This window comes from Strix aluco, chromosome W (genome assembly GCF_031877795.1).
Source record: "Strix aluco isolate bStrAlu1 chromosome W, bStrAlu1.hap1, whole genome shotgun sequence".
NCBI classification, from domain to species: Eukaryota; Metazoa; Chordata; class Aves; order Strigiformes; family Strigidae; genus Strix; species Strix aluco.
Genome location: NC_133970.1, coordinates 40,982 through 180,204, shown reverse-complemented (window position 1 = coordinate 180,204; position 139,223 = coordinate 40,982). Strand labels below are relative to the sequence as shown.

The window sequence follows — 139,223 nt, the reverse complement described above, 5'->3', positions numbered from 1 at the left end:
ACACGTGAACCACACAAGGAGGAAAGAGGTACGTAAGACTCCCTGCCGGCTGCTCGGGAGAGCTGTTAGCGTTCCTGTGCTTGTCAGAAACACGATTTCATGCAGAAGGAGGCAACTGAGTCAGGGTTACACTCCGGGTAACCTGGGCATCCCAGCCCATACTGTCAGCTCAGCTCTGCGCCTCAGAGAATGGTATAAAGTTCAGAGACTGATTTTTCTGAGAAACTGAAGAGAAGTAGTCACTGGGTCTAGTGTGGAGTCCCCTGCAGCTTTGCTCTGGTGTGTAACGGTGGGTGAAAACGTGGAGTAATGCGATCTGAAGACAGAGACGCCTGGTCCTGCATAGTTCCTCTGGCAACAAAGGACAAGTAATGGGAGGAAGTACTGGGGTCATGATCCTGCTTATGGACATGGCAAAAGAAAATCAAACAGGGGGTGGCAGGAAGGTGAAGAACAGTGTCATCTACTGCGTGCGCATGGGCCAGTGTTGCTTCCAAAGCAACAGGTTCCAAGAGATGTGTTGAGTGAATACCCAATGTAATAAAACATATATGGTATTTGTTGTTCAAATCTCAAAGGGAAAAAGAAGTTGTAGTCAGGACATCCACCTCCACCCCCCCAACTCCCTGGAGCACCGTTGCCTTCGGGGTGGGGGCAGCTGAACTCCTGCTGCTGGCTCCAGCTGGTAGAGGGCTTGTTCCCGGGGCGCCATCAGCCTGACCTGAGCAGCGTGCCCAAGCCGAGCCCTGGAGCAGTGTCGCGGAGCCTGGCCCAGCATGAGGAGGGGGGGGCAGAGCTGCCCCCTCCCCAGCCATGAGGGCCCGTCCCGAGCACCCAGCTGCCCCAGGGGGGTTGGGGCTGGGGCAGGGGGCACGGAGCGGCCCCAAATTAGCGTTTAGGTTTCTGCTCAGAGACAGGTGGCAGTAAACTGTCTCGAGGGGGCTCTGTGCCGAGCCCCCCCCCCTTCTAACCCGCTCATACTTGTAACCACGTTCTGTTAATACCAAATTGCGTTGTACCTAAACTATGTTGTGGCCGAAAAGTTTTGTAATTCTCTTATGTAAATAAGAAATAAGATATATGTGTATAGTTTCTATTGTTAAAATCAGTTATTAGAAGGGAGCTAAAATGGCCCCCATCTTCAAGCCACTACAAAAACACTTGTGCTGAGTCATCCCCCCTTCTGTGAAGGAAACCTGAAAAAAGCCCGCCGAAACCTGAGAAAAGCCCGCGAAAACCTGAGAAAAGCCCGGGAAAACTTGTTTACAACTTTGCAGACCCCTCAGGGTACGCCCATCATGAATATGGATGAAGCCGACACTATAAAGGGACTCGGTTCTGCCGGGTCAGGTGTGTGTCCTGGTAGAGCAGAGACTCCCGGCACACCCAGCGCTGTTTTGCTCACTCGCCGCTTGCTAATAAATTTATTATTGATCACTAAAAATTGAGAAGTGGTTATTTCCCACTAAATTACTTTTAATCTATAACACCCAAGTCCCTTTCCTCTGAAATACTTCCCTTCTCTGGCACATCTTTTCCCTTTCAGCACTACTGCTTGGCAGATACAGCAGAAACTTCTTTTGGAGCAAAGGAGGCTGCTTCCCGCTTGCTTGCACTCAGGTGCAACTCCTCGTATGGGCAGCGTAGTGCTCCAAGGACAAGAGAATGCAGAAGAGAGTGTGGTGTTGGTGTAAGTGGCATCCTGTTGCTTCTGGACAGCACAGTGTGCATTACTGGCTGCTCTAACAGCCTGTTGAGCAACAGGAATGGGAAGCAGAATAGTTCCAAATGTATTTGGAAAAAAAGCCTGCTCACTGGGGAGGTCAGTTACTGCATTTCTGCCGTGCTTTACTCTGAGAGGCTGCAAATGGACTTCTATGGCTTTCCCTATTAACCTACATTTTTCAGCTCAGGTGCAAGGTGCTAGTTATTTGCCCATGACCAATCTCTTTGAAAACAAAGAGATGCAATCCAAATATTATATATACAGGTAGCACTAATGCCTGGATGTTTGCAAAGATCTGGCAAATCAGCCAGAATGTCAAGAGCTACATTCTTCTGTGTACTAAAAAATTAGCATATTTTTCTAGCTGCAGAGCTCCAAAAGATCTACTGTACAAATATTTAAGTCAAACATCCAGACTACGGGAAGATTTCAAAATACATGTAACCTTTAATAATCTAAATCATTCAGATGGTAAAATAACAAAGCCACCTAGCATCTGTGAATTCCTAGCATCTGTGGAAAAGGAAGGAAAGCATGTGCCTAATATGTTTCCCTTGACTCACCATGAACAGTGGGTGAGTAAAAGTGTTTTCTGAGCTTTGGAACTCTGATCAATAGCAAACTGACAGGCAAAGATACTACGGTCTCAGAATTAAGTGTGGGTCTGTGCCCTGGACAAAAGAATGTAGCATCTCTGTGAACAAAAAACTAAGCAGCTACAATCCTATTGGGTCTCAACACAAAGCTGCCTTCTTGCTTTTCTAAATTCTCCATACACTAGCTCCGCTTTCTCTCTCTACTTGTTACAAAATCAGATTTTATCATCTGAACTTCCACTTTTAATTCTTTCCATCAGGAATGACTGCAAGGACCTGTTCTAACACTGCCCAGTCTTTGTCATTTACTTTCTCTCAGATACTGCCATTTCCCTGCTAAATGGCTTGTCTTCCAGCTCCAGAACGAATGTATTCCTACTTCACAATAGGCAAGAATGATTTTCTGCATGTTTTGAGAATTAAAGCACTACCTACAAGTAATACTCAGGGATCATTCTCCTATCACAGCCACTTGCCTTCATTCTGTGTGTTGCAGCGTTGACACTCTAGTCTAGGATGCAAACTCACCCATTTATTTTCAGCCATTCATTTCATGACTTCTTAACCAGAGCCAGACTGTACGCAGGGATGTTTGCAGGAAGATGGAGAAGCACAATAGCATCCTAAGCCTTCCTGTTTCCTTTGCATCAGTGAAATCCTGCAACAGCCTCAGAAGTCCCGTGAGCTCTTCTGGGTTGCAGCAGCCACAAGAGCACACAGCAAGCCCTCAGCCAGCCCAGGGCTCACCCACCATTCCCCCTTGTACCTGTCCAGCACATTTTTCATACTGTTGTAGCAATATCTGAGCATTGCTGAGTGCGTTTACGGAGAGCTAGGTCACAATCACGCATCACAGTACTGCACTGTTCAGTTGTTGAACCAGGAAAAACATTCTGAAACAGTTTATTGGAGGAGATACTGCTAACCAACCCGAACTACTTCAAACAACACAACCAGCATAAAATAACTTTGCACACAAGGTTATAAACTTGCTTAGAAGAACTGGATATAGAAAAGTGTCAAATATTTACCGTTAAATGTAAACACAAAAATAAATGCAAAGTAAATCTGTTCTACTTTACTAGGAATTTGGGTGTGGTACACAGTATTTTAGAACAAAAGCTGGTTTGTTGTGATTTCTTTTTATGGTAAGGCAAATATGATACTCTGCATTAATATGAAATCTTTTAATAGCTAAAGTGAAAAGCATCCATAACCACAAGAAATAACATAAAGATTTAATTCCAATGGCAAAGTAAATTTAACAAAGATTTAATTGCCAGATTGTTTATAATTGTCTATGAGTTACTGGTCTAAACTCGGTTCTGCTACCCTAGTGTAAGTTAGTGGTATATTAAGTGAGGTTTTTAGATTTACTCCAGGTACGATTATTTCTGATGTAAATGAGAATTTGGCCTTTTTTTACTTGAAAGACACAATCTTCTGGGAGAGAAATGTAATTAGACAATGGGCAGCTTATGTGTTACATATTTTAATCAGTAGTTTTGTGATCATCATTTCCCAGTTGTATAAATATCAAACATGTGGGAAATGCATTTATGGGAGCAGTCAGCCACCGAAAAGCAGGATTTAGCTAGCACTGAAAAGGTTTGCAGATACGGTTCTAAATCATCATCATCACAGTAGCATCTAACAACAATGCAGAAGCAAGTGACAGTTTTTTTATCAGGACGAGACTCATTTGAAACAGAACATGTGAGACACTCAGTTCTTTTAAGAGAATCAGCAATTAGCTACTCTCAGGAGCAAATGAAGAATCAAAGATCTCTTGTTATTGTAATTACAACGCTTACACTTGTATCTGGGCAGAGGGTAACCGACAGGTACTTGGATTTTTCCTAAAGCTTCACTGAACTATTACCTTTATCGTTCCTTTTCCCTATCATCTATGGACACCTCTGTAAACTCTGCAATACGTCATAGAAGATGCACGAAAACCAGGATGTGGCTCCAGATTTTGTGGACTACAGTCACCCACAAGAGACTGTGATTTGTTAGTCTCCCTTACATTGATTCTACTTCCTGAATATTTTGTCCCAATCACCATTTTAATCTTTGTCATTTAAAAAAAAACACAAACCACCCTGGCAAGCAGATTTGTACACAAAGGAGAAAAACCTCTATTTTAAAAAAATAATCGAAGTAGCATGGTATGAAAACCTACTGCAGGGGCATTGCAGAAAACCTTCTGCTGGGCAAAAATCTATCAAATATTTCAGTGGGCAGATCTCACTCTTAAAGAATAGATACCTTTGTTCCACATCTTTTTAATTAGACTCTTAATTACACACAGAAAATTCAGAAATCTTTTAGCCACCTTTGAGTTTGCTCTTGTGTATTTTCCTTCTCCATGTCTGTCTTAGTAATTACTTCTGAATACTACACCTGCTCGAGGAGGAATAATGACAAATTGTGTAAGGTCTTTTGTTGTGGCTCCAGGGATGTACATCAGCCACGCTGTGGGGTGAAGCCTCCAGTGTGAAGGGACAGCTGCATGACTCGGGCTGAGCCCACAAGGCAGCCAGGTGTACAACCAGCTACAGAACCGTCCCAAGCAGCATGCTCCGGCTGCAGCATACTGCCGAAGCTGAGGCAGACAAAGGCCATCTGGGCCTTCTGACGCAGGAGTGCAGGGTACAGCTGCCCTGACGCACCCTTTCCAGTGCTGCTGCTGAGGGCTCTCCCCACACCCCACAACCAGGGCCTTGTCCACGCACGTTTTGAGTCTCACCAGGGTGACGCCACAAACTCTCTGAGCAACCTGTTCCAGTGTTGGACCACCCTCACAGTAAATAAGGTTTTTTTGTATGTTTAAATGGAATTTCCCGTGTTTCAATTTGTGCCCATTGCCTCTCATCCTGTCACTGGGTACCAGCAAGATGAGTCTTTGTTCACTCTGTCCCACCAGGTATTTATATACATTGGTAAGATCCTGCTGGAGCCTTCTCTTCCCCAGGATGAACAACCTCACCTCTCTCAGCCTCTCCTTGTATGTCAGAATTCCTCACACAACCCTTAGGGGTATGGTTAACACAGAAAATCAACTTCAATAAGACTTTTGAGTATTTAAAGGGTATTGGAGAAAACTAACCTGAAACACTGTAAACTCAGAGGAACTCCTGTGTAGTAAGTAAAGGAATACTGGTGTCACTGAAAGAATAACTAGGTGAGAAGATGAAGGATCTTACCGAGGCCTGAGCTGCTGTCACATAAAAGTATAACTTTTTCTAGGACTTTGTGGTTTTCTCTTTTCAAGGCCTGTGTAGCGGCCCCTGAACAAATCCTGAGGTGAACGTTAGGGGCTGCAATTACGATGATCTTGATGCCTCCCACCGTTAGCGCGGCAGGAGGCCGTTCCCGGTGCTTTCTGGGTGCCTTCTGAGGGAGATCCCACCCCAGGTACGTGAGCCGGCCCTGACGGGGAAGCCACGAGCTCACCCCCGCCGCGGCGGCCAAGCCGCTCCCTCAGCCACAGCCCTCAGCGCGGCGGCCCCGCCCCGGCCCCTTCCCGCCCGATCTCGACCAGCCAATGAGCTGCGCACACGCAGCGCGCGCGCGGGGAGAGCTGCCCGGCTGCCGCCTGACCCAAAGGACGCGGCTCAGGAGGCCGGTGCCGCCGCGCCGCGGACCAGTTCGGCTCGTTCTGCCGTATCGCGGGGTCTCAGCGCCCACCGAGCGCCCCCTCGGGCGGCAAATTGATCAGGCACCCCCAGGGGCAGGAGGCGAGGGGCCTCGCCCTCAGGGCCCTTTGCCGCGGTGCATGCCGGGAGTTGTAGTCCGGGTGACCGCCGAGGTGCGCGGCTGTGGGCGGCGCGGCGGGAGGCGGGAGACTACAACTCCCGGGGAGGAGAGCCTCTGCCGCGCCCCCGCTCCCCGGGCCGGCGGTAGTTGCGGCCAGCGCTGAGGTTCGGGCCGTGAGCCTCTTCCGCCGCTCCCAGGAGCCGCCCGGGAGGGCGCCGGTAGCTTCCCGCCGCCGGCTGGGGCGGCCCTTCCCGGCGGCGCCATCATGGACCTCTTCGGGGACCTGCGGCGCATGAACAAGCGGCAGGTAGTGGCCGGGGGTTGCCAGAGCCGCCCGGTGGCGGCCGGGGCCGGGGTGCGGGGGCCGCCCGGGGGAGAGCCGGGCGTCCGCCAGCGGCCGGGCCCTGCCCCGTCGGGAGCGGGTGGTGCCGCCGCGCTCCCCTCCTGCCCCGCGCGGCCCGGGGCCTAGAGGCAGCCGGGGGGCGGGAGGCGGAGGCCGCCTGGGCCGGCCTCACGTTTTGGGTTGAAAGCGAAGAAACCGTGTGCTGTCGGTAACCGGGTGCCTCTGGAGGGGCAGCGCGAGGAGCGAGTGGGCGTTTTTCAACTCTTGTCGTTCAAAATCGGTGTCTGCATCTTCACTGTGTGATTATGCCAATAACTGGTTGGGAGAATGTAAGGCTGGTGACAAACCTTACGATTTCCAGACTGTGAAATTCCTTAGTTGGGGGGGGGGGGGTTTAGTATCTATCAATCACTTTTAAAAAAAAGACTGCAGGGCACACTTTGGAGCTTGACCAGTGCTCAGTTAAGTGGGCCATATACGTGAAAATCCTGGCATATGTGTTTTCAAACTAGAATGATGGTCTGGGAATTTCTGGTTCCATATTTTACGTCAGTGAGTCCCATGATAAATAGAGATGGGCAGGGTCGTTTTCCACCAGAGTATGTCCGTATGTTTTCAAGAAAAAAAAAAAAAAGGAAGTAGTGTGAAGAAAGCATATGTACTGCTGTAAGGGCTGGCAGAGCAGTAGAATTTGGGGCAGAAAGTTAGTTAAATCAATAGAAGGTTTTCTACATAAGTTTCTGTCTGACAATAGCAGGAAATGTCGTCTCTCTTCTACTTGCACAGCTCCTCTTTTTAAACAAAAATAACTGTTTGAAGTGTGGTGTTACTGATCTTACAGTGTTTCTTACGTGTGTTTTAAATACTCAGGCGCTCAGGCAGGTGTCAGGGACGTCTGATCAAGATAGGCTTGATCATTTGCCATATAGCTTCCTATACCTGAGAAGCCTTTGCTAGCGAGTTCACTAGCTTCTAGCACCAACAAGTAGGAGTATTGCCCAGGCGTAATAAGCCAAGATTGAGGCACACGATGCGTTAAAACTTGAGGCTGCTTTAGGGTTTGTGAGACAGCAATCTGCTCCATGAGGCTTCTGTTGGAATATGATTTTAGCATGGAAGTCCACATGCCCGGATCAGGATTCAGTGGTGTGTAGGGGTTGAAATTCTATGTTGTGCTTCTAAATACAACACAGTAACTTTTAAAAACAATTTTCTTGTTTCGTATAGCTGTATTACCAAGTCTTAAATTTTGCGATGATAGTGTCTTCTGCCCTTATGATATGGAAAGGGCTGATCGTCATTACTGGAAGTGAAAGCCCAATTGTTGTGGTGCTCAGGTAAGTCAGTGTTAAAGTTTGTTAATTTCTTTTTTTTACCATATCTATGTTTATTTTAAATTTGTATTATAGCAGAGCTCCTTTTGTGAGTGAATTAAACACGTGTGTCGCTTCTCTCAGTGGTATCTTACTTCTGGTATATAAAGAGCCAGTCCTGCAGGCCCCTGAGTGCTGACCAAATACATGAAGTTCATGGAACATTCAGCCTTACAGAAATTGAATGTGGGTCTGCAAGGAATGTATGCAGTAAATAACAGTATTTTAATGGGAATTCTCTGTTTGTGTTACTAGTTATGGGGTCTGGAATCCTACCTTAAAGGTTGTTACCAAAAGATACTATGGTGGGCTTTGAAAAAAGGCATGGATTTTCTGATCACTAGTAGTAATTGCTGATGTAAACATAACTCTTGCTCATGTTAATTAAAGTCTTTTTATGCAGATGAGTATTTCCTGTTGTGCTGGGAAGCGTTTTTTGGCTTGTCACTAATGGATTGGTTTGCTTAACCAGAATGGGTCGTTTTGTTCTATCATAGCTACAATACTGTTCCTTTTCTATACAGCTTCCTTTTTTCTTTCACTGGGGCAGTAAGGGAATGTTCTACAGGCTGGCTCAGCTCGGGACTTGGGAGGTTTGGGTTGTGTTAAATGTCTGTGTAGTGTAACTGAATGGGCAAAGATACTTATTTCGGTTAAAATTGTGAGTTTATCGGTAAGAATTAAATGTTGTTGTCATGGTTTTCTTTCATTTACCATAATGCTAATAAACTCTCTCTTTCTTTTTGTTTCTAGTGGCAGCATGGAACCAGCTTTTCACAGGGGAGACCTGTTGTTCTTAACAAATTTCCACGATGACCCAATCAGAGCTGGTGAAATAGTTGTTTTTAAAGTTGAAGGCAGAGACATTCCAATAGTTCACAGAGTAATCAAAATACATGAAAAGTAATGCAGCTTGGCATTTTCCTTGTTTCTAAATATAGTTTCCTTCACCATGACTTTCGATTACATTTTAATTTGCTAGTATTCTATGAAAAAGGCAAGTGAGGATATGCTGTAAGATAAAACTCATCTCTAGGATGTGACCCCGCTTTTGTCCCCAGTTCTGTGGCACACTTCTTGAGACCCTGACTCCCATCCCTCAGCAGAGTTGCTCGGGTTTGAAGTAGGTAAACCTGTGCCAAAGAGGAGTCCCGTAACACAGGCTACACACGTTATTTTTGCCAGCAGTAGCAATATGTTATGGGAGCAGAGTCCACTCCTGTACTGACTGTTGTAGATTGGGATTTTGGTTATGAGAAATAGCTACTTCTAAAAGCAAATCTCTGAAGGAAGGTGAAGATTCAGAATCAGAACTATAGACGAAGTCTGACAAGTATGTGATCTTTGCTAACTGAAGTTTTCCAGAAAAGAGATTTGACTCAGAATGAAAGAAGAGATTCTTAATCTTTCTGTGTCTATTAGTCACAATGCCAACAACAATTCATGCTGAAAAGCGACAGGTAGATTACTTGTTCTTACCTTTATTGCGTATGCCTGGTATGATAAACAGTTCCTTCTCAAACAAAAGAGAGGCAATTCTGTTTCTAATTCTGTGCAATGAAAAGCTAACCTGAAGGTGGCAAGCACTGACATATTTGCACCTCAGGAAGTCCTGGCCATGAATGTTATGTGTGCATCTTCTGAGTAATATCTGGTTTGCAGTGCTTTTTTGAAACGAATATGTATATCCAAGAATTACCTCTTTTTTTAAAAAAAAACCACCTAATTTGTCTTTATAAAAACTTTTCTTGATATCATTCTTTGTAATTAGCAGCTTCTTGAGAAAAATAATTTCGGAGACTGTAAATTTAATAACTTTATTTAAATGGTAGTGTTGAACCGAAGTCTTGCATGTATCACCTGCACATACGCCTAACGCTGGAAAGGGAGCAAAACGTGGCAGGTTTTCTAACAGCAGTGGCTAAATTATACCATGTTCACAAGGTAGAGTGAGATACTTTGTTCATTGGAAACAGCAGGGAAAGGTTATGATTTGGGTGTGTTCAGGGTTTTAAACCTCTGTCCCTCCAAAAAGGACTGAGCCTGCTCAGTGGCCGGGCGAGGTGAGGACCTGGGCGCCGGCGCCGGGGAGCAGCCGGGCTGCCGGGCAGTGCTGCCTGCCAAAGTGCTGCTGCTGCCTGGATTTCTCCATACAGTCCCCTAAAAACTCCACATAATGTTTTGTCTGCATTATGTTATTTCAAGACTGGTTACATGTGTTTGGTTTTTTATTTGCCACATTAATAAATACCAAACATAAGTAAGGTTTTGCCTGGAACTCCCTATATTTAACAACTAATGAGTGACCTCAAACTGTTTTGCAGTGTTAGTGACAAAATACTGAGTTTGATGCAGATTTGCAGCTACTTTAGAGGGTTTTTATTTATTTCCATCAAAAGAAGGACAAAGCTTTGTTTTGACATAAATGTGATTGCTAAGGGTTAAGCAAGTGTATAGAACTTAGAAGAAAATTGCCTGAAGCATTGTATTATTATACCAATTTCTTTCCTAAGGGAAGGTTTTTAGGGTCTACCTCATCTGAAATTTGTGATTTAAATTCATTCTCTAATTGTGTGATGACTTCACAGGATCTTATTTCACAAGTTGTAAAAAAAGGGGAAAAACAAGAAAAAAAGACCTCTTAGTGGAGTATTATACAGTATTTCAGAGTTAAATTTCTGTTCTGTTGAAAATGCAGAGGGTTGGGATGGTTTTTTCCCAGATAGGCACATACTGCTTTTGTTGAGGAAGTTTAGTGCCTGTTCTGGGTGGACGATATCCCTTTCATGCCCACTGTGTAATTGCTTACATCAAATGACAATCTAGGAGTGTTTTAAAAAACATTTTTTGTTAAAATCTATTGACTCTGTCAGTAAAGTCTGTAATGTTAATGATTTAATGGTGCTTGTTAGATAAGCAGGACTGGAAGTAAACATTGTTATCTAATCTTGTAGCACTTTTCATCTTCATTGTGCTTCGTAGATGTTAATTGAGGTTTTTAAATTAAGTGGTGTTTAGTTTATCACCTTGTTGCCTTCTAGAGAAAATGGGAACATTAAATTTCTGACGAAAGGTGATAATAATGAAGTTGATGACAGAGGCTTGTACAAAGAAGGTCAGAACTGGTTAGAGAAGAAAGATGTTGTTGGAAGAGCAAGAGGGTAAGTAATGCAGCATTTCCATGTTCTTTGTAATTAAATAAAGAAAATTTAGAACTTAAATCAGTTCAGAACTTAATACCAGAACTGTAGTTTGTTGGTATGAACTAGATCTGGTATGGTATTTTTAAAATTTCTTAAATAGTAAATAAAAAACCTGCTTTACCTGAAAAAGTTGCTTTCGTAGTCCTCTCACAGATGTGGAGAGTAGAATTTTTTTTTTTTTTTTTTAAATGGCATATTTAATAAATAATACACCAGTAAATACAAAAATAACCAACTTAACCTTTGAATTGCTAGAAATTACTAGGAAATTATTTCCACATTCCCCAGGAATTTTATGCAAGGTTTGAGCTTTTGACTTTGTCCCCTTCCCCAGCTGAGATGAAATCTCATAAGATTTTTCTCAAATAACTTGATTAAATTTTTATCTAAGGAAAAAAAAAATATTTCCCATTCAGATATGCGTTAGTGACAGGCATAAATTATTGTTTTACACGAAAATATTCAAGACTGAGTAACACTGAAACATTTCCATGTAATATTTGAGGGTTAATTTTACGTTCATCTGTTTTGTCAATTCCAGATTTTTGCCTTACGTTGGTATGGTAACGATAATAATGAATGACTATCCAAAATTTAAGGTACGTATACAGACATTTTGAATACTTGAATTTAAAACTGTAAAATAGCAAGTAAAGATAGTAAGAATGTTGTATATAAGAATACATGTTAATTTTGTTTCTGTGGTTTGGTTCCTAACGTAAGAAGAGCTGCTTTCGTGTTTATTTTAGCTTGTCTGTTCTCCGGTAGAACTTAGTATTTGTAATAATTTGAAACATTTAATTTATAGGAATTTTGTAAGTTAAGTGTATACAGTTGTGATGCCTGTTTATGATGAATATGATCACATTAAAATATTCCTGTAATTTTGTAGGAACGCAACTCTGTAATTGTGTACTCCTCTAGAAGATGTAATGTTGGAGAGGGCACACTTTGAACAATTTGTAATTTCAGAGCTTCTGTGAAGAGAAATTGTAATCAGTCTTTATTCTCTATTTTCTTTTGCAGTATGCTCTTCTGGCAGTAATGGGGGCATATGTACTGCTGAAACGTGAATCCTAAAAAAAAAAAGTCACTTTTCCAAGAGCAAAGTTAAATATACAGGGGGAAAAAAACTAATATATTTCAGATGTTTTCATTTCTGGGTACAGTTACAAAACTGTAAGCTTTTGTCTCGTCTAAATAAACTGTACAATTAATGAGTAAAGCTTTTGGCTGTTGGTTAATTACGTAATGGCGTATTCACTGTCTCAAATGGATGCTGCTTTCAGTTAGCCTTTTGCCTGTTTGGAAGACACTGACTGTCATGTGCTAAAGCAGCTTACGGCACTCCTTGAGATGCTGCGTTGTTTTTTCTTCACTGATACTGCATCTGAGCCCACTTCTTCCTGTGTGTTGTTACTTTGTTTTTTGCTTGATTATTTCTGATGTCTGCCAGTGCCCTCTCATGACCATACAAACTGGTTTTATCCATATTTGTAAGAATGCAACACATGAGTTGGAACAGGTAGTTAGTTGTAGGATTTTAGTCAGACTTAGACCTAAAGAAAGTTGTCTAGATATGGCTGACAAAAATAGACAAGAAATGGTCTTTCATTCTGATTAAGAACAGAGAAATGGAAACTTGGAGCTTTTTCCCTGAATTTGAAACTTGCTCCTTTGTGGTGTAGGGACAAAAAACCTGAAGGCCTGATTTTTAGGGACTGTGTATGTTTCTAGAATTCAGACTGTTAACCGTTCTGCCTTTATGTTCCTAGCTATAAAACAAACCCAGCAAAAAGATTTTATGGGACTTTATTTACACTTGTAAATTACTGAATGAATAGCACAGTAGTAAAAATAATACTACAAAGAAGGGTAAGACGTAACTCATATTCTGGTTTTGAGAATGTGTTGTTCTCTTCTATCATATGATACCTGAATAGTGTGAAACATAAAATTGATTTTTCATTTTAAAACTTACCTGATAACTGTCTTTTATGAAATTCTGGATTTTTCTCTTCTTGGCTTCAAATGTCAACAAAGCAGAACTTGTTTTCCTCGCTTGCTTTGGTTTTGTAGCTTTGATAAGGAACAGCATGATGCTTTTTTCCAATGGAGTTTTGTTTCTTCAGTAATCCCTTACCACTACAAAAATACACTATTATCCAATAATGGCACCTCTTCTGTTGTAACAGCTAGCGCTGAAAGGCAGACAACTGCTGAATTTTTCCAAGTCATATTACTTCTTTTGTGTCCCACTAAGCAGTTTTCCTGACAAACTGGATTATAAAATTATAAAATTGACTTATTTTGTGTCAAATTGTGTAGAAATAAAATTGAGTGTAACAAATGGCATGTCAGAATAATTTAGGTATCCTTAATGCAGTCTTCCTGTCAGTGTGCCATCAGAGTTAAAATAAAATTTTGGAGACAGTGTGTGTAGTAAGATTTTGGTTTTTAATATTTTTTTTTTTCCCCTCCAGTATTGCTCAAATCAGAATTTATTCCTGCCCACCTACCACAATGCAATCAGTCAGCTCTAACTTTGAGAGGGGGGTTTGGGGCATAACCCAAAAGACAAGTTTGACCATTATTATTAGAATTTATTCTTATGTTGAGGAAACATGTGTTAATAAAGGATGCAAGGATAACATCTAAATATGTGGGTTCATGCTCAGAAAAAAAGGTTGTATTTCTTGGGTATTATATCCTGTGTCTTGTTCTAACTCTTCTTGATAAATCTTAACCTGCAGAATTGACTCGCGCAGGGGAGCGACATACGGTTGTCAGTGTTGCCTATTTAGTGAAATGTGGGATGTCAGCGCAGGCCTGGTTTATCTTCCTGGTTTTAGCTGGACATGTGGAAGTCTGCTGACTGCGTCCACCAGAGCGACTTTGGCCAGCCACATCGGTAATCTGACTTCTCCTTTGTGACAGACAATAGGGTTTTTTCAGCTAGTAGGACCAGAAACGGGCTGAAAACATGGTACTAAAATATGGTACAGCTATTCTTATGTAGGGTAAGACTTCTTTTTTTTTTTTTCCAGATTTAGGAATCTAATAATAATTTCTAAAAGAAGTCTCATAGTACTTCTGTTGATCACTGGCAAGCCTACCTTTTCTGTGGAGAAATACATGAGTTTGCTGACTGGTGGCTGCTCTGTTCAGGGTTTGGTCGGCTGCCTGTGAATGCTTAGAGACCACTCACCCACAACTGGATTGGGTTGCTCTTGGTTCTGTTCTTGAATTTCATTCCCATAATTGTCTGAGATATTTAAGCCAACAATTTCCATTTCTGATGAACTAGTTAGTGCTGCTTATTAATTTCCTTAGAGTAGAAGTCAGGGAGGGAAGGAGTGCCAAAAGTTTTGCCCAGAATCTAAATACCTGGTATAAACCCTTCTGCTAGATAACAGCACAGAATGTTTTAGTTCTTAGGCTGATAAATGACCTTTGGTGGTGAAATGCGTATCTGGAGAATGTTTTCTTTCTGCTGTAAATTGCACTGTACAATACTTGAATGATTTAATGTCTGCTAAATATTACTGGAGTTTGCAGTGGAGAGAATGCAGTTTGCTGATAGATTTTGTAACCGAATGTTACGCGATTTTCCTCCTAGTCTTGCTGAAGCAACTTGAAGGTGGTGACCCTACATGTTGTGGCTGAGCTTAGCTATCAGCTTGGGTTGCTGAGACCAGATGATCCTCCTGCTGCAGACAAGGTGGTCATGTATCTCTTTTTGTGTAAGCTCTCATGTTCGGTGGAGCCAGTGTGACTTGTGAACCCAGGGAGAAGTTAGTTCTCTGCTGGGTTTGTGGGTTGGGCAGGCTCAGCAAAGCACGTGAGGAAAAAAAAAAAAACAGAAATTATGGAGGCAAAGGAGGAGGAACGGGTTTAGCCTTTGGGAACAGTGACTTAGGTTGTCACAACTATAACATGTACCTTTGTGTTTCAAATTTAAGGATGTGAATGTCCAAATGTGAAGGGAACAAATCTGGTGTGGGGAGCAGCTGAGGGCTCCGGGCTTGTCTCGCCTGAGAGAAGGGGCTGAGGCTGAGCTCAGGGCTCTCTGCAGCTCCCTGGGGAGGGGATGGGGAGAGGGGGGTGCTGAGCTCTGCTCCCCGGGATCCAGGGACAGGACGCCTGGGAAGGGCTCAGAGCTGCGCTGGGGAGGTTCAGACTGGACGAGAGGAAGCATTTCTTCACCCAGAGGTGGTCAAACCCTGGAACAGGCTTCCTGGAGAGGGGGTCGCTGCCCCAGGCCTGTCGGTGTTTAGGAGGCAATTGGACAATGCCCTTAACAACAGGCTTTAACTTTAGGTCAGCCCCGGAGGGCTCAGGAGTTGGACCAGATGGTTGTTGTAGGTCCCTTCCAGCTGAACTACGCTGTTCTAGTCCATTCATCTGTTTATCACCTCTCAAATAATTTGCAGCAAGGGCACAAGCCAGTCCCAAATTAAATTTATGTCTATTGCTGCTCTTTGTGCTTCAAGCAGAATTTTACACAGACTCTTCAGAGATAAGGGGCAAACTGCTTGCGCGTGTGTTTCGGCAGGTTACAGATGGGGCTGACTAATAAAAAGAAGAGAGTTAAGATCCTACGTATTTGATGCATCAAGGTGCTTTCCCTTTTCTACAACTATAACTTCTTAATTGTCTGCTCTGCTTCTAGGCTGCAGCTTCCCTTTGAAGTCAGGACAGATCAAGGATATAATTGGTGCATCTACTGACTTATTAACTGGAGACAGAGTGCTCCCTAGATCCTTGAGGCTGTGGTAACTGGTTCACCTCAGCTCACGTGCTGCGTAGACATTGGTAACCCCTGGGAAGGACAGCTAGCTTGGCTACGGGTGCGCAGTACTGTGCCTTGTGTCACTGGAAAAAACAAGAGCATTTTAAAGCAAGTGCCTCCATCCTAGCAAGGCCTCTGGGTGATTTTTATTTTTTTTTTTTCTTTGAGGAAAATCAGGCACAAGCAGTACATTTTTACCTGAGCAGTTGGGAGTAGGAGCTGCTCAGACTGGTTGAAGCTGTCCGTTTTTCCCTTGGGGCCAGCTGCCTTTTCACACCGTGCACCCGGAGCGGTGCAAGCCGCAGCGTGTGCCGGGGGGGCCGCAGGCGTCATGGGGTGCAGGAGCCGTGACCGAGGGCTGGCCACCGGCACGGACCCTCGGCGTGACGGCGCCAACGCTTGTGCCCGCAGGAAGGGGCTGAGTGGGGGACTGCCCGTGTTCAGTCTCCTCCACTGCTCTCTCCTCGGCACGCTGGTGTTTGGGGGGGTCACAGGGGCTGGGGGGTGCGGGGAGCCCCAGCACCGCTCGCTGGGGGTGTCAGCCCTGGCCGCCGGGTGTTCGGCGGAGCTGCCTGCGCTGGTAGAGATAAGATGAGTACATGCAGTAACTGGAGAGGTAACTCCAATTAAGCCTTGTTTGGCAAGTAATTTCTCTCTCTATTTAATCAAGATAGCAGGCAACAGTGATGAAAAGGACATTTTGCTCTGCGTGCCTGGATTTTATCAGTGTTTCTTTGAACATCTTGGGGGCCAAAGGGAAACAAAACGTAAGCCACCCACATGGCAAAAATTTAGTATGTTTCTTTGCTACACAGTTTGGCTTAAATAAGTATATTCTCTCTCTTCTGTCATCATTTATGCTCCAGTACGCTGCTTTTGTATAGAGAACCAACTCTGCTTCTCTATCATTTGTGTGTAAATATGTTATCAGCAGAAACTATATATACATGTGCTATATATAGTCTGTATGTGTATGTAGGTGTATGGAAATCTGACGTGGGCATGATCACCACCTGAATGTTGAAGCTGATTGAAATATGAATCTCTGGATTTGAGCTTTACAAATAAAGCAGCTGTGGACAAAGCTTTGTTTCTTTGGTGATCACATGAGGACATTGGTTTCTAGTGCTGATGCCCACCTTTGCTAGAACTGGAATCGGAGGTGTGTGTGAAAAACCCGACTGCAGAGGGCCTGGGCACTGGGATGCTGGTGTGCCAGCCCCGGGGGCAGGGGGGCTGCATTTCCCCTGTGTCCAGGGGTGCTAACGAGGAGGAGGAGGTGGTTTTTGTTGTTCTCTGGGAATGAGGCACGGTGTGGCCCTGCCCCAGGGGTGCCTGAAGCCTTGGCTTGCCTTCCTGTGGTTGCGGCTCGGCTGGGGCTGTGCTGGGCACTGACGGTGGCCCAGGGGCTCGGGGCTGGCCCCGGTGCCTCCCTGCCTCAAGGACAGTGACCTCTCTGCCCACTGCCGTGTGCAGGCCTGTTTTCCTGCTTCACTTCTTGTGGGGGGAGTCTGGGGCTTTGTGGTTTGCTAATGCCTGTCCTTTCTGTCACCTGCGCTTGTCCTGCTGTTTGTTTGCTCTCTGGACTTGTGTCATGCAAGTTCCTCAGCTCTCTTTTCTCCAACACATGGTGTTTATAAATCCAGCATCAGCAGCAAAGTTGACATTTGGGAAACAAAACTTGTAGTTTCAAATTTCCTTGGTGATTATTTTCTGTAGATTTAGTTGCAAACTAACACATTGGCAGATCTTCTCACCCCAGGTGAGGAGCAGCCCCTGCCATGCTGCACTCCCACAAAAGCCGGACAGAGCTCACCTCCAGTGAGTGCTCAGAATTGGAGAAGAAGAAAGGGAGAAGGTGTAAGTATCACACATAGCTGTGCCAACCCTCCTGGCAGCCTCAAGAGCTCACACCCCTGGCCCAAGCCTGGGGCACGTTGTCTGATGGGTTGAGCGAGCCCAAGGCACGTTCTGCACCGGGGCGCTGGAGATACGCTGTGGGCCAGCGGTCTGCAGCGTGGGCTGGGCTGCATCAGCAGCAGCGGGGCCAGCAGCTCCAGGGAGGGGATTCTCCCCCTCTGCTCCACTCTCGTGTGTCCGGCTCTGGGGTCCCCAGTGCAAGCAGACGTGGACCTGTTGGAGCGGGTCCAGAGGAGAGTCACAAAAATGATCTGAGAGGTGGAACAGCTCTGCTGTGGAGAAAGGGTGAGGGAGATGGGGGTGTTCAGATGGAGAAGAGAAGGCTCTGGGGGGAACTTCTTGTGGCCTTTCAGTATTTCAAGGGGGCTTATAAGAAAGATTTAGAGATATTTTTTTTACCAGGGTCTGTGGAGACAGGACAAGGGTCAATGGTTTTAAACTGAAGGAGAGCAGGTTTAGAGGAAGAAATATTTTACGAAGAAGGTGGCGAGACACTGGAACAGGTTGCCTGGAGAAGTCATAGATGCTCCACTCCTGTAAAGGTTCAAGGTCAGGTTGGATGGGGCTTTGAGCAACCAGATCTAGCTGGAGATGTCCCTGCTCATTGCAGGGGGGCTGGACCTTTGAAGGTCCCTTCCCACCCAAACCTTTCCGTGAGTCCATGGCTCTCTGAGGTGACCTCTCCCCGCCCTGCAGTGCCGGCAGCAGGGCACAGGCTCGGTGCCTGCACTTCGCATCCCCGTCGCTCCGTGCTCCCCGGGACCACAAGCGCAGCAGTGTTGCTTGAATCCTTTTGTCTTCTCTGGGAAGGCTCAGCTGGGACTGTCTGTCTGGCCAGCAATAGTTCCTGAGAATTCAGAAACATAAACGCTTCCCACTTGAATTCTCAAAATATTGAACGCCTCCACTACAAAAATCACAAAAAAATTGTGATGGCTAATGCAGCACACTGACATACACTAAATGTGCAATAAGCAATTCCTTCAATGGGCTAGGTCTAGGACTTCCTAAAATGCAGCACAAACAGTATCAGATACCTTAAACTGTGCCTTATTAAATAAATTTACATTACAGAGGCTGAACAATATGAAATAAAGTTACGGAGCTCTTTCCTGAAAAATGTCTTCAGTTCTTCGGGGAACTGTTACTGCAGAGAGTCAATTTTCAGGCTATTTGCAGAATGCCTGCCCTGACTACAGGTTTGAAGTGCTGGAGATTAGTCTGTTCAGCATCTTCAACATTTACAAAGTATTCCTCAGTGACCGTGCCCTGTTATTACATTGGTGATATGCTTAAACCACTGTTTGCTCTGTACATACATTATAGCTGTCTCTAACGTCAGGATCAGTACAAAGAAAATGATGAAAGGCACACCATTTTTCTTTTATCCCTTTTTATGTCCATAAAATCTGCCTTGCTGATAGAACAATCATAGTTGTCTAAAATGTAAAGAAAGCAAATTAAGGAGTGTTATTGTGGTAATAGCATTTAAAACCCCTTAATGTTTTCCTGCCATGGAGCACAACAATAGTTCACTTTGCCATGGGATATATGAAAAATAGGTATTTTAAAATGAAGAGAGCTGTTTCTTGATGTTCAAACACAAATTTACATTATCAGGTTTCTTCTTTAAGAAAAAAAGGTCTCCACGGTCACTCACAGTTGATAACGTGTTTATTGTACCTGGATCCTTTTCTGTTGTGGGGGGTCCAGTATATTATTTCTGTATAATATCAAATTATCATTTTTCTGAGAAAGTTAATAAAAATAAGAATTAGAATCAATCCATATCACCTTTTTTATCCTTATGAACAAGTGAATAAGAAATGCTGATTTCTTTGCTGCCTGCCAACCCTCAGGGTCTCCACTGCAGTTTGGGTACAACCGGTCCAGCATCACATTCTTCTCTTCAGGCCACTGCACACGTGCTCTGTCACTGCAGGATGGGGAAGAGCGGGTCAGTTCACCCCAGTGATGAATTTTGGTTGCAAAACTGATTGCCAGTCATATTAACTGAGGGTGAGGAAGGTCCTAAGAATGTGCTGATAGGCATTGTGTTCCCAAAAGCCACGCAAGCATTTCACCAGGCAGAAGAAAGCCCCAGCTGTATCTTACAAATAAGTGAAGCAGAGCTTGTGATGTGTCCAGCACGTATTACAAATAATGCAATATATTTTGGGGAAAGCGTAAGTCGTGCAGCCTAGGCTGCTTTGAAAAAATAAAGCCTGCCTCTAACGCTTCCTCCAGACACGTTTGGGAGCCCACTGAGGGCTCAGTATTTCAGATCCATTACCGTGGATGTCAGTTCTGTATATGCATGAATCAAGGCACATGTGCAAATTACGGGATTAAAGATCTTACTAGGGTCTGTTTCTTTTGAAAACAGAATAAACTCCCACTGAACATACTCAATGAAGAGAGAAGAGGGCTGTCATAAAGGCTGTCAATATAAAAGCAAAGGTAAAGCTAAAAGAGATAAATAGGCCTGTGGTGTTGCTTTAGTTTGGGAAAATTATTGGTTTTCTTTTCCAGAATAATGGAAAATCCTCAAACTGAGTTTTTGTTGGCAGTTCGCTTCAAATAACCCAGTTTGATTGTTTGGAGGAGTTAAATGGATCTTTGTATGTGTTTTATGACAAAACCCTGAAAATGTGTTTTTCTTGGCAAAAATATCCCTCCACTCAAAAAGTTAATCCTAAATAAAAAAAAAATTCAAACCCAGATTTGATCAACTCTCTAAATCAGTACTTTCCACTGTAACTTTAATCCCCTAAAGGGCAAACTAATTCAAACTTTCACTAAGTCCCTAACACAAGGTATGAAAGTGGGAGTGTGTAAGGAACGATCTTAATGTAGCTCGTGACGGTGCAAAATGAGATTTAACGTGAAGGCACAGCCTTTAGCACACGAAATGCATGAGGATGGAGTATATATACAAAATATGAGAAAGGTTTATTTGTTTGCATAGTGTTTGTGATGAAAGAGACTGAGGACGACTTGGGCAACAAGGAACTGAGTAAGAATTCATGTTTGGCATTGCCAGGGGAAGCTTGCGAACAGCACAGGTGTTAGGTGCAGCTGTATACAACTTACTGACCAGAAGGTTCCAGCACTGCCTTGTTGTCAACCCCCAACAAGCCCCACATAAAGCAGCAGGAGCAAACCCAACAGAAACAGCTGAAAGTAACAAAAGCACTGTGTGGAACGTCGCACTGGGGAACAGCTGCATCCTGAGTTAGTCCGACGAGCGCGGCGATGCCAGGGACCTGCTGACGGCTTCCCCCGCTCAGCCGCCGTGGAGCCGGGTCTGACAGAACCCATGTCGGCGGCTTCTGGAGCTACCGGGACTGAAACAAGGGGCCGGGGAGCGGCGCTGTGCGGAGCTCGGGCACCACCGTCCCGGAGGCCACCGGGAGGGCAGGTGGCCGCAGCCCAGGCCTGAGGCCCAGCACAAGGGTAGGTCCAGCCTGGGGAGGCGAGGGCAGCCAGGGGCCTCTCAGTACAGCTGCTGCGGCTTCGGAAAGCCAAAGATTTTGCTTTGTTGGGTTTTTTTTCTCTGAAAATGGAGAGTTTCCTGAATTTTCAATTTCCTGTCCTGAATTGTGATGAACAGTTAGAATTTCCCACGGATGGCAATATTGTATGTGATCTGCTGTCAGTCAGCACAGAGCACATGTGGTCTGTAGCTGTACTGCAGGCGGCACAGTGAAACCCATGATTGAGGCATGAGAATACTATTGTAAATTAAACAAGAATGCATAATTAATAACCAAAATAAAAGAATGAATCACATTAACCAGTAAAAGAGGATGCACTAAACCAAGACTAAACAAGGGAACAATTTAGCTCATACAGTAGGATACACAATTGACTTCAAAAGTGATTCTACTCGATCGTTTGCCCAGTAATTATGTTAATTCACATCCACGGTAGTTTCCAGGGAGTATAGTTCAGTTCCAGTCATGCAGGGTTTGCTGAAGGATCTGGCAAGTTCCTTACAGTCAGCTTTGTTAAGTGCATATCCCACTTCCTGACATAGTCCTCTAGACAGCAAAATCATCACATAAACTGTGCCAGTTCCACATGACTTCATCCCTGTCTCTGTTGTTCTCCTCTGGGACAAACAGCACGTCAGGACTCGATATCCCCCTGCTACTCATCCACCTTCACTTCAGTGAAACTACTTACATGCCTGAGGTTGAGCATGAATTTAAGCCTTTCACTTCTTCATGGCCTTTACCGTCGTCTGTTGTCTCCTTCAGTGATTCATCCATCCTTTCCTCTGCACTGCCTCTTCAGGATGGAAATCTTTTCATCCATTAACTACTATCAGAGAGTTGGTCAGTTCCAGGTGCTGGAAAGTTCACAGGGTCTCTGTGCAAGCAAAGGAGAAAGTCCTGTAAATCTGTGAGTCACACTGCTGTCACCTGTGACAGTAAATGTATGTGATACTGGGAATTAAAAGAAACTCTTTGCACAAGATCTTCTATTTCAATGAGCTTCACGTGATGTGGTCCTTTGAGTTCGGTCGTTTTACAGCCATTCCTCCTGCTTAAAAACTGCTGGAGCTTCTTTCCCCCCCCCCCCCATAAGCTCTTGTAAAAATTTTTAACCTGTTTCATCATTTTAGTCTAGAGCAGCAAACCACTTCCGTGAAAAATTTCAGGTAAAGAAGATAGATTCTTTTTCACAGAAAGTTCTTCAGAAGAATAGTTCCTGTAGCAGAGATGCAGCTGGGGTGGGCTGTGACGGCCGCCTGAAACCCGCTCCCCCAGAGGAGCTGAACCCAGGGACACACCGTCCCGCACGGCCTCTCCTCTGCCTCTGCCGGAGCCCCCCGTGTCCCCCCGTGTCCCCCCGCTCCCGCATGGGGCCGTCCCGTTCCATCACCCCCCGGGCGGTGCCTGCCCGGGGCTGGCGGGTCACGCCGGGTACCCCCAGCAGCATCCCACCCCCCCGTCCCGAGGTCCCTCACAGCCGCGCGGGCCGCCCCATCGAAGGGAGGGGAAAACAAACTTCTCAGAAGTTTCTGTTTTTCGGATGTAACCGAGAAAATAACCCCAAGGGAGCGCCGGCCGGCCTCGCCGAAAGGGAGCGCCCAGGGACCGACCGGCTGCGGCAGCACAGAAACGGGTGAAGGCGGGATCGGCCCGCGCAGGCTCCGCGCGGGGGGCCAGGACGGGACGAGCGGGGCGGGCAGCGGCGGGGCAGCGGCCCCCGGGGAAGCCCGTCGAGGGGGTGCCGGCCCCGGGGCTCCCGCGGCGGCGGCTGGGGCGGGGGCTGAGCCCCACGGCCGGCACCCGCTCGCCTCCCCCCGCCGGGAGCCTTGCCGGGGCACGGAGGCGGGCGGGGGGGGGGGGGGGGGGCGGGGGAGGGGGCCAGGGCTGCCGGCAGCGGCCCCCGCCCCCGCCGGAGGCAGGCCGGAGGCACGGGGGGCCGGGGGCGGCCGCAGCCCCGGCCCCGTGAGGAGGCGTCAGGCGCGGGAGCTCCACTCGCGCCCGGACCCGGCGTCGTATAAATGGGGGGCGGCGGCGGCGGCGGCGGCAGCGCTTCGCCCAGACGGAGCCGGAGCCGGCCCGCAGCGGAGGGCGGCTCGGCGACACCGGCGGCGGCGGCACCGTCGGTGGCACCGGCACCGGCAGCGGCGGCGGCACCGGCCCCGGCACGATGGGCGGCGGCGGCCCGCGGCGGCCCGGCGCTCTGCCGCTGCTGGCGCTGGCGCTGCTGGCGGCTCAGGGCGGCGCGGCCCCGCTGCAGCCCGGCGGCTCCCCCGCGCTCACCAAGATCTACCCCCGCGGCAGCCACTGGGCTGTGGGTAAGTCTCCGTTCCGCCCGGCAGCCCGCCCGGACCGACCCTCCCTCCCTCCCTCCGCCCGCGCCTCGCCCCGCCCGGCGCCGCGCCGCCCCGACGGCTCCCCGTGCCCCCGGGGACAGCGGCTCGGCTGCCGCGGCCGGGAGCGGGGGAGACACACACGACAGTCCGGCGTCCGGGAGGGCTTCCCGGGCCGCCTGCGCTGTCCGCAACGTCGCCCCCGCCCCGACGGGCGCTCGCCGGTACCGGGCGGCGCTGCCCCGAGGAGCCGCGGGCGCGGAGCAGCGCTGCCGCGGAGGCCATCGGCGTCCCGGCCAGCCCCGGCCTCCGCCGCTGCGCCCCGCGGTTGTGCGGGGCAGAGGGCGCGGGGTAACCCCGCTTTCTCCGCCACCTTGGACGTGTTTGTTCGCTGATGGTGCTCCTGCCTTCCCTCGGGGGTGCGGGAACCCAGCAGCCCCCGGCACCCCAGGGCACAGCCGCACCTCGGGGAGCCCTGGCCCCCGCCGGGCCCGGGGCACTCAGCCCGCAGGAGGCTTCTCCCCTTCCCTCCTTTGCAGCCAAAAGCCGACTGTGATTTCATTTCGGTGACAGTGAAGTGTCAAAAGTGCGTCCAGTTTAGCTCCCAGAAGGGCACTGGAACTCGGGTTCCCACATCCCGTGTCAAGGCAGGGGAAGTCTAAAACCTGCAGCTTCTCCACCTGCTTCTTATTCCAGCAAATCTGACCAGGTCCCTCGCCCAAGCTCCAGGCAAAATGCTTGGTCATCTCTGCCCCCCTCTCAGCAACGTTTTCTCTGACAACGTAGCATGAGAGACAGAGGCAGTAATTGTGTGGGACACTGTGACAAAATCTCCAGTCCCAGTTGTGTTTCAACTTTGACATCATCTGACCCCTTCCCTTCCCTCCACACAGTCAGTAACAACTTCAGCTGATGTTTGAACAATCAAACCTATACCTGTTTTGGTTAAGTTCATGCTACTGTCATTGTTGTTACAGGACATTTAATGGGGAAAAAGAGCACTGGAGATTTTCCCTATGTTTATGAAGAAGAAAACAAGACACCATTTTCGGCATTACCTGAAAATATCAAGCAGCTGGAAGACTATCTGCAGTGGGAAGAAATCTCAAAATATTTGCTACGGCTGCTGGAAGGGAATGAAAATAAAAGTGCTCACTTTTTAAAAGGCGGGCTTCCCTGGTACACCAGGAACACCTGGGAGACAGATGACAATAGCAGTTGGAAAGATGTAAGTAAGATAAAACCTGTAAAAGCACTCCGTATGTTCAAATTGCGTTTTACAGCTTCCTCTAGCTTGTGGATTGTCCAGAAAAGTAGCAGAAATGCATCTTGTGCACTGGTCATTCAGTAAAGTAAGACTCTTGATTATGGATTGCCACCCACAGATTGTATTTTTTATGAATTAATTTGCTACTGGGCATAAGCCTAGCAAGCACTAAGTCTGTATTCCCGTTAGGTTTGCTCGGTTGTTTCATTCTTCTCGTTTCTAGCTCTTCATGCTCAGATGACCACGTCAGCACCAAGTTCTGTATTAACGCAGCAAAACCAAGCCAGTGTGAAAAACGGGTGTGGATGTAGAGGGCAGGAGGCAGGTGAAGTGTGGTGTGTATCAGGCCACATGACACCAACTGTGTCCCTTGGCTGCTGTGCCGCTGCCCGTACCTGTCTGGCTGTGAGGTGCTGCCCGTCCGTGGAGAGAGCAGTTGGGGCCCAGAGGTTCTTCTGCTCCCATCTTTGTCTTTGTCCCGTGCAAGTCTTGTCCCCCGGCTGATGGTGCTGGCCATTACTGTGGTCATCCGGGGTCTTGCAAAATGAGTATGTGGCTACTGATAAGCTGTAATGTGTGCCTGGGACCCACCTCCTCTTCCCTTGTACTTATTAGCACAAGACTTTGGAACAGGTTCACCCCAATTCTTTTGGAAAATCCTACAAAATACCCTTGGAAGGATATCAGTCAGGTTTTACAGAAAGTAATCAGGGTCTAAAGGACATAATGTAAATTGCAGAATTCACTAGAAAATCCCTTTCTTTGTAATGTTCCAGGTACAGTAATGGTGATATAGCTGCAGAATTCTTTTGGGTGACATTGAAATAGAATAAAAAGATTAATACACCCCCTTAAAGACATTAATGTGAAGATTTTTTCCTTCCCATATTCTACTGTAATATGATGTAATTAATATTCCTGGGCTAACTTCAGCCCAGTCTCCCTCATGAAATTCTGGTGCAAAGTCAGTGAGTACTTTGTTTTTGACTTGAATATGGGTAAAAATTTACCCCTTAAATTAAGCTGTGATTTAAGTCTCCTACACCACTGGTATGAATGCTGTCCCTAGGTTTCTTTCTGGCTATGGCTTTATGACAATGATACTTATAATAAGTGTGATTAATACTATCTAAAAAAGAAACTATTTCATCTTCAGCTCTGCAGTGTGCAGCTTTGTAATCAGATCAGATGAACAAATTCCATTATGCTATGTAAAGAGGTCTAAAAGTGTGTCTAAAAGTATCTGGTAATAAATCAGATTTATGAAGGCTGAAAGTTGCCTCCGGTAAGTTGAATCATATCCATATGTATATACATTTATGATAAATTAATACCTACATTTTTGTGGTCAGACATTGAACATATATGTGGAATAATGAGATTATTGCCTTAAATATCCAGATTGCTCCAATGATTAGTTAAAAAATCATGTCTTTCATGTGACTAAAATATAGGACAACTTGCAGAACCTCATTTTGCCATAGAACCTTTGATTTCCAGCATTCAGCAGTTACTTTGTCTCCATCTTGAAGTAAAACATAATCATGAAGGTAGTCCGTAACCTGTGCTTTCCTACTGTTGGCCACAAGTACCTGATTATATGCGGTCTGGGTAAGATACGATGTATTATTTTTCCTTTGGCTTCAGAAAGTAAAAACCCAGCACCTGGAAGTTAAGCTATGTATCTTCTTGAGATCTGCCTTCCAGATGAAGACAACCTGAAGATCAAAAGGAATGTGCTTTACTTTTTTCAGGGTTGTAATAGTTTCCTAAACATTTAAAGAATTAGAATCATTATTTTTAGTAAAGGAGGCCTGGTTTATTTATAAAGGTGGAATTCTGGTATACATATGAAATTCAGTCATACATGTATGCAGTGATACAGGAGCACAAATGGCCTTTGAATTTTGATTCTGTAGGTTTTTCTGGATGTGAGGGGTTCCACGTTGCACAAACTTTGGGTGGACAACAGCTTTGTTTAAGGTGCCACTGTGTCACAGCTCGTGAAGGTGTCCCTGTGCAGGAGTGATGAATGGAGCTGCCTGCCCCGGTGGAAGGTGGCCGGGTAGAGTAAACTGACCATGACAGTGCAGTGCCTATGAGAAGTTTGTACTCGGCATTAAATACTTTTCCAGCCATATTGTGTTTGAGTTTGAAACAGAAACTAATTCTAGGAGGAACCAGACACCGTATTTACAGTGGGTTACTGTTCACTGTGGAATGGGCTGTTGGATTGGGGTACTGAAATGTCACCAAAAAAAGGTAAATCGTGAACCCTACTGTCAGGTGGTGGAATAGCTGTCCCAAGACCCTATCGCCGGCGAGGGGGCTACAACTCTCCGAGGCTGAGCGTGCACTTGCAAAGTCTGTCTCTATGTGCCCACAGGGTTGCGAAGACAGGCTGCATTGTGAGGATAGGTACTAGGAGGAATTTGTTTCATGGACTCTTTCAAATTTAGCTGATTTAATTTAAATTTTTAATTTTAAGTTTAAGATCAGAAATCCCCAAAGCTGGAGGCTGCAGAAGTAAATACAGATGCGTACTTCGGGTAACTCCATTCAGGGTCTTGCTTATTAGCTCCGATTCATGCGGTGCACTGTTCACCACTAATGCGCAGACTGTGCTGTACATTTCTCAAGAATAAAAAAATTCTGTTTGAAAGACTCATCCAGAGCAGAGAAAGTGCTGTAATACACAAATAGTCAAAAAAGCCAAAGAGATGAGCATAATAGTTCTGGGAATTAGGTTTAGGGTGGTGCACCTGAGTTACTTTCTTCTGTTTTCAGTTAATACCAGGCAAATGAAGATCTTGGCTGCTCTTTATTCTGTGAATAAATTACTGTTAAAGTATTTAAAGGTCAGAAGGGAAATCTCTCCTGCAAGTTGGCCTAAGTGTAAAAGTAAGTTGGAAAATGAGCTTCAAATTGTTTCTATGACTTGGCTTTTTAACGCTTAATGAGACACTATATAAATGAGATGGCAGACAGAATTATGTGGGAGAACGACTTTCCTCATTCTTTGGCAGCTGGTTATTATGCTAACCAAGACAAATTAGGTCTGTTTTGGAAAGATTATTAGGAACGTGTGTGTTAGGTGAATACACAGAGCAGATGTGTATTAGGCTTATTAACTTAGTGAATTATTTTTCTCAGGACTGGTCTATAAATAATATTTTCTCTTTTTATTAGATGATGGACTATCTGCTTCAAGTTGTGAATATGAAAGAGAGCACTCCGAGCTGAAGGAAGGCCTCTCAATAGCGAAGAAATGGAATACTTTCCGTAAGAGACTATATTTCACAAGCACTTGATTGTATCAGATAATCAACAAGGTCTCTTTTCTGTAAACAAATTTCCTTTGTGTAAAATATCTAAATACACATATTCTTGTATGTTTCAGCAATGACTAAACTCTCTACTTCATTCATTTTCAAGGTTGCATTTTTCTCACTTGAATGGCTTTGATATATATAATTGTCACGGAAGGGTCTTCCAATTAATTATATGACTTACCTATCTAATCAGTTCATCTCTTAGTTCGAAACTACATGACATTTCAACATTCGCAATAAATAGTACTAATAAAAAGGCTGAGTTTATACTTTTGAGTTAATAAAATGGAAATTGACTGTGCCACAGCTAGCAACAAAGAAACAACAGAATGATTTCTTTTCCACCAAGACTGCTCTTGAAGTGCCCCTTGGCCTGTGCCTGTTTCCAGCCGAGGGGAGCTGACCCGGCCCGACGAGGGGGAGCCCATCTCCCCAGTGGTACCCCGCGGCAGGACCGGCGGGTGCCCCTGGACACCAGGGAGCGCGTTGTCACTGCGAGGGTGACCAGCACCGGCACGGGCTGCCCGGGGGGTGGTGGAGTCTCCATCCGTGGAGACATTCGGAAGCCTGGGGACGGTCCTGGGCAGGTGGAGGAGGCTCCTGGGCGAGCAGGGCGTTGGACGAGGCGACCTCGGGGCCCCTCCCGCCCTCGGCCGTTCTCCGGGGCGCAGAGCGGGCGGAGAGATGAATCAGTCAAACGCCTGGTTTCGCACAAACGCGAATCATCTGTCGAACACCCGGCTCGTCGCAGGGGCCATAAACCTCCGTCCCGGCTTAAACCCCCGCGGGGCTGGGCCGGACCCAGCGCCAGCAGGCGGCGCCCTCGGCCCAGGGACGGGCGCGCGGGCCGAGGGGCGGGGCCGGGCGGGGCGGGGTTCAAACTTCACCCCGCGTCTCCCTTGGGTGCCCGTCGGGCCGAGCGGGCCCGGCACCGGCACGTCGTGTCGCGTTAACCCCTCGCCCGCGCCGGTACGCAGCTCCGATTCCACGTTTCACGGCCTCTCGTGGGGATCGGTGCTGGTTCCCTCCCACTGAACCGCGGCGGGACTAATTAACGCCCCGAGGAGCGCTCTGCAGCCCTCGCACCCAACCCCGCACGTCCTCAGACAAAACTGTGGGGAAAAAGGCTCTGCAGTGTCGACTGGCCTGCTAGGGACGACCTGCACGCTTCATTTGGGTAAATCTCATTTATCTCAGGGGACATCCCAGCCTGTGCCAGTCAAAGGGAATACCCAGTGTATTTAATTGCAGTCCCAGGATTTTTATAACTTAAAAACGCTTACCTTTTTCAATTTTGTCTCTCTCTTTTTGTCCCCGTTTGTCACCTTGCCCAAAGACAATGCGAAGCCTTGCCAGGAGTTAGGTTTAGCACTTGGGAGAAATCCGCCTGCTCGTGCGGTGTGCCAGTCTCCCTCCCTTCCCTCCAAGGCCCTCTTCCCTCCCGGAGGAAAGGCCATGTCAGACAGCTCATGTGCAGTCTGGGTTCTGCCGTCAAGGGATTTGATTTTGGCTCAGCACAAGGCCAGATGGGGACAGCTGTACCTAAATGCTCTGCCAGGACACCCAGAAGGAAGCTGCTCAGAAGGACAAGCAGGAATCCCCAGAAGAGCAGGAGAAGCAGCTCTTCCTGGGGCGGAGAGGAGGGTAGGCTCTCAGGTCCCGCGCCGTGCAGATTGCCCACCTCACCCAAAGTGTGCAGCAGCTCAGCCAGCGCCGCATACCCTCAGGCGGCAGTGCCCGGCGCGGGGCTGACCTTCCCTGCAGCCCCTCCGCAGAAGCTCCAGCGGGTCCCGCTCACCTGCTCGTTTCACGCCTGGACGTCACAGCCATCGCGGCTTCTGGTACCAAAGAGACCGAGAGACAAATTACCATCACACTTCCGAGAAGTCACCGGCCCCACCAACCTCCTCGCTACCACCCCAGCTCACCTTCAACTAACTGCTCCTCCAAACCCAAAGGTGGAGCCACAGCACCTGCAAAACCAAGAGGCAAATGCTGGACGGAAATTGCCGTGTAACACTTCTCTGTTAGATGCCGACCTGAACGACCATCACTTCACCCTCTCAGCTGCTCGCTGGCACATGCCTTCCCCTCCGAGGCTACGTGCAGCCCCGGGAAGAACCAAAGCACAAGACCCATGCTGAGATATTGCCCTCTCCAGCTCCAGCCGCGGCAGCTCCTGTCCACGGTCCACAGCCGAGAAGGGCTCTGCCTGTCCCTTTTTGCCCCCGTGCCATGAGCAGCGCAAGGCCAGGCACAGACACCCCATGCCAGCCCGAGGCGGGCACAGTCAGCGGCATCCCCAGGGCAGGGATGGACCAGCGCAGCCTCAGCACGGCCTCTGGAAGAGGGAAAGAGGCAGCACTGACCGTTATTGCCGTAGGTCACCCCTGGCCAGAGCCCCACCTTCCACAGGGGCTTCTGCAGACGCCCCGAGGGCCAGCCTGCTGCCCTCACCACACGGCTTGGCGGTGGCCTGGAGCTACGGGACAGGCTTGAGGGCAGGTGCTGCAGCTCGAGGCAGCTGCACGGCTCCAGCTACACACACCCCCACCCCCATTGGGACCCCCATCGGGACTTTCCTTGGGGTCGCCCTTTTGCAGGGCCCTGACCTCCCCCCCGGTGCTGCCCTGGCACTGCTGCCCCACAGGGACCCCCAGCGCTCAGGCAGCCCCGTGGTGCCAGTGCACCAGCTTCCTGCCACCCACGACTGCAGCACCGCACCCTCCCCTCCCTGGCCCTAGCGTGGGTCTTCCTGGGCTGGTCGCTGTGTGCCCCAGGCCCCCCGACCCCTCCGTGTCACCTTCCCTGGGATATCCCTGGTGGCAGGGACCCCCCCCCCGGCCCCATGCACCAGGGACCCCCCGGCCACACAGAAGGGAAAATGGATGACCATAGGGCACACCAAAGAAGCACTGGTGAAACTCTGGGATGGGAGGAAAGCTAAAGAGGAAGCATTGTAGCATACTGTATGACAAACACGGGGCCTTAGGGCACGCAGAAGGACTTGGGAGGAACCTAAAATATGAATTCAGGAGTTCAGAAGGCTCCAGGGCACAGCCAAATACAAACTGGTGCACAACAAAGGGGCCGTGCAGCATGCCATGGGGCTCAGCGTGGCTGATCAGAAGTGGCCTTCAGCCACCACCAGACTCTATGGAAACGCCCTCTCCCGGCATCGCTTGCGCTGGCCCCAGCCCTTCACCAGCATCTTGGGTACTGTATATGGTTGCCCCTTCGGGGACCCTGGAAGAGGAGGCTGCAGTGACCTCGATGGGGATGAAGAGCTCACAACCTGTACTCCTTCAGATCTTCCTTACTATCCCCTCGGTCCATGCTTGCCCCAGCCCAGACAGCCCAGACCAGCCCTCGCCGTGCTCCGGCCTCACTCACCCCACCCCTGCCCAACACACAGCCTTCTCTCCCCACTAACTTGCACCAACTCAGCCCAGGGACCCTGTACCCAAAGCCTGCTTCCAGTCAGGCTTGCGCGCCTGTCTCCCCACAGCCCCAGAGTGCTGCACCTGCGAGAGCAGGAGCATGTGCACAGGCCCAGAATGGGGAGCAATCTTGGGTTCCATTTTTGTATTTTACTATTGTTTGTGCTCTGTTCCCACCCAAAACTTCATCTGTGCATACCTAACCCAAAAATTGCTTAGTCCTTAGCAACTTCAGTCACTTGTAGCATTTAGGTTTTTCCCCTCTCAAAACTTGGCCCTTTCTGTACATTCTTCCTTAAAATAACATGACTGAAACCAACAAAATGGGTCAAGCAGCCGCTCTTCAAGTTGGTGGTTCTGAGAGGATTATCACACAAATGAATCGAACTACTAAGGTCGCTGAACAATTCTAGTTTTAGAGCATTTTTCCAAAGCTTTAACTGTGGTTCCCTGCTAGGTTATGTTATAAAAAGCTTGTCTCCATAAACGCAGAGTCACACAGAGGCACTATGGCAGGTGAGGAGCCCAGTGACCCAGTCAGAGAAACAGAGCCCCTGCCCTGGCTCCTGCCAGAGTCACCAGCCCTGGTGTGCGATGTCACCACAATGAGCAGCCGTGAGAGGCTTCTGGGTCACTGTGCAGAATGAGGAAGGGTACTGCCGAAGGATATGGGACCTGCTATGGATGTGAGGGAAAGGCATTTGGGGACTGCACAGGATGTACCCTGGTATGTTTACCGGAAGAAACAAAGGTGGGGAGGTGTCAGAGCAGTTTGGGGCAGATCAAGGACGGGAAAATAGGACAAGGGGATAAAAAGGGCTGGTGGCATGCAAATAGGTTGCTGGTCAGTAGGATTGTCTGGCCATGCCCTGCACCTGATCAGCACAGGCTGTCCTGTCTTCTCATTAAACTCCACCTCTAGGTATTTTCATGAATGAAAGGTTCTCTGGTTTTGTGTGTGTAGGTTTGAGTGCCCACAGCTGAAGTCATATTGCAGGTCACAGGGGCCCATGTGTCTGTGGTGCCAGCAACTGGAGAGACCTGAAAGAGCAACCAGAGTCAGAGCACAGGTCATAAGGACCTTGTGCCAACAGCTGCAGCAAGTGAGAGTGTGTGTGCCAGTGTGTGGTCACTAACAAATACAAAGCCAGACAGGGTAGGTCGAGTGCTTGGGAGCCAGGTACATGTGTGTGGGACCTGAAGGAGCTGGCTATCACAGGGACCGAGACACTTGTCCACTGGGTTTGTGTCTCTGTGTGGGAAGAAAGCAGGGAGAGCAAGAATCCAGTGCCAGCTGCTGGACAGCCTGTGTGTCCGAGCGCTGTTGCCCAAGAGATCCACAGTGAGAGCAGCACCTGTGTCAGCCACTGGAGCGGTGTGGGAGTGTCAGCTCTGTGCAGCTGTGGGACATTCAATATGTTAAGAGTCAAATCATGTGTTAATGGTAAATGATTAAGAGGCAAGTCGGCATTGGCCTGTCTGCCCTGCACAGCTGTGGGAGATTCAATATTTAAGAGCCAAATCGACATTGGCCAGAGAGCTCTGTCTGGGGAGCTGGGTGAAGGTGGAGAGCTCTACTCAGGGAAGTGCTGATAAGGTGGAGAGTTCTGCTCGGGGAACCTCTGCTTGGTGAGCCAGACAGGAGTTCTGTCCTGTGCTGGCTTGGAGAAGTGCCAACTCTGCTCTGCACCAGCCAGGAGAAGCAGGCCTTGGAAGAAAGATAAGTCAACATGGGGAAAGTATGGAACTGTTTCTGGGAGAGAGGATTGATGACTGTCTAGTTGCTGACTTGCTTATCATGAAGTAAGAGCTAAGGTAGCGAGAGCATAATTATGTAGCATTGTAATAATAAAGCGTCTCCCCTTCTGCACTTCAGTGGGGAGTCTGTGCCTCAGTTGCCACAGAGCAGGACTGCGAGCCGCAGGGGCTTGTGTGCCCAGGTGCTGGGGAGACCTGAGACCTAGAGACCAGCCACGGGGCAAACTGAGGCCAGCTGCTGGCGGACTGACAGTGTGTGAGTGAGGGGAGCCTGGAGACCCAGGGCTGAGCTACAGGACAGGATAAGTGTCTGCCCAGCTACTGGAGGGACTCACCTCCTTCTTATGTGGTATATTTCCTACTAATGAGCCATCATCCTGATCAGCCAGAGAGAGGAACAGGATGAGGCTGTTAGTGCCATTTACATTTTGATGAGTGCTGGATGTTGCTGCCCATGTTGATCTGTGTGGCTGGCACATATATATGTTTATATGTATGTTGCATTTGTGTGTTTGTGTGTGCCTGGGAACAGATGCCCAGCCCCATCACTAGCTGGACCCAGGGGCATGGAGCTGCAGCAGTTCAACTGACACCAGGGAACTAACCTATGTGTTTGTGACTCCCCCAGAAGGTTTGCCATTTGCACCCCACCCTGTAGCCAGGGGTGGAAAGGACTGCCAGGCCTTTAACCAGGCTAGAGATTGGTGCTGCTGGGCACAGCCCTGAAGCCACAAAAGGCACTGGCCTCTCTGGGACTATCATTTTGCCCAGAGGCTTTTTACCCAGTGTTGTGCTGGTGAAAGCAGACAAGTGGGGACTTACATGTGGTGTTTCCAAGATAAATGAGCAGAGGAGGAGAGAAAATTTGAGGCTGTTGTACTGGCTAAACCACTTAAATGTATGCTTGTGGGTGTTTGCTACAGTCCTAAAATGTCAGTAATGCTGGGGATCAGAAAGGCAGGCCTGGTCACTGAGGGACAGATATGTGAACATGGTTAAGTTTCTAAGCATAGATAAGCACTTGCTATTTCTGAGAGGTCTTTGTCCATAAGCTTTGGCTGAGGGGTCCACCACCCTGTTAGGGACAGCTGACTGTGCCTTGCTTCAACACGCTGCTCTGGGGCACGAGGGCCACCCTCATGTTAAAGTGCTGAATACAACTTTGGTGGCTGCAACTGCTGTCAGTTAGGTAGATCTTGTATCTTGCCCTTTTCAGTGTCTCTCATTGTTTCAACTAACAGTATCAGGAACAGAAGTGCAATGGACACCTTCATCTCCTACCACCAACAGACGGCTGTCTAATGGCATCTTAAGTGAGAGATACATTTATGCAGACAATTTGTTAAAAATGTGCCTTCTTCCATCACTGAAGCTTAACTTATGCATGCATGAGGGATAGGTACTCTTCCTACAAATATATTTACCTTTTTTACTTTACAGTTAAGATCCTTTCTCACACTGTTTATCCCTTGTTCCTTTTAGTTCTTTTACCACAAAGTGATAAGCCCATGTGACAGCTTAATCAGGTACCTTTTCTATGCTCATTTTCTTTTCTTTACTGATGTTGCTCTGGCTCCCTGATGAACACCTTCAAAAACAATCTGCACTGAGTATTTTCAAAACAGGAACTATCACCCTATAGCTTACTAGTTTCCCCTAAAGTCATTGCTGCTGTCTGTTAGGCAAATGACTGATTTTACTTGCTGCTTCTATTAACCCCCTTGTATTTCACATGCAAATACATAAATCACAGACCTGAGTGGAACAGAAACCCCTTCCACCAAAGCATTGCAATAATCACTAGCTTTCTTCTCCTGCAGTCACTCAGCCCACCAGTTCTGACCACTTTCTTTTATGTGACCACCTCTTAGTAGGTGGTGTGAATTTTCAGCCTGCTTTCACCATAACCACCTTGCTGTTACTGTGATGCAGGGGCTAAGCAGAATACTAGTGTCTGCACACTGCTGGTTCTGTGCAGAACATGACTGACCCGCTTACAAGAAGCGGTGTTGTCTTAATACCCTAACTGAGCCCTACAAAGAATCTCTTCCTTCTTCTTTCATCCACCCTTAGTTCCCACAGGCCTTCATTATGAAGGCTTCAATCGATTGCTGTTGACATACACTTGAATTCAAATATTTATGCTATTCATAGTGAAATGCTTGTTCAGCTAAATGCTTGGCTGTGTCAGGGATCTTTTGATCAAACTGAGTAAAAGACTTGACCAGGTATTCTGCATAGCCCCAGGTCATACAAAGGAATTCACCAGTGCAGGGGCCACATGCAGTATGCAGCGTAGATCACGTCCAGGGGTCCAGCAGACAGAGGGAAATGTTCTGCCAGGGTAGGACTCAATCTGACTTTTGAAGCCTTTAAGAGCATTGCCTAAGTGGAAGGCAGAGAAGCGGTAGGTAATTGTATCCAAGTAAGATGATTCTTGTGATCGAGAGTGAAGCGCAGGCTGCACACAAACACATTACTCATTCATTCTGAGTGTTTGATTTTTGTCCTCTTTCCTGAGGACTGTAGAGAAATTTGGTGTTGTATTTAACTCCCATTACCCACCTCAGTGATGGGATGTCTCAGTGATGAGACCCCCACTGTCCTACACTTCACTCCCTACAGCTCCTTGCTGCCTTCCCCCAAGGAGCAGCCAGCCCTCTCCACTCCCTGACACCTTAATCTGGAGGATGGGGAGGACGGTGAAGACGGGGGGATGTGGCTGTAGGGAGCGGCCAGGCCTGTGTGCTCCCACAGGCAGCACTGCCCGTTGTCCCACCAGACACAGTCCCTAGCTTCATTTAGACCCGGTGGTTATTTTGTGTGTTCTTATGTGATGTGACAGAGATCTTTCATCTCTGACTCTGCTATGCCCGAGTGATGCATTACCCTAGAGCCTGCTGATATACTTCGGGCATTTTTCTGGTCAGAGTAATGCAGAAAGAGATTCTGCCTGCTTACCCTTCTGCCCTATGGTTGCATGGGTCTCCTGATTATCCTTGCGCTGTTCTTCCAGGATCAGTGCTTTGTAACTCACCCTCCGGACTTCGTCAGCCTCCCCTGTTAAATGCTGCTTTTCCCACTGTGAAAGTCAGCTTTCAATGCTGTGAAGCCTTTCTTCTATGTGTGATCCCTTTACAGATCTCAAAGTCTCATGAGAGCAAAAGGGGGCACTCTCGCACTGCGGTCTCATCTGTACGAGCTCGTTTAACAAATGCTCAGGCTGCAGTGTAAGAGCTCTGACCAGTCACCGTTCATCAGTGGGTAGTTAATTCTCCGGTTTGCAACTGACCACCTCTGTTAAGAATCCTTCTTGATAAATGGATGGCAAAGTCATGCTCCTCAGGTGTGTGTTCTTCCTTAAAGTTGCTTTAAACTGTCCCCTACTCAAGGAGAGACTGGCATTTCCATCAATGGCTGACACGTTCGTTCAGCCTGTCTCATTCATCTCTGCTGCTCTTTCTGCTTCCTCCTGCCCAGCAGTGCCAGCAGATGGATGGGGAGGACAGCACAATGAACTCCAACAGGGAACTTAAAATTAACCTGTCAACAAAGGGGTGGGTGGGGCCGCCATTTTTAACCTAACTCATTGCCTAGTCCCACAACCAGTTTAATGCCCAAAGGTGGGAGCAAGCAGCAGCTGTCAAGGAGTGTGTCACTGCTGCTGAACATGGCAGTGGAGCTCTGCCTGCACTGTCCCCTCAAGGTGGGGAGGGCCACTACAGGGTGCTCTGGGCCACCAAGGACAGAGCCAGGCTGACCCCGCTGGCTGTCACCTCTCTCGGGCAGCACAAGCTTTCCCTGAGACCCCTGTGCCCAGCGCACTGCCCAAGAGCTCTGCTGGCCTTTTACCCTACCTACACCTTCTCCTTGCTTCTCTCCTTATGTCTGTCCCATATACCCAGATTCTCCTGTTTCTTCTTACTCCATACTCACTGAGGAACAAAAATGTGTTTGAACTGTTACTTCAGTTGATCCTTGTGGTTTTTTGGTTGTCATTCTTGCTGCTTGTACTTAGTGCTTCCTCCCATCTGCCTAAGCCTTCTTCCTGAGCATAGGTGCAGGCACTCATCAGAGGTTACATCTACGTGTCCTGCAGTGTCTTCAGGCTGAGGCAAATAAGGCTTGCCATCAGCACTCAGACTAAGCCCAGTTTTTCACTGAGCCACTATCTGTAGCTCACCACGTACAGCTTGCTCTTTTGGTGAACAGGCTCCCTCGCTGCTCTCCATATCTGATACTCCCCAGTGTAGAAGGAGCAGAGGCTGAGCTCTTTAGGTGACTCCTATGATCATGGTATCCTGCAGCAAGGACACTCTACCTTGGAGAGAGGATTCCTGGTTCCTTGTCTCTGTTTCTAGCACTGTATTATTAAATAATCATACAAGCATAAAATACAGGGACAGTTCTTGGAGCAGAGACCAAACGCAGCTCTAGCTCCCAGACTGAGGGTCTTGTCTGCTCTCTGACTTCTTCTGCATAATGTCATGTTTCAGAGGGAAATAAGTGGATAGCAAGAACCATTCCTTCCCCTTTCTCCTGAAAAGACATGGTGTGGTGATTTGAAAGGCGCATGCTTCCTGGGGATGAGCAGAGAATTGCATTGGCTATATCGCTCCTTGATCATATGTTTCAGTCACTGGACTAATAGGGAGCTGGGGGAGAATGCTGATGGGTGTCAGGAGAAGCCCAGGTTTGACAATATACATTACACTGAAAAACTCCCTGGATAGGGGCCTTCATGTGGCATAGAGAAACACTTAGTATCTGCAGAATGATTGGACTTAAGCTAGTTCTTCATAAGCCACCCACAATATTCTTAGCTGACCTAGAACAGGAACAGGACTTTACGGCATGGTCTCACTGCAAAATAAGCCAAAGCCAGAGAGCTAGCTCAGCTTTTGAACCCCAGTCCCTCTCACTGCCTAACTGCTAGCACAGTTTTGGCCCCAATAAGTAGCAATTTATGAGAGGGCTTTGGTGCACCACAGAGCAATAGCACAGGCGGAGGATCATTGACAATGGACAGGACAGGTGAGACGGTATCAAAACCAGTTCTCTGAACCCTTTTGCAGCCGCCTTCTGCAGGCTTTATGCTTCAAACCACATTATACACCCTAAGGCCACAATGCACAGAAAGCAATGCACACTCTTTAAGCTTACAGTGCTTGCTCTGTCTCAGGCACACAGAACTGGAGAAGCACACATGTGGGGTTTTTTTTTGCGTCTTCCATGTTTTAGGGCTAGACAGTCCTCCCATGAAACCCAGTGGAAACCCGGAGTTAGAAGCCAGGTAATGGGGATATTCTGCACTGCACGGACTCAGGGCAGAAGCAGGTCCTGGCACTGTTTCGTTTGGAGTACAGATGTAGTCGATGCACCATCTGAAGCAAAAGGCCAAACAAGCTGGTCCCAAAGTGCTGCAAAGGGTGGCAGCAGAAGGAAATTCTTGCATGGCAGTGCAAGGGTCATACCTGTCACTTCCCTTCTGTCTTTCCTCAGCCACCAACAGCCATCCCAGCTACATCCTCACTCCACGCAGGGCGAGACCTGAATATACGTACTCTGTAGGGAAAGGTAACCAGAGAAAGGTAACCTGCTTACTCTTATAAATTTATACGATTATAGTGTATGATTTAAATAATGTAACTAATATAATTCTATATTGTATAATATATGCAATGAGTGTATCAAATATTTATAATATGTAATACATTATAATAGAGTTATAAGTTAAATCTGTCCACTCTTTAGAGAGAAAAAACATTGTCATATGATATTTAATGCTTGCATTGAAAACATAATAATTTCCTTATAATGATGTAAGGAAAACGCCGCTATGGAGGTGGCTACACACTGGAACAGGAGCCCGGAGAGGTCGTCAGATCTCCATCCTTGGAGACATTCAAAACTTAAAGGCCCTGGACAACTGGGCAAGGCTGTGAGCAAGCTGATGTGACTACGCCTGCTTTGAGCTGAGGGTTACACTAGACCCTCCAGCAGTCCTGTCCCCATGTATGTGACTGATTTTTGACCTCTGGTAGCACTGCAGCCACACAATAAACAATAATATACACATACCAAGCAGTCTAGAGGTTGCTTAAGTCTTCTGACCTGCATGTTTCTCCAATGCATCTCAGATATTTTGTGACCTGAGTTGTAAATGAAAGGAGGGAGAAGAGAGAGCATTAAAGATCAAGGATCAGATGTTAAATCCTTCCTGCTCAGTTGCAGGTATCAAACCAGCATGTAACTGTGCCTTCACCATTAATAGCAGACATACTTTGTGCCACTGTACTCTGCAAGAAAATCACCAGTATGGTTAAACGTGGCTAAGGTGGTTTCTGTTTGACAATATTTACAACTCAGTAGTTCTTGGATATAAAAGGCCTTATCCTACTGGCCATACGTAGGCAAGTCTCCAGCTAGACTTTGCATGACTGAAGTACAGGATGAGCCCCTGTGTTAGCATTACTAACCAAGCAATGAGGTCAGTATAGGATAATGGGGAAAACTGAACTCTGCTACAACTAAATGTCATGTTGATAAACGCAACTTCACTGTTTTTTATAAACAAAATTAAACTTAATTTGCTTCACAGTAGCTAAGGTGCTGTTAATTCAAACCCCACAAAATAACTTATTGGACACAGTTAATAGTCAGCAGACCACATAGGCCAGGCTTTGAAAGCATTTAATATTCACTGAAGTGCTGCTTGTATCCAATTATAACTCACTACTTGCCATCTTAATAATTTAAATCTGTCCACTCTTTAGAGAGAAAAAAATGCACTAATCAAAGACATGAATGCACCTTTTGCTTTTGACAGCATTAAATTAAAACTAAATGGTAGATCTTGAATGAGTTACTCTGCAAGAATAAAGGCATTAATGAGGTAATTTCATTATAGAGGCTCATCCAAGCCTATGTGAAAACAAGGGAAGTAAATGGAGAGGAAAGCCGCTGAGGAAATTAGGGTTCCTTCCACACTAATTAATGTTTTGGGGCATTTAGTACAGGCACCAAATTAACTGCTCCAAAGAACTCCATTGAAAAAAAAAAATACATTGTTGCCCTGCCATGTAATTAGAAGACAGTACAAGCAGAACACTTAATGAGTATAAAGCCAGCCTTTAAGTTATTCTGCCCAGCTTCTGAAAACATGCCATTGTGGAGGCCTAAGTTTAAGGAAGCACTAGGCGTACAATATAGGATTGTTTAGGTCCTTCTGTTCGGTGAGCTGTAAACAGGTAGCTCTGAATGAGAGACTCTGAGACTCCTGGGAGGCCCGGCTTCCCAGCAGAAGGGGAAAAAAAAAAAAAAAAGGTCTTAAATGCATCCAGAGAGAAGAAAAAAAGGTGAATAGGCCCGGCACAGCCAGCACAGTGAATGCTCACCGCTGTCTTAAGTGATTACATGATGTTGTGCCACCCCCTCTCATTGAGTTATCTTTACACTGCTTTTGTCTCCTCTAATTGAAGCTGATGAGGTGCTAATTGGTTGCTTTTTTAAAAAAGCACTACTTAAGCACTGGCAAACAGAGTAAGACAGCGTGAGTGGAGTTAATGAGGGCTTAGGGAAAAAAAAAAAAAAAAAAAAAAAAACAACCAAAAAACCAACCAACCTCGAAAAACCAAACCCCAACCAAACCTAAGCCAACCCCCCATACGAATGTGTACAGGAACACATACGTAGGCATGCCTTCCTGGTGGCATAAACAGAGATGTGAAGGGAAATGACTGAACTTAGGTGAGTGGCTGTGAGGATTTGAGTTTTGTGAGAACAGGGGCAACTGGTAATTTTTTTCTTTTGAAAATATTCTTAATATAATTTGGGTATGTAATTAATAACTTTGACAACGTTTTCAATAACAACTCGGATACAGGAATACTCTCAATAATTTGAACCCCATGGAGAAAAGAAAAAGATTTTTTTTTAAATGCTTTGTGTGGTTTTACCTTTTTTTTTTGCCAGCTTTATGCAAAGTACTGTGATTAGGGTATATAGTGTTAAACCTGTTGCCATTACAACTGGATCCAGCTTTGCCATACCTGTACGTATTTCCTAAAAAAAGGTTTCGAGTACCATTAGGTACTCTGCATTTTACGCATATTCTGTAGGTGGGTTGATATTGCCTCCCACATTTCTAGACCAATTCTGAAGTTCCCTGCTACTTAAAGTATTCTGAGTCCTAAAGGAGAGTACAAAAAGTACCTGGTCTATTGCTGATGTTGCCTGGCAATACACAAAAATAATTCTGCAAGCTTTTTGAAAAGGACACTGCAAATGCCTATGTTAAACACAGTCTTCTGCCCTTTCTCAATATGTTTATATATAGTCTACACAGACATGTGGGCACAGAATGGTTTTTCAGTAGCTGCAGGGCTGCATTTCTTACAAGTAATACCTCTGGGACTCCAGGGAGAGGTTGCCCAATGATGACAAGTTTGTCCTCTCTGTCATGGGCTCAGTACCGCCAGGTGATTCTCTAAATCCTTCAAAAGTCCTCTGCTGAGCAGTTTCATATTGGACAAAAAGAGGAAAGTGAAGCTGAAACTAGAAAACCTACAGTCATCTCAGGAAGACAATGCACCTTTTATTAAGACAACTCAGATGATCTATTTATGCTGAAGAGAGATAAGCAGTCAGGGCCCCCCCTTTCCTCACTTCTGTTTTTTTCTTTTTTTGCCTGTGTGTAATGCAGTTAGAAAAACTAATTAGTTTGCAAACAGCGGTTACTTGGGTATGTGTTTATGCTTGGTAATTTGTACCCCTATTCACATTCTAAACCGGATTCTTTTCACTCTAATGCATGGTCACTTGCTTTTCTTTTGGTTGTCATGAAAACGAGGGATTTCTTGCTGGCTGGTAGAAAGAAACTTCCTAGTGAACAAAGTTACAATTAATTCCTCTAAACATGTGTTCCTAGAGCCATCCATCTATAAAATAGGCAACAAAGCAAAGCTCCTTGCTTTAAGAAGTCCCAAAAGATGTAGAGCTGACAAAAAAGTTGGATCCCTTAAGGCTAATTGAGCAAATATCTTTTATTCTTTTTTTCTTTTGCAATTCATGCACTTGAAAAATCTTCATGTGCTTTCCAAGGCAGGTATGACTGTGCCCGCAGAGATCTGTGCTCTCGTCACTGCGGCCTCCTGTGTTCTCACAGAATGCTTGCAGGAGGTAGTCCCTCGGGTTTCCTTTGTTTCCCATGGGATTAATAGCTTCTGGTTTACCACAAGCTAGTGTGACATGAGTTGTGAAATTGCATGCTGTGCATGCCAAGATGTAATCCTTAAACATGTTATACCCTCTTTCCACTTCCTCCTCAGTTTACTTTTTGCCTTGCTGCTGTGGGGAAAGATGCTTCCCAGGCCCCCTCCCTTCCTAATGAGCATGGCCAATTGTGCACCAATTCAAATAGGAATGACCTTCATTTTCTGAAGGTGAAGGTGATCCTATTCTTAAGAAACAAAGAGGCACAAAGGTTGGAAAGAATCCTTCCTAGGGAAGGGTGGGCAGGTTTTTACTCCTGTCCTTTCAAACCCCTCCTCTGTGTAGGTTGAGCAGGACAGAGGCCGTTGGTGAGCCAGGCCTGCGAGCTGCCTGCAGTGTGCTGTGGCCTCAGACACCACAGGCACAGTGAGCAGCTGGAAAAGCTACTGGACTGATGGCAACGGTAATACTGTGAGCCAGACTCACTGGCTTGGAAGGAAGGCATATGAATTGGGTTGTCTGAAACGGATGAGAGCAAAAGAAATGGCATACTGTGAGTAAAGTGCACAAAGCAAAAGACACCCGCTTTGCAGGCTCTATCTGCTGTTTGTACTTGCTGGCTCTGCCCACTGGGGCTGTATCTCAGGCAGATGAAGTGCTCCCATGTGCACTACTACCTTTTCCAAAGCACAGCATCAGGCAGGGCGCTGCTGTTAGAGCCTACGCCTTTGGTTTGTGATGACTGGAAACTAACATGCATACTAGTCATGAGGAATGCACTTGACAGCTCAGGGATCTGATTCTCTGGGATACTGCATGCACCACTAGTCACAAGCTCAGCACTCCAGAAAACCCAAGCAGTATCTCACCAGAAAGGTGAGAAGTGGCTCCTGTGATGCAAGCACCATTATCTTCACTAAGATGATTCTAGCTAACAAAGTGCAATGTTAGGAAAGGCACATGACCTCTTTTAATGCCAAAAGAACTAAGAAATCTCTCCATCCTTCAGGTAATACTGGATGCTAAAAATATGAACTGTGTGAACGCACACTGAAATAATTGCCATCTAGGCTGAAACAAGCTTTGTAGCTTTCAATGTGACTGAAGAAAGATGAGGGAGACACAGCCAAGGTCACTGGGAATCAGCTGCAAATGGAAGATGTGGGCTTTGAATGCAATTGGAGTCCAAGCGGGCTGCCCTGAGCAGGGGCAGGGTGTAGCAGTGTGGCTGACCAAGGACAGTTGGGAAGGGGCTCTCGAATCCTCTCGTGGGGACTCATGTGGCGACCCAGTGCAGTAACAGGGGAGGCTGGGGCAGCCCAGTCAGCTGTGCTGTGCGCTTTCTGGTGGTGGCAGCCCTGACATCCTAGGTCCTGGGACCTGGCCAGTCAGTTGACCAGGATGGTGTGAGTGTGTCTCTGTGTGTGAGTGTCTGTTTTCCCCTGAATTCTGCACATTTCTTCCATTTCAGAGATCTATTCTCGATAAAACCAAATTGAACGGGGCTTTCATCTGACTAGTTATGCCTTTAGGCAACAAAGTCACTGGGAACTCCTTCCTGCTCACATGTAGAAATCAAAGGGGAAAAGTGTGCAGTGTGCATGCTTGTGTTGAAAACAATCTGGATGGTTCTCCACTCATCAGCTGACGCTTTAAGGATCATTCCTTATATTGTCCTCCCCACTGAGACTGGCACTTGTATTGCATTAGAGAAATATCTGAAAACATGTCCAGCAGCTGAGGGAGGGCCTACTGTCAGGAGGCAGATAAATATACCGGGAGAAAGCAAACAACAAAAAAGAGGGTGTGGAGGTAAAACAAATGAGAGAACAGAAGCGCAGCAGAGGCGAGGCTCAAAGTCTGGGGTAGACATCTGAAAAGTGAAAGGGATTCATCACTTAGCCAGAAGAGAGGTAGCAGCGAGAAAACTGGGCAGTTGAAGCTGCGCTGTGCTGAGGATCACATGAGCAGTTCCCCCACAGGCTGCACTCGAGAAGCCAAAGTTCAAAGCTAGGGATGCTTCCATGTTTTTCATGGTTCACTTCCAGGTCATTTGATTTAAAAGATTCTAAATTTGACAACTTCTAATGTTCAAAGAGGTTCAGATGTTTTTAAATCCGTTCAGTTCATCCCTGCTTGAGGTAAACATGAATGGGTCAATTGTTCATTTTAATAAAGTTTGACTCAAAAACAGCCATTCAGAGACACAGAAGGGTGTGCTAGGAAGGGGGTCTCTCACTGAACAGGAAAGTGAGGATGTTCTGTTTTTAAAATGCTCAATAAAATTAGGGAAGATCTGGCTGAACGTTGTCACTCTGCAACCCTAGAGCTGAGTAAAGCATAAAAGGAGGTAAGTATGAGACAGAGGATGAATCATAGAATATCTCAAGTTGGAAGGGACCCATGAGGATCATCGAGTCCAACTCCCTGCTCCTTGCAGGACTACCTAGAACCATATGACTAAGAGCATCATCCAGATGCTCCTTGAGCTCTGATAGGCTTGGTGCCATGACCACTTCCCTGGGGAACTTATTCCAGTGACCACCCTCTCAGCGAAGAACCTTTTCCCAATGTCCAATCTGAACATCCCTTGACGTAGCTTCATTCCATTCCCTTGTATCCTATCGCTGGCACCAGAGAGAGATCAGCAGCTCCCCCTCTGTGGCCCCCCTTGTAGGCTGTGATGAGGGCACCCCTCAGCCTTCTCTCCAGGCTGAACAAACCAAGTGACCTCAGCCACTTCTCATCTCAAGGCCCTCGAGACTTTTCACCATCTTGGTCGCTCTCCTCTGGACACACTCTGCTAGTCTGATGTCCTTCTTATACTGAGGTGCCCCAAACTGCACACAGTATTTGAGGTGAGGCTGCACCAGTGCAGTGTAGAGTGGGACAATCACCTCCCTCGACACACCTACTGGCTTCCCTTAGTCAACTAGATGGATGACCTTGTCATAAAAGGAAATTAAGTTGGTTAAGCAGGACTTTCCCCTTGTGACCCTGTGCTGGCTACAACCAATGACTGCATTGTCTTTCAAGTGTTTTTCCATAACTTCCAGAATAACCTTCTCCATAATTTTACCAGGCACTGAAGTGAGACTGACAGGCCTGTAACTACCAAGGTTTTCCTTCTTTCCTTTCTTGAAAACTGGGACAACATTTGCCAGCTTCCAGTTGACTGGGACCTCTCCAGAGTCCCAAGACCATTGAAAAACAATGGAGAGAGGTCCCATGATGATATTGGACAGCTCTTTCAGTACCCTGGGATGAATCCCATGAGCTGCTGTCCCACTCTGCTTGCCCCTTGGGGATCAAAAAGAATTCTTGCATGGTGAGATATTCTCACCAATTTCCAGTGGACATTTATGAAAGCTAAAACTATCAAAATAGTACTTGCTACTGTGGGGCTTCTACAGGCCAAATTTAGATTAAGTCATTTGATTTTCCAAACATGTTAAGCTCTCCGCAGTTCATTTATTCATGTTTGTGGATTCAGACACCCAATTTATGCATCCTTTTGAAATCTAGCCTCTTAACTAAGTGCGCTGTAAAAGGACTAATGCCTTTCATTAATTGATGACTATGCATTATTTCTAAGGTTTAGACTTGATCTGGGAATAATAATTAGCAAATTGTGTCTCCTGAAAAAAATTTATCTGTGACAGCATCCGCGAATTGGTGGCTGAGAAGGAGGTGCCTTGCCTTTATTTCATACTCATGTCATTTGGTTAACTAATCTGATACTTATTTTGGGAACTGGAGCAAATATGAACATAAAGCTGTCTGCACAGTGAAAAGCATTTACTTCCTTTACTATGGAGTGCCAGCATCAGCAGTATTTCCTTAAGAAAAGTGAAAAAAAGAAGGCTGCAATCATTTAAGAATCAAGAGCTTGCTGAATAATAACTGATACCTACATGAAAGCTACAAGGCCTCACCATAACCTGTTTGTGCATTTCCCACCACTTGATTTGTGGAGTGTCTGAATTAATCCCAAGGTTCATTTGTTACCCTTGGTAAAATTTTGGCTGGTACACCTGCCAGATCAAATGCTGAACTGAATCAGGTTAAGCTAACTGTTTTCTTTATACCTAAATTTTCTGGTGGTGTTGAGATTCTAAGACAGCCTCAGTACACTAATATGACTTAGAGAAGACAGGTACCAAAATTACTTTCCAGCCCAAGCTCTGTTAAGTCAGGCAGGTTATTTTCATTTGTTCCGTACCAAGATAAATTCATAGCAGAGAACCTCCAAGCGATCTTTGGCACAGCTGAAAGCTTTACTTGGGCTTGCTCAGCAGTCATCTGCAATAGAGTAACACACACCACAACAATGTGTGGGAGAGGATTCACAGCCCAGAGGTGGGCCACAGAGTATTTCCTGAAACAAAACAGCCTCATTGTACTGTTTGAATCAGGATACTTCATTCTAGAAACTCTGGTGTTAGTCCAGACTGGGGGAACCACGGACCTAGCATGACTGTTGGGTTTTCCAAGCTCTGGATGAACTTTTTGTTGATTTACTTAAGACTTTTACAGTTACCTTTGATTCTTTGCAATCAAAATAACCTGAAAAATTATGTTCTTTGTCCCGGTCTGTACAGTGTTTTCACAAGCAGTCAAATTATTACTTCCAACACTGCTCAAGTCCTTTAACTGTAGTGGTAAAAACACTTGAGGAATTAAATACTGTTGTGAGTTCTTTAGCCTGGAAGTGTGAAATATGAAGAATAAAGCAGAGCAACGGCTATCACAGGAAGCAGGTGGGAAGGAAAGAAGAAATTCTGAGAGATTATCTGTCCTGCCCAGCACCAGGCAGCACAGAAGCTGCTCCTAAAATGGCTTGTGCAGAGATGCTTTGGCCTTGTCGGCACTCTCTCCAGGGACAGTTGGAACAAATGCAAAATGTCCACTAATATCTAGCATAAATTCTCCTTGCCGCTGTTTAACCCGTTAATTATTTAAGGCCATTACATTTTTTTCCAGCTGCCTGTGGACACAGAAGGTAAATTCCCTTCTGTTTTTTGTTGTTAGTGGTTTTTTGGAGGGTTTTAACAAGAAGTTTTAGGCTTGAATGGCTGTGCTGTCCTTTCTTCCACCTGATCTCTGCTGATATAAGAAGTCTGCCTTTCCTGACTGTTTTCCAGATCTTCCCTCATTCCGGTGCTATCCTTTGGTCACACTTTTCTGTGAGCAACAGTACACGTAACACTCACTGCAGACTCAAACTGTCCCAAACAGCTGTCATCACAGCTTGTCAGCTCACCTTCACTTCACTGTCGAAAGTTCTACAGTGCATGTTTGAGAGAGCACAGGGTCTAAATTCCCCCAGGGCAAGCAGAGGTGGTCTAATGCAAAATGGCCTGCTTTTATGCCAAAGCTGTACATAAAAAACCCATGATGTCATCTGGTTGTAGCAGAAAGTAGAGGCGCATGTCTGGTTTAAAGAAAGCTTTGAAAAACACCTGTGCAATTCTTTCTTTCACAGATCACAAGGGATAGGTATGGTACAACTGAACTGAGAAAGCATTTAATAGCTAATGGGTCATTCCTACTCTTTGTACTCTATAATATTTCTGTTCTGCTGCTTTATATCACAATAATCGGATTCCCAAATTTTTTTTTACATTATGCAATGCCTGCATGAGAGAATGTTAACTTATTTGCTTGTTAAAAAAGCCTCTTCCACTGGAAACTTTGTATATTTTCATAGGAATAAAAGCAGGTGAGAAAAGAAATTTCTGAAATTAGGGGGATTCATTTTAAATAAGACAGAAATCTGAAAATTACTCTGAAATTGAAAAGAAAAAATTGCTTTGTTTTTATAAAGCTAAAAATACGGAATCTCTATAGTGTTCTTTTGGTTAATAAATTACATTAAAATCCTATACATATGGATAATATTGTATCAAAATGAAAGACATAAAAGTCAAAATATCCTATTTTGAAATGTTACAGCACTAAAAGATGTTTTGCCATCTAGTGAAGTAAGTCAGATTATTCTTCCCATCATTCAAACTCTAGCTGAAATAAATTACCTTGAAAAAAATACTGTTTTGACAATACAATGTTTTTTTTCCACATAAATCCTGTTTTGAAATGCTTTGATTACCTCCAGGTGAAAAATATCTTGCTTCCCCTGAGTCTACTGCCATGTTTGTACATAGGGTCATTGCTTCCTTCAGAGACAGATTAGTCGTAAGTATTGAAAACAAATAAAAAAATTCCATCCAACTCTGCAAGCTGCACAGGCTTACAGGTTAGTCAGACATCTTAGAGATAAATTCAACTCCCTGAAAAATCAGGTATGGCTTCTGGATGAGTCGGTGGGGGCTGCACCTCCCTTGATTAGCTCTGAAAGTTGCTATTGTAGAGCCCCAGTTTGGAGGTGTGCATCTGGGAGTTTTTAAACAGAGCAGGAAGAAAAGCAAAGAAGCTCTTCCTGGTGCCAGCAACATGTCGTCACGGAGTTATGGGAGCACAGCCTTTATTTGTCAAAGCCTGCTGATTATCAGGGAGAGTGGATGGAGACCGAGCCTACGCACTGTCTGTAAAGCGTCAAAATTAAGGTTATGAGATTTGCAGCAAAAGCAAACCCCCTGCAAGATTTAATTTTTAAAATATGAACATGTTTTAATAAATCTGCTTATGTTTGCTACGTATGAGCTGCTTGGACATTTTAGCCGTGTCCATGATGTTTGTGTGTTTGCTCTGTCAAATCTTCCACGAAGATTATTTCCCAGAGCCTACTGTGTTACATCCTGAGCTCCTGGAAGCCTAGTGTCTTGCTTTTCAGAGTGCTAAATCCATCAGGCTGATTTCATCCTGATAGTGTTACACAGGTAGTAACCTCTGTCAGGACTAACCTCAGGAAGAAACGAACGTCTAGCACGGAGTGCACGTGTTAGCAACGGCAGCTTACGCAAACACTGACAGCTTCACACTGAGAAGCCATAAAATCCATGAATGATGACTAAAGTAATTTTAGCTTAAAAAAAGAATGAGGTTTGTCAAGCGTCATTGTTTTGGACTTCTTGTGACCTCACTTAGCAGAATGGTGCCACTGCCTGTAACCTTTGTCTCCAGTATTTTCAGCGATAACTAGCTTTGTAGGCATTTGTTTTCTATCATCAAATCATTAAATGGTAATGCAATTGTTAGTTTCATTTCCCCAGTTCTAATACATTTTGCAGCCAGTAACCATTCCCAGTTCATTAACTGACTGACCTCAGCATTAACACCCCCTCTGCTACGGTTGCCTTGGAAACAAAGCTTCCTGTGCGTAATCCAAGCTTATCTAGCTCTTTATCCTACATGTGACCCTTAATTACTTGCTAAATTAGAATGGTTTTCTGAAAATCACAAGAGGAGGTTAATATGTTCTTCCAGAGCTGGTCAAGCTAAGATGACACTAAATTCACAGGGAATTCAAATTACATGATCCCTGAAGGCGTCTCTTTCAGAAGGAAGATGAACTTTCCCAATGGGAGGCAGTGTGCCATGATAATGCTCCTGTCACTCACTTTCCTTGCCCTGCTTGTCCAGCTACAGCTTAATCCAGTATGAACAATGTAGTAAGTAAATATCAGGTTGATTAATTATGGTGCAAGATTCAGTAACCACTTGTCTTCTGTAATTAACATTGTAATTGAAATTAAGTAATATACTTTATATACAGATTTCTGGACTAGGAGGAGGAAGGGAGAATCCTCAAGGCTGCAAGAGGGAAAATTAAGAAAATAATAACAGGAGTCAAAATACTAATTTTCTCTTTAAAATTGTGGCACATTTTAAGAAACTCTTCAGTCAAAAAGAAAAATTATTCCTTCCAGATGTCTCACAGTAGAGATGAAATCGGGTTGGTTTGTCAAAATATTGCTTACAATTTCTGAAAATACACCTTTCCTTCACCGATTTGATAAATGGGAATTGTAAGAAAAGGTGATGCTCTCTAGAATGCCCAGTGATTTTCCTCTCCATGGTTTCCAGTGGCCCATTACTTAAAGGAGAGTCTTTTGCTTACGTGAAGAGCTTTATAAAGCTGTGCTAAGGCTAAAATGGTATCGCATGGAGTCAGAGAAAACCAAAACCAAAACCCCTCGTGTCCCTGTTGGAGAACACAGGCAAGGCTCAAGTATCTCCTCAGTAGAGCCAAAAATGGGACTAGTGCCCTAGTGCCATTTACCTCTCCTCACTGTCTGCGGCTGGCCCAGCCCTCAGCGCTTCTGCCTCAGTCCAAGCTTGACTTAGCCACGCGATCTCATTTGTAGAGCTGCTCTGAGGGCGACTTTCCCAGGGGAGGCACTCTTGTCTTGTGTACCCTGTTGACAGGGCATAATCTACCTTGGCAGACCAGCACCGACTCGTTCACAAGCAGCACTTACAAGTTGCTTGCATGTCCTCCATCTTTTTTTGACGTAACACATGAGGTAAATTTTGCATTGGTTTTATACTGTTATCTAAATCCATAATTACTGTCTTATTACCTTACATGTGGGGCACTGTCATATTTCTGGAAATAAGTCTATGGATGTGTGAGTACTTTATCTCTCAGCTCTCAATGTGCTCTGGGAAATGCTCTGGATCTCAGGCTGCTCTGAGGATGCAGTACTGTTTACTTTGCTGCCTTTAAGATAGTCTGTGTTAAGCTTGCAACCTGTCTAGGAAATCTCATCGGTCCTGCAGGCAAAACCCCAACAGAGAAGGATCCTTAATCACCATCTGACGATAATAGACATGTACCCTTCGGACAAATGCTGTCTGTGCTGTCTATCTGTGCCTATCTTTGTGGTTCCTCTTCACGCTGTGCATCTGGGTGAATGTGCCAGGTCAGCTGTTTGCCACAATTGCCTTGCGGAAATACCTTTTCTTTTGCAGGTCTCCAGGGAGCAGCACTCTGTGTCAGTAAGCTACTGGAATGCCTCAGTTTCACAGAGCTCACTGGAACAACATGATTTAGTGGTTCTTTTCCATCTCACACGCATACTGCCTCTCCACTGAGCAGCAGCACACTTGTGGCCTTGCAGATCCATTTTCCCATACAGATGTCACAGAAAAGGAGGAGAAAGGCAGCTTGAGGTTGGCAAAAACACCAGTCCTGGAGCAAGCAGCTGTCATCTTTAGGCCCTCCAAAAGCTCATGCTTCTGAACATTACTGTCCGTGGTAAGAATCCCTGGGTTCTCTGTTCTGGAGATGTCAACATCTAGATCATTACCGATGTAGCGTTTTCACCAGGAGTCTAACGTCCGGTTTAGCAATTACAGGTTTCTCCTAGCTGGTCACAGTTTCTTTCCACACAGCATTTAATTCACTACACATAAATTTAAGCACAGCCAATGCAAAGCCCACAGTCTGTTTCCACATGCCCCTAGCTATTGTGAAACATACACCAGTTTGGGTCTGTATACGAATGCTTGCCTTCATGGATATACGTAAAACTCACGGACTAACCATTAAGATGGGAAGAGACTAGTCAGGTAAGTGCAGTCTACCAGTTGTACTGCGAATTTGGTGTAAGACATATTTGTATTTTACACTTCACAGATACTGTCACCCACATTTCTGCTCAGAATTCCTAAATTCAACACAAGATACCTCAGAATTTTATTAGCATGATAAGCAACGGTTCCCCCAATGCTTTTTAGAAAGACTTCACTGTGGCCTCATTTGTTTTCTCCCTTTTCTTTCCTCTGCCCCCTTCCAACGTGGTCTTGTTAGTGTTTCCAAATGCTCACATTGGAGGCTTGGAGACAGATTCATAGGTACTGTATATCCACAAGGTCTTTGACTTCCCTGCTGAGGCCTTTGGAAAATATGATGGCATTCTTCTAAAAATAATGACAGAGGAACAATACCATCTATTGCTTGGCAGGATCTGAGACAGTTAAAGTATTTAATTCATTATGATTATACAGAATGTATCATCCTGCCAGTGGATCCCTGCCCAAGGAAGTATCCTATGAAGATGCATTCTAGATGTGTGAGAGATTAGCAAGAGCTAAGCAAGAAGATATTCACGTGTTCTTTGGTGTTTCTGCTGAAACTTCCAGCAAATACGAATATGCTTTTCTGAGTGAGCATCCATCCATTGGTAACTGGACTGAGGGTGGCAAATATCTTCTCAAACAGAGAAAGCTGTCAGTCCCTGCTAAGCCAAATAGGTTTCAGGCCAGTAAGCCATTTTCTGTTCTCTCTTTGCTGAACCATCACCTCCCTGTTACTGTATTTGAACTCAAGTGTAATCTTCAGGACAGAATTCAAGAGAGTTCTTACAAATAGGAAACATTTTTTGTTTCCTATAGTGAGCTCATATAGTCAAAACAACTTGTCTCAGCTGCTAATTTCTATAATTTGGGAGTCTCTGGATGTTTTCCTGTGTGTCACAGTGGATTGCAGGGCAGCTTTCCATGCCTGGAAAGAAGACTTTTAAAGGAGTGAGTTTCCATTTTCAAAGGAGGTTTTAAAAATCCTCATGCACAATTGCCAATCCAGCCTTGTAACCATGATAAAATCTTTGGATGCCATCCAGATTCTTGAAAGCCACCTAGGTTTTCATGTGAGCACACACACACACAAATACGCACACACCCTTTCTCCCTCCCTCAGAGTGTTAGACTTCATACATTTCATCTTCACTGAAAAAAAACACCTTATTATCAGGACTGGGGAGCCCTATGACATTTGGGGGTGGGAGGAGGCTTTCCAAGCATTTTGAATATTTTTTTCCAACTCTTTTGATTTCCCTGAGAACATAGGGAGCATTTCAAGACATCAACCTCAGATATCCACCCTTCCCTTACTTCAGTCTCTACATTCAAGGTATGGGGAATTACAGAGATGGAAAACTGGATTATTGATGTTCATTCACCTGCCCCCTCCCTTCCAGCCCCCTATAACACTAGGAACGAGGAAATCATCTTCCTTCTTCCTTTGGAGAAGGGTCAGTTCAGAAACGTGGGCCTGACCTTCACATTCATTGCGGGAACCTCATGACTACCACAAGAAATTAGACCCCAACTAACCTCAGCTAACGGTTACACTGGCCCAGCTTCACATGTATGTGCAACTTTAACCTGCAAAAACCTCTTTTGGTAAGTTTACTGATAATTTATGCTGCTAAAGATGGCTTTCATGCATTAGTAGGAGCCCTTTGTGCTGGTATGAATTGTGCACGGTATTGTGCATTCTATAGAAAAATCGGGAGTGCAGTACCTTTGCAGACGGTACGATGATAAACAGGTCCACGTTAACAGACCATCGTACAAACTGCAACGCACGCCTGCAGAACTGGCCTGCCAAGAGGTACCTCTGGCAGAGACTGCATCCTCTGAGATGGAGTTACCTCGGTGAGACCACAGCGATCTTGACAGCAGGTGCTGCAACCAACATGTGCTTTCATGAAGACTCTTCATGCAGTTTGCACTGCTGCGGGGCTTCTCAGAATGGTTACACAGTTACACGCATGTTCACGTGTGCAGGCCAAACCTCCCTGGCACCAAGAGGGACGAGAGTTTATCCGTGTAAGTGCAAGGGCCACAAAGGGAAGAGATGAAGAAAACTGGTCATTTGCTCTCTTTTTAAATCAAGTATTTTGAAGTATGTTTAAAATATATATTTACACATGTGCGAGTTTGTATGTGCACATATACATATGCTCATGCAGTTTGATTACTTCATTTTCTTCTTCAACTGAGGGAAACGAGTAGCTGAACTGAGAGTTACTGCGGTGAAGAGGAGCCATTCAGTACAGAGTGTTATACAAACTGAGTGGAGTTCTCCTTTTTGACACTAAGGTAATTAAGAAATAACTGTATGAGGATGTAGGAAATCCTGCTCCTTCACTGTGGACTGCTGTCAACTTACTCTGGAGTTCTGTAAGCTCTGTGACAGTTATGAAACAACCATGAAATATTACATAAAACAAAGGGGCACAACCAGTCAAATGACAGACGAGATGATCGCAAGAGTGATATAGGCAAAAGTAACTGCATAATGTTCTATTTTACCAACTAATAAGTTGAGACAATTTACTATAACATCATAAAGTTACGCGGTACAGCGTCTGTTTTCGTAAATCATGTATTGCTTCTATGCTAGTGCCTCTACGTGGCAGAATTTCAGACCTGCTTACATGTGTGGGTGAGTGCGTAAGAGAGAGATTTGTTTCAAGGCTAGTGCTTTTGGTTTTCTAGTCTCTTTTGGTGTGGTTCAGTTACTTTATTGGCATGGTAAGTTCCAAGATTACTGCCAAATGTATGAAGTAGACAGGATAGGGCTTCATGCTGTTCTGTTTGGATCTCTGATGCCTACATCATTTTATCCTCCTGAAGTAATTGCAGCATACTATATTGCTCCACTGTTGTAGAATTCTACCTGAAAAAATATTTTCTAGATCTTTAAGGAACAGAAAAACAGCTGAGTTTGCTGTGTCTAGTTAGCTGCCAAGAGACTCCCAATTCCCTTAACATCTCCCACAGATGTACTCTAAAAAGCCAAAATATATTCTTATTTAGAGGTTTAGAATATAGTTGGATGGAAGACACTACACATGAACATCAAGTACTTCTTTCTCTACATTAACAAGTATTAACTTACCAAGAATACTCAAGATACTTATATAAGTTCTTCTAAAATTTATCTCAGAAATATTTTGCTTGCACGTCTCATCTGATCAATATATTTGCTTAATCCTTTGTGTAACTGAGGAGGATAATGTACCTTTCCCAGTGAATATGTAAGGTTTTATTTTCATCCATGCTGAAGTAGATATGTGCCATTTTAAAAAAAAAAACTTAATCTCTCCTGAATGACTTCAGGATCATCCTCCTCTTTAGCAGGCTCTGAACCTACTTACTCTTAAATTGCTCATACTCACAGATTAGGTAAGAGAAACAGAAGGGATGTCAGAAACAAATGGACACGAAAAAGGTAGAACAAAACACAAGGGTGGAAAGAAACTGAAAAAACCCACTCCTGATAATTATTTTCTTCTGGAATGAAGCTGTAAGACAGAGTGATAGACAGTATTTAAGAATGAAAAAGTAAGTTCTGTTGGTTCAGTCACGGATTTAACAAGGGCACACTCTGGTCAGTGGACTGCTGCTCCAGTCATACAAAGCTGACACCTGCCCCTGCTCTGTGATGCTGCACACTGACAAAAAAACATCTGTATTTCTCACCTTTATAAATCTGACCCTCTCTGCAGCAGTGTCCGGATCACTAACCGACTCTCACCACTGTCAGCTCGCATAATCGAGGGTGTCACCAAACGTTGCCTTTGCTGACTTCCATGGAAGAAGGTTGGTGGTGTTATTTTGCGCAGGACTTCGACTACTCTAAAACTGAACAGACAGAGCCCGTGTAAGTGGAATCTTTGCTCAGGAAATAATACTGAGGGAAAAGAACAGGTTATTTACCCTTCAAACACTCTGCAGACTGTTACTGGCCTGCAGCGTGCACGAGGCCGCAGTGAGGAGCGCGAGGGCCGCCGGAGGGTCGCCGGGCCCCGCTGCCAGCGGAGAGGAAGGCCCCGGCCCGCTGCGCACCGCCACAGCCGCGGCACGGCGGGGTCTGGCGGGCACCCCTGAGGGGGCAGAGAACGGCCTCGGCAGCGCCGCTGCCCCGGCGGCACACCGCGCACCCGCGGCTGCTCGGAACCGCTACCGGAACCGCCACCGGCCCGCTGCCTCCCGGCGGCCCAGCCGCGGGCTCTGCGGGACCCCCGGGCCCCCCCGGTGTCAGGGCCCCGCCACCCCGGGGCCCCGCAGCGCGCCCCCACAGCGCCGAGCGGAGCGCGGGAGGGGGCGGAGCCGCGGCCCGGCCCGCTCCACCCACACGCGGCCCCTCCCACCGCCCCCCGGCCCGCCCCTCCGGCCCGGGGCCCCCGCCGGCGGGGCGGGGGGGGGTGCTACCGCCCCCTTGGGCCACGGGCTGGGGGCGAGCCCAGGCCCGGGCCCAGCCCTAGGCCCGGCCCAGCCCCGCCGCCCTGCCCTTTGCCCGGCCCCCGCGCTCGGCCAATCGGGCGGCGCCCTGTTGGCTGTGCCCGGCGTCCCGCAGCACGGGCCAAGATGGCGGCGCGCGCGCAGCGGGGCGGCCTGGCGGCGGCCCTCCTCACCGGCGTCCTGCTCGCCTCCGGCTGCTGGCCGCTGGCCCTCGGGCAGGCGGCGGCGGAGGGCGCGGCGGCAGCCCAGCCGCACCGCCGCTTCGAGTACAAGTACAGCTTCAAGGGGCCGCACCTGGTGCAGGCGGATGGGACGGTGCCGTTCTGGGTGCACACGGGCAGTAAGTGCCGGGCGGCGGAGCGCGAGCGGGGTCGGGTCGCGCCATTTTCCTGCCCCCCTCGTTACCTGAGGAAAAGGCGCGGGAGGGAGCGGCCGCCGGCCGTGGGGCTGAGGGGCGCGGTGGAGGCGGCCGCGGTCGGCGGGACCACCCGGCCTCGTCTGGTTCCGGGGCCCGCCGAGGCGGCGGGGGGGCCACCGAGGCCCTTGTGGGAGCCGAGAGGGAGAGGAGCCGGACTCGGCCCCGCGCCTCCCGCCCCCTCCGGAGGGCCCGGCGTCCTCCGCGCCCGCGGGGCCGTGTCCTGCGGATTTCCAGGTAGCTCCCGCGGCCCGGAGGAGACCCTGTGGTAGAGGTAAAATGGAAACACGGCCCCCCCGGCGCCTCCGACGTGCGGTGCGGAGCTACCTGTGACCTTTCTCACGGTGTGGTAGCTCCGTGCTGTGAGGAGGTGGCTCAGGTCCGAAACCCCGCTTTGTGGAGTGATGATGTGTCACTCGGTCAGCGCGAAAGTCGGCCTCGAGCCTGTGGTGTGCCAGAGACAGGCTGCGGGTGCTCTCTATGGCTAGAAATCCTAGGGAATTTCATAATATAGAAGCTTGAAATGGAAACTACCTTGGCAAATATGGCTTTATTGAGCGTAGTTTATGCAATTTCTGTATCCTCTGCAGTATGGGTTAAGAATTTGATTGTACTCAAAAAGGTGTATAGTCTTCTGTAAGGCCCCCCCCTTACTGATATTTACTGTACATGAGGTTCTACCTTAGTATAGTTTCTCTGTAGTAAATTCTGCTGTGGGGATTTTTTTTTTTGACAGTGTTTAGTTTATATTGGTTAATTCGTGAGTGATAATTTTTGATTCTTGACATTATGCTACACGTGACATGAAGGAAGCTGTCTATAGATGAGCTTTTTTCCTGCCTTTTGAAGCAGATAATCACAAAAATAAATGTTACTTAGCAACAAGTGAATGAATCTCTCTCCTTTTAAACTATTAAATAGAAGATTAAAACATCTGTTTTTAAAAAGCAGAACAGAAATCTGTGATTTGTGAAAAGTTATGTGGGATACAGCAAAAAGCCAATCCTGATTTTTAAAAAAATTATCATTTAATACGTATCTTAACAGCAAGACCAGTGTTCTATTTAAGTTGTACATTGTGGTCCCAAAAGAAAGGGGATTAAGTCTTGTGTAAAGCGGTAGTAATTGAGTTGTTGAAAGTAAAAGCGTGGGGGTTTGGGGGTTTTTTCCTCCCTCTCAAGTGGTTGAGTACTCCATTAAAAATTTATTTTGAAAACTGTTCTCTAGTTGAGTAGGCCAGAAAATTTTGTGGGTTTAGAAGATCTGTTAATTGGCTAGTTAAGCACTTGCAATACTTTTTTCATATATTCAGTGTTGGTTCCTTTCCTTTCTAGATGCCATACCAAGTGCAGATCAGATTCGTATAACAACATCTTTGAAAAGCCAAAGAGGGTCAGTGTGGACAAAAAACAAGTCAATATTTGAATATTGGGAAGTCGAAGTGACCTTCCGAGTTACAGGAAGAGGCCGCATTGGAGCTGATGGATTGGTATGAAGAATTTTATCTAACTGAAAACAAATAGACATGCTTTAAAAAGTGAATCTTGACTTACCACTCTTACTTACTTTCTGTAATAGGCAATCTGGTTTACAGAAGAGCAAGGCTTGGAAGGTCCTGTTTTCGGGGCAGCTGATAAATGGAACGGTGTTGGAATTTTCTTTGATTCCTTTGACAATGATGGAAAGGTTAGTTGGAAGCAAACTCTTCTAGGAAAGATTATAAATTAATTTCCTGCCTGTTTTGTACATATAACTTCGGGAAAAAAAAATGTTATTTTCCTACTCTTACCCCTTCACTTCAAAGGGATAAATTAAAATAGTTAAGTTTCCCTTATAGAATTTGTACTGCTTTCTCCCACTTTTTTTTTTTAAGCTTGAAAGTTGAAGCATAACACGTAATGAATCTCCACTGAACATTGGTTCAAGTGTTAAGTTTGGAGGGAGAATACCGTGGACGTACATACAAGCTGAAATTTGGAATGCCCATGCACAGTTTGAAATGTTGATATGTCTGAAGATGGGTGCTTTGGAAGAGGCATGTTGTACCAAAATATGACACTCTGGAAACACAAATTTCTATGTCTGTCTTCAGAGATGCTCTTTTTCTTGGAACAAATCTGCCTTTAGTTCAGCAGCAAAAATTCTGTAGCAGATGGAGGTGACAGTTGCTGTTTTGAATTTCCAGTTTTCCAGTCCAGAATGATCCTGGGAAACTTTAACAATACATAGTAGGTTGGCTTTGCTTTTTTGGCTTTTCCTGCACTACTTTGGCTTGCTTTTAGATGTTTTAGATATATTTTTGTAGGTGTAAAAGCTTTTTTCCTACAGATGGCTTTTGATGTACAGCAAACTTAATCGTATATAAAAATTGAAAGACTGAAGGTGACATTTATTTTACTTACTAACAATTTTTAAGGGTTTTTTTTTCCTTTTTTTTCTGACTTCTGGCATGAATACGGACACTGGTTAGTTTAGCTGGCTGAAGATGCCATTTACCAAAAATTGCATGTGGACAACGCTGTTTGCCAGAACTTTGATAGCACTGGGATGCTGATCATGATAAGTTTAGTCAGTGTGGTGTGAAACCCTTTTTCAGAAAGTGATGATGTGTCACTTCTAGTCAAAACAGAAGTCTTCCTCATGCCTGTATTGGTCTGACACGTCTTAAAATACTGGAGTTTGTAAGACTTTTTTTAATGACAACCTGTTACTTTCTTCAGTCCCAGTATGGAGAAATTCTTGTTGCTGTTTCAGTGTGTTGGTGCTGTAACTGATCCTCAGCCTAGTATGTTGGCATCCAGAAGTAGACTCCATCTAGTACTGCCAACTCAAAGCACTCTGCGTATGGTGCTGGTTTAAAAACTGCAAAGCCTTTTTCCTCTTCCTTCTAAGGCTCTAGGCACTACTAGAGTTGAATTTTTATTTCCCTGTAGAAGTAGTGACAAGAGCTTTTTAAAAAGAGAAATACAGTTTCCTAGCTCTGAACACCTGAAATTGTAAGAACCACACTAAATGTCACGAGAGTTTATAGCACATCTTTCCTGTGACCTTTGGAGGCAAAAAACAGACGTTACTTGGCACGTTGGGTTCTCTGCTACTTTTGAAGTTCTTGTATGTGCTTGTGTCCAGACATGTTCCCCAGCAGAAATTGGGCCGCCCATCCACCGTTAGCATTGAATACTTCCGTTAGTACCTATCTACTGTACTCTAAAGTAGATTAGACTTGGTTTGCATTCATGAATGCTTTGAAATGGAACTGTTTGTACACACTTTGTGCAGAATATATGCAAGTGTGCTCTGAACTATTTCAATATTACTGTTGTTAAACTGAAATAAGCAGTAAGAAGGTGACACGAAAGTATTCCAGTGGTACTGAGCAGGTAATACTGATGTTGAAGCAATTAAGCTAACCAAATCCCTTGCTGAGAAGTAGAAACACTGGTGTATTCCTCTGTAACAGTTTACCATTCTGTTGTCACAATCTGTGATGAAGGCAAAGAAACGTAGTTTGGTTGTAGTGTTTTTCTGAAGATAAAGGACCGCCCTACCCCACCACTGTGAATTGAGAAGGACATTATTTGTTGAATTTTTGAAGTATGAGTCTTGTTTTCTTTTCTTAAGAGCTGGCAACCTGTGTAGCGGGTCAGTGTATTCCTTTATGTCATGGTTTAACCCTGGTAGGCAGCTAAGCACCACACAGCTGCTTCCTCCCTCCCCTGTAATAGCATGGGGGAGAAAATCAGAAGGGTAAATGAGAAAAATCGTGGGTTGAGATAAGGACAGTTTAATAGGTAAAGCAAAAGCTGCACGCTCAAGCAAAACAAAACAAGGAATTAATACACTACTTCCCATTGCCAGGCAGGTAGGTGTTCAGCTGTCTCCAGGACAGCACGGCTTCATCATTCATAATGATAACTTGGGAAGACAAATGCCATCACTCTGAATGTCCCCCTCCTTCCTCCCCTCCTCCCAGCTGCTATTGCTGAGCGTGACACCATATGATCTGGGATATCCCTTGGTCAGTCGGGGTCAGCTGTCCCCTCACAACTCCTTGTGGACCAAAACTGTCACTGTGTTACCAACACTGTTTTCATCATAAATCCAAAACATAGCCCCCTAAAATATACTGTGAAGAAACCTAACTCTGTCCTAGCCAAAACCAGTACACTTTAGGAGATGATGAATTGAAATGTTGAAGGGTGTAACTTGTGCTGTTGTGAAAACTGGAGTTCACTTCATAAACTCCTGGAGGCAACCAGAATAGCACTGTAAATCTGTTCTGCCATTATCATTTTAGTTTGTACTCATCCTCTAGCAATTTAAATAACTGGGGATGTGTTTAACAGACTTTGTTTAGTCTCTGACAGATAGGTCCTGAGGTTTTTCCAATGAGTGTGACAAGGTCAGTAGGCTGGCAGCATAGTGTCTGGATGTTTTTCCCAGTGTTATGCGGCCAAAGATGGATGTATTAAGTCATGTATTAGTTTCAAGATCTGTATCTTCACTATGTATAAATTTCTCCTATCTGCGAGTAATTGGTTATGTTAATTGGTAATTATGGTAATTGGTAGTATATCCAGGAACTTAATTTATGTGGTTTTTTCACCCCTAACTGTGCAAAGAATGTAGCAGTCTGTTGCAAAACACACAGCATAACACAGTGCTACTCAGCCGTTTCGGTTATGTAGTCCTGAAGTGCAGAAAGAATAAAAACATCTGTGGTGTATCTGTAGTGTAGTGACTTCAGGCGCTTTATCACAGAAGGGCTATCAGTGATGTTACTTATGCTTCATTTTGAATTAAACTATCCCATTTGTTTGTGATTTCTTTTTCTAGAAAAACAATCCTGGAGTGATTGTTGTAGGCAACAACGGAAAACTTCTGTATGACCATCAGAAGTAAGTTTATTTTCAGTGTTAATGATGAATGTTTGCTTTTAAATGATGAGGTGTTACATGAAACTCTTTAATAAACATTATAAAGGTTTCTTTCATATGAAACTTTTTTTGTTTCCTTTACATTTGAGTTTTTCTATTTGTTAAAACACTGTTTTGGCAGTAACAGCACAGAAATTGGTAACTGATGGATATTTAAATGGCCATATGTCTTTGGGATGGGTGAACTCAGATAAATGGAGGTACAGACATTTCATTGCTTATGGGTATCTTCCACACACAGCTAATAACTGACAGAAGTGACTAACTGAAAGCTGATTACCTGTTACTAAAATTAATTGGTTTAATTTTGATTTCTGATTGTTTATTGTCAACACCACAATTGACATTTTGGATTCTCTGAGAAGAGAGGTGTCTAGCTTAGTTGGTGCAGTCCAGACTAGTTTATTACTAGTTTATTTTCATCTTAGTTCACAGGTGTGGGAATATGTCTTAGAAGCAAACAGATCTCCCCATTACTGCATTCTATCTATATTGTGTCCTGTGTAAAGCATCTAGTACTGTTGATCCCAGACTTCAGAGAAGCTCAGTGCAGTTGTGGGACAGCTTTTGAAAAACTTGCATATTGAAAAACTACCATGATGTTGCTTAGTGATACATTGATGCTTTTCTGTCTTAGCTGATAAATCATAAGATATAGTTTTATGCAAGTTGTCTTCTTGCATAGTGATGGTTCCACGCAAGCATTGGCATCCTGTCAGAGGGACTTTCGTAACAAGCCCTATCCTGTTCGAGTAAAGATAACGTACTACCAAAAAACACTGACTGTAAGTACTCTGAAATAATTACTCATGTTTCTCAGCTTTTTAAGTGTGAGATTGTTGCGACTATGTGAAAACCCAAAGACCCCATATGTTAATTCCAGTATTCTTGAAAATGTTGAGCTCTGTAGCAGAAGTTGGAAAGAGGTGCAGTATGTTCGAATGCTAGACGAGTTTTTAGCCACATTAGTGCATCTGTAGTTTTCTGAGCTAATTTGGCAAGTATTGCTGGTTTTTCTGATGTTACTGAGGAGTCAGTCATGCTAAGACATCACATGTGCTCATACCCTTCTGTTGCTGTTGACTTGCCTGTAGAGGTGTCCCAAAGCCAGCATCTGTTCCTCAGCTTCCAAGTGGTTGAGCAGCTCCTTAACTTGAACGGTATTTGTCAAGCTGATCTGAGAGCTGCAGAGGGGTTTGTAGCCGACTGTAAGAGGTTCTTGAAATGTGACTAAAAAAATTGAAGCTTGCTTTTTGACAGTAGATTTAAATTTGCTACTTGAGGCTTCCCACCTCCAAGAAATAGTAGGGCTTTAAAGCAGATAGAAAATCCCTGGTATAAGGGAGTCTTCAAGACTTAAATGCTATTCGGATGATTGTGAATTCCTTCTAGATATGGAGAGAAAAATACTTGTGATGCTGGGTTGCAGCAACTATGAAGTGTGTGTTTCTTGGCTTCTGATTTCTTCTGAAAAGGTGCTATTCATAGGTATTAGCCATAAAACACACAGCTGTTATTTTGTAGTAAAAGTTTCTCTAAAAGTAAACATGAATACACCTAAAAAGGTGGACCTTGTACTGTGTTGTAATGGTAAAAGCTATGTTACTCTTAAACGAAAATCAAATTTCAGGCTCCAAGGCTTCTCTCTTCTTGAATGTACCTGATCCCTGACGCCTTATCTAGGAACTCCTTTGGCCCAAATGTTGCTGCTAACCTTAGCAGTTCTGCAAATGCATCTGTGGAGGAAGAGAGAATTTCTCTAAGCTTAGAATCAACCTAAGAACAGGAAGGAATCAGGCCAAAAATTTGTGTTACCCAGAATGTTATTGGGATGTATACTTTTGATAGACTGGTCAGGGGTTTCTTGAACCAGGGGTGATGCTATTATGCCATGATCAGTTTTAGAATAGAATAATTCAATTTGGAAGGGACCTACAACAATCATCTGGTCCAACTCCTGAGCCCTCCAGGGCTGACCAAAAGTTAAAGCCTGTTGTTAAGGGCATTGTCCAATCGCCTCTTAAACACCGACAGGCCTGGGGCAGCGACCCCTCTCCAGGAAGCCTGTTCCAGGGTTTGACCACCTCTGGGTGAAGAAATGCTTCCTCTCGTCCAGTCTGAATCTACCCAGGCACAGCTTTGAACTATTCCCATGCGTCCTATCGCTGGATACCAGGGAGGAGAGCTCAGCACCTCCTTCTCCACGTGCCCTCCTCAGGAAGCTGTGGAGAGCAACAAGGTCACCCCTCAGCTTCCTTTTCTCCAAGCAAGACAAACCCAGAGTCCTCAGCTACTCCTCACAGGACATGCCTTCCAGCCCTCTCACCAGATTTGTGCCTTTCTCTGCATTTAAGTACACATTCAAGTACCTTAACATCCTTTTTAAAATATACTTGTGCCCAGTGTCACTCTCTCCCAGGTGCAGAATCCAGCGTTTGTTCTTGTTAAATTTCATGCCATTGATGCTTTCTCAATGCTCCAGTCTATCTATATCTGTCTGCAAGGCCTCTTGTCCCTTGAGTCAACAGCACTTCCCAGTTCAGTATCTTCAGTAAACTTACGAAGCGTGCGTTCAACTCCTGCATCCAGATCGTTGATAAAAATGTCAAACAGCCCTGGCCCTGGAGTTGAGCCCTCAGGAGCACTGCTGGTGATGGGTCGCCAGCCAGATGTAGCCCCATTCACTGCAGCACGTTGAGCCCTGCTGTCCATTGGTTCTTCACCGAGTGCACCATGAACCTGTTCATCTCGCAGCTGGACGGCTTGTCCAGAATGATTCTGTGAGGGACAGTATCAAAAGCCTTACTGAAATCCAGAAGAACTCTATCCACCACCTTCCATTCCTACACTAGGTGGATGACCTTGTCGTAGGATATCAGGTTACTTAGACTGGCCTTTCCCTTCGTGAGCCCTGTCTGTGCCTGATGATTGCACTGTTCCTTAGATGCCTTTCAATAGCACTCAATATGATCTTCTCCATAATTTTTGCAGGCACTGAGGTTAGACTAACAGGTCTGTAGTTTCCTACATCTTTCCTCATGCCCTTGTAAGTTGTAATAACATTGGCTAGCTTCTAGTCAGCGGGGACCTCCCCAGACTCCCAAGACTTTTGGTAGATGATTGAGAGGGTTCCTGCTGTAACATCCGCCATCTCCTTCAGTACTCTGGGATGGATCCCATCCAGCTCTGTGGACTTACAAACATCCAGCTGATACAGCTGCTCACTTACAGTTTCTGTGTCCACAAATGGAAAGTCACTGCTTCCCCAGCTATGGTCCTCCAACTCAGAGGACCAGGCAGCCCAAGGTCTATCAGTATTAGTACAGACTAAGGCAAAAAAAGAGTTGAATGCCTCCATCTCTTCTTCATCCCTATTTGTCAGGTAGCCATCTTCAACAAGTATTGGTCCAGTGTTTTCCTTGGACCTCCTCTTGCTATTAACATACTTTAAAAAGCCTTTCTTGTTGTCTGACACAACACTGGCTGGTTTCAACCCTTGTGGAGCTTTGGCCATTTGTGTCTTCTCCCTGCATATGCAAACCACGGCTCTGTAATCTTCTTGCGAAGCCTGACTTTGCTTCCAGAGATCATACAATTTCTTTTTACTCTTGAGTTCCAAGAGGATTCCATGTTCAGCCAAGCTGGTTGCCTGCCCCACTTGCCTGACTTTTGATGCAGCGGGATTGCCTGCTCCTGTGCATGGTTCTTAACAAGAAAAAAAAGAAAAAAGAAAAAAAAAAAGGTGGTTCCATGGACCCCAAGCCCTCAAAAGCAGTTTCTTAGGGGACACTGCTAACTGGCTCTCTGGGTATCTTAAAGTTTGCTGTCTTGAAATCCAGGGTAGCAACTCTGCTGACCTTTTTTTCTCATTACACCGAATATTTTAAACTCTACCATCTCATGATCACTGTGGCCAAGGCAGCCACCTACCATCACACCTCCCATGAGTCTGCCTCTACTCACAAACAAGTCTAGGGGGGCATCTTTCCTAGTTGACTCACTGAGTACTTGTGATGAGAAATTATCTTCATCTTCAGGGATTTCCCAGACTTGCTTGTCACAGCAGTATGGCATTCCCAGTTGATGTCTGGGAGGTTGAAATCTCTCATAGAGACAAGGACTGCTGATCCAGAGATTTCTCCTAATTGCTTACAGAATAGCTCATAGGTGCTCTCATCCTGGATGAGTGATCAGTCGTGGATGCCCACAGGAACATCTGCTTTGTTTTCCATACCCCTAATCGTCACCCAGAGGCTCTCCACCACATCACCTCTAACTGTAAGGGCCGTACAGTCACACCTCTCCACTGCCACCTTGCCTGCGCTGCCTCTCCTGAACAGCCCGTAGTCCTCCATCCCAGCGCTCCAGCTGTGGGACTCCTTTCACAAAGCCTCACTGATGCCAGTAGCATCATAGCTCTGGGAACAGACCAATGCTTCCAGTCTGTCCCGTTCCTTGTACGTGTGTGTCGGTGTACAAGCGTTCCAGGCCTTTTTTTCCTTTTTAAAATAGAAAGCTTATGCATTTTCTTCGTAAAAAATGTCTTTCAGAAAATAAATAGGTTTTGGTTTCTAGTATCAGCTGCTGAATTACCTGATAAGTTGTATTTGTGACCATTACCGTAAACTGACAAAAGCAATTAACACAAATAGATTTATATGGTAAAAATTCTGTTCATCCTTTCAGGTTTTAATTAACAATGGCTTTACTCCGGATAAAGAAGACTATGAATTTTGTGCAAAAGTGGAAGATATGGTATTGCCATCACAAGGATATTTTGGAATATCTGCAGCAACAGGAGGACTTGCAGGTAGCAAATGTTAAAAATTGTGACAAATGATGTGGGGACTTGCAGGGCTTGCAAGAGAGGTGGGGTTTTTTTTACTGCTAGTGTTGATCCGTTATACCAATTTCTGACCATGATGATGTAATTAATCCTCTCCCATTCCCAAATTACTGATATGCTCAGGTGTTCCCTGGCTAGAGCAGGACTTTCAGTTTGTCCCAACAGAGATGTTGCACGGTCTCATGCCCCACTGCATAAACTCTTGAGAGGACTTTGTGTGGACGCTGTTGCCTCAAGATCCTTTGCAAGTGCAAGACTGACTTGGGAAGTGCCAAGATTTGTCATGTGTAGCAGTAGCAATTAACAGTGGTTTTTTGTTCTGTTTGTTGAATACAGATGATCATGATGTCCTGTCTTTTCTGACCTTCCAGTTGACGGAGCCTGGGAAGGAAGTAGTAAGCATCTTTATGCATAATTCGTAAAACATGTTACTGTGTATGTTTTATGTGTAACACCAGATGATGGCATTTCCTCTGAAGTCATTCTTGGCATCCCTGTTTCAGGATTTTGGCATGTAGCTGTGCTGTCATGTGTTTTAGAAAAATGAGACTAATACTGTAATGTTTTGGTAATACTTTAATTAATGTTTTCAAGACCAGAATTGAAGCACACTGAATCAACAAAAATCCTGATGTTAAATCAAAACATGCAGAGAAAACAAACTAAGTAGTACACTTTGTTTGGAAAGTAGACAAATAATCTGTTCTTGCTTTCAACTTCCCATATCTCTAGAACAGTTCTGTACTGCTAAACAGCATCTATCCTTGTAAAACTTGCTTTCTTTTTAATCACAGAAAGTATGCATGTATTGGGGAAAAGCTATGGGTCTCCATAGGAATGTGTGGTTTCTCACTCCAACTTCATATATTAATGTGCTTCACTAATTGTGGTATGTCTTCAAATCTGAAATCTGAACAGCCTTGCTGGAGAAAAAGTTATATAGGAGTGGTGGAGAACATGAAAAAATCTCTCCCCCCACCTCTCTGATAATGTTTTAAAGCCAATACCAGATGCAGAAATTCCTCAAAAAGATAAAGAGAAGTATCAAGAAGAGTTTGAACACTTTCAACAAGAATTGGATAAAAAGAAAGAAGAATTTCAAAAGGACCATCCTGATGTGCAAGGACAGCCAGGCAAGTTATTTGAGAGGGTTTTTTTTTTTTCCAGTTGTCAAGGAAAACATTTGCGTTCTGGGATATTCAGAACGAGGATCTGATACTCTGACTGATCTTACTAAGCTCTTACTGATGTTATTTACTTTATTTAAGAATCTTTGGTCTTTTGTTTGTAAAGTGTTTTCTGAAATATAAAGTCCCTTTTGTCATGCCTGGACTGAGAACAAAACAAACAAACGGAAACATAATGGGAACGATGATACTCTGTATGGAACAGTAGAAGGGAGAGGAGGTCACGCATCCCTCTGTAAAGCGGTGGTTAAGGAAGCATGGCCTTTTTGGTTATTTGAAAATGTGTATGAAAAGTCATCTTCTTGGTTTGTTTCTGCACATTCATAACAAACTTTTTTTCCCATCTTGTTTTATGGATGGTTATGAAAGATGGGCTCATGGACGTGCTGGAACATGTGTGTACTCGGAAAAGCTTTTTCATGCTTGCCTGGTATTAGACACATCTTGAGTTCTGTCAGGTTCAGCGCCATAGCATTAGCTGGCATTCAGGGGTGGTGTCTGGGTTGGCTAACAGCCACCTTTCCAGCTTGATGTTCTTAAAAACCGTGGCCTTAAATTTTGCATTTTAAGCTATTGATAAGAAACTGGCTGGGTAAGGGAGAATTGCCCTTTTCACTATTGATACCATACGTCTGCAGCTCTCAGCAAGCATTGGTTTAAAGGTATTTCAGACTGAACAGCATTTTTCCACTGATTTTTTTAAATGATATTTAATTTAGGAAAATTATAATAATGACTCTCGCTCACTTTTTTTGAGTATTTAGCCAAAATCTTTGGCTTTGATTGGTGGGGGTTTTGTTTGTTTGCTTGGGTTGGGTTGTGGGAGGTTTCTTTGTTTTTTAGAGCTGGGCAGAAAATAATCTGCTTATTTGAATATATAATGGAAGTGGTTACTTCTTAGTTTTGTGGATTGAATAAGTTATATTTGACCACACACATAACAGGAATGTACTTTGGGCATCTAGACCTGAAATTTCAGGTTGCCATATTTTTTTGTGCAGTGATAAGTTATGACAGTTCTAAAGGTCCTGTGCCATTTTTTCTTCATCTGTGTTTTTGAAATATTGTCCCGACTTCCATTGATAAAAAATAGTAATCTTTTTGCCACAGTCTTTTGGACTTTCTTCTTTCTGACATTGAGGCTGCAGAGAAACTCACTCAAAATGTGCAGTCACTTCTCTATTTCAGGCTGCTCTTTAAATATTACTTTTCCTAAAAAGTAGCTGTTACTTAATACTTGCAAATCTCTTCCAAAGGGTACTTGGTAATACAGTATGAGCTTATGCAAAAAGATCTGCCTCCTCAGAATAACAGCATCCTGTTTCCATTTTATGTTGCACATTACCCCAGTATTGAAATAGGAACTTTTAAGGTGGACTCTGGGTTTGAATGTGTGGTTATCTCTGTTGAGTGTTCTGATCCCATTTGGGTATCCTTTGCCATGGCAATGGTGATAAATAAACACCAGATATGTCAAATTATGGTAAGGAAGTATATCCATGTGGAAAGTTTTAAGGGTGCAAGAAAAAGGATACAATGCAACTTATGAGGAATGCATATATGTAAGAACTACCTGTGCTTTTTTCCTTATCAGCGGATGATCTTTTTGAAACTGTAAGTGATCGTGAACTGAGGCAAATTTTTGAGGGGCAGAATCGAATTCACCTTGAAATCAAACAGCTTAATAGGCAATTGGACATGATTCTGGATGAGCAGAGGAGATACGTCTCCGCCGTCACAGATGAGATTGCTAAAAGAGGAGCTGGTTTTCCAGGTCAACAAGGACAGGTAAATTAAAAAAAACCCCAAACCACTGTGATTGGTAGCTCAGCCTAATTTCAGCAGCGTAATTGATGTGCTTTTTCTAAGATATGTTGATCTTTTTTTTTCCCCACTCACCCTCTCCCCCGCCAGCTTTCCCAGCAAGAGATTGAGACAGTTGTGAAAACTCAAGAAGAAGTCATTAGACAAGTAAATGAAATAAGGTAAATGCTTTCTAAATACTAAGGCTGTGTTTTGATTTCTATATTATTTTCCACCTTTTAAATCCTGTTTATTATTTCAGTAGGAGAATATTGACAAACTTGAAATTTCTGGGTCAGTTCCTTAGTGATGACTCTCTGCATACAGTTAATTTCTATAATAAAGTAAGTTCACATCCCTAGGGTGACTAAGCCTCCTAATTTGCCTTTTTTTAATCATGAGATTCCACTTCAACTGGAAAGTCCAGTCCCTCTAAAAACAATCAATTTCTGCTAATGTGATAACCTGCTACCTCATGGAAACTTGTTGCTCTGTTTTTGGAGTATTGATAACAACATGAGCATAAATGCCTTCGATTTTATAGCTAGTGCACTCCCAAAAAAGGGTGTGTTGGAGTATCTTGTCAGTATGCTCAGTCTACTTCTGATATAATGATTATATGAGTTTATTATATAGTAGTATGAATAAAATATATAATAGTATATGAGCTGTATTTGAGGTTTTGTTTAGTGTAAACCATCTGTAAAGGCACGTAAGTAATTCTGAGTAGTTCTGTACAAATTAAAAGTGTCTGTGCCTGTAATAAGGGTTGTTGAGATGTATTGCTTATTCTTCTAATGATTATTTTTGAGTTCACTTCCTCCTTCAATTTAGACATATCTTTTGGTTTTGGGTTTTTTCCCTAATTTTGCTATGACTGCCTAAAGCTCATATATTGATTATTGCTACATAGTAGTCTGTTAGTGTTACCAATTTAAAAAAAGGAGAAAAACCATTCCTACAGTTGTGGGTTTTTTCCTGTGTTAGTTCAAGGGCAGCTCTTGTGATTTACCTAAGTAGGTCAGGTTTTTGTAGAATGAAGATTAGAAAGCTTCCATTTTTGCACTTGTTATTCCACAAAAGCTTTCATGTTAATATTCTTGACAAATCTTTATACCTTGCAAGCAAATTAGATTTTCTTGTTAACATTGGCAGTCTGCCCTTTCAGTGACTACTTATTAGGTATGAGTTTGCGTAACATCATCTTAATATTTTTCTTAGATTAAAGAAATGTTTTATTTATAGATAGAAATAAACAGCCCGCATTGCTGGTCATCCCAGAGGAAAAGGACTTACTGTCTAAGTAATTTTCTTGTCAAGATTTATGTATTTCTTAATCATCTGCTTACAGAAGAATCTTGCATGTTCATAGAAACTATCAGCATGGTATTGTTCATGGAAAAGTAAATGTGAATTAAATTTGATACAGACCATGTCGATTTAGGGAAGTTACTTTGTGCTTAACAAACAGGGGATCAGTCTGGGGGAAGGTGGGTGTGCAGATTTTTGTTAATTACGTAGGGATGGTAGAATTAGGAGGGACAAAATGAGTGTCACACTTGTGTTCTAGCACTGAAAATAGTGGGGCAAGACCAGCAATGATGGATGTGGATAGCTAGAATTACTGTCAGCGTTTGTTAGACAGTGGTCGTGGTGGTGGCAAGGGTTTGCATAGGTTATTTAAGAAAAACATCTTCCACTGAAAAACTTCCTTCTAAAATAGGTTATTATAACACTAATTCAAAGTACAGGTAAACATTAATCAATTTACTTGAAATAATCTATACAATGACAATACAAAAATATAAAATAATTTCTGGGTAATGTATTTGCTAATTTAAGTTAGGAGAGATGAGGGGGTTTTTGCATCATTTTGTGTGTATGAATTCCAAACCAGAACTGTAGAATGAGAGAAGCGAGAGCTGCTTTGATTGGTTTTGTTCGCAGTGGCTTACAGAAGCAAACAGCTGGTTTTTGGTAATTACTTTTGGTAACTTTGCAATATTAAAAATGAGCTTATTGAGGTAAGGGTTGAGAATTTCGCAGAAATCATGGCTAACTCCATCTGGCCTAAAGTGCAGTACATCATCTGGAATCACTGGAAATGTAACTGTAGAAAGTAATTGATCTTCTAACATGTGCTGGAAGTGGGATTGAGCTTTTACAAAGATGACACAAAAGGGTGAATTGTCTTTTTGTTACTGAAAGTGAGAAGAAATTTTTTTGGGTTCTGTGGGAAGTATGCAGGATACTGGCAGTCTAGTATGTTAAGTTTATTTGTGTGTCAAAGTGGTATTTTTAAGAAAATCTGATAGCCTTCAGTTTGAAGAAAAGTATATATGTCTCTGTTAAAGTGGTGTGTCTGCAACTTGATATAATTGTGTAGATTAATGTGTGGCTTTGACTTTGTAGCTACTTCAAGTAGTTTAAACATGATGCATAGTTCTTACAATGGAGCGAAAGCTGCTGTAACGCTAATGCAGCAAAAAAATCTATGCTTGCAATTTTTACGTCTGGAGAGTTGTCATAGTGCCTTTGAATTGATACGTACGTTACTGGTTTTTTCTCTTGTTTTTTTAATATTATTTTCAGTTCTGTGTTTTCTGAATTTTAATGGCATGAAGAGCAAATGATGCAAAGCTAAAAGATGGGCAACATCTTTGTGACGATTATTTGTAAACATTTAAGTTTCGATGCTTAACTTGCCATTTTCACAATGAATATGAGCCATTTAAAATCAGTCATATAATTTTGTATAATACTTACAAATATGATTATATGTTGTTGTTGCCAGTTTACTCAAGGAATAGTATTCAAGCCAGGGTTTTTGTTTTGTTTTTGGTTTTTTCTTATGTGGAAGTTAAAATTGAAAGTGTTCAAGGCCAGGTTGGTCGGGGCTTTGGGCAACCTGATGTAGTGAAAGGTGTCCCTGCCCACAGCCGGGGGTTGAACCAGATGATCTCCAAAGGTCCCTTCCAACCCAGCCGTTCTATGATACATTGCTGACCACTGTACAAAGAGTTAGGACAGCACCTGGAAGGCATCGAAGTAAGCTCTCATCTGAACAAAATGTGAAGTTTTAAGTAAATTAAAAAGAAATCCAGATGCATACATTTTGATTGTTTATTCTGTTAATAATGAAGAGATTAACATTCACATGGTAAATATTTTTTTTTAGATGTAGAATAATCCTCTTTGCAGTTGGAAGGAGACATCACAGCAGGGGAAAATTATATAAACATATTGATTAGAGATTAAGTATTTTTCTCTCATTGACTAGTTTACCTCAAACAGAATTAGTTATGGAACCTCAACTTTTTATGGATTTAATTTTATTTGCTACAGAAGCAAAATTAATTCACATGAAGATGATGTTAAGTATTATGACAGTGCATATGGGAAATGAGTTTCTTGTATAAATGATAATCATGAAACAAGGATGTATCTAAATCTTTTCTTATCCCTAAAGCCTCTGCTTTATTTTTATTTCTTACATGACTGCTCTTATTTATTTATTTTTCAAACAACTTTCGGTTTTCTTCAAAGATTGCATTAAACTCTGCTTATCCTAAAGCCTTGGCAAAAGCCTCTGATAAAACACTTGTTTTAGACTTCATTAGTCAGGCAAAGCAGATGTCTAGCAATAGAATATTTGCCAGATCTTGTTTTCAGCATGACTTTGGGAGATGGTGCACTGTACAAATTGAAACTGTCTGCAGAATTAAATATTAAAAATCGTGGTTTGAAGGAATTATTTCTTGATAGGTATTATTGGAAGCTAGAAAAAATGTTTTCTGCCTTTTGGGGCAACTATGTATTTCAAACTAATATGATGGACTAAAAGGTGTCCAGGATAACTGCTTTTTATAGAAAAGCCGCTGTGTGCTGAAAGATGTTTTGTTCTTTGTCTTGTTTCAGAAATTCCATGGCTGATACTCTGAGGTTGATCAGTGGAGCACAACATCCTGGCTCTGCTGCAGGAGTCTATGAAACAACCCAGCACTTCAACGACATCAAAGAGCACCTTCACGTAGTCAAGAGGGACATTGAGCATTTAGTACAACGAAATATGGTAACTTATGTGCTGGTAGTGTAAAGCATGACTGTAATACTTCTTTATGTGACTGTTAGTGAAAAGCTAGGATGAGCCAGCATGCAATTTACAGAGCAATTAATCCTTCATTAAGCTGCTTCGCTAAAACTGCACTGGCTTGACCCGACTGCATGATCTGTGTTTTGGTGAGAAGTTTTGAACAAAGATCATGATTTTTAGTCTAATTTCCTGTTGAAACAAGGTCAAGCAATTAGGTTTTCTGGGTTCTTTTTTTTTTGTATTTGTCACTCTACCTAACAGCTCTATACAGAGGAGATGATTGCTTCTGCACAGAAGGGAGACCTTTAATCAGAGGAAACTCGGGCAGGCTCCGCTTAAGGTCTCTAAGTGTGAAAGATGTCTGTGTTCACGTTCAGGAGCACCGTACTATAGGCTAGGTAGCAATCAAGCTGAATTAATTTATAGTCCCAGAGAAGGTTCTTGATTTCCGGGTTAATTTACCGGAAGATTTATTCTTTCCCCTGTAACCCTCAAATTAACATCAGTCAGTTTATCTAAGAAACATAAAAGTGAAAGGGGAAAGAGACAGGGAAGGGATTAAGATGATGATTTTTTCAGAGTAGTGTCATTGCTGTCTGTTTTCTGCTTGTGTTCTGATTTTTAGGTCATGTTGCAAAGACCTTGTTTTGTTTCTTACATATAACAGTCTTTTGATGGCATGTCTTGTTTGCTCTTCTCAAATACTGTTTTTCTTGGTTTTTAGCCATCTAGTGAGAAATCGAAGTGTCCAGACTTGCCACCGTTTCCATCGTGCTTATCTACAGTGCACTTCTTTATATTTGTAGCAGTGCAAACAGTGTTATTCATTGGTTATATCATGTATAGGTAAGTATATTTTTGTTTAAAAACAATAGGGCAAATGGTTTTAGAACTTCTGACTGGAAATGCAACTGCAATGGTATGATTGTGTTAATCTTCTTTAAAACAAGCAATCGTTCAGATTGGACGAGGCCTTGGGAGGTTTCCAGTTCAACCTCTGGCTCAAAGCAGGGTTGACACTGAATTCAGACCAGGGTGCTTAGTGTTTAGACCGGTCATGTCTTAAAATCCTCCAAGACTGGAAAATTTACCACTGTTATAGACCCCATTGGAAATGCTTAATTATCATAATGAAGTTTGTTTTATTCTCCCCCCACTCCCACGGTACATTTAGTGGGAACCTGCCCTGTTTCAATTTGACTGTTGTGTGTCTGTCTTAAAATGGGCGTCTCTGTGAAGAAACTGTCCCTGTCTCCTCAATAACATCCTGTGGGTATTAGAAAGCTGCTGTTAGATGCCTTGAAGCATTCTTTTGTCCAGGATGAACAAGGCCAGTTCCCACCCAAGTGCTTCAGCTCTTGACCACCATCCTTGTGGTCCTTGCTGGACTAACTAAGGTTTATTAATATCTTAACAAAATGTGATGTGATTTTTTTTTTTTTTTTTTTTTTTTTTTCCCCTGTGTGTACATACAAGCTACTCATCCAATCTTTTTTTACGATATGTATCCCTTCATCACTCTCCGACATAGGATACTGATAATGTACAGGCTTCCTGCCACCCTCCTGTCCCCAGCCCCACTAATTGGGATGTTTTCTCGGTTCTCTTCCTCCTTCTTGTAATGTCATAATGTTCAAATTAAATTTGCATTGGCGGAAAGGAAAATGTACTGAGAGTAAGGACTGACTTGCTTGGTAGTCCTCCCTCCTGCTTCTCACACGCACTAATCAGGATAAGGAGTAGGGACCAAAATAGCATTGCCCTTCAAAGGAAAAATGCTGTTTGCTACCTCTGTGGAAGGGTAACTAGTATTAATGTAAGACCAGTGCTGCTGATAGCACTAACTTTTATTGTGTCCGCTTTTCTGCGAAGTGGAGAGAGTGCGTTTCTTAGGTATGTCATGTTATGCCGTCAACTGGAAAGGTGGCTTCCAAGACAAATGAGGAGCTGGTCCCCTCCAGTTCTTTTTGGTGCCCTTGTAATTCTAGCAGCTGTGTGTGGTTGATCCACAGTATCTGTATCCACTAAGAAAACAAATATGTTCTGTGCCCGAGGGAAAAGGAAATCCCATTTCAAGTAAATTCTTTCACTGCTTAGTAGCATGTGTTTCCTTTTCTATGATATCTTTAGGCCAATCAGGTACTGAGAAGCTTTAGAAAATTTTAAAGCATTTTAAAAATCAGTTCATATGTTCTTTCACGGTTTCTGGCTTCTGTCTAGAAGGCTTTGTTTCTTTCTGTGTCTGATGCAAAATGGGAACTACAGTGATGCTACCAGTGTCTGTAAATAGAAAAAATTATATCTTGTTTTTGTGATATGACTTACATTTGATTTCCCTAAGACTCTATTGACAAGGAGTGGAATCTCTTAATCCCCAAATAAATGAAATATTTAAGTCAGTTACCTAGCTTTATACTGTATTTAATGAATTCTTGTCTGCTTTTTCTTTCAGGAGTCAACAAGAAGCAGCAGCCAAAAAGTTCTTTTGATGACCCGTTCCTTTTGTGCGTACATAACAGCAGTATGTATGCACAGAAAATGATACACTTCTGTAAATGAGGGAAATTTTAGTGTTTGATATACTTCAATATTGTAAATTATTGAATTTTGTTAAAGAAAATGAGTTCTCATTTAAACTGTTAATGTTAAAGTTAAAAACAGACTGGGGAGCAGTGAGGCAAATGCTAGATAGGGTCTGCAGTCTTCCCCTGTCTAGGTCTGTGTTCTCAGCTAACTTTCTCAAATACTGGAAGGCAAATGCCATATTCCTCCTCTTTTGTTCATATTCCAGAGAAGGGAATTGAAACACCCAGGTTTGGTGGTTGTTCATAATGAGAATTGCAGATGGATGATTTGTGCAGAAAGCTTGCCACTAAGTGTCCTGACATACCAGTTTAAAAAACAAGCAAAAAAATCCACCCCCACACAAAATCCCCAACAAACAAAGCCCAGTTACACACCCCAAACAACTGTTCTTCTCTATTTTGGGAGAAGGGTAAAAACTTACTATAAATGTTTCATTTCTTTACCACTTGGATTTAACTGTTTAATAATTATTTAGTTAATTCTAACTTCACGAAATACAAATGCTTTTTAGTATATGGACATGAAGACAGGCCTTTAACAGTCTGACTGTTGATACCTGATATAGAAAACAAACTGTACAGAACCAGCAAATAAAGGCTTATCTCCTTATTTTGGGTTTTGGTTTTAGGCAGTGAGAGAAAACGTGATAAAGTAGTTTTCAAGTATATCACGGGACTGATTTCTTTTTTGTAGTTTCGAGTCTGTAATTTTGTTTGGAGATTTGTGGAACTCTTTCAGCAAAGATATCATTGCTTTATACCTCTTAATCTGATTTTATTAGGGATGTGTTTAGCATATGAATATGTCTTTACTTTTATAAAGCTGTCTTGTCTTTCATGTATCAAATACAGATGCTTTGATTTAAATCTTGACATGGCAAGTATTCTAAACTACAGGTATTGAGTGTTAACCTGTTTCTCACAAGCTGTTGCTTCAGACGTGTTTGTTAATCCAGCAGCTATTGTAGAACCAGTATTGTATGTCAATTCCTGCTTTAATATCAAAAGCGTGAGACTGAACATGTGTTTTTGATACTGCTTATCAGGTGAGCATTTGTTTCAGAAAAGAAACAAAGCAGCCCAAATTAGGAATGTGAAATGAATTAATTTTGCCTTGTTTACATATCTGTGGTAACTTTGTCCTTGAGTTGTGTGTAGAGTTAGAATAGGGAGTTATGTTTGTTTTGTTTAAATTCTATAAAATACACAAATGCATCAGGATATTTCACTTTTAATTATTAATCTGTTTGTCTGAATCTGCCAAAATTATCTGGAATCTAGCGTACTACTGCTGCATTCCTACAATCTACTCCCTTGGAGTGCAACACATGCTGCCAAATTCACTGTAATGAAGAACACTTCAGTATTGTGCCTGTCAGTTTGGAGAAATGATAAATCTATGCAATATATTTTGTTACTTAAAATACAGTGTCCAAAAAGTGGATGCCTGTGCTGTACCAATAAAATTACACTGCCTACACACCTATTTACATAGCTACAGTATGTAGTATACTGTAAGTGATATAGCTTTGTAGATTCATTTCTAAATTTGAGAAGATTTTGCTGTACTAGTTGGAGAAACTACTGCCTCAAGCTAACCTTGCTAGATAAATAGGGTAAATCAATGAAAAAAAACCTTTTCACATAAGCCAGAATAACACATAGGAATTTATCCATTCAGTTCTTTCAACACCAGCAAATACGTACAGGTGCCTTGAGTCTAAGCTATTACAACCCTGACCTTCAAACTAAACTTAATATATTTTCTTGAATTGTTCTGAAAATGTACAGTGACGTTCCTTTCAGTTGCAAGCCTGCCTTCATCAGTGCGACACCTAAACAGAACTCCCTCTCTCACGGCAGGGTTTGCAAGACCCTTTATGGAGAAAGGCTAGCAATTGTGTTTTGATAAGTAGGTGCATGTATCTGGCATAATGAGGGACAGCTCTTAGCGTAGCAGCTGGAGGAAGTCTGTATATTTTGTTACTGTGAATTTACCCAACCATAACTTTGTTTTAAAGCTGGAGCAGACCATACTTTTGTGTCTTGTCTTAGAAAGAAGAGAAGGCTGGGGATGGTGTCTAGGGGAAAACTTGAACCTACAATTATGTCTTCGGTGTGAGGTTCAGCTTGTGTGTTTATGCTGCTAATAGATCTGACACATCCCATGTGCAACTAGGAAACTTTTGTATTGGGGAGCAGAAGGTCTAAAGCGTAACATCCGAAAAGTGATAACTTTACTTCATGCTTCATTTCACAGTCATCTCTCCTTGGAACTTCCATAATTGCCTCGTCACTCAATGGATCAAAGGAAAGCTCCCAGCTGCCCAGCTCAAATTTTGTCCTGTCTGTTCTTGAGGTGGTAACAACAAATTTGGACTTTAAAAATATTTGTCAGTCAATATAGCCTCCTGTAATGGCTGGCTACGAGAAGTTTCTTTCAACACTGATACTGTGTTTGATTCTTATTAAGTAAGATTTCAGGACTAGGAGGAGAAGATACCTTGGAATCGAGTTTGACAATACGGGGGAGAACAAGTTTAATAATTGTATTTGGAGTGTGGATGATAAGTAGCAAATAGTTGGCAGTGACAAGAGAATCTCATCGTACTGGTCAGTATATCAAATACATGGTCACACCTGAATCCTTCAAAAGTAAGATTCACAATATGGTTTGTAAATTACCTAACTTCTATGTGAAGAAAATCTGACATTTATCAGTGCATCAATTCCTGTAATACTGAAGACTGTCTACTGTTTTTTTTAAACTCAAACAGCTGACATTTTCATGTTTGTTTCTGACTAATGTAAATTGACACTTGGAGTTCAGAGATAACCTTGTTTGAATAAAGATGCATATTTTTAGTAAACTTTTTTCTTTTAATTTGGTGCATGTGCATGAAATCCAAATAAGTGTATTTGAAGCATTCTTTGCCCTCTGTTGTTCAGAGAGTTTGCACACGGATCTCAAAGTGTTCAGTCCTGCCTGACCCTGGAGAGTTAATGGCACTCAGAGGTCGAGGCTCGGCCTGTGCTGGGACAGATGGCTGCCCCTGCTTAGCAGGATGTGCTGCATCCAGCCCTGGTTCATTCTGTGCGAGGGGATTATCTCCTCTCTGCTGCAGTCTAATGCAGGAGTGACTAACCTAAAAGTAAGATTCGCTCAAAAGCTTGTGTTAAGAGTATCAGACTTGCCTTGAGTATCAGACATTTGGGGTCAAATGTGAAGTAGTATGTCAACTTCTAAGTCTCTTAACAGCAAATCAAGTTGCTTGCTGGCTGCTTTGAGTATACAAAGTACCTCATTTTTCTGAGTTGAAGATTGCTTACATCTCTGAAGGTCTTCCTTCAGATTCTCCAGGCTGGGTGCTCTGCTCCTGTTTGTTGGGAAACAACATGCCTACCCAAAACAAGGCAGTCTGTGTCTCCTTGGTTTTGGGGTTGTTTTTTTTTACTGTTCTATTCAGTAAACTGTGCTTGTCTCTGGTAACCTCCCACAGGAAGAGTAAGAATTCCTTCATTGGCCATAATTTTCCCCCAGCCAGGAGTAATTTCTCTAATAGGTGGAGGAGAGGAATCTTTAATTGAATCTATTCAATCTGAGAAGACCTTAGAATATTTATTTCTCTCTCTCTCTGCAAGTGATCTGATGTTCCAACTTACATAAAAGGTGACATCCCCTTTTAGAGGGATGAAGTGGGGGGAGAGTCTTGGTCCTTTCAGAGAACACTTGGATACTACTGAATTACATGGTTGGAGTTGTCTGCTGTGACTGTGTTTGGGAACACAGTATGTGGAAAAGGCTGGGAGTTGGGATGCTTGCCTGTCTATGGCATTTCTGTGCGGGCCTCCCTATGAGGCTTCTAGATTTTGCTCTTTGTGATTTACCTGTTGCAAGACTGAATTCTGTTGTGGGGCTGGAGATGCCTGCATTCCTTGGGTGTGGAACATGGGCTTTTTTCGTATCGCCCAGTTCCATCAGATAAGAAAGGAACTAGTTTAGTTTTGATTTTACTTAAGCTAGAGGGAAAGGACTTGTTTTAAAGCAGAGGAAGTGGCAACATGAGTACTTAATTAGCAGCTGTTCATATGTTTTCATTAAGCTTGTGATCCCTGTAATCAACAAAAAGCAGTAAGTGGTTTGTAACTTCAATATAGGCAGTAGTGAAAGCACCTGCCAGGAATGGGAATTATTCTGGAGGTACTGGTCCTTGTTGACAGCCAAGGCAGCTGCTTAAAACTCGATACTTCAGGTACTCTGTAAGCAATTGGTTCCTTGTCAGTCTGACTGTTTATTCATTATTTCTGTACAGGGATTTGTGATAGATATCTAAACCCACAATGAAGAGAGCAATTTGCTAGATAGTTATGCAGTGTCTTCCAAAGTTTCATCACTTATCTGTTGTGTTTCTCAGCAGTTTACAGTGCCAGTAGAGCCAATATCTTTTAAAGCACTTTTTGTTGTCTTTGATTTTGAATCTAACACTGGAGAGCCTTTTGCTGTTAGGAAGGTTCATGAGACCTCTCTGAAGACCTGGAGGGCAAGATCTCTCAGGTTCTTAGGAACCCCTTCTCAAGCCAGTTTGCAGCTTGCTTTCCTTCTCAGTCAGTTCTGTAAAAGCATCTATTTTAGCCAGAAGGTGGTTTCTAGAGATGCCTGAACTGATGAAGCACCTTCTCCCCTCACTGAGGACTTTGTGTCTCCTGCTCTTGAGAGCCACTGCGTTCTGAGCAGTGGGGCGCAAGTCCCTTACGTGAGTCCAGCTGTAGTCTAGGAGCTAGGGATTGGCTTTTCAGGGCCATGCTCTTAAAGTAGTATTTAACTCCATTTTCTAGAAATAGCACTTTATTTTCATTTCTTCCTTTTAAAGTTGGCTGCATAAAAGAGAGGGGCTCTTGTGGTCTTGTTCTGGCTCATGGGGTGGCCGCTACTTCTCAGCAGAGTGCTCATCCAGAGACTCTCCTCCTGAAAAAGATGCTAGGATTAGGCCTGTTTGCAGGATTTCTCAAATACCAGCAAAGTGAGCGAGCTCTTGGTTTTAGCAGAAGGCAAAAGGTTTCAGGTTAGAACCATCCCTGCTTGTCTCCAGGCTGGGGAAAATGGTATAAAAGTACCCTTGCACAGTCAGCCAGCACTTGCATTTGGCACAGCTCACACTGGTGGGGCAGTGGTGTAGGTGTGCTGTGTTCTGCTGGAGTTAGCCTGCCCGCGCGGCCACGGCTGGCCCGCAGTGCTGGCGAGTTGTCAGCTCTTTTGAACAAACGCAGCCTTCTCTGAAATGCAGAAGGATGGGGAATGGGGATGCCGTCAGCCCTTCTGCCCTTCGAATGCCTCGAAGGCAGCGAACGGAGCCAGGGCAGTTGTTGGGCGTAACAAAGTCAGACTGCCAGGCCCGTTTTGAAGTGACTCCCTGAGGTAGGAGCAGCGATACCTTATGTATAAACTTAATGCTGGATTTTTAGGTTTTAAATTTTGCCAGATAACAAACTTTATTTCATTTTATGCATTCAACTTAAGACTAATGCATGCTCAAGTTTAGCATTCTCTGCTTAAATCGGGATTAGCTATTCAGTGTCTGTGATCTCAGTTCTGTTAGCCGTTTCGGCAAGTAAAATACAGTTTTGGTAATCGAGGTCAGAGTTGGTCAGATGTAAAAAGTTGATTCTTCCCACAAATTCTTACAACTTTGGCATAGTTCTGAAAGGGCACAATAATTATAAAAATCAATTTTGATTTAAGAAAAATGCTTTCTAGGTATTTGTAGTATATCGGAGTGGTTTTGTTGTGATTTGGAATTCATGCTTCTGAGTGGTACTCTCTTTCAAAAAGAAATTTAAAGTTTCTTGTTTAATCACTAATAATCCAGGATTACAGAACGTCCTGCCTCTTTTTTTTTTTTTTTTTTAATAGTAACAGGTCTCCTTTAATTAGAAAGGCTCAAATACAGATTAAGGCATTAGGCAAACTGGAATCCTCCCCTCTCTCAGTGAAATTATGAGAGTGCTGGGAGAACCATTTCGATAATCAGAATTACAGAATGTTTCACTAAGGCATGCAGTCAGTCATAGTAGGATAAATGCTTAAAACCCAAAATCATGAAGTTTTGAGACCTAGCAGATGATTTTCTTTCCCAAAATAGTCTGTGATCTAGATAGCAGATCCTGCAAATCTTCACCTGAGTATACCTGGTGAGACTAATGATATGAATAAAAGTTTGAAAGATGAAAACTTACACAAGCAACCCTCAAACAAAAGATATCAAGGCTCTATTAGAGCATACAGAATCTGTCAGATTCATTTCTCCTTTACTGACGGTTAAGATTAAAACCACTAGGTATATTCTGTGCAGCACCAGTCAAAGTGGTGATCTAGATGGAGAAAGCCTGGGGAAGAGTTGAAATATACCCTAAGGAATGAAAAGTAGGAAGATGTGATTTGCTTTTTTTGTGATTACTTTCTTGGAAAAAAAAAAAAGGCAATGATTGCCATAATGCCCCATTCATCTGTGAGACAAACTAACCATATGAAAAGTGGATGAAGAATAATCAGTGTACTTTCTGTCCAATGTGATAAAATGTAAATGGATAAAAAGGATTGGGTTTTTCACTTAATAAAGAATTCCAGTTTTCAAATCTCATTTGGTTGTGTAAAAGGGTTTTCTGCTCAGTAGCCCAAATTTTACAATTTTGCTGTGGTCATTTAGTCAGCCAGGTTTTTGATTCAGATCTGTTGTGTTCCAGGGAATGGTTCCATCTCTGAAAGTGACAGTTTCAAGACGGAAGAAGTCAAAATGCTGTTGCACACCATAATTGATTTGTGTGTGTACACAATTAGCTTAAGGTATTAATACAAACAGTAGGTAGCTGCGTCTAATGATTTTTTTTTTGAGTAATCTGAACCATCTGCCTCTAGATATTAAGGAGTTCACTCTTTAATCCAGATTATGGCTGACAAACTGGTTTTGGCATTCACGTTTCACTATCATTGTGCCCTTGAAGAGCTGATGTGACTGTAGAAACTCTCTTGCTTACAATTGTTGGTATTGAGAACATTTTTGGTTTGCTTTGGCTTTCTTGTAGCTGCTTGCTTATAGCTCCTTTTTTCTTGAGAAGATGGCCTTTCTAATGAAAAGTATGTTGAGCAACCAGGTAAAGAACTTGGGACTTGGAGGTGGAGGGGAAGAAAACAAAGAAGAAAGCACTCCTTCTGATCCAGCAGCAGCTGCAGGAATGACCAGAGAGGAATATGAGGAATATCAAAAGCAAATGGTTGAGGAGAAGTGAGTACCTGTTCCCTTATTACCAGTATAGGGCTGATTCTTGGTATCTCTGTGCAGATAAAAATAACCCAAGACAAAGCCAAACATTCAGCTCTCTTCCCTTTTTTTAAAGCAGACAAATCTTTGCTAGACTTTCTGAAATAAAAGTTCCCAACTGGAAATGATAAAATATTATGTTCCCCCCTTCCTCCCCCTCATCCTGCACCTCTCTCCTACAGTTCCCTGCTATCTCCACACCTTGATATGATGGATTCATTCCTAGCTGATGTTACTTTATCTGTCAGATTTTTCCATAGGTACAAAGCTGTTTGTAGTGCAGGAGTTAATTCTAAAATGTGTATGATTTGTTCTCCTAGAAGTCCATGAGGAGTACACTTTCAATACACGATCTTTTCTTTGTCCACATTTATTATGGCAGACATGGAAAAGTAATGAGTGCCATGTTAAACTGGATGACATTTATCTAGAGAAAAGTTTTAAGATGGTTATTTTTTGTAGTTGCATTTTCAGTTATTTCTTCTAAAATATAGTATTCAGCTGAAAAGTTCTGATTTAAATTTCAATTTCATTTTGTCTTTAATTATAATCTTCACCACTTGCTATGTTTAAATATCAAAACAAGTAAAATAAAGGACTTAACACATAGGAGTTCAAATCATGCATAATTATAAATAAAACGGTTGACTTTTAAATCTCAGATGCATCTGTTCCTCTAATGGTCAATTACATAATGGTTGTGTAAATCCTTCTCGTAAGATGATTATAGGTGAAAGGTTAATGACTGACAGAATTTGAGATATCCGGGTCTGTATTTAGTGGCAGCCATTTCGATCATAAAACCTTGAATAGGTATCCCTTAGTTTGCAATAAAATACAGAATGTTCTGCTATGCATTTTGTCAAGGAATATTTAAAAGAGAAATAACCACCTGCTGGCGGGAAGATGCTTCAAGACTGAGAAGCAAAACAGGATTGCTGAAATAGAAATAATTCTTTTTCCAAGCATTTTTCCTGTAATGTTTTCAAGCGTGGCATGTGTCTGTTACATGCTGAACTGTATTGAGGAATCGGTGCAGGAGTACTTCTGAAAGTACAGTTTGGAACTATAGTAGGAATGTTTGAAGTACTTTCAAAGAGAAAAAAAATAGGACAGTGCACACCGGTGTGGTTATGTAAATGTGTGTCAGAAACCTTTTGTCACAAGCAGAGCATCTGTTTGAGGGCTCTCTGGATTTTACCCAGTTTTCAGCTGTATGGGAGTGCAGATCAGAGAAGTGCCTTGCTGGAGTCATACTCAGGTGGAGTTTGGCCTTTGCGTGACCATCCTGGCTCTGGGTTCTTCTCGGGTTTGAGGGTTTTTTTTGGTGACTAAACACACAAAAATGCACAGATTACACATTTTTCTGAGAAACAGCAATAGGAACAAACAGGTGGCTTGTGCTGGCAACCTCTAGCACGGTCACATAGAATCTTCTTCCAGCACCACAAGAGTTTAAGCAAGAGTTGACCACCAGTTTGTGCTGCATGTCACAGGCATTAGACTGTCGTGCAACTACTCTTACACCTGTTTCCTGTTCCCCCAAAGCTCCATGTTCCAGGGAATTAATTAGATCCTCCAGAACAAAAAGGTGTAAATTAGGCCAGACACTAGGGCCCAGACAATGCTGGGAGGTTGGCTGAGGGAGTTTTGCCAGGTCTTCCCATGGTGCCAGGACAAGTGAAAAGCTCAAACCTGCCTGAGCAGAAAATCCCCTCCTGCCCCGCAGCCTCACAGGACATCTGAAGGGATGCGTAGTGGGAACACAGCCCCATACCGGCTACGGCTAACGGCTCCTCTGGAGGAGGAGTGGGCAACAGAAGAGGGAGGTGGAGAAAGAGAAGGAAAATATGCCAGAAGGGCTCAAAAAAATCTCTTTCCAGTCTTCCCATCAATGACTGAAAGTAGTTTAAGATGGCTTCCATTTAATGTGAAACTTTTTGAGAGAGAAACAAAAAAACTCATTTGTGGAAGCACAGGAAAAATAACATTTCATCTTGCAAGTAGCTTTTATATGACAAAATACCTATACTGGAACAAAATCAATTTTGCCATAGAATTTCCATGATAATGCTTCTAGGGAAAAAAAAAAAGACAGGGAAGGTGAATGTTATCAAATGTTACCAAACATCTTTGAGGAGACACATTTTGCAAATAAATACATAAATAGTCTAACTAAAAATTGTGCTGAACAGTTCTTAAATCTAATTAAAGTGTTTTATGAGATCACAGATAAAAGAAGTACTGTTCCACACAGGGAATCTGTGGATTTCATTGCTGTAGGATGTTCTGAAACAATAAATGGATGCAGAAAAGACCAGGAAAATTCACAGGTGACAGAGGCCATCCAGGGCTATTAGAGACAAGGACGTAGAGCCAATTTGCAGCTCCAGTACTCTACACCACTGATTTTTTGGAAGCTGGGCAGTTTTGATACAGGATGCTTATCCTCCTCTTAAATTCTTTCTCTGAGAATCCACTACTGTCTGCTGTTGGAGGTGGGACTCTAGGATAGGTAAACTTCTGGTCTGACGCAGAAAGACTGTTCTGCCCTTGTGTGTGTGGTGTTATTCTGTGAGAATGTCGTGGTTGTAGAACAGGAGCATTGGCAGGCAGCCGCATCTCGGTAAGTGCCCCAGCAGAGTAAGCAAAGAATAAGCCTAACTCTTCTGTTCTGCCTATTGGAATTGTTCATTGTTATAGTGAGCAGTAACAACTAGTACAGGTACAAACTCCAGACAAGTAGTGTTGGCTTATCCTTCACTATTCACAGGACTCAAGGGAACTGTTCCGAGAACAAGCTTGGGGTGCAGGAAGTATGGCCCCTTAGCATCCATGTATCAATATTGCTCCTTTTGTGGACAAGTTACATAACTTTGGGAATAACTCCTGCGTGTGGCTGTTTGCAGCTGAGCAACTGGCTCAGTGTAAAAGACCATATTTTATTAGTATCTTGAAGAAACATCTTTTCTGATTTCCAGGATAGAAAGAGATGCAGCATTTGCACAGAAAAAAGCAGAGCGAGCCTGTCTGAGGGTTCATCTGAGAGAAAAGTACAGACTCCCTCAGGTAAGCCTGTAGTTCTTGATCTCATCTAGTTCAGTGGCCAGTTTTAAAGCAAACTGACGACCTGTGCAAAATTCTGAAAATGGCAAATTGCCTTCATTTTCATCACATGCAGCTCAGTACAGAAATGGAGGCTGGAACCGTGGTTTTCCCTAGTGACTGCTCCTTTTAGACCCTTTTTTCTCTGTTCAGTAGATGAATCCAACAGAAAGATTGTTGCAGTTCCTCTTTGCACTGTCAGATCTGAAAAAGGTGACTAGGCAAGTTGAGTATCTGGTCTGACTGTGTCTCACATTGTACGTTCTTAACTTGGCAACATGCAACAGTTAAAAATAAAGCTAATTGAAAGGAATTGAAGGGAGCTGAGGGAGCGAGAGCCTGAGAAGGGTTCTGCAACAGAATCAGGGAAGATTAGCCCGCAGCAGGATCTTTGCATCCATTTTGACTGCAGGATCGCTGTGAAGGTCCCTAGGTAGGTTTCCCTGTGACAATCTCTTTTATGGGGGTGAATCAGGGGAATTTTCTCAGCTTAGTGTTGTCGGACAAGGTTGTTAAATGGTGTGCAGTACACCAGGGCCAGCGGCTATTTACCCGAGTATTCTAAAGGATTTAAAATTAGGAATTGCCAGACTTACTGAGGCATGTAGTCTGTCATTTAACATCAGAAGATGGGAAATATGAACACATTTTCAAAAAGAGGCTCCCAGAGATATACAGGGAACAACAAATCAGTAACTGACTTCTGTAATAGAAATGAAGAAAAACTACTGAAAACAGCTAGCAGATATATGGCCAAAAATTATTTGATGGGGAGAAGAGAAAGAAGACTTGTACCAGACAGCCCAACCTTTCAAATCTATTAGCATGCTCTGAAGGGATGACTGATCATAAGGGTGAAAATTATTAGTTCTAGGGTTTTTTTAAAAACAAAAAGTTGAAGAAATTATTTCCCAAAAAACTTGTTAAAGAAAACAAACTGTGGTAGGGTGTGAAGGAAGGTCCGTGAACTCTTGAATATTATTTTCCGTTCATTTTGAAGAAGTCACTGAATACTTGTTTGTGCAAATTAGTATTGGGGCTTTTACTACTTTGCATTTAGGGGGTCCCTAAAATCTGAGATTCTGCTCTGGGCCACGGAATTGAAAGGCTTTGTGTCTGTCCATGGCTTTCCAACACATGGTTGTGGAGTGATTAATTAAAATGGAGGAAGGTAAAGAATCCATCTCATCTAAATTTAGCTGCTAAAAAATTTAGTACTTAGCCCAAGCAAGTCGTTTAAGGACTCTGTCATTGATGGAGAGAGACCAGCACTTCTAGCCTCATCTATCCAAACTTTCAGATAAGTGTTTAAGGTGAAGTTGGGTCACCTTCCAGCAGTGCGTGCCTCTCACAGAGGGAGGCCAGGTTGCTACCTTAGACCAGACAGCTGAAGTCAGGTGAGATGTATTCCACCCCGAAGACCCTGGGTCTTCCAACGCTGTAGCTGGAATTGTCAGAATAACCCAGTCTTTGATTCCGTGCTCACAAACTGGAGCTTGAATCTGAACTTAGTGTGGCCATGGAGGGCCCTGGATTTCTGGGTAGGGTCCCTGGTCATTGAACCTGGATGCCTTCAACTGGAGAAATGCAGGAAGATGTGCAGGAAGCTGCAGGTGAGGGACAAAGGAACAGGAGAGATCAGAGTGTGATCTCAGTCTTACTGTCGGGAGAGTGAACAGACAGGGAATCTGGTGGCCTTACAACTTTGGACCTGGTTCACCAGGCGCTGTAGAGCCCTACACCTATGAAACATGCACCGGGAGGCACTAAAGTCTCCTGGAGAGCAAGAAACTGCAGGTTGGAGGGCTGTCTTTGCTAGAATCAATGCTGTCTTAAGCAGAGTTATACAGAGATCCCAGAGATCCATATAGTTCCAGAGATTGTGAAATATGGTTCAGGCCCTTCTGAGAAGAGAGCAGGATCTTTGTTTCTTGAGCTGAATTATTCTACTATGCATGTGCCTAACATTTATTGGCTTCCTGTTCTGATCTCTCATGTTTCTTTGGTTTAGCCTAATATGCTGCATTACTCTGCACTATTTGCACCATGACACAGGCTCTCTAGTGGCTGTTGTTGACTTGGTAGATTTACTGGGAAAGGAGGAAAGTTTGAGCTTCTTCCTTCCACCCTGACACAGACAAGTAAACCATGTGTTCCCACGGCCTGTGATACCAGTGAGAGCCTTCCCTCTGCTAGAACCTGGGTTGTATCCACCCCTGAACTTGAGTCTGTACGTAGGCAGTGAAAAAACTTATTTCTGGAAAGTCTTTGAAGACTCAGGTTTGCGTAGGCTCCTTATTCACAGGTTGTTAAAAGGTCATGTTGAGTTCTCCTGGGAATAACCAATCTTAGACCAGTGGTGGTTTGTATGCTATTAAACTGCTCTTATCCTGGTCACTCTTTCGTTGCTTATAAAAGATTTCTAAAGAGATTTATTTTTCCAGCTTCACTAAGATATCCTTCAGATACAGTCATGTCAAATACAACTTCAGTGACTTGCTGAAAATTTGTCGTTTGAGCAAATGCCTCCTGGAAGTAATGGCTGTTATCTGGAGTTGTCCAGTTGCTTTTCCCTCTGCAGACAGCGTTACAACTGTCTGATCTGTGCTCTCTGTGTTTTTCATTCCATCTCCTGCAGTCAGCAGAGCCTGGGGCTTGCTGGTTCATCGGTCACATGAAGATACGGACTTTGTGTTTTGGTGACCTTTTTTGTATCATCCAGCTTCCAAACAGGATGAACTGAGATATGTTTAACTAAAGGCCTGGGTCCCTGCTCTGTGGCACAGAACTAATTACACAGGTATTCAGGTGCTGGACTCCAAGGGATTTCAAGGAAATTAGAGTCTATAGGGTCCTGTGAGTGTGAGCCCAGGAAGACAGAGGTCTGATTATTATACATGTAATTAAAATATTCTAGCAGTATATGGCTCGCATTTCCCAGACCCTTCTATCCTGGGATGATGGCCCCAGTCAAGGTTGAGAACTATCCATGCCACTTTTTAGTCTATATTAATTAAGCAGCAGTAATGAAATTAACTATCAACAGGGAGTTCAACACATTTGAAATATGCTCAGCTAACAAATTAATAATGCCCTGGTGTACTTCATTCATAATTGCCCAGGGTTACTGTCACAGAAATTACCTAACAGCAGGGAAGCAAGAGTCAACTGAGGCCTGCAGGCGCCTACCTTGTTAGGACCCAACTCAAACACTGAGGGAAAAGTTTTCCCCGGAGCCGTCAAGTCTTGTGATTTTTAGCTTTGTAAAAGCACAAGCGTTGTGAAGGGATTGTCTGTGTCTGAAATACCTGTCACACCGTCTAGCACCTACATTATCCTTAAGTGAGGAAGAAAAATGCAAGGTTGCACAGCTGCACGGATAGGCCCTGGAGGGGGTCATCTGGAGGATGTTATGCTGATTTAGGCTGTGTTCTTCACTGGCCATCCATTACCTGAAAACTTTCTGCAGTTTTTATCTGCTCAGCGTTCATCTGAATACTGGTTCTAGTTGGATGAAGTAAGTTGTGCTATAAAAGCCAGTCCATGGCCCAGAGTTACCAATGGGGTAGTTGAAGATGAGGAAAAGATCTTTGCAAACATTTCTTTTTATTGTACTATTTTGCAGGATTCAAAAGGAGCAACTTTTTCTCTTGGACTTTTTTGGCAAGTTATTCGTAATATTTTCAATGAAAAGTTTATAACAAGTCTGTTAAAAAAAACCAAAAACAAAACCAAAAAACCCCACAAACCAAAAAACCAAAAAACCAAAACAAAAAACCCCCAAACTTCCTCTTTGTAAAGGTGTTCTTTCCTGGAAACAAAATTTCCAATTGTGACTGTGAAGGAAAAAAAAGCTATTATTTTAAAATAGTTGGAGATTTTTGATATCAAAATTTTGATGTGGTAAAACATCACACTGATGTTCTTCTACAGAAACAGGTTTTTGTGTGTAAAATTTCTATCAAACCTAACTAGCAATATTAGACCTCCTCACACAAATGATTTGTTCTTGCCTTCTTGAACTGAGTGGGAAGGATTTAACCTGTCCAAAGGTATTAAAGATAATTTGCATCCTTTCTTATCCTTGATCTGGAAGGAATTTGAGAAGATGAGTGCAAGTGTTGGTCAAGATTACATTTATGAGGTTTCCTGACCTATCTCTCTGGAGTCTTGTCCACAGATAGCAAATTCAGGAGTCCACCAATAAGCTGGGTTTTCCCAGCAGATTATTTAAAGCCATCACATATTCCCACTGTCTTCAAGGACTGATCTTTGACTTTATAGCCACCTCTACCTACATCGTCTCTGCTACCTTCTCCCACAGCACTGAACCTTTTGAGATAGCTCCTCCAATAATTACTTTTCCTTTTCCTCAAATTAATAAATTAATAGGGGGGGTTCATTCAATCACTTCTGTCTACATCCAGGTCTGTGGGGATGATGATGATGTTTGGCTGTCTGCAAGCAGAGGGCTTCATGGTTCCACGTGTTCCCTTTCCTGTTGGGGGCTTTTGGTGGTGCTTCTGGCCCTGGGCTAGTAGAATCTTTCAGCTTGGCAAGAGGAGCCAGATGTGAAGGGTTCCTTGTGGAGGGTGCATTTTAAGAAGGTCTACCATTTGCCAGCGAAGGGTTTTTTGTGCAGTTTCCTCAGTGCCCTGTGAATCTAGTGCTAAATCTAACCTCCTAAATGAGTCTGTGCTGGGGCATGCTCTTCAGTGCTGGAGTGCCATCACCCCTGTCGTTAAACTACTTGACAGTCCCTAACACAGTTTCGTTAGATTCCGTTACCTGGCATAACTTGGGATCGAAGGCAAATATGACTGAGGAGTTTAAAAACCTATCTTAGAACCTGCAAGCAATAGAATTGAGTGTTTATGCATTTTCTGTGGCAAGCACAATTAAATACTTAAACATTTGCAACCATCTCTGCCCACTAAAGCATCAGAAATGCCAGAAGGACCCAGCAGTCAAGCGATTAAAAATTAACAAAGTTACCTAGGCTTAGAAAGTGATTATATCATGTAAACACAAATTGTAAATCATCTATTTTTTTCTACAGTGTTCGTTTGATGCTGTTTCTAACCCTGAGCCGCCAGAGGCCCTCTAGTGCCATGTTCATAAAATTGCACCACTCTTAAAACAAGCGTTTGCTTGAACCCTAAAGGCAAATTACAATTTGGCTCAAAAGTGAATCAATCTTGTGACTTAGATAAAATTATACTATTTGTATTTAACCAGTCAGGTAGGCCTCATTCATAGTCAGGATAAAAATTGTATTTTTCTCTAACTTTGAAAACAAGGTTTTTGCAACCAAAACGTTGCTAACTGACTTTCCAAGAAAGAGAAGTTCTGTCTTAAAAAAGTACGGCAGAATGTTTTGAGACAGGTACTGGGGGGAAGAAATGCTGTGGAGAAACCTCAATTAAGCTACTTCTGCCTGCCTTTCCAGTGTGTCAATGTTGAACAAAGCTTTCATAAACAAATTTGAAGTGAATACAATTCTGTATAGCAACTCATTTCAGTTCAGCAAACTCTTGGTAAGGACATCTGACTTTTAAAATTATCTGAAGGCACAGTTTGGCATCTTCAAAAATGAAGGCGTATTGCTACACCTGTAGTTCCCATTCAAATGACCCCTTTAAGTGGAAGTATGATTAGCTCCTGCGTCCCTTGGAGACGGTTATCAAGGTCACGCACTGACTTGTACTTGACCTTTGATCTCTCTTTCTTTCCCTGGAGGTGTTGCTGTTATGGCTGCAGGTCGCTCTGTAGCGACACCCGTGTCTGCACTGTGTAGTCTAATTTAGTTTCCAGGCATTATCAAGCTGCAAGCAGCACGGATCGTCTGTGATGCATCCTGCTTGTCTGGGATGAAGTGAAGGTGCTGAGCTCTTTCAGCTTGCCGTAGCAGTCCCTGGTGAAGCAGGCAGACCGGGCGCGTTGCCTGCGCGCAGCACGAGGTCCGTGCGGTCGCCGGGCTGGGTAGAAGCCCAGGATCCGCTCCATGTGTGTGAGGCTGACGTTGTTCCTGCAGTAGGTGTGTTGGGGAGCTGCTGGCACTCACCCACAGCTATAGCCTGACAGCAGAAAGACTAGAGAGATGCACCACGTCTTCAGATTCCTCTGGACAGAATATCCATCCGGAAGAGAAAGGAGTATGCCTGGAAAAACAGATATAGGTTAGTGCATGACCAGTGTTGTGTGTAGGCGCAGAAGGGCATATTATCCACTGTGCTCTTCTGTATTCATCAGTTGCAATATACCTTTTGTTCGGGGTGTTCAGCATAGTGACGAGAAAGATCATATCCTGAGGGTGAGTTTAATTACAGAAAGATTAATTATGCAAAAAATGAAGTACCAGATTTCAAGTGGGTGATTGGATTGTAGGCCTAAACCTCTAAACACCAGCATTTTAATTAGCAGCTGAGTAGTAAAATATCATTAGTCTTTGTTTTCCTTTCGGAGGCATACGCTGAGCCAGCTACTGAACAGCATTTGCCAGGCCCCATATTCTGCCAGGCCCCAGCTTTAGATCACAAGAAGGGCTAGTTTCAAAGGCTTCAGGACATTTACATGCCCAGCTGTCAATTAAAAGTCAGTAGAGCTGGGTGTCTCTCTCTGAGTCTGTAAATCTGCAATCCGTGGTGCTTCCTCCAGTTGTGAGATGGTGTTCAGGTCCCCACGGTCGCCCCTGGCTGACCCCGACGAGCACGCTGACACCTCATAGCACCCGAGAGCGTGCAGTGGCCATCTGCCCCCTCCCCAGCAGGATCTCAGCTTTGGTATACACTAAGCGGTCTTTGGGGCCAAATTTCAGTAATAATGGTAGAAGGCTTGCCTCCAAGGTAGGTCAGGAGCTCTAAGCTAGCAAAGAAGTTAAGCATATCCTTAGCTTTGCTGATTTGCAGTGGTTGCAGTTAAATTTTGCAGGATATGCTTTTCTGCATTTGTGTCTACCTATGTAGCATTTCTTGGTTGAAGGTCTGTTTTCTTTTCATCAGCCCTTATGAAAAGGGCTGATATATGTTTTATTGGGAAGAGAATGAAATTATTACATGCGCACTTTATGTCTCCGAAAAAATTCAACTCTAAGATACAACGTCATGGCAGCAAAATGCTCTCAAACCTGTGATAATGCATTAATTATTTTTTAAAATGAAAGTATTTTCAGGTAGTCTAGTATGGGATAGAAACCTGGAATATTACCAGTATCAATCACTAGCACACATTGTAAATGAAAGCATGAAATTCAAGACTAAGCAGGGCCCCCTTTTCAGTGCAAAATCTAAAGCTCCATGCTATCTGAGCCAGATTTATAAGAGAAAGCAGTCCCTTAATGAACCTAATCCTATTAACACAATTGTCAACTTAGGTTTGTCATCAGAAAGATGTTTTTAGCCATGAGACATTTGATCCATGGACAACTTTTTCATCTTTCAGAGTATTCAATTCATCACCTTCATACAAAACCTTCTTTAAAAATTATATAAATACATAAATATTTTAATTTAAAAAAACCCACACCAAACTCTTTTATTCACTTACTGCCTTTTTCCTGAACTGGGATCCAGTAACCAGTTAACTTCAAGGTCTAAACACAGGGGCTTGAGGTGATGGTGCCTGTGATGCAGGAGAGGAACATCTGATCCCAGGCCCATCCAGCCTGTCCAAAGACACAGGCTGCAGCACGGCGGCCTCCCCCGTGGGCCCCACCACCCCTTTCACATCACTGATCTGCACATGTGTCCACCGTGTCACCTCTAAAGCCACTGCTCTCTCTCAGGGTATTGTCACATCAGTGCCGTTTTTCTGTCCAAGTGTTGGGGGTTGTGATAGAAGAATTTATAGCACCTCAGGAAACGACTGTGTCATCTGCTCCAAGCAGGTGGATCCCTTCCCCTAGTCTGCTCTACAAGATTCTCAGTTACTGAATAGCAGGATGTTTTTTGTTCGTTGATATTTAGAGGGAAGGAGTATTCAGATGCAATCAGGTGTCTTTTCAATAACAAGTGCTGCTAAAGACATTAAAAAGGAACGCTTCTTGCCATGAAAGGGACATGTAGTCATGTAATCTCAAACAGCTCTTGCTCTATTGTGCTGTGATGGCAATATTGTTAAGACTTGATTTAATGAATAGTGCCGTTCCAGAATTAAAGGATTTTTCACTGTATGCAGTGAAAACATTACATAAGCTCTAGCTGTGCTGCGGGGGATGCATATTGACCAGGCAGAAAGAGAAACTTGTCTTGGGAGAAGCTCTTCAGTGTGTACAGGCTTTATGTAAGTATGTGAAAACAAGTACTTGCTAAGCTTGAAGAATTCTTTTGCTGATCCAAATGTTTTCTTGATAGGCCAGAGTGAAACAGCTGTGGATCCACTGTGGAAAAATGGAATCATGGTGTGGATGTCGGGATTGCTCCCTGAGAAGGTGCAGGCCAGGGCAATGGGCACCACAGCACAAGCAGAGCCCTCAGCCCCCGGCGAAGTCCCGCAGGCGGGAGGAGCTGGGGCTGGTGGCAGGTCCAGGGATGGCCCAGGGATCCTCCAGGAAGGCAAAGCATGGTCCATCCTGGGAAACCAGTCATCAAGCCAGGCTTAGCAGGGGACCAGCTTGGCACAGGCACAGCTGTGACCCTAAGGGGGGCCTGGCATGAGCCAAAATGGGGTTTCAGAGCCCCGGGTGCAAGGGGGTTCTCACTGAGGCCAGTTTGGGCAATGACATGACGGTGCCGCAAGGCCCTGAGAGCTGGGCTGTCATGTAGCCTCCACACACCCTCCCTGTGCTCTAGACTGTGCTCTCTGTGTAGGGCTGGCACAAGACTGTGTTTGTAGGAGAGAAGGCTGGCGGTTCCAACCTCGAACTTCCTTGAACCTGCCTGTGAGGTACCTGCAGCCGTTGGGTGGCACAGGTCAGTACGAGGCTGCCGTGTTGCTCACCACAAATCCCACCTGGGTCAAGGCATGATTAACTCTGATTTTGTATGTAACTGCTGCGTTATAGGTGATCAAGGCATGGTGAACTTTGATTTTGGATGTAACTGCTGCGTTATAGGTGATCAAGGCATGGTGAACTTTGATTTTGGATGTAACTGGTGCGTCATAGGTGATCAAGGCATGGTGAACTTTGATTTTGGATGTAACTGCTGCGTTATAGGTGATCAAGGCATGGTGAACTTTGATTTTGGATGTAACTGGTGCGTTATAGGTGATCAAGGCATGGTGAACTTTGATTTTGGATGTAACTGGTGCGTTATAGGTGATCAAGGCATGGTGAACTCTGATTTTGTATGTAACTGCTGCGTTATAGGTGATCAAGGCATGGTGAACTCTGATTTTGTATGTAACTGGTGCGTTATAGGTGATCAAGGCATGGTGAACTCTGATTTTGTATGTAACTGGTGCGTTATAGGTGATCAAGGCATGGTGAACTCTGATTTTGTATGTAACTGGTGCGTTATAGGTGATCAATCACCACGTCAGGGCTGGATTCACCTACCAAAGGATCTCTGCCCATAGGCATAGACAGATTTCATGACAGGGTAAGTTAGACATAAGGAAAGCAGTACATCACGCAGTGATGCTGGAAGACAGTTTGGCTCCCCTATGGATTAGTCTGTGAGCTTTGATCTCTTTTGTTTAGTCAGACTTCATATAAACAGATGTTTAGACTGTCTGTTTTCTGCTTACACCTGTGTATCATGTATGTGTAAAGAACTCTGTATTATATTGCACCTGTAACAAATGGATCTGACTGACTACATCAGATGCACCGTCAGGGTCAAAGAGTACTACCGGGCACTAGGACTCTGTTGCCTGTGCTGTTGAATTGTCAGAGTAGTGCCTGTCCCAGTTTTGGCCTGGGCATTCTCCCAAGCAGTTCCCAGGGCCAGTCTGGGGGTTAGGACAGGCATTCCCAGGAGCCAGTTAGATGGGACCACCCTGTTTGGTAGGGCGAGAGAGTTCAATAGCATCGCAGTGGGTTGTTTCAGGCCAGCTGGCCTTGGGGCAGGAGACTAGTGCCAGGCATATTTAATTTACTAGGATAGTAAATCAGTTGCTTCTGTGTTCTCAGAGATCCTAAAAGGGTGGCTGAACACTTGCAGAGACCTGGAAACTGTGGAGATGAAAGTCATCAGGAGAGAGGCTGTCCAGTGCAGTGCAGGTTTGCCAGGGTCCAGTGGGGCTTTCGGTATGTGTTTGTTCGAGCCCGTGGCCCCAGCTGTCCTGCCCATGAGATCTGCCTGTCTTGGGTGCTCTCTGTGGTCCCAGGCGTGTTCTGATGCAGGGTAGTGCTGCTCTCGTTGTCAGAGCCATGTCTGGCCTTGGGTGAGTAACAGTCCCATGTGTGCGCATGCTGGGACAGAAGGGGTCTGCACACCCTGCTCACACTCTGATTGTGAGCTGCTGTCTGAAGCCAACAGACACCGTGCGTTTCCAGCACCATGCTTCTGGTCTTGACTTTCAGAAGTGAGTGCTTGGACCTGCAGGCTTGCTGGATATTTGGACACTTGCAGCATTAGCCTGACTTTAAGAACATCCTGTGGGAAAATCTTCTGGTCTCTCCATGTGAGAAAATAAGCTTTACCTTATTTCCACCAGACTTTAAAAAAAACCCCAACAAGTAAAATCAGAAACTTAATCCTCCATTTCCATTTCAGATAAAAGTAACAGAATCAGATCTGTCAAATTTTAGAAGATAAGAGGCCATACCTATCTGATGTGCTTCTTGGCTTGTTGTTGAGCAGCCCTGCCCTGCTGAAGCTCATACTAGGTCTGCTCCAAGGCAGGCTAAATGCCAAGTGGGTAGAGGCAGGTGACTTGGGCAGAATTGTACTGCTTTCGACTATGTCTGAATATGTCCTTCTCTGAACCCCCAAACTGTGGTGTGCATCACATCTCAGACTTCAGTAGGACAGGGGGCTTTGGTGCAAGAATGTGCCAAACAATTGTTCACATGGCCAAAGTGGCCTTTGTGTATGCTGTATGGGCCTCTCTCCACACCATACACAGTAGTGTGCAGTGATGAAGCCTTCACTTACAAATAGTTCTAAAGAAAAGAACATGTGGGATTGTCTGCTTAGTACTTTTATTGCTCAGTAATTAACCCAGTATCTTTTTTTATCATCATCTACTGCTACTTGGGAGAATTTCAAAAGAGCTAACTCATCCACTAGCTAGCACTGGCTGATTAAAAGCTTAACACATCTTTTCCTGCTACACAATCAATAAAGAACACTTTGGCTAATTGGGATATTGTTTCTAGCTCCCACAGATCTGAGAGCAGCAACCCTTACCCAAAGGGGTCAAGAGACGTCCTCGCCCATTTTAGCCACATAGTAGTAATGATCATGGGGAGAAATCAGGTTAAAGGGAAGTACGGTTATTGCAAACATAAAGCTGTGCAGCTATATGTAGCAGTAAATAGTGGCTATTCAGTCAAGCATCCCCGTCTGCCTGTCCTTGCTAAGGCCTGAAATGACACAGACATTGCTCATATATGTCCCTCCATTCATTCTTGCATTCATTCATTCATGCAAACCCAAGACCCCTCTCACTCGCAGAAACACCTCCTGCTGACAGCATTGCTGCTTATTCATATCAGGCCTTTGCTGCTGTCATGCTTCATTTTGAAGATGTAATGAGGCATTAATGCTTATCTTTGATGTGTGAACTGTGTCAAAATATCCTGTTCTTCTGAGCTCTGGATCCATCAGAATCCACCATAAAATGTGAACAAAATGGCCATTGTTTGAAAAATTGACATAGCCCCACTGCTAGAGCATTTCAGCGGGCAGGCAGGAAGCAAGTGTGTGCAGCACTTACTGCATCTCAACCCTTTTAATTGCTTAACCAGTTCCTTCTCCCATCTCCTTCTGGTTTCTCAGACTCACACCAAACTTCCATCCTCTCTTTTGTTGTCTAAGTCCTCCTATTACCCCACTTACCAGCTCTGCAGCGCTGCTCTGGTTATGTGCCAGGCAGCCCCTGCTCCTCATCACGACTCACAGAGGCCAGCCAAAGACCTAGATATAATTTAGGCGTGGGTTGGGGAAGATGGGGACCTTTTTTCCAGTAATTCTTCCCTAAGTTTAATACATCCTCAGGAAGGCTTAAGTTTAGTGCTGATACCTAAAATTACCCACCAACAAATGATTTGGGGAACGGTACCCACACAGTTTTTCTAAAGCTATTGCTTCATCGACCAGATCGCACAACAGATGACAGTCTAGGCAGTGTATTGCAGCACATATTATTTGTTGGATACAACGAATTTGTAGTGGATTTCCTGCAGTATCATCAAGTTACCACAGTTAACACATACAGCAAAGATTTCTAAAATGGCAAGTGACGCTGAGGGCTTCAGTTCTGACACTGCTGAAACTCTTCAAAGAAATGTAATTGACGTTGTCTGAAAAATCTCAGCACTTGTATGCTGGATTCACTTTGAAAAACCTGTGCATATGTTTTCGGTTCTCCCTAAAACAAACGAACAAAAAGAGACTCATTGGTAGATCCTGGAATAGCAGCAGTATGTACTCTTATGTACTGTTTTTATTTTCTGCTTTTTGTATCAGAGTGAACTGGATGAGAATCAAATACAGATGGCTGGAGATGATGTGGGGTTGCCAGAAGACCTTCAGAAGATGGTGGAAGAAGACCAGGAGGAGGAAGAGGACAAGGACTCTATCCTGGCACAGCTGCAGAACATCCAGAATATGGACATGGATGCGATCAAAGAAAAGGCACAAGCCACCTTCACCGAAATCAAACAGGCTGCTGAGCAGAAATGTTCTGTGATGTAGAAGAGACACCACTGTCCAAGGGCTGGGAATTCAGTCTTGTCTCGCAGGGGCTGCAGAGTGAGGTCACGCAGAGGAATGCACTTAGCTCTATAGCATTAAATGTACATATAGAAAAGTGAGAGAGAGAGACTTTAAAACCCCGAGGGGGGTGTCAAAATTTACCTGCTGTGACTGCTTAGTGCGAAGTTAGAACTGGTCCTTGCTTTTTAACATAATATTTTTCCCCATGGAAAAAAAATTACTTCAAAAAAGCTAATATTGGAGAAAAAATGTGCCTTTTTCCATTTTTTTCCAAAAAGTGATCAGTATGCTATTAAATATGTATTTTTTAGCAAAATTGTGCTTCTGATGCATAACATATAGGTTATTTAAAACTGCTTTCAGAAATCAAGACATGGATTTCTAATCAAAACATGTCTGTTCCAAACCTTTTGAAACAAACCCAGTACTCAAATGTTGACATTTTCTGCAAAAACTTTTTTAAAAAATGGTTTTGACCATCTCTGTATTAAATACTGCAAAAGGCAAAAAGTGAAGCATATAAGTCTACAGCTTGGGACAAAAATGTCACCGTATATAGAACTGAGTGGGAACTTGTAGAAAACCAAGTCTTGGCAGCTCTCAGCGAACCATGGTCCGTCAGCAATGCAGACTTCTCCAGGCTGCTTTAATTTCACAGCTTCTCGATCTTGCAGCTCGAATGGCAAGTGACAGCAGTGTCCCTCTGCTTGGCTGCTACGTGTGCCAAATTCTGAGGCTTGGGGTATGAGCAGATAATTGCATAGGCTAAAATGAGCTCACCACATTGATTCCAGGAGTTACCTCCGTACAAGGCTATATGTAAATCTGGCCCACCTGGAAGATGATGCCAGGGTAGGGCACCTGAACCCTGAGAAAACTCTTGGCTTTCTCTAGTGCTAAATCTGATGAGTCTGTGGGACAGGCAGGGCCCGGTTCAGTGGTTGTAGATTCAGGACCAAGCAAGGTTTTCTTTGCTGTTGTTCAGAGTTTTTTTCTGGGGAAGACCTCAGTAGGTGCTGGCCTGGTTGCCTCCCACTCACCAAAAGCGGAGCTGCTGATGGCTGACGGTGGGAGGAGCGCGGCCCCACACCCAGCAGCTGGCTGGTCGAGGGATGGCTGCTGCGGCCCGCAGCGCTGCCGGCCCGGGAGCCCCACGCAGCCTGGGCAGCCGTGAAGGGCCGACAGCAGTCATCGCCACCGGCCCGGGGAGCAGAGCCCTGTGCTTAGGGCAGACAGAAGCATCAGTCTGTCTCTGCGCTTGCATAGCCAGAACAGTTATCACCACCATAACCCCCCAAAAGCTGTACGGCCCTTGCACAGGGATGGTGTAGACAATGCTGCTCCCGAGGGGCTCAGATGCTCTGTAAAATGAAGGACTTGGTAAGTTCTCCAAAAGCTACCCTGTCAGTAAAATTTGCAGATGAATACACGTAGCACCTTCCTACAGGTTTATAAGTCTCTTTCTCTCTCTCTCTCTGATTCCACCCAATCAAGTAAAAATATTCATTTTAAATGAATAAACGCACTAAGTATGGTTTGTCCTCCCTTCCTCCCTTCCTCCCTTCCTCCCTTCCTCCCTTCCTCCCTTCCTCCCTTCCTCCCTTCCTCCCTTCCTCCCTTCCTCCCTTCCTCCCTTCCTCCCTTCCTCCCTTCCTCCCTTCCTCCCTTCCTCCCTTCCTTCCTTCCTTCCTTCCTTCCTTTTCCTGTATTTTCACTCTTTTTCTCTGCTCTGCTCCCCTCCTCCCTCTCACTGTTTCTTCCTTGATCCTGGCATCAGGTCTTGGTCTGTGAGGTGCAAAAGGCACAGTTACAATGCACTCCAGATGTGAAATCCACTGAGCCCCTTTGCCTGGGCCGGGCTGCATCCTCCATCCTCCAGCGGTGGCTCTGCCAACCCCGGTGACTGACCGTGACTTGCTGGGAGCAGCTGGGTGATCCGAGGGAGTAGCTTTCTGGAGGGTCCCGTCACCAACAGGGAGGATCCGCTGGGAGTTGCAGCAGCCAGCCAGGTGTCCCCGGTACTAGGTACAGGAAAAACGCCTGCCTTTGTACCTGGCAACGTAAACCAGGTCTTGTAAACACCTTCACTGCCTCCATTGGTCACTCCCTGGGCGCATTCAGAGAGCCGGACCTGTTCATCCTATCTGGCAGTCCCAAGAAAATACACCTTTTCTTCTTCCTCACTTCTTTCTTAAAACCCACAGAAGTTGTCGAGTTTACCTTCCTTGCTTTTTCCAGAGGATGCCCTGGTCTGTTCCGAGCGGGGTCAGTGGCTCTGTATCGTAACAGGTCATTTCTCTAGCGGAGAATCGCTCTCTGCAGCGCGTTCATCAAGCATCGGAGCTGGCAGTGCTCACTCCATCTCAAACACTCCGCCTAAAACCACCAGGACTTTTGATCCGATTTCTGTCTCTTGGGTTCCTTCTCTCGCATGTCACCAGAGAATTTAATTATCTATGCGGAAAGACAAGTGGGCTCTTTTAAGAGGCCTTTACATAAAGTAGTTAAAATAGCCGCCAGTTCAGCTCAACCAGCCTTTGGTTTGTAAGGATCAATCCATTTCCCTCTGGTAAGTGTCTCCATACTGTTCTGCTACTTTACAGACTGAGTTGTCTTATCTATAAAATACCAAAGTAAACAAGCCTAAGGCTTTTGACCCTTGAATTAAAATGTGCCTGGGACATCCTGAAAATCTTACTGAAAGCAGCTGGTGGTTTAAAGGAGCTAATTAAATTCGTCAGCACATATAGAATCAGCATTTTCATGGTTTAAAGGGTCAGAGAAGAAAGTACAGTTAGAATCACCAAACAAGCGATTAATGCGATTCCAAAAAAATGTCAGGGCCGGCAGAGGCACGCGGGGCTGGGAGGGGGCCCTGCCATGCACAGTGCGGGATGCTCCCCAGCCCTGGCAGCGGCTGCAGCCGTGCTCATCTGCTGCTGGGAGGGGAGTCGGCTGCCTCGGGCTCCGCTCTTAGAGCCAGAGCCGTAAAACCTCTGTCTGCAGCGGCAGAGCTGGGCCACGTCCCAGGAGGGGCTGTTTTCTGAGCTCCTGAGTTTCCCTCTGGCGCTGGGGCCAGGGCTGGCCCTGCCCTGGGGCTGGCATCAGACTGTGCACAGGAGCGGTGGGGCCCATGGGTCGCGGCCGCGTGGGGGGCCAGCGCCCTTCCCACAGACCCCCCCGAGAGCCCCCACGCGGGGTGTCGCGATGGCCAGGGCACAGCGTGTGTGTGCACGTGTGTGCACGTGCGTGTGTGCTGGCACGCGTGTACAAGGGTGCACTTGTGCATGTCTGTGTGTGTGTGTGTGCGTGTTGTGTGTACATGTAGGTGTGCATGTCTGTGTGTGTGCATCTGTGTGCATGTTGTGTGTACATGTAGGTGTGCGTGTGTCTGTGTGCATGTTGTGTGTACATGTAGGTGTGCGTGTGTGTGTGTGCGTGTTGTGTGTACATGTAGGTGTGCATGTCTGTGTGTGTGTGCGTGTTGTGTGTACATGTAGGTGTGCATGTCTGCATGTGTGTGTGTGCGTGTTGTGTATACATGTAGGTGTGCATGTCTGTGTGTGTGCGTCTGTGTGTGCGTGTTGTGTGTACATGTAGGTGTGCATGTCTGTGTGTGTGTCTGTGCATGTTGTGTGTACGTGTAGGTGTGTGTGTGTGGGTGTTGTGTGTACATGTAGGTGTGCATGTCTGTGTGTGTGTCTGTGTGTGCGTCTGTGTGTGCGTGTTGTGTGTACATGTAGGTGTGCATGTCTGTGTGTGTGTGTCTGTGCATGTTGTGTGTACGTGTAGGTGTGTGTGTGGGTGTTGTGTGTACATGTAGGTGTGCATGTCTGTGTGTGTGTGCATGTTGTGTGTACATGTAGGTGTGCATGTCTGTGTGTGTGTGCGTGTTGTGTGTACATGTAGGTGTGCATGTCTGTGTGTGTCTGTGTGCGTGTTGTGTGTACATGTAGGTGTGCATGTCTGTGTGTGTCTGTGTGCGTGTTGTGTGTACATGTAGGTGTGCATGTCTGTGTGTGTGTGTGCGTCTGTGTGTGCGCGTCCGTGTGTGCGTGTTGTGTGTACATGTAGGTGTGCATGTCTGTGTGTGCGTCTCTGTGTGGGTGTTGTGTGTACATGTAGGTGTGCATGTCTGCATGTGTGTGTGTTGTGTATACATGTAGGTGTGCATGTCTGTGTGTGTGTGTGTGCGTCTGTGTGTGCGTGTTGTGTGTACATGTAGGTGTGCATGTCTGTGTGTGCGTCTGTGTGTGCGTGTTGTGTGTACATGTAGGTGTGCATGTCTGTGTGTGTGTGTGTGTGTCTCTGTGTGCGTGCTGTGTGTGCGCCGCACAGCAGAGGAGCAGATTAAAGCGTTAGGTCACATGGGAGCTACCGCTGGCTGGACCCCACCTGGGATTTGGGTTCTTATCGTTAATAGGATCGCTGGAGCTCACGGCTGTCATCCCATCAAGATAAATGCCTCTAGTGCCCGCTTTTAAGCAATCCGAATTCAATTAGGCTAATTGGAAAACAAGTAAAGAAGGATTGCATTAATGCAGCCCTACAGCATGAACGTCCACGCCTTCCCTCCGGAGGGGTGGCTGAGCGCGGCGAGCCCCCGTGTCAGAGCCCTCGCCCCAGGCCCGTGCCTCTCGCCCCGCCGAGGGCCGTCCCGCTCCCGGAGCAGCCGCCGCTCACGCCGAGCCCGTGGCCGGGCTGAGCACCGGCAGCAGCTCAGTCCATGGGGGCTCGGGCGCGCGGCCGGCTCAGCGCTCTGCGGTGTTCCTGCGGGCTACGGGGTGCCTGGTAAGAGGTGGACAAACACACCCGACTCTCCCAGGGGCAGAAAAAGAAATCTCACCGGAAAAAAAGCAGGAGGTGACTGTCAAGGCATGTGTGATGCCGTGACGGAGGAGGCAGCAGCCTCCTCACACAGCGTGCTTTCAAGAAGGTTCTTAAACTGCACCCTTAGGAACTTCTGGGGAGAAAAAAAGCAAAGCCAGTTTTTTCAGCTTTTAACAATCCGTTGGATGATACAGAGTTTGCAAACTGCAGCAGGACACAGGTTCCCACTGGGCGAATATTTCGCCCTTTTCTTCACTCCCCCTTTTCCTTGCCCCCTCCCCTTGTCGATTTGCTGTCTGCCCTCACAAGTCCTGTTTATCTTTCAGGGAGGGGCTCCCTGCTGCACATCACTGGTCTGGAGAGCGATGTCCCGCATGCAGAGTGACTTCTTCAAATGTCTGCTCTGCAAGGCAGTAATTATTTCAGCTTGACATAAAGAAAAGACAGGAGGAAAGGAAGCAAGAATCTGTGGCATTTTATGATGTGGATTTCATGGTGCGAAGGCACGTCCCATACGTAGGTCTCTGCAGCACCAGTGGGATCAAAACCATTCCCATTTAGTCTTCGCTATGCAGGCTCGGGAAGGAGGCAGAGCAGGCAGCTGTGCTCTAGAGGTTGTGCATCTTGAGAATTTTTGTTAGCTTCCAAACATAATTTCAGCAGTAATTGTTGTAATAATGCATTGAAAAAAACTAAAAAAAGCGATGGAATGGGGTCTTTCTTTTGGGAAGGCAAGTAACAAATCCCACCTTTTTCATTCCCTAATGAATATTCTCAAATTTGATCCTGATTGCCCCTGTAACTTTCCAAAGGTAAATGGTCTTTGCGAAGCTGTGATGTACCACAGTATCGTTCATACGAGTAGGACATACACCCCCGGTGACTCTGTGGCAGCAGGGGATTTAGCTAACAGCCAGTCCATTAGACCCAAAAGGAAATGTTCAGACTGTTACCTTTCTTTGCCATCCTAAACTCTCCGTGTTAGTTTCTGATTATCAGAGGAACCGTTAGACTTCCTCCCTCGCCAGCGCAGCGTGATGCCTCGTGTGTGTGTGTCAGGGCACCACAGCCTGTGCCTGAAGCACGGCAAGAGAGATCTGGAGCTGGAAGAGTCAGAGCTGCTCTCTGCTCTGCTACAGGCTTGTGGGGTTTTTTCATGTTTTTACAGACTGTGACCAAGGGAGTTGATTCCTCTTTTGTCAAGTCCATTCCTGTGCGAGAAGGATGCTGCAGGACAAATGCAGTTCCATACAGCAAATGCACCTGTAATAATCTACTGCTGAGAAGAGAGGAGCCAAGAAGGAAGGTCTCTTGTGTACTCTGGGATGCGTACCCTGCTCTGGGGGTGGAAGATCTTTTGCCGTACATTAGCACTGTGATTAACAGCAAAAAGAATTGAGTCTTATCCCTGTATTTGACAATTTTGACAGGTGCCCTAAAAGCAGCCTCTGTGCCAGGACCCAGTGCCCTTTGAGGCACTTCCTGCCAGACCAGAGTCTGGCTAAATGGGTTTTGCTCCTTCCTCTCACCTTGATATCTTTTTTTGCTACAACAAGCAAAAATGATTCCCAAGTTTGCCCAGGGCTTCTGGAGGGATAGGCATGTTTTGTGCTGGTTGTGAGTGCCATAAAACCCCAGCTCCAAATTAGAAGAAATTAGGGACATTGCACAGTCCATTCATCTTCACTAATAGAGTTCTTGGGAAATACACATGTAGATTAAAGGAACACAATGGACCCTGGCTGATTGCTTTGAGTACCCTCCAATGCCCCTACAATGGTATTGACTTGCTTTTCATATCGTGCACAAAAGCCACACTAACCTTTTCTTGTCTCTTCTGTTGGCCTCTTCCCTCTTTGCCAACGGATGGCTGAGTTCTTTCGGCCGCAGCCCACCCCCGCCAGAAGCAGTCAGTGAAGGCAAACCTCACCTGGAGCTAGCAGGAAAAGCTGAGCACTTCTAAAAGGCATTAACTTTGGGACATCAGACCGTAAACCTTAAAGAGGAGTGGGCACTGGCAGAGGCAAGCGCTGCCAATCTTTGTTTTCCTCTGGAAAAATTTACACAAAATGCATCCTGTCGGGGCGGGGAGAAACAAAAATGAAGATTTGTTGAGACAGGTCATACCGTTTGTTAGACTAGCTAATATATTTGGAAGAAGAAGCAGCAGTGGTGTTTTTCATTCACATACACTCTCCTCAGGCTTGAAACAGAAGCATCACCAAAGCTAACTGCAGGCTGAAACCCACTCTGGACGTGACTGTGTTTGTCACCGAAACCAGCTGGGATAAAAGATGGCTGGTGTCTCAGAGCACCCGGCGAGTGCTAGCATAAAAACTGACCAAGTGACGGGAAGAGAAAAGCAGAAAAAATACTGATGCAGGAAGGACTGTGCTGGAGGCAGGAGATGTGGTGCCACTGCTTGGCTCGTACTGTGCTGAGCCCATGTCCTCCCCAGGCCAAGTGCAAAGCAAGGTGTGGGATTTGGCTCTCTGCCTTACTTCCCAAAGCGTTTTGTGGATCTCCCACGCCACCATGCCCTGCCCTCCGGCCTCGCGGCCCCACGCAAGCCGTGGATGACAGCGTCACAGAACTCTTCTCACAGGGACTGTCTTATACCAACACATCGGAAAATTTCCTCAGAACTCTTGCCTAGCGCTGTCCCTGACTCCTGAAGGCCGGAAGGCAGAGCCACCTCCTTCACACGTCCCCAGCACCTGTTCTCGCCAACAGCCCGCACACGTTTTCACCTGGTCTGTAAACCCGGCTTTGAAGGCAGCCAGATGCCGGGACAGGGGACCAGAACATCGACTTTTTACCCCATGCATCTGGCACAGAACGGTGCCACGGCGTCCTCCTGCACGTCACCTTTTGTGAGGCCACCTCCTCTTTTGTGATGCTGCCCGTGAACCCGATGCGCTTCAGAACCGCCTGGGACAGATGCGGGCTGGGGCTGTCAAGCGAGAGGAAGTGGCCCTGAGAGCCCCCAGCGCAGGGGACCGAACCGGGCACCCACTGCCCTCCGCCCCGGCCCCCGCCTCCGGGGCTCCCGGCCCTCCCCAGCCCCCCCAGGGACCCCCCCGCTTCCCGAGCGGCTCCCGCCGGTCCGGTCAGTCCCCTCGCGCCCGGCGCTCCGGCAGCCGCCCGCCCCACGGCGATTTCCGACGGCCCGAGGCTCCGGCTGCGCGGCTCGGCAGGTCGCCCGCCCCGGGGCCAGCGCCCCCCCCCGCCCCGGGGTGGGGGAGGTCGGCCCGCCCCGCCTCGAGGGCCCCGGATGGCATCGCCCGGCGCCGTCCGTCCGGGGCCGGGCCCGGCGGGGCGGGGCGGCCGCGGGGCCCCGGGGATGCCCTGCCCCCCCCCCCCCCCGGCCCCCCCCCCCCCCCCCGCGCCGGGCCGGAGCGGCGCGGGGGCCTCGCCTTCCCTCTGTCCCGCCGCCCCCCGGCACTCCTCCCCCGCCCCGCGGAGCCCAGCCCGCCGGGCCGCGCCGCGCCGCGCCAGAGCTGCCCGCCCCGGGGCCGGGAGCGCAGCGCCGTGCCGGGGCCCCCATGCACCCCCCCGGCGCCCCGCTCGCCATGGCCGAGGGCGCGTTCTCGCTGTCGGCTCAGGCGGCGCGGAGCCCCGGGGGGAACCCGTCGAGGCTGCACAGTATCGAGGCCATCCTGGGGTTCACCAAAGAGGACGGGCTGCTCGGCCCCTTCCCGCCCGACGGCAGCGCCAAGGAGGGGGACAGGCGGGGGCCCCGGCACTGCCTCCCCAAGATGCCCGGAGAGCCGCCGCCGGCCGAGCCCCAGGGCCGCGCCGAGCGCTTCCAAGGTGAGCGCGGCGGGCGAGAGGCGCCGGGTGGCGAGCGGGTGGGTGGGCCCTCGGGGATCGCCCTGCCGGTGACCCGCCTGCCTTCCCCTCCAGAGCCGTTCTGCCCCGGCAGCGCCAGCCCCGAGCTGCCCGCCGGCAGCAGCGGCGAGGGGAAGCCGTCGGACGAGGAGGAGCAGCCCAAGAAGAAGCACCGGCGGAACCGCACCACCTTCACCACCTACCAGCTCCACGAGCTGGAGCGCGCCTTCGAGAAGTCCCACTACCCCGACGTGTACAGCCGCGAGGAGCTCGCCATGAAGGTCAACCTCCCCGAGGTCCGCGTCCAGGTAACGCCCGACGGCAGCGCCCGCCTCGGCCCGGTGCCGCGCTCCCGGCACCGGGAGCCCCCGCACAGCCCGGCGCAGCCCCGCGTTCCCGGCGCCGGGAGCTCCCGGCACGGCCCGGCCTGGACCCTTGATCCCGGTGGCCCGAGCAGCCTGGCCCCGGTGTGCGGACGGCCCCGCTGCCCCCCGCCCACGGGCCCGTGAGCCCAGCCCTGCCCCGGCACCGCTGGCCCCGGCCGGTGCGTGGCTGAGCGGCCCCGGGGACACCACAGAGCCCGGGGCCATCTTCCCTTTGGTGGCCGCAGAGCGGCCCCTGTGCCCAGGCTGGCCGCTGGCCACTGCCCCTTGTCTGGCGTGTCCCGGCCCGGGGCAGCCGAAGCCGCCGTGCGCCAGCATGGTGGCTAGCGGGTGGCTAGCGGGTGGCCGGGCCGGGCGGGTGGGCAGTCAGGGCAGGCCAGCTCGGCCACGGGGCTTTTGCTGCGCTGCGTCTGCGGTGCTGCTCCCCGCCGAGCGCGGGGCTGCGGGGGGCCGAGCCCGCGGGGAAGCGCCGCTGAACCTGCTCCTGCCCCGGCTCGGCACGGCACGCCATCGGCTGCAATGTCGTGTCTCCCTCGCTCCACTTCGTGTGTGCCGCTGCACCCAGGGGAGAGCCTCTGCCTTCCGTGCCGTCCCGTGGCCCGGCTCACGTGGCTGTGCTTGCAGGTGTGGTTTCAGAACAGACGGGCCAAGTGGAGGCGGCAGGAGAAGCTGGAGGTGACCTCCATGAAGCTGCAGGACTCACCCATCCTCTCCTTCAACCGCTCACCGCAGGCAGCGCCCATGGGCCCTCTCAGCAGCAACCTGCCCCTGGAGACCTGGCTCAGCCCGCCGGTGCCCAGCAGCACAGCCCTGCAGAGCCTGCCCGGCTTCGTGGCCTCGCCGCAGAGCCTGCCCGGCAGCTACACGCCACCGCCCTTCCTGAACTCTCCGGCCGTGACCCACACGCTGCAGCCCCTGGGGGCCATGGGGCCGCCGCCGCCTTACCAGTGCGGGGCCACCTTTGTGGACAAGTTCCCCTTGGACGAGGCAGACCCGCGCAACACCAGCATTGCCGCCTTGCGGCTGAAGGCCAAGGAGCACATCCAGTCCATCGGCAAACCCTGGCAGACGATCTGAACTCCCTCTTCAGCACCTGGGAGGAACCCCCCCACGGGGAAGACTGATCCTGGGACGCCCAAGGGACGCCCTCGCCCTGCGCTGGCTCCCTGGACGGCCAGGCACGGGAGAGCTGTCCCTCGCGCCAGCCTTTCCCCCACACCTTGGCTTGCTTTGTATTCTGTGGTCCTTTTAATTCCCTTTTCTACGTGCCCTGCAGAATTAGGGGTCTGATCATAGCTTAGGAAAAAAAAAAAATCTCTTTTGCTCTCCCTCCTTGGCTGGACGCTTTAGTTGCAATAAAAGCTGCAGTAGGGCGAAGAGCTGTGTCAGGTGGCTGAGAACTGAGGCCTGCATTACCTGGGGAGGGCTCTCTGCTTTTGCACCGTTAAATGGCACAGCTTGCCTGAAGGCTGTGCACGGCGTCTGCACCCCAACGGGCTGCGCGGGCCGGACCGTGACGCGCCCAGGGCTGGGACGGGCCTGGCTGTGGGCCCCCCTCCAGCAGGAGGACTCTGCCCGAGCCGGCTGTGAGCGCTGGGGGCTGCAGCCCCAAGGTGGGGAGCATGCAGAGCCCCCCGCTCGGCCAGGGGGGGCCAGGCGCAGTGCTCCCACAGCCGCCTTCTGGGGCAGCCCCGGGTTCAGCTGGGATCTGCCCGCCCCTGCCCCAGCGCGCCAGGGTGGGTGCCAGCCCCCCAGCCCTCACTGCCCCCGCAGAGGAGGGGACCGGTGGTGCTGCAGGGCCCTGTGCCCCCCAGCCCAGCTGCCCGTGGCAGGACAGAGACGCCCGGCTGGGTGTCCGGAGCTGTCAGCAGGGTCCCGCTGCCTGTGTCCTGCCCGGTGCAGCCCCCGCATGCTGGCACGGCGCTGGGCTGCCCTCGCTCCCCTGCCCACCCAGTGCCCATCCACAAGCTGCCGAAACTAAAACTGTGGCATCTTTATTTTCCATTATCTCCGTTACTGCCTGTAATGGGGCTGAGAAGCTGTAATGAAACACCCCTTCTCCTCCACTGGGCACGGGGTGCTCTACACACTCTGGAGGTTGTGGCAATTAACGTTTCTCATTAGGGAAGAGAGAAGGATGCACAAGCGCCCTCATTGTGTCCCAGGGATGATTCAATGCAGACTGGGAGACCTCTCCTTTCACCATTTCCCACTCGTTGTGGCCAGACAAAGGCTGGCATCTAATTATATTTTCACAATCTGTGCATATCTTTTAAGAGTCCTGTCAGAAACAAGTATGTCAGCTTTGTTCAGCTTCACTTCAGAGAGCTTTTTAACCTTAGGCAGCAGTTTCTAAACATCCCTTAACAGCGTTCTCCACAGCAGCCCCCATCTATTGTCTGGAGAGCTTCTTTTACAGATAATAAGAGGAATCCCTCTATTTTGAAATGCCTTTTCCTCTCTCCCCAGCCTCCCTGCAGATCCAACCTGCCTCTCTGGACCAGAGCAGACGCTGTGCCTGGCCCCCAGGCTTCCTTCTCCTGAGCTGTGCTGGTTCAGTGGGGTGCAGGGAGGCCCAGGGATTGGGCCCTGCTGAATTCGGGGGGGATGTAGCCCTGCTCGAGCCAGACCCTCCGGCTGGGCTCTGGACCTGTCCGTGCCTCTGTGTGTCTGTCCGTGGCGGTGCCCAGCCTCCCCGGCACTCTGCAAGGAAGTGCTGTGCTGGCAGGAGAAGAAAGTGCTGTCACTGTCGGGACCGGAGAGGTATTTTGCTAACTTCTAGTAAGGAGACCTGAGTAAACTTCTGGGGCAGAGGGGGAGAACAAAACCTGTGTTTCTGCAGTTCTGAGGTCTTACTCCAGCGGCCCTTTCAGAGGTGAGTTTTGCATCACCGAGGATGCTGGTCTTGCAGGAAGACACGTCTCCTCTGGTGGCTGCGGGGGAAGGGTTTCTCGATGTGCTTGAGGGGTGCCCGCACACCCTGGGCTGGGTCAGTAACAGGCACATGCTGACAAATGGCTGCACAGGCTCTGCACACTCTTCCTCCTCAGGGGCAGGAGCAATCCCACTTGTCACTGCTTGGCTGCAGTCCAGCTGTGGCTGCGATGCTGAAAACACTCCTGCATGTGAGCACATCTAACTGTTGTCCAACAGCGCTTACCTGTGCTTACTGCTCGTGACGAGCGAGCAAAGCCCCAGGATTTCAGCGGTGCTCTTCCACGGCTGGACACGACAGCCCTCCCTCCCCGTGGCCTCCAGTCCTTCCGTATCCTGTAGAGCCACTGGAAAGGGCCTCCTGACGTTTTGATCAGCGCTGTAACCAGCACCAATGCTTGAGGTAGTCGAAGGCTAAGAGTAGGTAAAAACACAATGTCAGGGGAGCAGAAATAGCAGCTGAAGACCCCTGTTCACTTTTATTAAGCTCCTGATCCAACACCTGCCAGCAAAAAATGAAAGATTGTGTCACGCTATGGTGATTGTTCTTTTATTGACGTATTAAGGTCTTTTGTTATACGTTGTACATGTGAACCCTGTAATGGATAAACTGTGCAGTCATGTCCTTCAAGGAAAGCTATGAGTTTATTGCTAAAAATAAATAACCAGCTAAGCACAAGTGGGCACAGACAGGTAAATATTTTTCAAACAAATAAAGGGACAGAGGCATATATGCAAACTCATAGCTTTCTTGTACCCTGTCTAGTTTTCTGTGTTCCTACACTTTCTTTCAAATTGTCCCATTCCATTTTAAAAGCTCATTTGTTCATTTTGTTGTAAATATCTTCTCCTTCTTAATTGGGTGCTGAGTCTAATAATCCTGCCTCGGCTTGTTAACTGTACAATAGCAGTCAGAGTTAATGACCCATTAGTGATTAATTCCTTAAACAGCATCTAATTGCTCACTGTAAAACCTTTTCTTAAAACTGGATTAAATCATCTAGATCCTTAACCACTTCTTTACTCTAACTTTGCTAAGGCTATTAGCCTGGCCCTTTCCGAGTAGTCTATTTCTTCTTTTCCTTAAACTGTATTAGCAAGACAGTATTTTTAGTGTCTGTATTTGACTTCTTTGGAACATCTGACATTCTAAGGAAGAATAATACCAGTAGAAGACTGTCAGTGAATATATTAAGAAATTTGCTGCTTTGCAATGAGACAGCTGCAGGCAGGGAATGTTGTTATGCTAACCGTGGCATGCCACCTTGCAGCAGAGGTGGACTTGTAGGACAGGGTTTGTCAGTGGTCGCAGCTACTTACGGAAGTGTGTAGGCTTTGGCGGGTGAAGCTGTAAATACTTCTTAAGAGTTTTCCCAGGAGTAACTTGGTCTTTGCTCAGTGTCCTGAATCTGGGGCAGTCAGTGTCAGCAAGGGCTGCCCCAGGAGACTCCTGGGAGGGATTGTGACCCGGAGATGAATCCTTGCTGCCCTTCCGTGGGCACAGATCCCTGCTCCCGGGGGTACCGCACCTCCACACAGGACAAATGACCAGTGAGGTGGCGCAAACCTTGCTGGGGATGGGGGGCAAGACAAGCTGTGTCTGCTACCAATCAAACTGGACTCCACCGTGGTCGAACGGGCCTTGGGGAGGGCAGCCGGTGTCAGAAGCTGAGGAGCGCTTTCCCCTTTCCTTCTCTGCTGTATTTCACTGTGTGAACAGGCTGAGCTGGGACTCTAGCTGTGTGGAAAGCCTAGGTCATTCCCAGGTAAATCCTGCATGACCAGTCTGAGCTTCCTGTCTTTTCTCAGGGAGAGGATGGATGAATGGATATACATTTCTTTATATTATGCAGACCATTAAATTGTCCACTTTGCATTTGCTTCAAAGTTCTGGAAAAGTAAAATCAAATCACTGTCTCTGCATCTGCTTCGTCTGTAGCAACGTCTCCACTGGTAAATGAGGTTAATCCTGGGTGATTCTCATTGAGATGTGAAATGCAGAGAGGTAGACTATTTTTCATGAGAAGTCCTTCCATTAGGCCTGGCTGTCTTTGCCCAGCCCGGAAATCCCAGGCTTAACATGCAGAAGTGTAAACTTTTGTACAGGTCAGTAGCAGGAGCTATGCAGAAGACAATTACTGTAAAGAGCTTTGAAGATCTCTGAATTAATAATTATGAGGAAAATGCCATCATGAAATTTGGTCTTAATGGCACCATTTCTCAGCAGAAAGTGTATTCTAATCTCTCTTCCTTCCCACCCCTGTTCAAAATCCTGTCAGTATTCAAGAAAACTAGCGAAGACACCTGGCCTATTTAAGCCAAGGAGAGTTTTGATACGGAGCTCAGCTCAGTCACTTCCCAGTGGAGCAAGACTGGCTCTCTGTCCAGGACTGACCTCAGTCCCTGCTGGATGGGGTCAGGAGAAGCTGTCATCCCTTGAGCCGTGGGCCGGCTGTTGTGTCTGCTCCACAGCCCTGATGGGTCACGGCCCCTGTGAGGTGAAAATGCACAAAGCTCAGTCACAGTTTAAATTTCTGTTATGAGCTATTGGGGTTGAAATACTGTTCCCTTCCTCTGTTGAGGACATGTCAGTGTCTGCAGGCGAGATGGAGAGTTGAAGGATCTTCTTTCCGTCTGCCTCAGCCACATCTGAGAGGGATTTCAAGTAAGAACATTTAGTGACTTACTACTGAAGAATCTCAAGTATCTGTTCAAAGCTCCTGGCTACATCCTTGGGATTTTATCAGCTTCCTTCAGGAGTTTGTCAACCACGGCGTACCCATTTACAAAATCCTATCATATGAGAAAATGGTGGAATAAAACAAACAGAAGAGAGCAGAACAAAAAGCTGGTTAGAGCAGGACGCTGGTCACTCTGATAACAGTTTTTCTGGTAGAATGAATATTGCATCTCCTCTCTCTGAGCATCTCTGTGTTCTGCCAATGCATGATGTGAAAATTGGCTGACATTTGGCAGTCATCCCTCCGTCATATGACATTTCTGCCCCACTGAGAACTGTGGAATCAGCTCTGAAACTTTTGGTCCTGTGTAGAAATGTGGTTAAAGTCAGCTAGGCAAGGCATTTGGGAGAGAGTTTAAATGGAGGCAGCAGAAATTTGGGTAGGGGCAAGAAGAGATAAGAGCTGAAGCTCTGGCCACTGATACAGAAGGGAGTGTTGGGGTAAACAAAGAGGATGGTGTTCCAGCTGCTGACCAGCGCAGGTAGGTCATATAAGCCTCCTTCTACTCCATCTCAGTGAAGAGGCAGGTGCCAGGAGTAAAAGACAGGCCTCTGTCAATGAGGGGATGCTAGTTTTAAGCAATGCCTTTAAACAAAGGCCTCCTTGGGAAGCCTGGCTCACCAGCAGCTTGTTCTTGTTCAAATGCCTCCACTGGCTGCAGCGTGACACAAACCCAGGACGGCTTGTATGGCAGGCAAACCTACAGTTCATGGCTTCATAGTTCACCATGAACCGGTCATAAACATGCTGCTCCAGTTTATTTGATGCTGCCTCTGTGGGCCAGGGGAATCCCATTTTACATGCAGAGAAACTGAGGCACAGAGAAGCATGACTCACCCAAGTTCAGACTGAGTTGCCTCATGCCTCTAGTGCCATTTGAGACCCCTTCGGGTGGCGTGAGCCATCCACAAGTGCCTGGCACATATGACACTGTCTCTGGAGGAGAGCCCCCGACCGCTGGAGGCCAAGGGTGCCAACAGCAGTAGCTGCCTGTGCTCAGCACCCCCCTGGAGTCTGCACAAAGTCTCCTGAGTCTTCAGACAGTGCTTTGGCTTCTGGGTCAGGCTTCTTTTTATTTCCTGGGTATACAACATGCGCACAGACTCACTCCAGGGACTCTGGCCACGCAAAGGCTAACGCCAACTGCCCAAGTGCCTCTGCGGGGCAGGTGCGGGGTCGCGGGCGCGGCGGGTCCTGGGTGCGGGGCCGTGTAGCCGGCGCCTCTGCGGGGGCTCTGGGCACTGTTCCCCTGGGGCTGTGGGGGCAGAAGCGGCCCTGGCCCAAGCGCTGTCCCGGGGCCGTCGGGGCGGTTTGGGGCTGGGCAGGCACAGGTCCATTCCGCCTCCGGCTGCTCCTGGCTGGAGCCGGGCTTCGCTCCCGGGGCGGTGGGGCCCTGCTCCCCGCGGGAAGCCTCCCCTACGGGTGGACGCACCACGTAGGACTTCCCACTCGCCGGGACAGGCTCTGCAAATCCTCGCTGTAACCGGGGCTGCCCAGCGCCTGCGGGTGGGGATGGTGGGAACGGGTGCGAGTGGTGATGGGTCTTTCTTAATCGCTATTCCCTCTCTCTCAGGTAGTAATGATTTGATGCATTACGCTGTATTTTCCTATTTGTTTGAGTGCACTATTCTGTCTTTTCTTACTGTATGTTTTCTGTATTATTCTGTTACATTATTTAGTTATTTCTAGTAAAATACGCCTGCTCTTTTCACTCTGGTGTCTGAGTTTAATTGATATCCCTAATCAGCAAAAGAGGTGCGGGTCAGTTCTCTGGAGTGGATCATCCTTTGGGGTTGTCCCAGGTGAGTGATCTGCTGCGGGTTATCCCGGGTGGACCCCCTGGTGCGGGTCATCCCCACCCGTGTCCCCCCACGCGCGCTTCTACCCACACGCAGACCCCCTGCCGTGTCCGCCCCAGGTTTCCCCCCCACGTGAGGTTTGTCTCCCCTACACAAGGTGGGTGTGTGGTGGGTGGGTGGTGATTTTTTTCTTTTATTAAACTATTTCTATCTCAACCCACGAGTTTTCTCACTTTCCCCTTCCCGTTCTCTCCCCGTCCCGCTGGTGGGGGGTGTGAGTGAGCGGTTGTGTGGTGCTCAGTGTCCAGCTGGGCTCAAACCACGACACAGGGTTAGTTGCCAGCCCTGCCCGGCCGATGCTTCAGGCTCTCCTTGTTATTGCCACCATCCCGATGGGCCGTCCTCGTTCTTCACTGCTGCTTTCTAGTGCCTGTTGCTCCGTAAGCAGCAGCGCTCACGCTGTGCCCGCAGACCCGTCTGCCGACCTCTGGGACGTAACTCTGCCACAGAGAAAGAGCGAAACGGCCCCGGCACAATCTGCAGCCGTTCTGCCTCTGAAGGGACCCGCCGGCCCTTCTCCTGCCCCTTCCTCTGCCCAGCTGGGCTGGGAAAGGACGTTGTTGCAGAAGCTGTTCCACGCCCTGGGGTTCCTTGTTAGGCTGTCGCTTTGCCCTGTGTCCGGGCTGCCGAGGCTATCGACTGCGGGTGGGACACAGGCAGCCTGGAGAGCTTTAGCCCAAGTCCTTCCTCTCCCCTTTGGGCAGAAGCGGTTCTGCCGCTGCTCCAGGCGGCCGCTTGCTCGGGGGCGAGAGTTGAAGTGCGTGTTTGAAGGAGGTGAATCAGGCAGCCGAAGGCACCGAGCTGCTCGCCTGACCCAGTGGCAGAACAGCCCCTCCAGCCCACCAAGCATCGCGTGTTGCAGGCAGCAAAGTGCTCGCTGGCAGGAGCGGGAAGGAGCGCGGGGCTCCGCGGCTGCCCGGAGCACAGACGGACCCTCCCGGGCTCTGCGGTCCCTGCTGAGGACATCTCCCAGCCCCACGGGCCTCTCTGCTTTCCCTGCCGCACGGCTCGCTGCGCGCTGGAGGGCAGGCTGGGGAGGAACTTCGTGCGGCGTCTCCTCTCGAAGGGACAGGCCCTGCCCAGGGAGCCTCGTGTGGAGGCCGAGGGAGGAGAGCAGAGCACCGGTAGCCCAGAGGTGAGGAAAGGTGCAAACAGCCCCGCAGAGCCCGCGGGTCCCCGGCGTGTCATCGCTGCTGTGCAGCTCCGCCGCCGGCCCCGGCTCTGCTCGGCCGTGCTGTTCGCTGTGATCGCGGCCGCCCCCCTGGCACAAAGCAGCTTTTCCGTCTGTGCCTTCCTGCCTTCAGCACCCGCTGTGCTGCGCCGGGGTGAAAATTCTCTCTGCAGTGTCCGCTGCCGGGGCCGGGGAACGCGAGCCCTGTCCGCCCGGGGAGCGGGCTCTGTGCTGCCACCGTGTGGCCGCACGCGGGTACTGCAGCGCGGGTACCGCGCCCGCGCACGGCCGTGCCCGTGGTCCCCCCCCGGTGCGGACAGAAGACGACAGTCGTTTGCTGTCCTGACACCCCATCGCTGTTGCTTTTTCCTCCCTCTGTGCCCTGTTCTTTGTAGCTTTTTTGTCTTTCGCCATCTCTCTTGGGGGGGTGAGGGGATGGCCTCCAGCTGTGGGCTGGAGCTGGAGGGCCGCAGGTGTGGGCAATGAGGCTGATGGCCCCTCCCTGTAAAGGGGTTGCTCCAGGTGGAGGGGCGGGTGCTGCTGTTGAAAGCAGGGAAGCCCTGGGAGGGGTCGGTGTAAACCCAGGGAGGAGCAGAGCAGTGGCTGAGCGTTGCTGGGCTGTGGCTGCACCGAGGGAGAAGGTGAGTGGAGCCGTGCAAGCAACCGGGAGCTCCTGGGGAAGGAGCTCGCGGGGAGGATGGTGGTGCCTGCGGGGTGGCACGGAGCGGCGGGGCGACACTGCTCGGTGTTGGAGCCGGTGTCAGGGGCTGCCCAGAGCCGGTGGCGGGGATACCGTGGGGCAGGGCTGCGCCTGGTGGGGCTGCGGGGTGAGTTGGCGGGATTGGGAGGGGTGAACCATGGTGTCCCCGCAGGGTCAGACAGTAGGGAAAGCTGCCTGTCCCCACCCAGCAGGAGCTGCGGTCCTGGTGTGGGGGGGTCTCTGGTCACCCCGTCGGTTCCCTGGGGCACGCTGGGATGGGCGCTCTGCCCGCGCTGGGCTGCAGGCGGCCATGCTGTGTGTGCCAGGGCCTGCAGGGAGCTGCAGGCCCCGCCCCCCGGCGTTGCGTCCGCCCTGGCCCCGCCCCCCGGCGTTGCGTCCGCCCTGGCCCCGCCCCCCGGCGTTGCGTCCGCCCTGGCCCCGCCCCCCGGCGTTGCGTCCGCCCTGGCCCCGCCCCCCGGCGTTGCGTCCGCCCTGGCCCCGCCCCCCGGCGTTGCGTCCGCCCTGGCCCCGCCCCCCGGCGTTGCGTCCGCCCTGGCCCCGCCCCCCGGCGTTGCGTCCGCCCTGGCCCCGCCCCCCGGCGTTGCGTCCGCCCTGGCCCCGCCCCCCGGCGTTGCGTCCGCCCTGGCCCCGCCCCCCGGCGTTGCGTCCGCCCTGGCCCCGCCCCCCGGCGTTGCGTCCGCCCTGGCCCCGCCCCCCGGCGTTGCGTCCGCCCTGGCCCCGCCCCCCGGCGTTGCGTCCGCCCTGGCCCCGCCCCCCGGCGTTGCGTCCGCCCTGGCCCCGCCCCCCGGCGTTGCGTCCGCCCTGGCCCCGCCCCCCGGCGTTGCGTCCGCCCTGGCCCCGCCCCCCGGCGTTGCGTCCGCCCTGGCCCCGCCCCCCGGCGTTGCGTCCGCCCTGGCCCCGCCCCCCGGCGTTGCGTCCGCCCTGGCCCCGCCCCCCGGCGTTGCGTCCGCCCTGGCCCCGCCCCCCGGCGTTGCGTCCGCCCTGGCCCCGCCCCCCGGCGTTGCGTCCGCCCTGGCCCCGCCCCCCGGCGTTGCGTCCGCCCTGGCCCCGCCCCCCGGCGTTGCGTCCGCCCTGGCCCCGCCCCCCGGCGTTGCGTCCGCCCTGGCCCCGCCCCCCGGCGTTGCGTCCGCCCTGGCCCCGCCCCCCGGCGTTGCGTCCGCCCTGGCCCCGCCCCCCGGCGTTGCGTCCGCCCTGGCCCCGCCCCCCGGCGTTGCGTCCGCCCTGGCCCCGCCCCCCGGCGTTGCGTCCGCCCTGGCCCCGCCCCCCGGCGTTGCGTCCGCCCTGGCCCCGCCCCCCGGCGTTGCGTCCGCCCTGGCCCCGCCCCCCGGCGTTGCGTCCGCCCTGGCCCCGCCCCCCGGCGTTGCGTCCGCCCTGGCCCCGCCCCCCGGCGTTGCGTCCGCCCTGGCCCCGCCCCCCGGCGTTGCGTCCGCCCTGGCCCCGCCCCCCGGCGTTGCGTCCGCCCTGGCCCCGCCCCCCGGCGTTGCGTCCGCCCTGGCCCCGCCCCCCGGCGTTGCGTCCGCCCTGGCCCCGCCCCCCGGCGTTGCGTCCGCCCTGGCCCCGCCCCCCGGCGTTGCGTCCGCCCTGGCCCCGCCCCCCGGCGTTGCGTCCGCCCTGGCCCCGCCCCCCGGCGTTGCGTCCGCCCTGGCCCCGCCCCCCGGCGTTGCGTCCGCCCTGGCCCCGCCCCCCGGCGTTGCGTCCGCCCTGGCCCCGCCCCCCGGCGTTGCGTCCGCCCTGGCCCCGCCCCCCGGCGTTGCGTCCGCCCTGGCCCCGCCCCCCGGCGTTGCGTCCGCCCTGGCCCCGCCCCCCGGCGTTGCGTCCGCCCTGGCCCCGCCCCCCGGCGTTGCGTCCGCCCTGGCCCCGCCCCCCGGCGTTGCGTCCGCCCTGGCCCCGCCCCCCGGCGTTGCGTCCGCCCTGGCCCCGCCCCCCGGCGTTGCGTCCGCCCTGGCCCCGCCCCCCGGCGTTGCGTCCGCCCTGGCCCCGCCCCCCGGCGTTGCGTCCGCCCTGGCCCCGCCCCCCGGCGTTGCGTCCGCCCTGGCCCCGCCCCCCGGCGTTGCGTCCGCCCTGGCCCCGCCCCCCGGCGTTGCGTCCGCCCTGGCCCCGCCCCCCGGCGTTGCGTCCGCCCTGGCCCCGCCCCCCGGCGTTGCGTCCGCCCTGGCCCCGCCCCCCGGCGTTGCGTCCGCCCTGGCCCCGCCCCCCGGCGTTGCGTCCGCCCTGGCCCCGCCCCCCGGCGTTGCGTCCGCCCTGGCCCCGCCCCCCGGCGTTGCGTCCGCCCTGGCCCCGCCCCCCGGCGTTGCGTCCGCCCTGGCCCCGCCCCCCGGCGTTGCGTCCGCCCTGGCCCCGCCCCCCGGCGTTGCGTCCGCCCTGGCCCCGCCCCCCGGCGTTGCGTCCGCCCTGGCCCCGCCCCCCGGCGTTGCGTCCGCCCTGGCCCCGCCCCCCGGCGTTGCGTCCGCCCTGGCCCCGCCCCCCGGCGTTGCGTCCGCCCTGGCCCCGCCCCCCGGCGTTGCGTCCGCCCTGGCCCCGCCCCCCGGCGTTGCGTCCGCCCTGGCCCCGCCCCCCGGCGTTGCGTCCGCCCTGGCCCCGCCCCCCGGCGTTGCGTCCGCCCTGGCCCCGCCCCCCGGCGTTGCGTCCGCCCTGGCCCCGCCCCCCGGCGTTGCGTCCGCCCTGGCCCCGCCCCCCGGCGTTGCGTCCGCCCTGGCCCCGCCCCCCGGCGTTGCGTCCGCCCTGGCCCCGCCCCCCGGCGTTGCGTCCGCCCTGGCCCCGCCCCCCGGCGTTGCGTCCGCCCTGGCCCCGCCCCCCGGCGTTGCGTCCGCCCTGGCCCCGCCCCCCGGCGTTGCGTCCGCCCTGGCCCCGCCCCCCGGCGTTGCGTCCGCCCTGGCCCCGCCCCCCGGCGTTGCGTCCGCCCTGGCCCCGCCCCCCGGCGTTGCGTCCGCCCTGGCCCCGCCCCCCGGCGTTGCGTCCGCCCTGGCCCCGCCCCCCGGCGTTGCGTCCGCCCTGGCCCCGCCCCCCGGCGTTGCGTCCGCCCTGGCCCCGCCCCCCGGCGTTGCGTCCGCCCTGGCCCCGCCCCCCGGCGTTGCGTCCGCCCTGGCCCCGCCCCCCGGCGTTGCGTCCGCCCTGGCCCCGCCCCCCGGCGTTGCGTCCGCCCTGGCCCCGCCCCCCGGCGTTGCGTCCGCCCTGGCCCCGCCCCCCGGCGTTGCGTCCGCCCTGGCCCCGCCCCCCGGCGTTGCGTCCGCCCTGGCCCCGCCCCCCGGCGTTGCGTCCGCCCTGGCCCCGCCCCCCGGCGTTGCGTCCGCCCTGGCCCCGCCCCCCGGCGTTGCGTCCGCCCTGGCCCCGCCCCCCGGCGTTGCGTCCGCCCTGGCCCCGCCCCCCGGCGTTGCGTCCGCCCTGGCCCCGCCCCCCGGCGTTGCGTCCGCCCTGGCCCCGCCCCCCGGCGTTGCGTCCGCCCTGGCCCCGCCCCCCGGCGTTGCGTCCGCCCTGGCCCCGCCCCCCGGCGTTGCGTCCGCCCTGGCCCCGCCCCCCGGCGTTGCGTCCGCCCTGGCCCCGCCCCCCGGCGTTGCGTCCGCCCTGGCCCCGCCCCCCGGCGTTGCGTCCGCCCTGGCCCCGCCCCCCGGCGTTGCGTCCGCCCTGGCCCCGCCCCCCGGCGTTGCGTCCGCCCTGGCCCCGCCCCCCGGCGTTGCGTCCGCCCTGGCCCCGCCCCCCGGCGTTGCGTCCGCCCTGGCCCCGCCCCCCGGCGTTGCGTCCGCCCTGGCCCCGCCCCCCGGCGTTGCGTCCGCCCTGGCCCCGCCCCCCGGCGTTGCGTCCGCCCTGGCCCCGCCCCCCGGCGTTGCGTCCGCCCTGGCCCCGCCCCCCGGCGTTGCGTCCGCCCTGGCCCCGCCCCCCGGCGTTGCGTCCGCCCTGGCCCCGCCCCCCGGCGTTGCGTCCGCCCTGGCCCCGCCCCCCGGCGTTGCGTCCGCCCTGGCCCCGCCCCCCGGCGTTGCGTCCGCCCTGGCCCCGCCCCCCGGCGTTGCGTCCGCCCTGGCCCCGCCCCCCGGCGTTGCGTCCGCCCTGGCCCCGCCCCCCGGCGTTGCGTCCGCCCTGGCCCCGCCCCCCGGCGTTGCGTCCGCCCTGGCCCCGCCCCCCGGCGTTGCGTCCGCCCTGGCCCCGCCCCCCGGCGTTGCGTCCGCCCTGGCCCCGCCCCCCGGCGTTGCGTCCGCCCTGGCCCCGCCCCCCGGCGTTGCGTCCGCCCTGGCCCCGCCCCCCGGCGTTGCGTCCGCCCTGGCCCCGCCCCCCGGCGTTGCGTCCGCCCTGGCCCCGCCCCCCGGCGTTGCGTCCGCCCTGGCCCCGCCCCCCGGCGTTGCGTCCGCCCTGGCCCCGCCCCCCGGCGTTGCGTCCGCCCTGGCCCCGCCCCCCGGCGTTGCGTCCGCCCTGGCCCCGCCCCCCGGCGTTGCGTCCGCCCTGGCCCCGCCCCCCGGCGTTGCGTCCGCCCTGGCCCCGCCCCCCGGCGTTGCGTCCGCCCTGGCCCCGCCCCCCGGCGTTGCGTCCGCCCTGGCCCCGCCCCCCGGCGTTGCGTCCGCCCTGGCCCCGCCCCCCGGCGTTGCGTCCGCCCTGGCCCCGCCCCCCGGCGTTGCGTCCGCCCTGGCCCCGCCCCCCGGCGTTGCGTCCGCCCTGGCCCCGCCCCCCGGCGTTGCGTCCGCCCTGGCCCCGCCCCCCGGCGTTGCGTCCGCCCTGGCCCCGCCCCCCGGCGTTGCGTCCGCCCTGGCCCCGCCCCCCGGCGTTGCGTCCGCCCTGGCCCCGCCCCCCGGCGTTGCGTCCGCCCTGGCCCCGCCCCCCGGCGTTGCGTCCGCCCTGGCCCCGCCCCCCGGCGTTGCGTCCGCCCTGGCCCCGCCCCCCGGCGTTGCGTCCGCCCTGGCCCCGCCCCCCGGCGTTGCGTCCGCCCTGGCCCCGCCCCCCGGCGTTGCGTCCGCCCTGGCCCCGCCCCCCGGCGTTGCGTCCGCCCTGGCCCCGCCCCCCGGCGTTGCGTCCGCCCTGGCCCCGCCCCCCGGCGTTGCGTCCGCCCTGGCCCCGCCCCCCGGCGTTGCGTCCGCCCTGGCCCCGCCCCCCGGCGTTGCGTCCGCCCTGGCCCCGCCCCCCGGCGTTGCGTCCGCCCTGGCCCCGCCCCCCGGCGTTGCGTCCGCCCTGGCCCCGCCCCCCGGCGTTGCGTCCGCCCTGGCCCCGCCCCCCGGCGTTGCGTCCGCCCTGGCCCCGCCCCCCGGCGTTGCGTCCGCCCTGGCCCCGCCCCCCGGCGTTGCGTCCGCCCTGGCCCCGCCCCCCGGCGTTGCGTCCGCCCTGGCCCCGCCCCCCGGCGTTGCGTCCGCCCTGGCCCCGCCCCCCGGCGTTGCGTCCGCCCTGGCCCCGCCCCCCGGCGTTGCGTCCGCCCTGGCCCCGCCCCCCGGCGTTGCGTCCGCCCTGGCCCCGCCCCCCGGCGTTGCGTCCGCCCTGGCCCCGCCCCCCGGCGTTGCGTCCGCCCTGGCCCCGCCCCCCGGCGTTGCGTCCGCCCTGGCCCCGCCCCCCGGCGTTGCGTCCGCCCTGGCCCCGCCCCCCGGCGTTGCGTCCGCCCTGGCCCCGCCCCCCGGCGTTGCGTCCGCCCTGGCCCCGCCCCCCGGCGTTGCGTCCGCCCTGGCCCCGCCCCCCGGCGTTGCGTCCGCCCTGGCCCCGCCCCCCGGCGTTGCGTCCGCCCTGGCCCCGCCCCCCGGCGTTGCGTCCGCCCTGGCCCCGCCCCCCGGCGTTGCGTCCGCCCTGGCCCCGCCCCCCGGCGTTGCGTCCGCCCTGGCCCCGCCCCCCGGCGTTGCGTCCGCCCTGGCCCCGCCCCCCGGCGTTGCGTCCGCCCTGGCCCCGCCCCCCGGCGTTGCGTCCGCCCTGGCCCCGCCCCCCGGCGTTGCGTCCGCCCTGGCCCCGCCCCCCGGCGTTGCGTCCGCCCTGGCCCCGCCCCCCGGCGTTGCGTCCGCCCTGGCCCCGCCCCCCGGCGTTGCGTCCGCCCTGGCCCCGCCCCCCGGCGTTGCGTCCGCCCTGGCCCCGCCCCCCGGCGTTGCGTCCGCCCTGGCCCCGCCCCCCGGCGTTGCGTCCGCCCTGGCCCCGCCCCCCGGCGTTGCGTCCGCCCTGGCCCCGCCCCCCGGCGTTGCGTCCGCCCTGGCCCCGCCCCCCGGCGTTGCGTCCGCCCTGGCCCCGCCCCCCGGCGTTGCGTCCGCCCTGGCCCCGCCCCCCGGCGTTGCGTCCGCCCTGGCCCCGCCCCCCGGCGTTGCGTCCGCCCTGGCCCCGCCCCCCGGCGTTGCGTCCGCCCTGGCCCCGCCCCCCGGCGTTGCGTCCGCCCTGGCCCCGCCCCCCGGCGTTGCGTCCGCCCTGGCCCCGCCCCCCGGCGTTGCGTCCGCCCTGGCCCCGCCCCCCGGCGTTGCGTCCGCCCTGGCCCCGCCCCCCGGCGTTGCGTCCGCCCTGGCCCCGCCCCCCGGCGTTGCGTCCGCCCTGGCCCCGCCCCCCGGCGTTGCGTCCGCCCTGGCCCCGCCCCCCGGCGTTGCGTCCGCCCTGGCCCCGCCCCCCGGCGTTGCGTCCGCCCTGGCCCCGCCCCCCGGCGTTGCGTCCGCCCTGGCCCCGCCCCCCGGCGTTGCGTCCGCCCTGGCCCCGCCCCCCGGCGTTGCGTCCGCCCTGGCCCCGCCCCCCGGCGTTGCGTTCGCCCTGGCCCCGCCCCCCGGCGTTGCGTTCGCCCTGGCCCCGCCCCCCGGCGTTGCGTTCGCCCTGGCCCCGCCCCCCGGCGTTGCGTTCGCCCTGGCCCCGCCGCGTTCTTGCTCGTTGCTGCCGCCCTGTGGCCACTTGCTGGTACTGCGGCCCGGAGCTCGCTCGCACGCACTGGCGCCGCCGCGTTCGTGCCCGTATTTATTCCTTCAGGCGGAGCACAGCGGGCGGTGGAGTTTCAGAAGAAGAGGAGGGGCAAGAGGGAGGAAGGAGAAGGCAGCGTCTGACCTGTCCAATTCTCCCGGCAGTGCCGAGAGCTGCGGTGAGTCCCAGGCCCCCGGGACCCTGTCGCCCCCCTTATCTGTCCCAGTCCCTTCCTGCCCCTCTCTTTCCCCATTCTGTGATTTTTTTTTTGTTTGCTTCCCTTTACCTCTCCTTTCTATTCTTCTGTCCTGCTCCCCCTTCGTCTCTCACTTTTTCTCGTCCTGCTGCTCCCTTTTCTTTTTCTGTCTGCACTTTTGAGGATGAGTTATTTGACAACCTGGCAAACGGACGAATCAATTAATTAACTTGACAATGAAACAACTTTTGAGTGTCCTGACAGGGAACTGCCTTCCTTATAAGACTAAAACCTCTGCCCAGGTTAAGACCCTTTCCCTGAGCACGTGTATTCGCAGAAGCATTACGTGAGCCATCTTATCAATGCATGTTAATCACTCGCAATCAATATCTGATGGGCGTGTTTGGAAAAGCACCAACTTCTGTTTTTTGTGTGTAAAAGAAGCATGAGAATTTGCTGTGGGTGTACGTGATTTGTGGAAAAGTCCCCCAAGCAGCCAGGCCTGAATAAATACGCTCTGTCTCCTGAGCGGGTTCAGATGGGTTCATTGCACGCCGGGCACGAATCCTCTTTTGGGAGAACAGGTTTTTGGCGACCCAGCTGGGACGGCTGTAACGCCCTGCCCGGAGCGACTGGCTGACTCTTGGTGGGGAGACCCCGCTCTCTGGCTGCCAGCACGCGGCGACCTCCTGATCGGGGACCCCGTGAGTGCTCTCCCCGAGCAGAGTGGGGACGTGACGCGACGCCGCCACGCTCGGTAAAAGAGATATTGTTTGATTTAAGGTTGCGCGTGCTCTTAAGGGGGGATTGTTGGTAAAATAGGTAAATTCATCTACATTTGACAGTGACGACTGGAGGATACGTGAAGTGGTGCGTCAGAGTGGGCTTTTTGGGTAAAAATATGGGAGCTCAGCCATTTAAAATGTCTCCTTGTTCTCCTCTCGGGGGTGTTGTAAACTATTGGGGAAAATATGGAGGAGATCCGTTAACAGGGGAATGGCTAATTGAACATTGCACTAAATGGTGGCCACTGGCTAAGTTGGGAGATGGGAAAAATGGCCCAAGAAGGGGTCATTGAAATACAATACTATTTTGCAATTAATGTTGTTTGTCGACGACAAATGAGGTGAGGTACCTTCTGTTGATTTCTTCTTTACTTTGAGAAACGATCATGAAACTTGAAAGAAATGTAAACTTTTGGATTCTGATTCTAATGTCGTGATGATGATGGAAGATATAGATACAGAGTCCTGTTGTTGTTCTGCAGGTGGCGTTAGGAAAAGGTGTTTAAAATTGAGTGATGAACAGGAGGATGTCCAAATGCTGGTGGCTCCGGAGAGTGGGGAAAATAATGGTGGAGGAGGTGACAGTTTTAGGCCTATAGCAGAGAGGACCTGAACACAGTGAAACCCTCCACTATTAGCTCCTCTTTGACAGGCTGTGAGTACAGGGGGAAACTGGTATTTGTCAAGGTACCTTTTACTACTTCTGATGTAATAAACTGGAAGGAGTCCGCTGGATCATGTAGAGAAAACCCAGACAAAATGTATTGTTCTTTTAGAATGATTATTGAAAATCACAATCCAGATTGGCTGGACATGCAAATTTTATTGAATAGCTTGTTAACCCTGGAAGAGAAGAGAAGGGCATTAGCGAAAGCCGAGGCAGAGAATGGGAGGATAAATGCAAGGGATGGTTGGGCACCTTTTATGGTCACCCGGGAACCTAATGGGGACCCCAGTAAAGATGAGGGAAAGCTGATGATAATTAACATTCTGTGGAATTAAAAATGGAATTACTCGGCCAACAAACCTTGCCAAATTAACTCAAGTAATTCAAAGAAAATCAGAAGACCCCTCAGCCTTCTGCAAAAGGCTATGCGAGGCGGCCAGCAAAGGGACTAATTTGGAGCCAGAGAATGAGGGCGACACGGTGGTGTTGGCTACTTTGTTTGTAGGGCAATCAGCCTCAGACATTAGGCAAAAGTGACAGAAGGTGGATGGACTTACTGGAACGACTCTCTTTCAGCTAATGGAGATTGCACACCAAGCTGATAGCGGTCGAGAAGTGGAAGAGAAAAAGGTAATGGGGAAGGACAAATTAAAGGACAGAAACCAGAAAGCTGCAGTTTTGGCAGCCGCCCTTGCTAATGCCCAAATTTCAACTTGAGGTAGAGGATATCCCAGGGGGCGAGGAAGAAGAGGTAGGGCAGTAGGTAGAGGAGTAGGACGTGGCAATGCGATCAGACGGTCAGTACTGTCGGGGAAGGCAGCTGGTCTGCCGATAACCTGATTGAAGAAGAGTTTGACCTTGAGATAAGGAAGCTTTGCTTAAAGCAAATAGCTTTCAAGGAGCTGCTGACTACATAGCAGGATGAAGCAAGCAGGGAGGAAACTGATAAAGGTTATCCAACAAGAATGTTAAAAACAACTTTTTGACCAGTTATACTGTAACACTCTGGTACCTGAAATATATAAAAATGCATGCTTTTAGTAATAAAAAACCTAGCTGCTTGTTCACCCGTGTGAGTGTGTGTGTGTGTCGCTTTGTCCGACTCTACAGCGACAAGTACCCCCAGGAATGAATCGGTGTGCCTTTTGTAGGGAGCAAGGACGCTGGAAAAATGAGTGTCTGAAAAATAAAAGCCGGTCAGCCCCGGAAACCACTCCTGAAGCTGAGTTGCTTACGATGGGAACCGAATCTGAGTGATGGGGACCGAGGGGGGCGGGGAAGGAGGACTCCCCAGCTGAGCCCCCGGTTCCAGTAAAGCTGGGGAATAAAACTTCTGGTTTTCTAGTAGAGACAGGAGCAAAATATTCAGTCACAAATACTTGTAAGGAGCCTCAAAGTAAATGTAATGTGTCTGTTGTTGGGGTCACGGGAAAGACAGGGGTCAGACCTTTTTTGAAATCTTTGAAATGTGGAAGTGGAGGAAGACCAGTAATGCGTGAAGTTTTAGAGAAGTTCATTTTCTCAAAACTAATGCTTGGCATTACATACAGAGTTGAACAATAAAGAAGAAGAATGTGGGAACGTCCCTGAGGAAATGAAGAATGCAGTTGCTCCCTTTGTATGGGCATCTGAGAAACCTGGAGAAGCAAAGAATGTGGAACCGGTAAAAGCTGAATTAAAACCAGGAGTTTGGCCAGTAAGAAAGAAACAATATCCTATTAGTATGGAAGCCAGGAGAGGCTTGGAGCCAATAGTGATCATTTTTATTAAATATAGACTTCTATGAGAGTGTCAGTCTGAATAAAATACCCCTATCCTTCCAGTGAAAAAACTGCATGATCCAGGATATAGACTGGCTCAAGATTTGAAAGCAATCCATCACTGGTGGTGGACATCCACCCGGCAGCTCCTAATCCGTATCCGTTGTTAACAATAACAGAATCAAATGGCTACTTTTCTGTTTTAGACTTAAAGGATGTCTTCTTTTGTATACCTTTGGAAGAAAACAGTCAGCAGATTTTTGCTCTTGAATGGGAAGGTCCGTTGACTGGAAAAAGAACCCAACTTTGCTGGATGGTGTTACCCCAAGGATTTAAAAACAGCCCGACCATTTTTGGATCAACCCTGGCTAAGAAGCTGGAGCAGGGGCCAGGTTGTGGGGATTCAGAAGGAGTCCCTGCAAGAAAATGGACGTGTGAGCAATCCTGTGTATGAGCAAGGATGTGATGAGGGACTGACCCTGGAAGAATGAGGAAGAACCCAGGAAGGTAAACAACTTCAGGGTGTTGGTCTTGGCAGAAAAGAAGTTTGTAGAATGTCGATGTGGCAGTCCTCATCCAACCAGAAGAGAGCCTAAGGAGCATGTGCAAAGCTACCTGTCAAATCAGAAAGAATTGTACCATGTGATTGTATCTTGTGATTCTCACCTTCATTATAAAAGGCTTGTCCACCATATTAAAGGAGGCATTGCTTAATCACTGTGTGATGGTTTGCATGCGTTTAACTCCCGCACAAATCTTCTGCACCAGGTAAGGAGAATCAAGCAACCCTTCTTCAGCGTGTTGGTGGTGTCTTATTGGGGGCAGGTACTGTTGAGACTTGTAAAGAAAAGACCATCAGCCTCCTGAATTTTCTGGGAATGGCTGGGTACCGAGAGTCAGAAGGGAAGTACAAGTCACAAGACAGACTGTAACCTGTCCTGGGTTTGAGATTTTCCCACGAAAACTGGGCAATGACAGAAAAGAAGCCGTTTGCAGAATGCCCCCCCCCTGCCCCCTCAATCTAAAAGCGAGCTGAGAGGATTTCTAGGAATGGCCGGATAGTGTCGCCTGCGGATTCCGAATTTCGGCCTCTTAGCAAAACCTTGTATGAGGCAACGAAGGGTCCTGAGGAGCTACTAGAATGGACTCCAGAACACAGGAAATTTTTGATGGTATTAACCAGACTTTAATGAAAGCTCCAGCTTTAGGACTACCCACTCTGACTAAACTCTTTGCATTGTTCACGAAAAGGGTCACGTAGCGTTGGGAGTTCTAACTCAGCTCTTCGGAGATTGGCAAAGACCTGTGACTTATTTCTCTAAACAATTAGCTCAGGTGAGTTCAGGATGGCTGGGCTGTCTGCGGGCAGTCCCAGCTGCTGTTCTCGTTATGCAAGAAGCCAGAAAATTAACTCTGGTGCAGAAGACAACAATGCACGTCCCTCATGCCGTACTGACTACACAGGAACACAGAGGACGTTATTGGCTTGTGCCAAGTCGTTTGTTACAGTATCAAGCCCTGTTATTGGAGCAAGACAACATCACCTTAGAAAAAAGTACGGTACTAAATCCTGCATCTTTAATGCCGACAGAGAGGAAAAATGACTCTAACCGCGATTGTTTACAAGTGATTGAACAGGCGTGTGCCAGCAGACCAGACCCGAGAGATGCTCCCCTCCAAACTCCAGCTGAGGGACTGTATATACTGATGGAAGCAGTTGCGTTGTGAAGGGGATAAGAAAGGCTGGTTGTGCTGTGGTGACACTCACTGAGGACTGGGAAGCTAAAGCATCGCCTCCAAATACCTCTGCACAAAAGGCTGAAATAATTGCCTCAACCAGGGCTTTGGAATTAGCCAAAGGAAAAAGAGTCAGTGTCTATACAGACTCTAAATGTGCTTTTGGGGTTGTTCGTGCCCATGGCGCAATTTGGAAAGAATGAGGACTTTGATTTGCTAGCGGCACACCTATAAAGCACGGAGCAGGGATTTTAAACTTGCTGGAAGCAGTACAGAAGCCGAAGGAGTCACCGCGATACATTGTAAAGCACATCAGAGAGGAAATGCGGATGTAATCCAAGGAAGTTGGAGGGCAGATGAAGCTGCAAAACCAGTGGTGCTCAGTGCTCCTGGTGTTCTAATTCCATCAAGGGAAATGCAAGTAGAACCCCCAAGGTCTAAAGAGAAAGAAAATCAATTGGCTGAGTTACTAAAACACAAAAGCACGGTGGGGGGTGGTAGACCACCCCACACGGGCAATGCGTAGTGACTCCTGAAAACGTGAAAAAGTCAACAACTAAAACCCGTGAAGAAACACGTGTGGGAGCAGCAGCAGCGGTCGGATGGTACTGGTGGATGCCTTCTCTGGTTGGCCCGAAGCTTTCCTATGTCAAACCAACAAGGCAAAAGAGGTAACAAAGCGTTTACTAAAAGAAATTATTCCAGGGTTTGGGGTTCCTTTAGGCATGTCCTCTGACAGAGGTCCGCATTTTATAGCTGAGGCTGTCAAGAATATGAGCAAAATACTAGGGATGGGGTGGTACTGACACACCCCCTGGGGGCCCCAATCCCGTGGACAGGTAGAAAGAATGAATCAAACACTAAACTGACAAATTGCTAAATTATGCCAGGAAGTCCAAGGAAAATGGGTTGAAGCTTTGCCACTTGCCCTGCTGAGGATTAGAGTGACTCCTAGAACTAGAGGAAGGATAAGCCCGTGTGAAAGTCTGCACGGCAAACCTTCTAATGTCAGTCTGACAGGGAGGCCCCAACACTTGCATCTCGTAGGGGAAAGGGTATGAACCGGGTAAGGTGTTGGGTTCCATCCACAAATACGCCCTTTTAAGAGCACCCGTAGCCCTTGATTTCCCGGCACACTCTTTGTGTGCCAGAGATCAGGTCTGCCTACGGACGGGGAAGGACGATCCCCGTGAAGAACAGCGGAAGGGACCCCATCGAGTGTCGCTCACCGCGAGCGCTGCTGTGAAACTGGGAGGAGTGGAACCCTGGGTCCCTGACACGAGGGTAAAGGAAACACCTCCTGGGCTGGGGCGTCGGTGCCTGAGGAATTCACTTTAAGATGCAGTTAACGAATTGCACCTGCAATGCTGCTGAAACCTTGGTTCATCCAGGTTGTACACAAGGAATATCTCTGGTTTGTGTCCTTACAGCTGTGGGGGGAAGAGCCGTATTGATCTGTTTGTACAGAGAATTTGACCTGTGCTAAGGATAGACACTAGAGCTGGAGATGGAAGTCTCGGGAAGTTGATGAGCGCTTCCGTTAGACGGTGTTGAGCGTCAGTTCTTGGCGATTGGAACTTGTCGCTTAATTCCGCGTGTGCCGCTTTGGAGACGGAACCCCCGAGCAGCCCGGTGTGAGCCCCGCGGTGTGTACAGCAGGGTGAGCCTCCCGGGGGGAATCGCTGCCGGGCGCTTTGCACTTGCCCGCGGCCGCGGTTAATGCCGGTGCCGGTCGCTATAGTTACCGCGGGGGCGGGGGAGCGTGGGCCGGGCTGGAGGAGCCCCCGGGGCGGGCAGTGAGGCTGCGGGCAGCGGCCCCTCCCTGTCCGGGGCGGTGCTGGAGGAGGAGCCGGTGCAGCCGAGGGAGCAGCAGAGAGAAGGGGAGCGGGGCCGCGCGGTCGGTCGCCTGGCGGCTGCCGGGGAAAGCCGCGACGGTGGGTGCGGCGCGGTGCGGCGGGACCGGCGGCAGAAGCCCCGCAGGGTCGGGGGGGCGGCACGGCCGCCTGTGGCGCGTGGCGGGCGCTGCAGTCACTGATCGGGGCTTCCGGTCGGCCATGTTGTCTCCCCGGGGCACGCCGGGAGCTGCAGTTTTCGCGCACTCGGCTGCCCGGCAGCTGCGTCGCTCCCGGGCGCGCGCGGCACGGCACAGTCCTCGCTACCGGCGCGGCCCCGCGGCGCAGCGCGAGGGGCGGTTTTGTGGCGGGTTCGTGCGGTTTCCCGCGGGCTGCCCGCGGCTCCCCGAGGACCGGGGTGCCCGTGCCCCGGGAGCGCGTGCGCGGTGGCGGCCCGGTGCTGCCGCTGCAATATGGCGGCTGGAGGGGCGAGATCGCTGGCGGCGGGTGAGGACCGAGGGCAGCGGCGGGGCGGGGGGTCTGCTGCCCGCCGGCGGGGGCGGGACGGGAAGCTTCACCCCGCCGCTGCGGCAGGGTCCCGTTCCGCTGGAGGCGAGGCGGGCCCGGGCAGCCCCGGGCGGTTCCCCGAGAGCTGGTAGAGGGGAAGAGGGGCAGTCGCCGGGCGCCTCCGCAATTCGCCAGAGTTCCCCCTGAGCCGGCTCTGGCCCCGCTCGCCCGGTGCAGCTGCCTCGAGCTGCAGCACCTGCCCTGACGCCTGTCCCGTAGCCCCAGGCCACCGCCAAGCCCTGTGGTGAGGGCAGCAGGCTGGCCCTCGGGGCATCTGCAGAAGCCCCTGTGTAAGGTGGGGCTCCGGCCGGGGGTGACCTACGGCAATACCGGTCAGTGCTGCCTCTTTCCCTCTTCCAGAGGCCATGCTGGCCCGTCCCTGCCCTGGGGATGCCGTTGACTGCGCCCACCTCGGGCTGGCGTGGGGTGTCTGTGCCTGGCCTTGCGCTGCTCACGGCACGGGGTGAGTGAGCCTGCCCCTCTGGGTGAGGAAGGAGCTCTCTTCACAAGCCCGCAGCGGGCCAGGCCGCCAGCGCGCACCCAGGGTCTGCGTGCGTCACCCCAAGCGCGGTACGGCCGCGTAGCGCGCGAGCGAGCGAGGCTGCGTGTGTCAGAGCCTGGTCTTGTAAGAGCTGAGAGACACCCGCGTATTCTTTTAGGGGGAGGACAGCTAAGCGATGGGAGTTTCAGAAGAAGAGGGGCAGGAGGAAGGAAGGAGAAAGAAGCGTCGGACCTGTCAAATTCTCCCGGCAGTGCTGAGCGTGAGAGCTGCGGTGAGTCCTGGGCCTTCGGGGCCCTGTCACCTGTCTTGTGCATCCCGGTCCCTTCCTGCCCCTCTCCTGGACCTCTCTCTTTCCCATGCCCCCCCCCCTTCCCTCTCCTCTCCTTTATTCTTCTGTCCTGCTCCCCCTTCCTCTCTCACTTTCTCTCTCCTGTCCTACTGCTCCCTTTTCTTATTTCTCTCTGCGCTTTTGTCCTGCCTCTCCCTCCTTTTTTCATCTTCCATCACTGCGCTTAGTGCCCTCACTTTTTAAATTTTCATTCTACGTCTTTTAGTTCACTGTCCCTATTTCATGTTTCCTTAGTGCTGTCACTTTTAAAATTTTCTTTCTATATCTCCGTTCTAGTTTGCTGTCCCTGTGTCATAATTTTTTCCTTTGTTTCACCAATGCCTGTTGCTTTTAAAATGTTCTTTTTCCCATCAATATCTTTTTAATGAGTTCTTCTCCTTCCTTAATGCCCTCTCTTTTTAAATTGTCCCCTCTTTTGTTCGCTGTTGCCACTTTTTAGTTCCAGGGCGTGGTTGGACCAGATGACCTGCAAGAGTTCCCTTCCCACCTCAAACTGTTCTGCAGTGCTGGAGTCACAACTGTCACATCCAGGGCTGTGAGCTACAATAGGCGTGAGGAAGTTGCCCCAGGCTTCAAGGCCATCCCGAGTGCCTGCTGCTTTACTCCGGCCGCAGCGCTCCTGAAGAAGAGGAGAAGGTAATTTTGCACTGGTCAGGGCTTTTAGGGCTCAGTGGTCGTGCTGGCACAGGGTTGCGTGGTTGGGTGGTTTGAAGGGACAGTCTGAGAGGGCGTCTCTCAGACCAGCACAGGCCTCGCTGTACTGGCATTTTGCCTGCTTCTTGCAATGGATCTGCAGCGGTCTTGCAGGTCCCAAATACCCCTGAAGTCTGCCCCAGGCTGCCCAGCTGCTGCCCAAAAGCTGCCAGCAGCCCCCAGACTCTCCCAACCCCTTCCTCAAAGCTCCTACTGGCCCCCAAACACTCCTCACAGGCCCCCTAAATCCCTCTATCCATTCCCCTGCCTGTCTCCCCGTCCCTCTCCTCTTCTCCTTTTCTCCCAGTCCCCTACATGGATTCCTGTTTTTCTGCCAAGGTGAAGGCCCAGCATTCCTTTGTGTTTTGTCAGGCCTTTGAGGTGCCAAGAGCTGGTGGGTGCTCCGTGGGGTTGATCATCAGCGAATGGAAGGTTCTGTTGATCTGCCTCGTTCAGACTAAGTCTGACAGCTCTCCAGAGATTTTCGTGCCGAGGCATGGGGCTGTGGATGTGCCCTGGGGGAGCACCAACGGGCTGAGATGCTACGGGCAGGGTACGGTTGGTAGTGACGGTGCTCGTGGGGAAGGGGTCAGGAAGATAGAGATCGGAGTCTCCAAGGGCTTGGGTGTGAGGACAGGTACCCGTGGCAGGGTAGTCGGGAGTCGCTGTTCCTGTCTGCGCTCCCCATCGGTGCGCAGGTCGTCCTCTGCGTAGGCTGTCGGTGCCTCTTGCCTGCCCGTGCCCAGACGGGGCTGTCGCGTGGTGAGGCTTGACTTGTGAATGGGATAGCAGCACAGAGGCCGATTGCCTGTTGGATCTGTCTTGATGTAAACAGGTCTCTTCCTTGCATCAGCCTCCTTGTGCTCCTCTCCCACCTCTCTGCAGCAGCAGCTTGCGCTTCCCTCGGCCCTCCGGCACGCTGTTGAGTCCCGGGGCTTTCCTGCAGGGTCTGTGCGACTTGAGCCACTTGTGTGCGTGAGGCAGCCTATGAAAGTGGAGTGAAACCTTGCTTCTATCCTTGTCCTGGCTCCAGTCTGTTTGCCATTAGTCTGTCTAGGGCTTGGAGTTTTAGAGGCTGCTTTCTGAATGGTCTGGAGGAGACACAGGTGCCATGGGTATGGTGTGCCTGCTGCTTCTGTGGGAGCAGGGCCAGGGCAGTGCTCAGTGAAGAAGCAGAGGTGGGCTTTCACAAATTCACAAATGCATTCACAAATGAAGGGGAAGTGTTTTTAAGCTGTGGGCAGAAATTCCTGGGCTTCTCTTTACTGTTGCCCTGCTCACATGTGCTTTGTTTTTTCTTGCATAAAACTGAGGGTTTGGAGGTTTTCTTGGGCAGTTTTTTGTTTAGAATTGCTTGTTGAGGGTTTCTCACTGAGGTGTCCTGGTTTACCTGTTAATTTTGTGGGACTCGGTGTTTCTCAGTCAGGATTTACCGTTTACATGTTTACTGCTCAGGGCATAGGTTTTAAAATCTAAGCTCGGCCGTAAGTTGTAAAGCCCCGGCGACCGTCTTGGTTCCTGAGATGTGCAGTTTTTCAGCTGGAGTTCAGGGTTTACGGCTTATTGTTAAATAGACGGGTCTAAATCCTGAGCTGATAAACTTTGGGCTATTGATCCCAAAGAGAAAGGCGCTCACACTCCGTGAGGTATTGGTTAAAATTCCATGGATTGAACAGAGTGGCAGAAGGAAAAGAGGTTAGTGTGGATAGTTCTGTGTCCTTTGGACACCGGGAACTCTGATTTGCACGGAACCGGAGGGACCTTCCGCGAAGGCGTGGCGTACCCTGCAGATCCCCTCTGTAGGGAGGTTCCACCGACGTCTTGGTCTTTAGAGCTCTACAGAATTTTCTTAGAAGAAAATAATTCTATTCATCATTTCTGTCATCAGACAAGAGGATGTTCACAGGAAGACCTGCTGCTCCACTTTATGATGAAGACGTGCAGATGCTGTGATCAGCAGTGCAAAGTGGGAGCTGCGTGCGGGCTCCTTTGTGACGGTCGGCCGAGTTCATTTTGTCAGCGAGGGATGTGCACAGCACAACCCAGGCTGGAAGGAGAAGCTTTGCATGCAGCGTAGCCCGGCTCGGGCCTGCAGCTTCTCAGGTTAACTGCTTTATGGATCACTGGCTCGTGGATCGTACGATGGTCTTCTGGTTAGGCTCCCCACAATAACCTTCCGAGCGCCCGGCGTTCGGCTCTGCACTCTGACCTGAGGTCCGGGTTTGATATTGGGCCGGCACGATGCCCCGAGTTGGACCGCTGAGGTGGCGAGTGACCTGAGAGCCGGGCAAGTTTCCTGCAGAGTCCTAGTCGAGGGATAGGGCAGAGGAACAAACGGGTGAGATCGGGCGTCTTCCTCTCAAAGACCAGAGCCGAATCCTGTCCCCAAAGGAAGAAGCAGGGCGGGAGGCTCACGGCCGCTCACTGCCTGGCAGCACCAAGGGCTGCAGCAGGAGCCGACCCTTCCCCACCAGACTGACGAACCCTGCTCCGGTAATGGCTCTAGAGGGGTCGCTGGGGAAGGGTGAGCATCCCGGCACCGAGCCCGGTGGAAGACTCGCTCCCAGGTGTTAGGTGCATTAATTAACAAAGAGCCGCTTTCTTCTTTACCCTGGTGGCTGTGGGTCCTGCAGTCCCTTCACCTTCAGTGAGAAGGGCCTGAGGACAGTACCCAAGGGAGGGGGGCTACCTATTGCTTGTGAGCGAGCGGGAGCTGGTCCCGAGGTCTCTTAGACCCTTTCTGGGTCCCTGGGAGGTCCCAGAGACGTCCCGCGCTGTTCATGGGGCTGCTGTGGATTTCTGGATGCTCGGGGCTGTTGGTGGCATTTCCCCTTATCCCAGGAGGTGGTCGGCCCCCGCCCAGGGCTACATGAGGTCCCTGGGCTGCTCCTGACCTTGCCTACAGCACCCTGAGGTGTCTGCGGTGTGTCTGGGGCAGAGGGCTGGGGCTTGTGTGGGTGGTGCTGGGAGACAGGGATTGTGAGTGCCACCGGGCCTTCTGCTTTTGGCTGGCCGTGCCTCCCGGTCATCCACTGGCGCTGTCATCCTCCGGTGTTTTTTCAGTTTTCATTGCTCCCCATAGATGTCAATTTGTCCTTTTCCCCCTAAAACTCACCATTTTTCCTTTTTGTGCACGCCAGGGCTTCTCCCTTTTCCTTGGGCAAGCTGCTCTGGGGAGCTGGAGCCCACTCTGCTCCCCTGGTAGCATCGGCTGTTGCCGGTGGGGCTGATGATGATGGTTCCTGTTCCTGAGCAGCTACAGCTGTGGACTGGGAGGCTGGAGCCATGAAAAGGGGGAGGGGGCGCACCGTGGCTGCCTGCGGCCGACCCAGGTTCCGCTCCTCTATCGCAGACACCCCTTCCCCGCAGCTCACCGGCCCTGCCCTGTGCCTCCCCACCTCGCGGGTGACCTGCCCCTTCCCACGGCTCCGCCCTGACCCAGGTCCTTGCCAGCACTATGCCAACCCCTCGGGGAGCCCCCACCGTCCCCCTCCAGGAGAGCCCCTTCCCCGGCTGCTTCCCCGATGCCGGGGACGGTAGGAGACAAGGGCCGTGTAACGCTTCCCTCCTCTTTTCTTTTACAGGTGAGCTGCCCTGGCTGCGAGCCCGCGGTACAGACAAGAGACAGTGTTGATCCACCAAGGTGATGAACACAAGATCCAAGGTACTTCTGCCTCTCGAGAGGAAAAGCTTTGTTTCCTTCGGCAGGGAAAGCGGCTCCTCTGCCCCTGGGGATCGCATCGGGGGGCTGTAATGTGCAGGAAACGGGGGTGAGTGGGCACCGAGGGGAGAGTCAGCCCGTGGGGAAAAATGGGAAACGTGGCCGTGGGAAAATGGCCCCGGAGAGGGTCCGGGCTGCGCTGGGCTTGGAGGGGACGTGGCCGGGCACGGCTCCCCAGGGGGGTCCTTCAGCCTCGGAGGTTTGGGATGCGGTGCTGATGGTGCTGGAGAAAGAAAAGCTGAACTGGCAGTCATGAAGTGGTGCCCTGCCTGTGCTGGTGCTGCCCCGCAGAGAGCTGGGGCCGGGCCCTCTGTAATTCCCAAGCGCTTCCCAAAGCTGCATGTCGGGCTCTGGGGCTGCAGGGCTGTGGGGTGGCTACATTCCCCCCCACCCTTCGGCATCACCCGTGGGGACTGTGGAGGGGGTCAGAGAGCAGACGGGGTGAGCTGTGTTGTGGGCCAGAAATGGAGACAATGTTTTGTGTTCCTGGGGCTTGAGAACAGAGTCCTGTGGCTGATTTTGGGGCTCAGAAACAGACGGAGTTGTGTGACTTTGGGCTCAGAAACAGAGGTCAAGTCGTGCATTTTTGGGACTTGAGAAGAGGCTCAGTAGCCAGGTTTTTGGGGTCAGAAACAGGCAGTAATACGGCTGGTTTGGGGGCCAAAAGCAGAAGCCGGTTTGGCCGGTTTTGCAGGCAGGTGAGAGGCGGAGGGGTGTGGGAGGGCCCTGGGGGCTGCGGGGGAAAGCAGGGGGTGGGGATCAGGGTGGCATGGGACCCCGAAGCTTGGGAGGCCGGCGTGCACCAGGCCAAACTCCACGTCTGAGGGGATCTCTGGGGAGAAATGGCTTTTCAGACCCTACGTGCCGTCTTCGAGTTCAGCTCTTCTTTGTACACTGCTTAGAAGAGTTATTAACTGATTAATAATACAAAGTAATGAATACTTAGAGAATGTACAAGGAGGATGTTTACTCCTAATACTCAAGCTCTGACAGTGATTGATTTACAGCCTTGTCAAAGCCCAGGTTGTTGTAGGTAGCTGGAGCTTGTGAGGAGAAAGAGCTGAAATCAAGCAGAGTTTCAGAGCAGAGCTGAAGCGTCACCGAGCCAGACCTGTAGCCAGTAGGAGCCGGAACAAGACGGGGTGTCCGCTGTCTGGAGCCGGCATTAGCCAGAGTCACGATTCTCTGTGGCTATGAGGAGCAGGAGCTGCGCTCAGCCGGGGTGTCGACTGGCTGCAGCACCCCTTGGCTCGACGGCCCCCCCCGGCACGGCTGAGGAGCGGCCAGGCGCAGGCAGGGCTGTCCCCAGCAAGGAGCTCCGAGTCGTCCCGCTGCCAGCGGGGAGCCCGGCCTCTTCCCTCGGGGATCAAACCCACGTGGAGGGTCTCTGCCGGTCTCGTTCCCGAGGGCAGAAGGGAGGTGGGGGTCCCCCGGCTCTCCTGGGGCGCGGGCGAGGCGGCAGCACAAGGTGTCGGCGTCTCCTCGGTACCTGGCAAAGGGGAGAGGAACTGGGGTCAG

General features: G+C 48.7%; 5 protein-coding genes and 1 long non-coding RNA gene across 12 annotated transcripts; 5 read left to right on the top strand and 1 right to left on the bottom strand.

Annotated features, from left to right (window-relative positions):
- The first annotated feature begins 6,155 nt into the window (after positions 1–6,155).
- LOC141917585 (signal peptidase complex catalytic subunit SEC11C) lies at positions 6,156–12,228 on the top strand. 2 transcript variants are annotated; one of them, XM_074810912.1, is made up of 6 exons: positions 6,156–6,391; positions 7,655–7,764; positions 8,554–8,703; positions 10,842–10,961; positions 11,545–11,602; positions 12,030–12,228. In XM_074810912.1, exons 1-6 carry the CDS (start codon positions 6,350–6,352, stop codon positions 12,081–12,083), a joined length of 534 nt encoding a protein of 177 aa, XP_074667013.1. In that variant the 5' UTR covers positions 6,156–6,349; the 3' UTR covers positions 12,084–12,228. The 2 variants fall into 2 exon arrangements, with proteins under 2 accessions (XP_074667013.1, XP_074667014.1); XM_074810913.1 differs by lacking the exon at positions 6,156–6,391 and adding an exon at positions 6,591–6,756.
- A 9,230-nt stretch (positions 12,229–21,458) lies between these two features.
- Positions 21,459–56,304, bottom strand: LOC141917575 (uncharacterized). 2 transcript variants are annotated; one of them, XR_012621362.1, is made up of 7 exons: positions 55,969–56,304; positions 55,732–55,893; positions 39,424–39,494; positions 38,817–38,907; positions 30,073–30,117; positions 29,943–29,982; positions 21,459–22,089 (listed from the first exon to the last, which is right to left on the bottom strand). It is a non-coding gene; the product is annotated as an uncharacterized LOC141917575 (long non-coding RNA). The 2 variants fall into 2 exon arrangements; XR_012621361.1 differs by lacking the exon at positions 21,459–22,089 and having other exon boundaries at positions 26,607–29,982.
- Positions 23,383–28,223, top strand: LOC141917574 (gastrin-releasing peptide-like). The gene is made up of 3 exons (XM_074810890.1): positions 23,383–23,530; positions 24,523–24,773; positions 28,002–28,223. Exons 1-3 carry the CDS (start codon positions 23,383–23,385, stop codon positions 28,053–28,055), a joined length of 453 nt encoding a protein of 150 aa, XP_074666991.1. The 3' UTR covers positions 28,056–28,223.
- A 254-nt stretch (positions 56,305–56,558) lies between the features above and the next one.
- On the top strand, positions 56,559–83,570 carry LOC141917572 (protein ERGIC-53-like). 4 transcript variants are annotated; one of them, XM_074810887.1, is made up of 14 exons: positions 56,559–56,833; positions 58,243–58,397; positions 58,487–58,594; positions 61,745–61,806; positions 62,531–62,630; positions 66,532–66,655; positions 67,028–67,086; positions 67,692–67,824; positions 69,473–69,666; positions 69,793–69,863; positions 73,600–73,753; positions 74,499–74,620; positions 76,227–76,278; positions 78,620–79,229. In XM_074810887.1, exons 1-13 carry the CDS (start codon positions 56,620–56,622, stop codon positions 76,261–76,263), a joined length of 1,533 nt encoding a protein of 510 aa, XP_074666988.1. In that variant the 5' UTR covers positions 56,559–56,619; the 3' UTR covers positions 76,264–76,278; positions 78,620–79,229. The 4 variants fall into 4 exon arrangements, with proteins under 4 accessions (XP_074666988.1, XP_074666989.1, XP_074666987.1 ...); XM_074810888.1 differs by lacking the exon at positions 78,620–79,229 and adding an exon at positions 83,440–83,570 and having other exon boundaries at positions 56,560–56,833; positions 76,227–76,295; XM_074810886.1 differs by having other exon boundaries at positions 56,561–56,833; positions 76,227–76,295.
- Positions 83,376–95,519, top strand: LOC141917573 (complexin-4-like). The gene is made up of 3 exons (XM_074810889.1): positions 83,376–83,639; positions 86,657–86,744; positions 95,132–95,519. Exons 1-3 carry the CDS (start codon positions 83,473–83,475, stop codon positions 95,432–95,434), a joined length of 558 nt encoding a protein of 185 aa, XP_074666990.1. The 5' UTR covers positions 83,376–83,472; the 3' UTR covers positions 95,435–95,519.
- A 12,433-nt stretch (positions 95,520–107,952) lies between these two features.
- Positions 107,953–109,949, top strand: LOC141917652 (retinal homeobox protein Rx2-like). Of its 2 annotated transcripts, none has more exons than XM_074811016.1 (3): positions 107,953–108,247; positions 108,341–108,561; positions 109,273–109,949. In XM_074811016.1, exons 1-3 carry the CDS (start codon positions 107,980–107,982, stop codon positions 109,723–109,725), a joined length of 942 nt encoding a protein of 313 aa, XP_074667117.1. In that variant the 5' UTR covers positions 107,953–107,979; the 3' UTR covers positions 109,726–109,949. The 2 variants fall into 2 exon arrangements, with proteins under 2 accessions (XP_074667117.1, XP_074667116.1); XM_074811015.1 differs by having other exon boundaries at positions 108,341–108,573.
- The last annotated feature ends 29,274 nt before the right edge of the window (positions 109,950–139,223 follow it).

What these genes read in the sequence shown, in the direction of transcription:
- LOC141917585 (XM_074810912.1), top strand. Translation starts at nt 6,350, where the DNA reads ATGGACCTCTTCGGGGACCTGCGGCGCATGAACAAGCGGCAG. An exon ending in GTTGTTGGAAGAGCAAGAGG is followed by an intron (nt 10,962 to 11,544) that starts GTAAGTAATGCA and finishes TGTCAATTCCAG; the next exon opens with ATTTTTGCCTTACGTTGGTA. An exon ending in ATGACTATCCAAAATTTAAG is followed by an intron (nt 11,603 to 12,029) that starts GTACGTATACAG and finishes TTTCTTTTGCAG; the next exon opens with TATGCTCTTCTGGCAGTAAT.
- LOC141917574 (XM_074810890.1), top strand. Translation starts at nt 23,383, where the DNA reads ATGGGCGGCGGCGGCCCGCGGCGGCCCGGCGCTCTGCCGCTGCTGGCG. An exon ending in CGGCAGCCACTGGGCTGTGG is followed by an intron (nt 23,531 to 24,522) that starts GTAAGTCTCCGT and finishes TTGTTGTTACAG; the next exon opens with GACATTTAATGGGGAAAAAG. An exon ending in ACAATAGCAGTTGGAAAGAT is followed by an intron (nt 24,774 to 28,001) that starts GTAAGTAAGATA and finishes TCTTTTTATTAG; the next exon opens with ATGATGGACTATCTGCTTCA.
- LOC141917572 (XM_074810888.1), top strand. Translation starts at nt 56,620, where the DNA reads ATGGCGGCGCGCGCGCAGCGGGGCGGCCTGGCGGCGGCCCTCCTCACC. An exon ending in GCATTGGAGCTGATGGATTG is followed by an intron (nt 58,398 to 58,486) that starts GTATGAAGAATT and finishes TTTCTGTAATAG; the next exon opens with GCAATCTGGTTTACAGAAGA. An exon ending in CGGAGCCTGGGAAGGAAGTA is followed by an intron (nt 67,087 to 67,691) that starts GTAAGCATCTTT and finishes AATGTTTTAAAG; the next exon opens with CCAATACCAGATGCAGAAAT.
- LOC141917573 (XM_074810889.1), top strand. Translation starts at nt 83,473, where the DNA reads ATGGCCTTTCTAATGAAAAGTATGTTGAGCAACCAGGTAAAGAACTTG. An exon ending in AAGCAAATGGTTGAGGAGAA is followed by an intron (nt 83,640 to 86,656) that starts GTGAGTACCTGT and finishes TCTGATTTCCAG; the next exon opens with GATAGAAAGAGATGCAGCAT. An exon ending in AAAAGTACAGACTCCCTCAG is followed by an intron (nt 86,745 to 95,131) that starts GTAAGCCTGTAG and finishes TTTTCTTGATAG; the next exon opens with GCCAGAGTGAAACAGCTGTG.
- LOC141917652 (XM_074811015.1), top strand. Translation starts at nt 107,980, where the DNA reads ATGCACCCCCCCGGCGCCCCGCTCGCCATGGCCGAGGGCGCGTTCTCG. An exon ending in CCGCGCCGAGCGCTTCCAAG is followed by an intron (nt 108,248 to 108,340) that starts GTGAGCGCGGCG and finishes CTTCCCCTCCAG; the next exon opens with AGCCGTTCTGCCCCGGCAGC. An exon ending in TCCCCGAGGTCCGCGTCCAG is followed by an intron (nt 108,574 to 109,272) that starts GTAACGCCCGAC and finishes CTGTGCTTGCAG; the next exon opens with GTGTGGTTTCAGAACAGACG.